We start from the raw sequence: 144,179 nt of genomic DNA on the forward strand, positions 1-144,179 counted from the left end.
TGACATCCTTAATACAATGGAAAACTGGATGTCCAGCCATAAACTCAAGCTAAACATGGAGAAAACCACATTTTTCTTAGCTACTGCCTCCTACTCGCCAATTAATTCTATAATCTTAAGAGGTATCAATTTCCAATCTCCTCTACCATTAGAATTTTGGGAGTAATTTTAGACAGACAAATGTCCATGTCAGCTCACATCAGGATTTTTTGCACTCTGGAAGGTTAAATCTATTAGAAAATTTTTGACCAAGCACCTTTCATTCTCTTAGTACATTCTCTAGTTTTAAGCATCCTGGATTATTGTAAGATTATATACTATCCAGGCTTCACAAACACTTCCACAAATTAAGCATAATCGAAAACACCGCCATCAGGCTAATGTTCAACTTAAAAAAAACTGACCACATATCTCCTTATTATCTCAAACTTCATTGACTGAAAATGGAAAACCAAATTCTTTTCAAATTTGGCTGTGTCTTTTACAAAGCACTCAATGGATTACTACCCTTACTAACCAATTTTGCTTCTCCAGACCAGGTTGAACCACAAGACCTCACTCATTTTTTTCTTTTCCACCTGTTAAAGGTATTACCCACAAAAGATTTGTGTCCAAACTCATTGCCTATTAAGCTACTTCAAGAGACCCAGACTGGAGCCATTTAGTTCGCTCTTCAACCTAATCTAATCTAATCTAAGGCTTGGCTTTATATACCGAGTCATTATTCAAGGAAAGCTCAACTAAGTTTAGTTAAGTTAACATATAAAAGACCATAAATGAAAAATAAGACTGAATTTGAAAAGGTTAATTTTCAAAGTGTGTAAGCAAATAAAGTGGTTTTTAAAGATTTGCGGAAAAATTGAAGTGAGCCATAACTCCTTAAAAGAAGTGGAAGCTCATCCCAAAGTTGGGATAGTTTAAAAATCAGAGATTGACTAAAAGATTTGACTCCTTTAATCCCTTATTTAGAAAGAAGAGATAATTTAAATTTTTGGTCACCTCTTGCAAAAGAGAATCTAAAAGCATTCCAAGATAGAGGAAGGAGAGGAGTAAAGATACCATATAGGATTTTGAGAACAACACAGGCACATTTAAATTGAACTCTAAAACAAACCGGGAGCCAATGGAAACTCTGAAGCAACGGGGTCGTGTGATCAAATTTACATTTCCCAAAAATCAATTTTGCGGCAGTATTTTGAATTAATTGCAATCTATAGAGGCAAGTTTTTGTGATACTGAGGTAGATGACATTGCAATAATTGAGGCAAGATAATATAATTGACTGAACTAAGATGGAAAAGTGACGATGATGAAAGAGATGTCTAACCTTCCTCAGCATACGTAAATTAAAAAAACATTTTTGACCACAGAGTTAATTTGATCCTTAAAAGAGAGAGAGGAGTCGAAAAGGACTCCCAAAACCTTGGCAGAAAACTCAATCTGTAGAGAGGATCCAGAACCTAAAACTATAGAAAGAGGAAGACAGTCCAATTTTGGGCCTAACCATAATAATTTGGTTTTAGTTGTGTTAAGCTTCATCCGAACACATTGAGCACAGGCTTGAAGTTTTGAGATACAAAGATTTACTTTAGATGCTAGGTCAGTAGTGTCCAGATCTATCTCTATCAATATGAAAATGTCATCCGCATATGTGAATAGAGTTTCCCAAGTTGACAGCTTATTAATATTCAGAGTGGTCATATATAGATTGAATAAAATTGGGGAGAGTGGGGAACCCTGAGGAACCCCACAAGGGGGATGCCAAAAATTAGAAGTATTACCTTCAAAATTCACTGAGTAGGAATGATACAAAAGGAATTTAGAAAACCAGTCCAAAACTGCCTGATGGAGACCTATAACTGAAAGCAACGGAAGGAGAATACCATGATGGACTACACCAAACGCTGCAGATAAATCAAATTGGAGTAAAATAGAATATTTATTTTGGAGACAGATTTGTTGAATTTTTGAGAGAATAGAAATCAGTAGGGTTTCAGTGGTAAAATTAGAACAAAATTCATGTTGAAATGACTAAAGTAAAGAAAATCTCTCACGATAATCAGTAAGTTGACCGGCTACAATATGCATTTTAGAAAATCCTTAAAAACATCTATTTTCTCAAAATAACAATCCTAATTTAAAATAACTCTCCGTTACTAAAAATTCTTCAGTTCTTTTATTTATGAATTGGGTGGTTAATACCTTAAATACACTTCCGAGGGAGGTGGTAGAGAGGAAAACGGTGACAGAGTTCAAAAAAGCATGGGATTAACACAGAGGATCTCTAATCAGAAAATAATGTTATATATTGAAGAACTAAGGCCAGTACTGGGCAGACTTGCATAGTCTGTGTTATTATTATTATTATGTATATGACCATTCAGTTGAGGATGGGCTGGGATGGTTTAGATGAGCTGGAGTGAGCTTCAACAAAGACTCCAGTAGATGCACAATACCGGGCAGAAATATCTAAGAAAAAGAACAATTTAAATTAAATAATTAAATTATAGAGAGTGTATGTTTGGGCAGACTGGATGGACCATTCAGGTCTTTATCTGCCGTCATTTACTATGGGCTCCTTTTACTAAGGTGCGCTAGCGTTTTTAGCGCACACAGCAGATTAGTGCACACTGACTCCTAGCTACATGGCTAGAACTAACACCAGCTCAATGCTGGCGTTAGCGTCTAGCGCGCGGGGCATTGTAGGGCGCACTATTCCATGCGTTAAAGCCCTAACGCAGCTTAGTAAAAGGAGCCCTATGTTTTGTAAACCGCTTAGAACTGTAAGGCTTATGCGGTAAATATATAAATAATTATGTTAAAAGTGATTTACATCTCAACTTATTCTTACAACACGGAACTCTTATCAGATAAGTATAATTTAATTTAAATTATTTTAGTACGTTTTTGCTTAGAATTTGATTATTTATATATTTCTTTTCTCTTCCAGGATCATTTTTCCAGAATTATTTTGCAGGATCTTGTCAAGTATGTGTTATCAGTCTCTTTAAAGTATGTTAAATGACATCAGTCTTTCAAAACCATTTTTCTTTCTCTACTTATCTGTTCCAGTTTTTGAGGTTCTTTGCTTCATCTGTCTTGTATGTACTTTTTTTTATCTTCTCCCTGTTAATCCTAACTAAAAAGAAAAGAAAAAGGAGCACGTCTGCCTCCTTTAATGCCCCAGGATACTTTTACTGTAGGATTCTAACTAACTAGGTTATTCCAAATCACCCCCCAGTAATAACACATCAGAAAGGACACCAATTAGATTTGGTAACTTTATACATAGTAACATAGTAGATGACGGCAGATAAAGACCCAAATGGTCCATCCAGTCTGCCCAACCTGATTCAATTTAAATTTTTTAATTTTTTCTTCTTAGCTATTTCTGGGCAAGAATCCAAAGCTTTACCCTGTACTGTGCTTAGATTCCAACTGCCGAAATCTCTATTAAGACTTACTCCAGCCCATCTATACCCTCCCAGCCATTGAAGCCCTCCACAGCCCATCCTCCACCAAATGGCCATATACAGACACAAACCGTGCAAGTCTGCCCAGTACTGGCCTTAGTTCAATATTTAATCTTATTTTCTGATTCTAGACCCTTTGTGTTCATCCCACGCTTCTTTGAACTCAGTCACAGTTTTACTCTCCACCACCTCTCTCGGGAGCGCATTCCAGGCATCCACCACCCTCTCCTTAAAGTAGAATTTCCTAACATTGCTCTTGAATCTACCACCCCTCAACCTCAAATTATGTCCTCTGGTTTTACCATTTTCCTTTCTCTGGAAAAGATTTTGTTCTACGTTAATACCCTTCAAGTATTTGAACGTCTGAATCATATCTCCCCTGTCTCTCCTTTCCTCTAGGGTATACATATTCAGGGCTTCCAGTCTCTCCTCATACGTCTTCTGGCGCAAGCCTCCTATCATTTTCGTCGCCCTCCTCTGGACCGCCTCAAGTCTTCTTACGTCCTTCGCCAGATACGGTCTCCAAAATTGAACACAATGCTCCAAGTGGGGCCTTACCAATGACCTGTACAGGGGCATCAACACCTTCTTCCTTCTACTGACTACGCCTCTCTTTATACAGCCCAGCATCCTTCTGGCAGCAGCCACTGCCTTGTCACACTGTTTTTTCACCTTTAGATCTTCGGACACTATCATCCCAAGGTCCCTCTCCCCGTCCGTGCATATCAGCTTCTCTCCTCCCAGCATATACAGTTCCTTCCTATTATTAATCCCCAAATGCATTAATCTGCATTTCTTTGCATTGAATTTTAGTTGCATTGAATTTTAGTTGAATTTTAGTTATCCTCAAAAAATTTGACCAACCCCTCCGTCCGTTGGAAACAAGTAAATTGGTCTGACTCTCTAAGATCTGACCATAAAATATGTAACTTTGAACTTGATTGGCAACAGAAGACAACACTAGCCACTAAGAAAGCTACAAAAAGAAATAAACAATTGCATGTTAGTAGAGGTAAGGTCAACCCTACAGAATTCTGGTCGTATTATGATGTTACTACTAAACAAGAAAATGAACACTTTATGAGTTCCTAGATTAGCACTAGTGCCCAGATTCTAGACAAAATGGCTCCATTAAAAATAAGAAGAGACCAAAAAATTTAGAAGGTTGGTATGACTCAGCTTTTAGAGAAAAAGAGGGAATTAAGAAAGTTAGAGAGGCAATGGTTAAAATCATGTACCATAGAGCTGTGAGAGGCCTGGCATCAAAAACTGAAATACTAAAAGAACTTAACTAAGGAAAAGAAAAGAAATTTCTACGCCCAAAAACTTGGTAACGTATCTGTAAATAGTAGCAGCCTTTTTAAACTAGTCAGTGATCTGTATGATATCCAGACATTTACAAACCCTGTAGAAGAATCCAGTGTGTCGGCAGACAATCTGGCCGACTTTTTAAACTCAAAAGTGCAAAAATTAAGGCATTCCTTAGCGGGTTCTACAGACTCTCACTGGGATTTTGCTATTATGTCTCCAGATGCTCCCAAAGTTGACATGAGCCGGTCCAATTTTTCCAAGACTGACTGGCAAACATTTAATAAGCTTTACAACAAGTATGTTAAATCACACTCTAGATTGCACAGTTGCCCTCCTAATTTGATGAAATTGGCCCCAATTAATTTTAAAGCTAACTTGCTAGATTGGATAAATCTCCAATTATTTTTAGGAAAGTTCCCAGAAGACCAGGGTCAAATCATAATAACACCTATTAAAAAGAATAATAAAGTATCATCAAATAACATATCTAATTTTAGACCCATTGCAATTATTCCGTTGGTCACTAAGCTAATGGAGGGAATAGTAAGTGCTGAACTAACTACCTATCTAGATAGGTTTAACCTATTGCACAATAACCAGTCAGGTTTTAGATCTGGTCTTAGCACAGAAATAGTCATGGCCTCATTACTAAACTCTTTGCATTCTCTTTTCAGTCAAGGTACCAGTGCTATGATTTTGCAGCTGGACCTAAACTGCGCTTTTGACCTGGTAGATCAGGGCTGTCCAAGTCCAGTCCTCGAGATCTACTGGCAGGCCAGGTTTTCAGGTTATCCACAATGAATATGCATGAAAAAGATTAGCCTGCACTGCCTTCTTGGTATGCAAATCTCTCTCATACATATTCATTGTGGATATCCTGAAAACCTGGCCTGCCAGTAGATATCGAGGACCGGACTTGGGCAGCTCTGTGGTAGATCATACCATTTTACTGGAAAGTCTTGAATCCATTGGTATTACAGGAAATGTTTATAACTGGTTTCAGGGATTCCTAGGCAAACAATCTTATAGGGTATTCAAGGATGATAATCTATCTTACAGTTGGAATAACATCTGTGGAGTACCTCAGGGTTCCCCCCCTGTCTCCGACTCTGTTTAATATTTACTTCACTTCATTGGGCAATTTGTTGCAAAGCCTAAAGCTCAACTTTTATAATTACGCAGATGACATCACTGTTGTGATTCCACTAACTTGCCTGTTGTCTGATTTTATTAATCTTTTGGCTAACATTTTTTAAATCAAATTGAGCTCTGGATGATTGCTTTCAAATTAAAATTAAACACTGAAAAAACCAAATTTTTTCTTGCAACTCCCAATGAAAAGATAAAAGAAGATTCGATCCATGTGAGCGGACCAGAATACAAAATTGAACAATCTATAAAAATACTAGGTGTAACTATTGACAAACATTTGACTCTGGAAAAACACATTGATTTACTATTCAAAAAATGTATCTCGGTCCTATGGAAGCTTCATACCATTAAGAAATTTTTTGACGAACCTTCTTTTTGCCTATTGGTACAAATATCCATTTTGAGTATTTTGGATTATTGTAATATTATATATTTAGGGGCTTATAAAAAAATTAAGACTAATCCAGAACACTGCGGTTCGCCTTATCTTTGGTCTAAAGAAATGGGAACACATTATCCCTTACTATCAAAAACTTCACTGGTTGCCAGTGGAGTCTAGAATTCTGTTCAAATTTTCCTGCATTAGTTACAAAGCAGTTTTTGGGATGCTACCTAATTATCTTGCCTCCCAGTTTTCCATGAATAGTTCCAACAAGAGTACTCATAGAATAAACCTATTTAATTATCCTTCTTTTAAATCATGCCAATATAAGAAGTTCTTTGACAGAATTTTATCATTCCAGGCCGCTAAACTGAATACATGGCTTGGAAGTTTAATACTTGAGGCTATTTCCTATCTTAATTTTAGAAAATCACTAAAAACATGCCTGTTTGACATGTTTTCCTCTTAGTCATGTTACTATCAAATCTATTATGATTCTTAACAGCTTTTTACTTGCTAATTGAGCTACCGTCTTAACTTTTATCGATTTTACCTGATGTATCCTTTTTACTGATTGTTTTTATCTTGTATTAGATACTCATTTTTATCCTGTATTTTAAATATTGGCTGTATGTTACCCTTTGTTGTGAACTGCTTCGAACTGTTGGTATAGCGGTATACAAGAAATAAATTATTATTATTATTAAATGGAAATACATAGAATCTATTTTAAATAGGGATGCACATTTAGCATGTTTTTAACATTTCAAATATTTCAGAGATCCTCTCAAAACTATTAGTTGAACATTTATATCTTATTTGAGGTTCTCCTCTGAGACTTGTTGCTGTCAAATTATTTTTCTTTTACTTAAAACTGAAAGGAATTATTATTCAAGACTTCAAATAATTATATTTTGCAAACCCCAAATCCTTTCAAAATATTTCTAATCACTTGAGGTTTTAACTAGCCTTTCAAGTAACAATTTATTTCTCAAGCTTGAACTCATTTTTCCAAAATACACTAAAAAATGTCACTTAATCATCAAACACAGTAGTCTTTATTTTGGAAAACAAATCACCAGTTTTCAAGTCACAGATTTTTCTCTCACAACAAAATTCCACATACCCACCCTTTTACTAAACCGCGATAGCAGTTTTTAGCACAGGCAATTGTGCTGAATGCTCTGCGCTGCTCTCAACACTCATAGAGTTTCTATGAGTGTTGGGAGCAGCGCAGAGCATTCAGCACACTGATGTACGCTAAGAACCACTACAGTTCTCCCTCCGAATCCACGAGGATTAGGGGCACTGAAAAATTGCGGATAATTTTTAGGGCCGACTCTGACCCACTCCTGCCTCTCTCCAGCATCCCAGACCTCCCCAGACCTTACATGGTAGTCTAGCGGTGACACGGGGCAGGAGTGATCTTTCTATGCTCCTGCCCCATGCAGAGCCATCATCAAAACTGGTTGCTGTGAATTCCCGTTGTAGTCTCGTGAGACCACGGGAACTCACGGCAGCCATTTTATATGATGGCTCTGTACAAGACAGAAGCGTAGGAAGATCACTCCTGTCCCGCGTCACCGCTAAACCACCAGATAAGGTCTGGGGAGGTCCGGGACGCAGTGATTCAGCATTTTAAAACTAGGGGCAAAATATGGTGAATAACCAAATTCGTGGGTACTAAACCCACGGATTTGGAGGTAGAAGTGTATCACGGTTTTATAAAAGGGGGAGATAGTCTCAGCAGTATCTCCTTTCTCTTCAACTGTGTTTTTTTGCTCTCTTCTGAGCAGGTTCTAAGCCTGATCAGCAGTTAAATTACATCTACACTGAAACTCACACACATTCTACAGTATAATCACTAAGGGCCCCTTCTATCAAGCTGTGCTAGAGGTTTTTAGTGCAAACTGGTGCGGTAAATGCTCTGACACTCATAGAATTCCTATGAGCGTTGAAGCACTTACCTCATCGGCTCACACTAAAAACCTCTAGCACAATTTGATAAAAGGGTGGGAGTGGGGGGTAAATAAAGTTAAAATAAATATTTTAAACCTTAACTTTGGATTAAATTTACAGAATTCAGGTGGACAGACCCTCAATTTTACTTTTGTCTAGAAATTTCAACTTTTCTAACTTTTTGTTTTATTTTATATTTATTTATCTCTAATGAACTTCAATTGCATGCTTCTGCAGCTTTATTGCTGTGCTGGCACTTCAACCCACTTTTGTTAAATTTCAGCAACTATAAAAATTAAAGCTTCCAAAAGTTTTAAATGGTTTTTAGACCTTTATATTTTATAATTGAAGCAGTTCACCATGTCAGTCTTTTCTGTGTATACTGTGCATATAGGAATTTTCACACTGTTTTGGGGCTGTAAATGACTCCCATGTTCTGAGGAAAAGTAGGTATAATATTCTCATATGTGGGTGACATCATTCAAGGGACCTGGCACAGACAGTGAAAAAGTGTACTGTCACTTTAAATTTATGGACTGCTTGTACCACAGGTCTGCTGGAGCTTTCCCGCCTAATATTGGCTCATGGGATCTGCAGTATTTAGTTTATCTGCAGAGCTGAGAAGCTGCATTTCAGAGTTCTCCTCAGCATGTCAAACTTTGTCTCTTTTTAGTTTCTTCCCTTTATTTTTTTCCTTCAGTTTTTCTCAATATTTGTTGTTTTATTTCCGTTCCTTCCCTTTTGGTCAAGTTTTTCTGACTTTTTCAAAATTTTGTTTTCAGGCCTTTGGGCCCTTAGAACTCCTTTTTCATACAGGAGTGTTGAGTCATTCTTGAGTTGAGTTTTACTTGAGCTCCCTAGGCCATAGAACACTTTGACTTCACGCCAGTGATTTTCCCTTCAATTTCTTAAGTGCTTAGAGGTTTGAAAAGGAGCACTCGGTGCAACAGGACCATTTCAGGCACTGACCCACATAACTGGTGTATTCAGTATCTGGGTCCTGAGCATCGGGATATTTCTTGCTCTTGTATGCAGAAGAGGTCACTCGTAGCCCTCAAACTTCAACTCGAGAAGCACTTTGGTACCGCATTGAGGATATCGAGCATGCTGGGTGTTCTGAACCCAGTGCACAACCTACACTGACATCGATGCCTGCACTGACTTCATCAATATCACATCATATGAGTTGATACAGTTCAGAGATTCCACTTCTTTATCACTGGTACCGCTTGCATTGGGAAAGCCACATAAGAAAGCTGAGAAACACAAGCATTTCTCTCCCATCAGGCATGCCTTAGCATCTTACATTACATTTGTGATTTCTATTCCGCCTGTGCCTTGCGGTTCTAAGCGGATTACAGTTAAAAGAGATCAGGACATTACCGAGAGAATTACATTACAACGATTTAAGTAAATTACATGTTGTGGTATAGAAATACTTTGACCACTTCAACACAATCATAGTGTCAATGCAGGGAGGATTTCTCATCATCCCTCCAGCTGGTGCTCATCATCCCTCCAGCTGATGCCTCAACATCAAGGTCCCCAACGGTTTGACACCCAATGTCACACGTGCCTTTTGTACCTTTGTCTACATCAGTACAGAAGCAGCTTTGAGAGTTACTCCACCAAAAGCTTGCAGGGCTACTGCAGTCACAGCTTTCCAAGGCTCCTGTAGCCTCCGAACCAGCCTCAACCCAATTTGAGGATGTGTCAAAGCATCATTTCAGAGAACATTCAAGGTCTCTTCGACATTGAGCATTGACACCTAGAATATGTTTGACACATGCATTGTCTTCCAGAGAACGTGACACCTTGATGCTCCTTGACACATATTAAATGCTCATCTCTGTTCCTCTTCATGCTCTACTACCAGAGACTACTTTGATGAATCTGGCTCGGATCTATCACCACAGCCCAGTGATGATCTTCCTGATTTCTCTGCAGATGAATCTTATGGCATATCATCTGATACTTCTCCTCCTCCCCCTTCTTGCAAATCTCCACCTGAGAGCTACTCCTTCACAAGTTTTATTCATCAGATGGGTCAGGCTCTCCCTATTAGGATGGAGTCTGAAGAAGAGCCCTATGCAGAATTATTGGAACTCTTAGATTATGAGGAATGACCTAAAGAATGCCTCAAATTTCCTCTTCACACAGTCATGAAAAATGCTCTTTTTAAAAACTAAAAGACACCTCTAGCTACTAGTATTATGTATTACTACAATTACTACTATTATTTCTAGAGTGCTACCAGATGTATGCAGTGCTGTAGACTCACAAAGGAGATAGTCCCTGCTCGAATGAGCTCACAATCTAATCAATAAAGACAGACAAACAGGATGCCAGTGTAGCGGGGATGGTTAAACTGCTGACTAGAGTGGTAAGCAAAGGACAGTGGGGAGTAGAGTTATTAGGAAAAGTCCATAGTCTGTTACTGAGAAAGACATGGGGGAAAGCCACTGCTTGCCCTGGATCAGTAGCATGGAATATTGCTACTCCTTGAATTTTGGCCAGGTACTAATGACTTGCCTTGGCCACCTTGAGAATGGGCTACTGGACTTAATGGACCATTGGTCTGACCCAGTAAGGCTATTCTTATATTCAGAAAGGTGGGTTTTCAGCATGCTTTTGAACAAGGGAAGGGAAGGGGTAGTTTATTCCAGATATATGAGGCAGCAAGATGAAAGGAGCAAAATTTGGAATTTGCACTGGAGGATAATTTATTTTATTTTTATTTATTCAATTTTCTATACCGTTCTCCCAGGGTAGCTTAGAACGGTTAACATTCATTTATTCAGGTATTCAAACATTTTCCCTTTCTGTCCCGGTGGGCTCACAATCTATCTAATGTACCTGGGGCAATGGGTGGATTAAGTGACTTGCCCAGGGACACAAGGAGCAGCATGGGTTTGAACCCACAACCTCAGGTTGCTGAGGCTGTAGCTTTAACCACTACGCCACAACTTATCTGAGGAACAGAGTTATCATGGAGGTGTGTATGGAGAGTCAAGAGAGGAGAAATACTGAGGGACTACAGAGTGAACATATTTGTAGGTTAGTAATAGAAGTTTGAATTGTATTCAAAAGTGGATAGGGAGTTAGTGAAGTGATCTGAGGAGAGGGATAATGTGAGCTTAGCAAGGTTGGCAGAAGAAAGTTGTGCAGCAAAGTTTTGTACAGATTGCAAGGGAGAGAGTTGGTTCAGTGGAAGACCTGTTAGAAGTAAATTGCAGTAGTCTAAGCGTGACGTTACAAGGGTGTGGACAAGGGTCTGGGTAGTATGCTCCGAGAGGAAGGGATGAATTTTGGAGATGTTGTAGCGATTGAAGTGACAGATTATAGCAGTCTGATGGATTTGCATAGAAAATGAGAAGTCTGAGTCAAAGGTGACTCCAAGGTTACTACCTTTCTGTAAAAAGTATTTTCTTAGATTACTCCTGAGCCTATCACCTCTTAACTTCATCCTATGCCCTCTCATTCCAGAGCTTCCTTTCAAATGAAAGAGACTTGACTCATCCGCATTAACATCACGTAGGTATTTAAACATATCTATCATATCTCCCCTCTCCCACCTTTCCTCCATATTGAGATCTTTAAGTCTGTCCCTATACGCCTTATGATGAGGACCACACACCATTTTAGTAGCCTTCCTCTGGACTGACTCCATCCTTTTTATATCTTTTTGAAGGTGTGGTCTCCAGAATTATACACAATATTCTACATAATATTCTCTCCAGAGACTTATACAGGAGCATCAATACCTCTTTTTTCCATACCTCTCCCTATGCATCATAGCATCCTTTTAGCTTTCGCCGTCACCTTTTCAACCTGTTTGGCCACATTAAGATCATCACATTCAATCACACCCAAGTCCCACTCTTCTGTCATGCACAAAAGTTCTTCAACCCCTAAACTGTACCATTCCTTCAGTTTAGTGGATGAAGAACTTATGTGCATGACAGAAGAGGGGTTACTGCAGATGGGCAGACTAGATGGGCCATTTGGCCTTTATCTGTCATCATGTTTATATGTTACACGACAGAAGAGCGGGACTTGTGTGTACAAAGTTGCAGTTACCCCAATCAGGTAGCCATGGATGGAAGTCACCATCCTCTCAGCAGGAGAGATCACAGACATAGTAGCAGCCTTAGCACTCCCCAATAATAGCCCCTACGCAACCACACCACCCAATCCCATTTTGAAGCTGTGACATTTTGATTATGCCATTGCGTAATAGCATCATTTGTACATTTAACACAACCATACACTGACGAGAAACAGCTCAGCAGACATCATACCATGAGGTTGAGAACCGTTAACTGTTAAGGTATTAATGTGGATCTCTGCATGTTAACTTACAAAGCACACAATTTTGATTCAGACGATGATGTGTGGGTTGGTACCCATCAAACCTACTTTCTACATCAAGTCACATTCTGAGCATCACCATCTATGAGAACATAAGAAGATAAGAATAGCCTTACTGGGTCAGATCAATGGTCTATCAAGCCAAGTAGCCCATCCTCACGGTGGCCAATCCAGGTTACTAGTAAGAACATAAGAACATAAGAGTTGCCTCCGCTGAGGCAGACCAGAGGTCCATCTTGCCCAGCGGTCCGCTCCCACGGCGGCCCATCAGGCCTATTGCCTGAACAGATCCAGGGCAAGCAAATGGCTACGCCATGTCTTTCTCAGTAACAGACTATAAACTTTTCCTCCAGGAAATTGTCCAAACCTTTCTTAAAACCAGCTGCACTATCTGCTCTTACCACAATCTCTGCCAATGCGTTCCAAAGCTTAACTATTCTCTGAGTGAAAAAAAATTTCCTCCTATTAGTTTTAAAAGTATGTTATCTTAAATAAACTCTCCCTTAATATTGATAAATCTCGCGCCATCTTAATCCCAACTAAAAACTGTGCTCCCTTACCAGGACAACTATCCATTAATTCCATTCCAATACAATTAGAATCAAAGTTAAAACTCCTAGGCGTCATCATTGACAAAGACTTCACTTACCATGATCATATCAGCTCAACTGCAAAAATCTGTTTTTTCAAACTTCGTATAATTCGGTCACTACTTTCAATCTTAGAGACCAAATCAATCAATATCCTAATCCACTCTTTAGTCATCTCCCACTTAGATTACTGTAACTCTCTCCTCAACGGTCTCCCCCAAAAAGAAATCAGACGCCTACAACTAATGCAAAACACAGCAATAAAACTCATCTACAAAAAAGGCAAATTCGATCATGTCACTCCTCTTCTCAAAGAGGCTCATTGGCTCCCCATTAACCACCGCATCACCTATAAAATCATTCTACTCACCTTCAAAATAAAACATTTTCACCAACCTTTATTTCTTGATAAACTTCTTATTCCCCAATGCTCCCCTCGTACTCTAAGGTCAACAGACCAAAAACTACTCTTCATTCCCTCCATAAAAGACTTTTACTATACTCGTAAAACAAATTTTGCAGTAACTGCGCCAACACTGTGGAACTCTTTACCACAGCAAATCCGTGACGACCTTCATCTAGACAAATTTAAGATAAACTTAAAGACTTTTTTATTTCGTGACGCCTTTGGCTAAGTTCAGACTTACCTTAATCTTCTTTTTTCCTCTTTTTTTTTTTTTCTCCCCTTTTTTCCCTCTCATTCTAATCTCAACCAACTGCTTTCATAAAGCGACCCATCCTATATGTTCTTTCCCCTTCCCCACTGTCACCAGTTCTTCTTCACTATGTAACTTTCCCCTTCCCTCCCCTTTACCCTCACTTTCAAGTTTGTCCTGTCTATGTTATATTTGTACACATATTTATTTTTAATACCTAATATTTTATCTTACTTTTATCTTGTTTTATACATATTGTAAACCGTCCAGATATTTGTTTGATGGTTGGTATATTAAAAAACCAATAAACTTGAAACTTGATGTTATCACACTTATTATAAGTTTAAAAATGAATAAAGATTAAAAAAAAAAAAAAAAGTATTTCCCTGCAACTTCATCGCGTGTCCCCTAGTCTTTGTACTTTTTGCACTCAGGATTTTGTAGACTTCAATCATATCTCCCCTCAGCTGTCTCTTTTCAAAGCTGAAGAGCCCTAACCTTTTTAGTCTTTCCTCATAAGAGAGGAGTTCTATCTTCTTATCATCTTGGTCGCTCTTCTTTGAACCTTTTCTAGTTTCACTATATCTTTCTTGAGATAAGGAGACTAGAATTGATAGAGAATGAACAGGAAAATGGTCACTGGTACAGTCAAGCACCTTGTGTGTGGCTTGACAGCTAACAATCACAACTTCTGTCTCCATTTCTTTTAATGGCTCTGTATGGGGCAGGAGCAAAGGAAGATTATTCCTGCTCTGGTTGCTCCTGCCCTGGCTAACTACTGGACCACCAGGGCTCAAGGTAGACCCAGGGAAGGCCTAGGAGGGAATATACAGCTGGATGAGTCCAATATAAACTGTGACCCCCATTTTTAGGCCCCCAAATCTCAGTTTATATTTGAGTATATATGGGAGTGGGCTTCTGACAAAGCTTAGAAACAATGGGTTTGAAACCTACAGTTATCTGTTTGTGTAAAAACTGAAAAGGGGTTCCTGTCTGCCACTCATCTGACTGCAGGAGATTTGTATCCAATTTATGAAGGTTATATGCCTGAGTATGCAGAGGGGGTGGGTAACGCCATATGCAAATCATGCACTGAGGGATGAACATTCAAACCAGTGTCTTAAGTTGCAAACCCCTGGAAGCCGTGGCACACTAAACGCTATGCCTTAGCTGGAGGGCATCTGGAAATGTGCAGACATCTTTCCTTTCTATGTAAACTACAGTGCTTTATTTTGAGGACTGTTTCTTTAATGTTTAATGTTCTTTAATGCTTTTATAGACTGTGTACTGTACAGGATCCGAGTTACAAACAAATTCAACTTAAGAATGGTTTAAAAAACAGAACTCATTCTTAACCCAGGGACTATCTGTATTAGGACTTTTAGTATGTGGTCCTGTATTTGCATAGCTGATAAACTATAACAGTGTTTCTATACTAAGAAAAACTTCCTTGCTAAATGAGAAGAGTACTTAAAATAAAATAAGATCCCTGAGCTTACCTGATTAACTTTAAATCTACCCTTCCCCAATTTTCCAGCAAAATGCTTACCAGTGAAGATCTCTTTGTCTCAGTAAGTCCTCTCTCAGCACCTATTCTGGACTGAGAGAAAACCTAAGTGTCATTGCCAATGAAAGCATCCCTCCACACCTGAGACAGATAGACATGAGCTTAAACTGTGTCCAGTGTATTCCAATTGCTGTACTGGGAACAGATAGGACTTGGGATAGTTGATTACAAACCCTAGTAGCTCCAACACTCAAATAGTTCTCTGCATTGATTCTTGAGCATCCTTTTTTTGATGTGCTCTTGACCAGCTAATCATCCAGATAGGGAAACACATGAACTCCTGGTCTGCGTAGCAATGCTGCAATTATGACTAGGCATTTTGTGATCACTCTGGGAGTGGACATAAGGCCAAAGGGAGAACATGATACTGGTAGTAGTGTATCCACATCTAAAATTTGAGATACCTCCTGTAACTGATACATATCTGGATGTGAGTATAAACATTCCTTAACTCCAGAGAGCATAGCCAATCATTTTTCTGAATCATGGAAACAAGACTGCTTAGGAAATCATCCTGAACTTCGCTTTGACCAGTTGTTTAGGGTCATTAGGACAAAATCCCCTCATTTTCTGGCACATAGAAGTACTTGGAATAGAATCCTTTCCCTTCTTCCCCTGATGGAACAGGTTTGACCACATGAGCCTTTAGAAGGGGAGAAGAATTCCTCTTTGAGCACTTCCCAGTGCTTAGAGCTGAAGCTTGATACTCTGTGAGGCAGTATGGAGTAGAGAGTGATGCGTTGACAAAAATTCATCCCCATCTTCACATTTTCATCTCCGTCCCCGCAGTGAGGTACATTTTTCATCCTCGTCCCCTCCCCGTAGTCTTAATTTTCTTCCCCGCGTCTCTTTTCTCAAAGCAGAAACATGATTTAATGCAATTTTATGAGCCTACGGCATTGCAAATAAACATTTTTAAGCCTGTCTACCTATCTATCTAAACATACGCAGGGAAGTTGGAAAGAATGCCATATTCTAATCTAATCTAATCTAAACCTTAAGTTTATATACCACATCATCTCCATGAGAATGGAGCTCGACACGGTTTACAAGAACTTAAAATAGTGGGTAGAGAAGAAGAAAAAGGATTACATGAACTTATGTGTAGAAGGAGGGAGAGAAGGGGGGGAGGATAGAGCTACAATTTGCTGAAAAGCCAGGTTTTCAGTTGTTTGCGGAATAACTGAAGGGAGCTCAGGTTCCGCAGCGGGGTGGTGAGGTCGTTCCAAAGACCTGTGATTTTGAAGAGAAGGGATTTTCCCAGTTTGCCTGAATAGTGGATGCCGCGTGGAGAGGGGAAGGCTAGTTTAAGCCTTTGGGCAGTTCTGGAGGAGTCGGGACTGGAGGAGTTGAAAGACAGTGGGATAAGAGGAGGCAGGATTCCGTGAATGATCTTGAAAACCAGGCAGGAACATTTGAAATGGATTCTGGAGATTATTGGGAGCCAATGAAGTTTGGCAAGGAGTGGGGAGGCATGGTCAGACTTGCGTTTTGAGAAGATCAGTTTGGCTGCAGTATTCTGGATTAGCTGGAGTCTTAGAATACTTTTTTTGATAGATTTTCTGCATATTTTCCTTACTTATTTGCATATAGCTTATTGCTACTCTGAATAAAATTCAGATACTGGATGTTTAGTGCAGCTTAAAAAGAATACTGCTCCTCCCTGTATGAGCACCACTCTTTAAAAACATCCATGAGCCACATAACAAGGACCTACTTAGGAAAGCACAGCATCAAACATAACATAACGTTGCAACGTCAGAGAGAAGGCTTATGGTTTAGGCGCAGGATGCACGTAGGAGCCAGGATGCACGTAGTGGCTTTGTGCACTGAATCAGTTAGGAAGAGGGAGCTGGCTCGAAGATAACGCCACATCGATCGCACCGTAGACCGGCGGTTGAAGAACACTGTTTTGGGCCTGATGCAAGTGCTGGCCCTGTGGACCGGCAGGAAATTTCTGTGGACCGGCACTGGTCCAAGGACCGGTGGTTGAAGATCACTGATCTAGTTGATGGATCCTGTGGGGAGTTCGCTCTTCTATGAGTATGCATATTGCTGAAGGCTGTTTCATGTAGGTGCTCGTTGCACAGAGCAGGTTACTTCTACATTGTTCTTCAATGGTTTTCTGTGTTGCCTTTGAGCTAGTTTATTGCTTATTTTCATGTTTTGCAGAGTAGAGCAGTTCAGAAATTGTTAATGTTGCTGGGGGCACTTCCCCACTACCCCCTTCTTTCTCATTGATTTGTTCAGGTATTTTGCTTGTCTTTGGGACTGAACTGCAGGGGGCTCTAACTCTTTCTTTAAGGTGGGAGGAGCATGTGCTCAGAAAAGTGTTAGAATTTCTGCAACTCCCGGATACTGAATCCTCCCGGATACTGAATCCTCCAGGAACTAACAGAAAGAAGATTATCAAAGGTGAAAACCTAATCTTCTATTATGAACAATTAAGCACTGATATGGTTTATTTACTTCATTAAATTGTATAAAGAAGACAAGGCAGTTGGTTAGTAAGCAATAGCTGCAGTACTTGCTAATGGCTTGTGGATGACATTATAGTGATTAATTACAGGTCTCTCAAAGGAATATTTTTCTAAAGATTACAAGCAAGAAACTAATAAGTGCTAAACATATGAGAAATGATAAATTTCCCTTTTTACAAAGGAAGAATCTACTGCTGTATAAAAACAGGCTGTTTTTTTAAATGTCTCATGTTTCATTGTTTTTCAATAGGGTGGAATTAAGACTGTATCCTCTTTCTAACCCCAGATCTCCGCACATGCTTTCAAATGTTGGCATGCCTGCTGCCATCTGACTCCAGCGCCAACAAGTCTTGTCTCTCCTTTGGAGCTCTCCATCACTCCTGAACAGTTGATCCTTTGAATGATCTTTGGTGTTACATTACAAACAATAACAATGTATTCTCTGTCAGGTCCCTCAGAATAAGCTGCCAACAAAAGGTGCCAAGAACAAATCTCAGATTGCATTTTAACCTAACAGACCTGGGCTCCAGCTACGACCAGTCCATGTGAAAATGAAGTCAATGCCATGGCCCTTCCAGAAGCAAAGAGCATGACCAATGGAGGCCCCATCATGCTACTGTGAGATTCCACCATTGTCTCTGAGATTTATCTCTATTGTAATCTTTCAGTAAATGAAATATAACCCTTATATGCATGTGGCTATCCAATAGTCTTGGTGCTATCTACATATTCACTGCTGAGATAAAAATGAGCATCAGCAAATTATTCACAATAAAAATCAGTTCTATAAACCTTGGTATAAAGATAAAGTTACAAGGGTTAATGATGTTTGATAATAATAATAATAATAATAATAATGAGCTGCAATTCGTTTCAAGTGTTGCCAGATTTTTGGTGGACAAAATTAAGACACTGTTATTGTTCCATGTAGTACCATTAATAAATAGTTCACTTCTATAGATGAAAGAGGAAAGAAGTGGAGACACAGATTAATAGTAAGGTAGACTGTCTCCTAGAAAATTGCTGTAATCTAGTCTCAAAATATAGTGAAAAGCACATTCTTTACGTTCACAAACCATAAAATATTTTCTTTGTGCTATTCAGCCCATAGTGGACATCAGTTTTAAAGTCATTGTCTGCCACAGGATGAATATGACCCAGATTCAGACTCAGCCAGGGTCAGCCTAAAGTTACGTGGGTGCCTGCCAGTGTTCAGTGTTGCTACCTGCATAGCCAAGCTAGTGTAGATAGGACTGTTTTTTGTGTGGTCCTATCGGCTCATTTAGCTATGCAGTCACTGGAAGTGAATTTGGCCAATGACTGCCTAACTGCTGGCTCATTCCCCAACTCTGCTCACAGACTACCCCAATATTAACTGCACAGTAAGATGGGATATTCAGTGGCACTCTGCAGTTAAGTGCCGCTGAGTATTTGGGGACAGCCACCCGAGTATCTCCTGCCTGCTTAAACCCCATTAGAGTCAATATAAAAGACTAGGGGCCTGATATACAAAGCTATGGCAATCTGGTAAAAAATACCGGGTTGGGAACAATTTTGTTTTGCCAGGTTATGCTCAGCACAAATAGCATGCAAATTATTTCCAGTGCAAAAGAGACGTGAGGATTGCAGAAGGCATCAATTCAGTCTCCATGAGTCACTGGGCAGTGCCTCAGCTTCTCTGTTTTTCCTTTTGCAAGTGATTCATTATTTTTAGGTTTTTTTAAATCCAAAGTTTGAGGCTTTCTAGTTCTCCAGAGGTTCCCAGGATTTCTGGAACAGTTGTGCCTGGGTGTGTGACCCTTTTGGAAGGAACCTACCTGGCCAGCCTGCACTGACCCTAGGAGCCGGCTCATCTCTGATTTATCAGGTGCTTGATTGCAAGGTGAATGGCCCTGCCCATATGTTATTGTCATCATTTTCTGCCATACATCCATCTTTCAAAATAGAACAAAACACAAAAACACCCCTCTCATCAATACTGGGCAAGTTTCTCAAATAGTATCTTCATATAACATTTAAAGGCTTTTAAATATTTAAATGTGCTCATAAGCTCTTCAGCAAGGCGCCACAGCAGCGGTACAATGTCGCTGGAAAGGTGCTTGAATTTTAATCATAACACATTGAATGGAGCAAGGATACTTGCTTCTACCAGAGTGGCACCACTTATCTGAAAAGGTCAGTTCACGGCTCCAACACAGTCTGTGTTTTGCTACATTACATAATTGTTATGATTAAAATTCAAGCACCTTTCCAGCGACATTGTACCACTGCTGTGGCGCCTTGCTGAAGAGCTTATGAACACATTTAAATATTTAAAAGCCTTTAAATGTTGTATGAAGATACTATTTGAGAAACTTGCCCAGTATTGATGAGAGAGTTTATTTGTGTTTTGTTCTATTTTGAAAGTATTGCCCCCTCAAGTGGACTGTAATTTAAAAATCCCCGGTCTGTTTGGATCAATACATCCATCTTTAGCATTAACTTTTAACATTCAACTTTCTTCCATTTTTCTGCTTTCTTCTCAAAATCTATCTACTTTTCCATGTCTTCCCTTCCCATCTATCCATGTGTAACATCTCTTCCCTCCTTCTTCTCCCCTATTCCCATCTATCCATAAGAAGCATTTTTTCTTATCTCTTACCAGCTGCACCCATTGCTGTTCACCATCTCCTCCCTCTGTCTCCCATTCCCCTCTATCGCTGTGCACCATCTCATTCCTTTCTCATGGTCAGACAATCTGTGCTCCACATATGAAAGGTTTTGGCTGCTTTAGTGACAGGTCAGGTGAAAGCTATATCAGGACTAGTTTAGATGCAGATAAGGTCTTTTTATCGAGTAGAGTGGTCCTTTTTTATTTTCCTGCATTGTCTTACATGGGCATTACTGGTTGGTTCTTAGATTGTTTAAAGACCTTATATGCAGATCCGTGAGCATCTATTTTTATTAATGGGACTCGATCTTCCCCATTTATTGTATCATGAGGAACTTGCTAGGGATGCTCTCTTTCTCTGTTATTGTTCTTTTTATCCTTGGAATCTTTATTGCAAACTTTAAAATGTGATGTTCATATCACAGGTCTTTCGGTTATGGGCTATAAATTGAAAGTATTGGCAATTACGGATGATTATTTTAACAAATCTGAAACATTCTTTGCCACACTTGATGCATTAAATGAATATGGATTTTATTCTGGCTTTTGTTGAATTTTCGGAAGACTGTAACTCTTGTTTCATCCAAGTTTACCTGCTAATTGATTTGGTTCTTTTCCCCTGACCTGGGCATCTGAAAAAGTTTATTTTAGGGATTATAATTCCACAGGATGTTACTCAGTTGCTTAATCTTAATGTGCAACTCTTATTGGAAAAGACTAAATCGCGTTTATTGACTTGGCACCATTTTCCTATTTCTTTAATGGGGTGTAATACCTTATATAATATGATGATACTTCCTCAGTAGTTATATATTTACCAAATGTTACCCTTGTCTTTTTCTTGGAAGATGGAATAGCAATTAAATACTTTGATACGTGGATTTCTTTGGATGGGAGGTCGTCCTCACCTCTGTCTTTGTAAGGTGACTTTACCGATTGATCGGGGTGGTTTGGGATTGTTATCTTTGCGTTGTTTCGTAGAGGCGTGTCATATGAGACATATTCACGACTGGTTCCTTTCTACAGTCTTGGACATCAGTGGAGTTGCAATTTTGGAAACCCTATCATTTTAGTTATCTTCTTCATACACATAAAGTGGTGGCTGCTGTCCTGGGAAATCCTTATTATTTTTTCCTTGCTCCTCTGAGATTTACCTGGTGACGGGTTTGTGTTCAGTTACAATTGGATTATCACATTACACCTCTATTACCTATTTGTGGCAATAAATCTTATTTCTTGCACAACAAACAAGGTAACTTATGTCAGCTAAATAAACTACATCAAAAACCTACTCTGACAAAATAACTTAGTCACTCGGGAGAGTAGGCTTCACCTAAGTTAAACAATCCTTTTATCCAAAACGAGCCTCAGAGCTAAAGGCCCGGCCAGGAACGCCAGAGCCTCTGTATTCAGCTATACAGCTGACCTGCTATAATCATCGGCTCTTCTTAAAGCCAGCACTTACCCAGGAAAAAACTCCACCCATGGGAGAAAAAAACCTAAGGTATTGCTAGCTGAAGAGACAAAGTCAAACCAAAAGCACTAAACTCTCCCAGTGTCTAAGAGTGTGGTAATACAAAGAACATACACTTAACAAAATAAACAAGCACATAGACAAGCCAAGTACTAAGCTGCTCAGACCCGGGACTTCAACAGAAGAGCAATGTTACTTACCATAACAGTTGTTATCCAGGGACAGCAGGCAGCTATTCTCACTAATGGGTGACATGATCCAACGGAGCCCCGATGCGGACGCTTCTTTGAAGAAAACTCGAAGTTTTGAGTCGCCCGCACCGCACATGCGGGAGTGGCTTCCCGCCCGATGTACTGGGCATGTCTCCTCAGTTCAGCTAGCTAGCAGAGAAGCCAACCCAGGGGAGGTGGGTGGGGCGTGAGAATAGCTGCCTGCTGTCCCTGGATAACAACTGTTACGGTAAGGCCAGCCGAAGGGAGACTATAGGAGCTGTGCCTAGTCCTGAGCACAAGGCAGAACAGTGAGCGGAGCAGAGAGTGTGCTAGCAGGAAGAAGCGGAGAGAGGAGCAGAGAAGGCAGTAGCAAGGGAAGAGGCGAGAGCTAACTCTGCCCACCCCCGACGTCACCAGCCAAACTCCCCCCATAAAAGGGAACGAGCCAACGGCAGAGAGTCCATAGTGCAAGGCCAGCCGAAGGGAGACTGTAGGAGCTGTGCCTAGTCCTGAGCACATGGTAGAATAGTCCTGAGCACATGGCAGAACAGTGAGCGGAGCAGAGAGTGTGCTAGCAGGAAGAAGCGGAGAGAGGAGCAGAGAAGGCGGTGCTAGCAGGGGAAGAGGCGAGAGCTAACTCCGCCCACCCCCGATGTCACCAGCCAAACTCCCCCCATAAAAGGGGATGAGCCAACGGTAGAGTCCACAGTGCAAGGCCAGCCAAAGGGAGACTGTAGGAGCTGTGCCTAGTCCTGAGCACACGGTAGAACAGTCCTGAGCACATGGCAGAACAGGTAGTGGAGCAGAGAGTGTGCTAGCAGGAAGAAGCGGAGAAAGGAGCAGAGAAGGTGGTGCTAGCAGGGGAAGAGGCGAGAGCTAACTCCGCCCACCCCCAACGTCACCAGCCAAACTCCCCCCATAAAAGGGGCGAGCCAACGGCGCGCAACCGTTTGGCGCACGGCAAAGGCGCTCGCCTTAGCGAGAGCGCCTTTGTGAAGGGCCTCAAGAAGGGCATCAAGGAAGGGCTATCAACTTTAGCCGGTCTCTTAACTTCTACAACTAGCTAATTAACCAATTGACTTCAGTCTTTCTTCAACTTTCTTCCAAGTCTTTCAACTTTCAACTTTCTACTTTCTACCTAACCAACAAGCAACAAGCAACCAACAAGCAACTAAACCTTTCACACTTAACAGGCAGACCACACCAATCACTCTATTCCCAAACCATTTTAACAGGCAGGCCACACTATCCTCTAACATTTAATCAGACTGACCTCACTAGCACACTAACAAGTAGGCAACCTTAACTGACAATTAACTAACTACTCTATCTCCCAGACCAAGAACTAACTAGCTACTTCTATCCTTCCAACCTCAACACTTTCTGACAACACCTAACAGCCCCCATCCTAACAAATATAAAAAAAACCCCAAAAACAAGTTTTGTAAATGGCAGGTAGAACTAGAAGCAGCAAGACTTCTATCAAGACAGGCAGTCCAGTCACTGAAAGTACCCAGGGGATGGCTACGGTCTTCGTACAGATGGAAGGGAAGCCAGGATGGAGGGCAGAGGTCTCTGTACAGACCGAGGCCATCCCCTCAAAGATGTCTACAGTCTCCACACAGACGGAAGGAATGGATCAGCCAGATGAAAGCCTTTTGCTAGAGCTGAGGAGCCTGAGAGAGGAGGTTCAGCGCTTAAGATGTATCCAAGACGACGAGACCTTCATCGACGGAGTCATCCAGGAGCTGTCTCAGATCGCCGAACAGGAACCTGACAAGACCATTCTAGAGACACCCAAAGCATCCAAATCTGCAAACTTGAGACCAACCGTCAGAATACAGGAAGTGGCTGGGGACGCTGATTCCTGGCAGCTGGTGACTTCCTCCACAGGAAAACACAGAAGACTTTATTCTGTCTCTTTCTCTCACATACAGGGCGGCTCTACATCGACACCACAAATCACCCTGAGGAACAGATACCAGCTGCTACAGGAAGGTCCTGACAACGAGGAACAGGAAGTTGTTCAGCAGACGGTTCCAGTTCCGGAGTCAACAGATCGGCCCACCCCTAAGAAGCACAGAGTGGTGGTCATCGGGGATTCGCTGCTGAGGGGCACCGAGGGTCCAATTTGTAGATCAGACCTGCAATCAAGAGAGGTCTGCTGTTTGCCAGGGGCCAGGATCCGGGATGTAACCGCTTGCCTGGACAGACTCATCAAGCCCCGTGACCACTTCCCCATGATTTTCATCCACGTCGGAACCAACGACACCGCCAGGAGCACCCCGGTGAGCATACCTGAAGACTTCAGAGCCCTGGGTGAGAAGCTGAGGAGGATGGATGCGCAGGTGGTCTTCTCCTCGATCCTCCCAGTAAGGGGCAAGGGCAGTGCCAGGGAGGATCGCATCCAGAGGGCAAACGACTGGCTGTAGGGATGGTGCAAGGAGATAAACTTTGGGTTCTTGCACCATGGAGAGGCATTGCAAGGACAATAGGGACCAGACGGGTTACACCTGACCAGAAGAGGGAAGAACGTCCTTGGACACCGTCTAGCCCACCTACTACACAGGGCTTTAAACTGCATAAGTTGGGGGAGGGTACGGGCACAAATAACCTACCTGGCGAGCTAAGCTGCCAATACTTTTTTGGTAAGTAAATACCGATCTGGGTCAGGGGAGAGTATACACACTTTCGAGTCTGGGGTTGGCTTACATTGTAATTTTGGGTCTAAGGGGAGTACACATTGTAATTCTGGGTCCAGCGAGAGAACACACATTGCAAATTGTACTAAAGGAGTTCAAGTAGCCCAAGCGGGAATACCCCCACAGGGTACACACATTTCTGAGTCTGGGATAGGAACACACTGTAGTTCTGGGTCTAGGGAGTCCGGGATAGGTGCACGTTGTAACTCTGGGTCTAGGGAAAGTACAAAACATGCAAATAATGCTAAAGGTGTCCAAGTAGCTCAAGCGGGAACATCCCCACTGAGACGTAACAAACATACAACATGGAGGGCTATGTACGTAAACGCCCACAGTCTGGGAAACAAGATCCTGGAATTAGAAACAGAAATGAGGAATGCCGACCTGGATGTGGTGGCGATATCTGAGACCTGGCTCACGGACTCCCACGGGTGGGACATGGTCATATCGGGTTACAACTTTCTTCACCGGGACAGGAAGGGAAAAATGGGAGGAGGTGTAGCATTATATACTAAAGATGACATTAAGGTCACCAGAATCACAGATGTCCACTACACTGGGGAATCCCTTTGGGTAAATTTGGCCAGAGGGAAGGACAAGTGCCTGTATCTTGGCGTAATATACAGACCCCCAAGACAACAGGATGACCTAGATATGGAATTAATTGGAGATATAGAGAATATCACCTTGCGTGGGGACACAGTATTGTTAGGTGACTTCAATATGCCTGATGTGGATTGGGGCACGCTTTTCTCTGCTTCCAGCAGCAGCAGGAGGCTATTAAACTCTATGAAGGGAGCAAGAATCAGGCAACTGGTGTTGGAACCAACAAGGGATCAGGCAATACTGGACCTGATACTTACCAATGGAGAAAGTGTCACAGAGGTCTCGGTGGGTTACACATTGGCCTCCAGTGACCATAACATGGTATGGTTCAATCTCAGGAAAGGTTTCACTAAATCTACCATACTGACCAAGGTCCTCAAATTCAAGGACACAAACTTCAAAGAAATGGGAGACTTCGTTCACCAGGCACTACAAAGCCAAGCAGAAACCGATAATGTGGAAGAAATGTGGTCGACTTTGAAAGCCACCATACAAGAAACAACAAACCGCTATGTTAAATCAGTAAGTAAACAGCGAAGGAACAATAAGCCACAGTGGTTCTCTGCGGAGATTTCGGACCTCATCAAGGAGAAGAAAAAAGCATTCATCTCTTACAAACAATCATGGAAACAGGACTCTAGGGAAGTCTATCTGGCCAAGTCAAAAGCTGTCAAAACAGCAGTTAGGGAGGCCAAATTCCGCATGGAGTCTCTAGCGAAGAACATCCAGAAAGGAGATAAATCCTTCTTCAGGTATATCAGTGACAGAAATAAGAACTCAGGTGGGATAGTACGTCTTAGGAAACCAGACGGAGAATATGAATACTTCTGCTCAGTCTTCACCCGCGAGGCGCCAGGACTCGGCCCTCAGCTACAGACAAGGGTTGACGCAGATGACCCGTTTAGTAATTTCAAGTTTACACCCAGCGGTGTCTATTGCGAGCTGTCAAAGCTTAAGGTTAACAAGGCAATGGGGCCTGACAACCTACACCCCAGGGTGCTCAGGGAGTTGTGTGATGTCTTGGCTGAACCGCTATCTGCGCTTTTCAATCTCTCCCTTAGTACGGGTAACGTCCCGTTGGACTGGAAGACGGCTAACGTCATTCCACTCCACAAGAAAGGCTCCAAGATGGAGACAGCAAACTACAGACCGGTAAGTCTCACATCAATAGTGTGCAAACTAATGGAAACTCTAATCAAACGCCAATTGGATACGATCCTGAACGAGGAGAATCTACGGGATCCCTGTCAACATGGATTTACTAAGGGGAGATCCTGCCAATCCAACCTGATCAGCTTCTTTGACTGGGTGACGAGGAAGCTGGATGTTGGGGAGTCCCTGGACATCATATACCTGGACTTCAGTAAAGCATTCGATAGCGTACCACACCGCAGGTTGCTGAGCAAGATGAGTTCTATAGGATTGGGAGACACATTGACAAAATGGGTTGGGAACTGGCTTGGAGGTAGGCTTCAGAGGGTAATGGTGAATGGCACCCCCTCCGAAATGACGGAGGTAATCAGTGGAGTGCCGCAGGGCTCGGTCCTAGGCCCGATCCTATTCAACATCTTTATAAGAGACTTGGCAGAAGGGCTGCGAGGTAAAATAACATTATTCGCCGATGACGCCAAACTAAGCAATGTAGTGGGCAAAAGCACAACAGACATAAATTCAATGTCCGACAACATGATGCACGACCTACTCCTACTGGAGCGCTGGTTTAGGTCCTGGCAACTCAGCTTCAATGCCAAAAAATGCAAAGTCATGCACCTGGTCAGCCAAAATCCATGCAAGATTTACACCCTTAATGGCGAGATTCTAACAAGAACTGAAGCAGAACAAGACTTAGGGGTGATCGTCAGTGAGAACATGAAGACTGCCAATCAAGTGGAGCAAGCTTCATCCAAGGCAAGGCAAATCATAGGTTGCATACGCAGGAGTTTCATCAGCCTTAAGCCTGAAGTCATTATGCCATTGTATAGATCCATGGTGAGGCCCCACCTGGAATACTGTGTGCAATTCTGGATGCCGCATTACCGTAAGGATGTGCTGAGACTGGAGTCAGTCCAGAGAATGGCCACCTGGATGGTCTCGGGACTCAAGGATCTCCCATACGAGGAATGGCTGGATAAGTTGCAGCTGTACTCACTCGAGGAACGCAGAGAGAGGGGTGACATGATCGAGACATTCAAGTATCTCACGGGCCGCATCGAGGTGGAAGAAGATATCTTCTTTTTCAAGGGTCCTGCGGCAACAAGGGGGCATCCGTGGAAAATCAGGGGCGGGAAACTGCACGGGGACACCAGGAAATTCTTTTTCACTGAAAGGGTGGTTGATCGCTGGAATAGTCTTTCACTTCAGGTGATTGAGGCCAGCAGCATGCCTGATTTTAAGGCCAAATGGGATAGACACATGGGATCTATTCACAGAGAAAGGTAGGGGAGGGTCATTGGGGTGGGCAGACTAGATGGGCCGTGGCCCTTATCTGCTGTCTATTTCTATGTTTCTATGTTTATCCCAGGACAAGCAGGTAGGTATTCTCACTAATGGGTGACCTCCAAGCTAACCACAATGGGATGGTGGGAGAGTTGGCAACTTAGGAGAATAAATTTTGCAATACTGTTTGGCCAAACTGTCCATCAAGTCTGGAGAAAGTATCCAGACAATAGTGTGAAGTGAAGGTATGAACTGAGGACCAAGTGGCAGCTTTACAAATCTCCTCAATTGGTGTTGATCTGAGGAAAGCTACAGAAGCTGCCATTGCTCTGACCTTATGTGCTGTGATTTTTCTGTCAAGGGGCAATCCAGCTTGGGCATAGCAGAATGAGATGCAAGCCGCCATCCAGTTGGAAATGGTGCGCTTAGAAATAGGACGTCTCAACTTGTTCAGATCAAAGGAGATGAAAAGTTGAGGAGCAGTTCTGTGAGGTTTGGTGCTTTCTAGGTAGAAGGCTAAAGCACACTTGCAGTCCAGAGTATGCAGGGCAGATTCTCCAGGGTGAGAATGTGGCTTTGGAAAGAACACTGGAAGCACAATGGATTGGTTGAGATGAAATTCTGAGACTTTAGGAAGGAATTTCGGGTGCGTGCGGAGAACCACCTTGTCATGATGGAATACTGTAAAAGGCGAGTCCGCAACCAAGGCTTGTAGCTCACTGACTCTTCGGGCAGAGGTGAGGCCAATGAGAAACACCACTTTCCAAGTGAGATACTTCAGGTGAGCCTTGTGAAGAGGTTCAAATGGAGGCTTCATAAGTTGTGAAAGAACAACATTGAGGTCCCAAACCACTGGAGGTGGTTTGAGGGGATGTTTGACATGGAACAGTCCTTTCATGAATCTGGAAACCACAGGATGAGCAGATAGAGGTTTCCCTTGAAGAGGCTGATAGAAAGCAGCAATTGCATTGAGATGGACTCGTATCGAGGAAGACTTGAGGCCGGAATGAGACAGGTGCAAAAGATAGTCCAAAACCGAAGATAAGGAGGAGTGTTGAAGCTCCTGGCGTTGGGAAACACATCAAACAGAGAATATAGCCAATTTTTGGTGGTAGCATTGCCTAGTAGCTGGCTTCCATGAAGCTTCCAGGACATCCCTCACAGGTTGGGAAAACTGTACGGGGGTTACGTTGAGAGGAACCAAGCTGTCAGGTATAGAGACTGTAGGTTGGGGTGAAGCAGAGATCCCTGATGTTGTGTAAGCAGAGATGGAAAAACTGGTAGAAGGTATGGCTCCCTGCTGCTGAGTTGAAGTAGAAGGGAGTACCAAGGTTGTCTGGGCCACCGTGGAGCAATCAGGATCATGGTGGCATGATCTGACTTCAGCTTGACCAGGGTCTTTTGAATGAGAGGAAATGGAGAAAACGCATATAGAAAGCGATTCGTCCAGTCCAGGAGGAATGCATCTGCCTCGAGGCGCTGAGGGGTGTAGATCCTGGAGCAGAAGTGAGGCAGATTGAAGTTGTGAGGGGCTGCCAAGAAGTCTATATGAGGCATGCTCCACAGAGAGAAGATGTGAAGAAGGGGCGTGGAGTTGAGAGTCCACTCGTGAGGTTGCAGAAGACAGCTCAAGCTGTCTGCTAAGGCATTGTCTGCCCCCTGAATGTAGACCGCTCTGAGGAAGGTGTTGTTGCGAGTCACCCAATCCCACACCTTCAGAGTTTCCTGGCAGAGGGAGGCCGATCCCGTGCCTCCCTGCTTGTTCATGTAGTACATGGCGACCTGGTTGTCTGTGTGGATGAGGACAACCTGGTCGCGAAGGAGATGTTGAAAGGTCTGGAGGGCATTGAAGATCGCCCTGAGCTCCAGGAGATTGATGTGGAACTGGCGGTCTGTGCTGGTCCAGTGGCCTTGGGTATGGAGGCCATCTAGGTAAGCCCCCCAAGTATAAGTCGACGAGTCGGTCGTGAGGACTTTCTGATGATGGGGGTGTGGAATAACAAGCCTCTGGATAGATTGGAGGAGAGCATCCACCAGAAGAGACTGTTGTAGAGCAGGAGTGACCCTGATGAGGCGAGTCAGAGGGTCGGACGTCTGGGACCACTGGGACGCCAGGGTCCATTGGGGAATCCTGAGGTGAAGTCTGGCAAGCGGAATCACGTGAACTGTAGAGGCCATGTGGCCTAGGAGGACCATCATTTGTCTCGCTGAGATGGACGGACGAGAGGACAATGAGTGGCAAAGGTGAAGAAGAGCATCCCTGCGTGGGGGAGGGAGGAACGCTCTGAGTTGGGTAGTATCCAAAATCGCTCCAATGAAGGGAAGAGTCTGGGAAGGTTGCAAATGGGATTTGGGGAAGTTGATCTCGAATCCCAGATGTTGCAGTATCCAACTTGTCTTCTGGATCGCGAGAGCAGCTCCCTGAGATGTGGAATCCTTGATGAGCCAGTCGTCCAGGTAAGGAAACCCCTGGAGGCCATGGTTCCTGAGTGCTGTGTCCACCACAACCAGGCATTTGGTGAAGACTCTGGGTGACGAGGTCAGGCCGAAGGGGAGCACTCGGTATTGGAGATGAAGGTGTCCCACCCTGAATCTGAGATATTGACGGGAGGCTGGATGAATTGGAATGTGAGTGTAGGCCTCCTTGAGATCCAGCAAGTATAACCAGTCGTTCTGCTCGAGGAGGGGGTACAGTGATGCCAGGGTTAGCATGCAAAACTTTTCTTTGAGCAGATATTTGTTGAGTACCCTGAGGTTCAAAATGGGTCGCAGGTCGCCCGTCTTCTTCGGAACAAGGAAGTATCGGGCGTAAAACCCCTTGTTCTGTTGGTCCTGGGGGACCAGTTCGACAGCCCCCAGCTGTAACAAGGCCTGAGCTTCCTGAAGAAGAAGGGCGGTCTGGGTCCAGTTGGAAGGATACTCTCTTAGAGGGTGTTCCGGAGGAGCTTGGTGAAACTGAAGGGAGTATCCTTCTTTTATGATGGAGAGAACCCAGAGGTCTGTGGTGATAGTCATCCATCGGTTGTAGAAATGATGGAGGCGACCTCCGATGGGTGGATTAACTGAGAAAGGGAGGACAATGGAGGATATGTCCTCTTTGAGACAGTCAAAAGGGCTGGGGAGCCTTAGGCGCAGCTGGTGGCTGAGGCTTATGCTGGTGTTTCTGCGTGTGCAGCCTCGGCACAGGCTCTCTGCTGGGGGGAGCCTGTTTCGGAGGATAACGCCGCTGGTATACCAACGGTGGGCGTGGCTGGCGAGGGGGAGCAGGCCTAGGCTTCGGACGTAAGATGGACTGGAAGGATTGCACATGGTCTGATAGTTTCTTGGTCACCGCCTCGATGGACTCGAAGAGGGTTGGTGCCAATGCAGGGAACGTTTGCGAGCCTGTCCTGGAGGTTGGGGTCCATGTCGATGGTCCTCAGCCATGCCAGTCGGCGCATGGCCACTGAACATGCTGTTGCCAGAGCCGCGAGCTCATAGGCGTCGTACAAGGACTGCATCAACTGTAGCCGGAGCTGGGACAGCGAGGCCAGCGCTTCTTGGTACTCGAAATGTGCCCTCGTGTCCACGTAGGGCATAAACTTCTGGAATACCGATAGAAAGAACTCCAAGTATGTTGTGAAGTGGAAGTTGTAGTTCAGAACTCTCTAGGCCATCATGGAGTTCTGGTAAACTCTCCTGCCGAATTGGTCCATGGTTTTCCCTTCTCTGCCAGTCGGGACGACGGCGTAGACCTGGGAGGGATGGGATCGCTTCAATGATGACTCCACCAACAGGGATTGGTGGGAGAGTTGAGAGCTGTCGAACCCTTTACGATGGACCGTGCGGTACCTGGTGTCCAGTTTACTCAGGACAGCAGGGATGGAGTAAGGTGTCTCGAGGCATCGAACGAAAGTCTGGTCCAGAAGCTTAAGGGACTCAGCGGGTGGTTGAGGAAGGCGCATAGTTTCCAGGTATTCCTTTGAGAATTTGGAACCCATATCCAGTGGGATGTCCATGTCCTCAGCCATCTGCCGAAGGAACGAGGAGGACAGTTGGGTCTGCCGTTGCCTGACTTTGTGATGGGCTCGATGAGGTCGAGGCTTCCGGATCCGCTGTGGACAGGGATCGAGATGGTGAGATAGATCCCATTGTGTCCTCGAGTTCTGGCATTGGTGGAGGTGAATACTTCAGGTATGCTTGCTTCCGCCGAGGCAAGGCATGCCTGGATGAGTGTCTCGAGGAATGCCTTGATCGGTGTCAAGAGGTTGGCCTCGATGGACGGGGCGTGGCAGGCTTCGTTGAGGCCCCCAAGTAGTGGATGGGGCTGGAAGCGGTCAATCGAAGCAGGGGTTGCTGTCTTAGAGGTTCGAACCCCGTCTGGGTGATCGGTTCCAATGGAGGCATTCGCAAAGACTCTGCTCCTTGCATCGAGTGCATCGGTTCCAAAGGTGGCATGGGCAAAGACTCTGCTCCTTGCGATGCATGCATTGTTGCCAGACCGGACACTCGCAGAGACTCTGCTCCCTGTTGAGAGTGTGTTCCCCACTGAGGCACTGAAGGTGGCTCGACCTCGCGGGAGGCCTCCGCGTGCCCAGGCTGGATTTGGGAGAGAAGCTGAGGCCCCATCGTGGTAAAGAGCTCGATGAAATGCTTCTGTAACATGGTCTGGAACGAGGCCGGCAAGGATGGATCCGCATCTGAAATGGGACTACCTGCGTGGGCCTTGCGTTCCCTCGGAGCAGTGTGTGAGTGCTTGGACTTCGAGGCCTTGGGCACTTTCAACACTACTGGGGGAATGAGCTGCTGAGCTACCTGACCTGAGGAGGTTGAGGAAGGCATCGCAGCAGGTGCTGGAGTCTGAGCCGGAACAAACGAGGCGGGCTTGATGAGACTCGGCGCCACAGAGGTGGAAGGCTGTGGAGTTGCAAATGATGTCAAAGTTGCGGGTCCCTTTGAAGTCGAAGCTCCATGAAGAGCGATTCCCACAGGACACAACGGCGCTTTAAAGCACGTGCGGTGAGTGTGGAGCAAGGCCGGCACGATTTCGGGATGTGTTCAGGCCCGAGACACCGAACACAGCGTCGATGAGGGTCCGTTAGCGAAATCGCGCGCTGGCACTTGTCACACTTTTTAAAACCGGTGATAGGCCGGGATATAGGCCGAAAAAGCTCCGCCGCAAGATCGAAGCTGTGGGGCTGTGGCCATGTGGCCTGCCCGTTCGAACAGTACGAAGAAATTTTTTTTTAAAAAAAACAATAAAACACGATGAAAATCAGCGATTACGATCAATTAAAATCAAAACCGCGGACTTAGAAGGCACAAGCGAAGGAACTTTGCACAGAGAGTCAAAGATGGACTTCTCGGCTCCGTGGAAAAGTAAAAACTGAGGAGACACGCCCGTACATCGGGCGGGAAGGCACTCGCGCATGCGTGGTGCGGGCGACTCGAAACTTCGAGTTTTCTTCAAAGAAACGTCCGCATCGGGGCTCCGATGGATCACGTCACCCATTAGTGAGAATACCTGCCTGCTTGTCCTGGGATAACAAAGTTTTCACACAGTAGTTCTGCAAACAAGTGTAGTTACTTACCTGTAACGTAGGTTCTCCGTGGACAGCAAGATAGTCAGCCACATACGGGTGTTGTCCCAACAGCTCCCAATTTGCGGATAAGCTCTCCAATACCTCAGAGAGATTTTTTTTTTTCTCTCTCTGAGCACGTGCAGTGCCTGGGCCCCACTGGGCATGCCTGAGCCCTACCCATTTCCCCCTGCTTCCTCCTAATCCCCAGGATGTTCCTAGGTGTGGCCGGGTCGGCCGTATGGGGAGGCGGGTGGGTTGTGTGGCTGACTATCCTGCTGTCCACGGAGAACCTACGTTACAGGTAAGTAACTACACTTTCTCCTAGGACAAGCAGGATGAGTCAGCCAAATATGGGTGACTCCTTAGCCGAGGGATGTACCGACTGGACCTGCGCCTTAGCGCTCTGTGCATCCCTCGCCTGGCTGTGGAGGCCGAGCCGGGCAGGGTAATCAGGCGAAGCAGGTGAAGTTGAGGAAACAAGGTTTTAGATAAAGTGCTGTGTTAACTGAGCAATAATATTCACAGAACAGTGAACTGGTCAATGACAATCAATGAACAGTGAGAAACCAACTGGTCAACAGTGACAATTCGTACTTGCATGTGAGAATTCATACTTGCCTATTCCACATTCAGTCTAGACAGGAGTGCTGGAAGACCTACTTAATCAATATCTATAACACCCTACTTGATCAGTGTTCGTCAAGGCTGTGCTCGTGGTTGCTGTCCCTCCCGGGAGGGGAGAGCCACTTCCAAGACTGCTCGGCCGAATGCATTTGGAGCGTGGAATGCTATGTCGAGGCAGTAGTGTTTGGTGAAGGTGTGCATGGAGGACCAAGTGGCTGCATCGAAGATGTCCCCTATTGGTGTGTGGTGCAGATGAGCCGTTGTGGTGGCTATGGCTCTGCGCTGGTGGGCGTGGGCTCCCACCTGCGGTTGACGCTGCGCTTTTCTATAGGTGAAGGGGATGCACTTGTATATCCAGCATGAGCGCCTGCGTTTGGTGGCCGGAAGTCCTGGTCTGTTTTGGTCGTAGGAGACGAACAATTGAGGCTTGTCTAATCTGCTGCATAGTCAGGGCCCACACACAGTCTAGGAGGTGTTGCTGAGGTGGCTGTGTGCCTCCCTGTGGGGAGATGTAGAGTGCCGGGAGGCACGCTGAAGCCACCTTCGGCAAGAATCGGGGGTGGGTTCTGGGTACCACCCTGTTCTCATGGAGGAGTGTGTCGGCCGACACGATGGTCAGGGTTTTCCCGGCCAGGAATACGGGATCTGCCTCCCCCAAAGGTTTGAAGAGGTCGAGGTGAGCTGATGTGGCACCAAGTTGAGGTCCCATCCGGGCGGTGGTGGTCTGACCGGTGGGTGCTGATTGGACAGTCCCTTCATGAAATTTTGTGATTACTGGATGCCTTGACACTGGTTTGTTGTCTAGGCCAGTGTGGTATGCCGCGATTGCACTTAAGTGGACCTTGATGGAAGTGGGTTTTAGGTCCCACTGAGATAAGCTCAGTATGTACTGCAGGATGTCCGGTATGGGGCAGTTGTAGGGGTCTCGCTGCATGTCTGTGCACCAGTAGCGGAACCTTCTCCATTTCAATCCTATAGCGTTTTCTGGTTGAAGGTCTTCTGGCTGCCATAAGTGTGTGCTCCACGTCTTGTGGTAGGTTCATCCTCTCATCATTCATGCGGTCAGGGCTAAGGAATGCAGGTCGTGGTGGAGGGTAAGGTTCCCGCATTGTGTTATGAGAACTGCACTGATCGGGAGGGGGAGAGGTGGGTGAACCGCTATCCCTTGCCGGAACGGGAACCATGGTTGCAGGGGCCTGGACAGGGCAATCATGATCACCATTGCTCTGTCCTGAAGGATCTTCTGCAGGACTTAAGATATGGTGGGAAGGCGTATAAGAGTCCGTGGTTCCAACTCACAGACAGACCGTCGGGGTTGAGACGGCGATGGGTTGATCTCTTTGCGCAGAAGGTCGAGTATTTTGAATTCGATTCAGATGCCAACAGGTCGATGCTCGGTGTGCCCCAGGTGCTGAAGATCTTCTTCGTCGCTGCTGGGTTGAGACACCACTCATCGGGATCCAGCTGGTGGCTGAGGCTTTCTGCCAGGTCGTTCTGCTGCCCTGGGAGATAAGTTGCCTGGATGGGGCATTGAATGGAGTTGGTGAACTCCCACATGTGGCAAGCTTCCTTGCATAGCGAGGCTGACCCTGTCCCTCCCTGCTTGTTGATATAGTGCATGGCCACCTGGTTTTCTGTTTGGGTGAGGACTGCCCTGCCTGTCACCCATTGTTTGAAGGTTTTGAGGGCATTCCCTATGGCCCTGAGCTCCAGTAGGTAGATATGGAGTGAGGACGCCTGTGCGAGGATCGAGAAGGTGTGTGTTTGGAGGCATCCATGGTGGCCACCAGCTGGTGAGGTGGTGGTCTGGTTTCCCTTTTGCTAAGTTATCTCGGGCCATTCATCAGTGAAGCGTCTTGTGTATGGGCTGGTGAATGGGTATCTGGGTGATCAGAGGTTGGGTACACTGGTCCCAGTGACATCTGAGGTGCCCTTTCAGGGATCTCATGTGTAGTCTGGTGTGCTGGACAACAAAGACCGCAGCCGAGACACAGGAGGGAGTATGCTGACGATGAGCTGCTGGCAGGGATGCACTGGGCCAGGGATGTCATGGCGTCGATCTGGTAGTCCCGTAGGATGGCCTTGGTCTGTGTGGTGTTGATGACTGCCCAGATGAACGATATCCCCTGGGGGGGGGTATCAGGTGGGATTTCATGTAGTTGATGAGGAACCCCAGTTCTTGGAGGAGGGTTATGGTGGTTGTCAGGGCTGCCAGCTGTCGAGATAAGATAGGACGCACACCCCTTGAAGGCGAGGATGTGCCACTGCCACGCACTTTGTGAACGCTCTTGGAGCCGTTGAGAGTCCAAGGGGTAGGACCTTGTACTGGAGGCATCTGTCTTGGCTTTAGAAGCGACGATGCCTCATGTGGGCTGGGTGCATGGGCATGTGAGTGTATGCATCATGTAAGTCCAGGGATACTAGCCAATACTCGGGCTGTAACAGGGCCAAGACTGTACCCAGAAAGTGCTTCTGGACCTTGTGTATGCATCTGTTGAGCTTGCAGAGATCCAGGATCGAGCGTTGTCCTTGTCCATGGGGACGCGGGGGTTCCATGAAGTAGAAACCCCTTGGTGATCTCCTCTGTTCGTCACCGCCTCTATTGATTCTGCCGAAGCAGTTCCTCTCCTTGCTGCAGGAAAATTGGGTCGTCAGATGGAGGGTGCCCCGCCCACTCAGGGGGGGGGCGGGAGTGGAGACGAATTCGGAATCCCTGCTTGATGATGCTGAGGTGTCGATGGTGATCCTGGACCAAGCCTTCACAGACAATCTGATCCTGCTGGGCCGGAGGGTGGTCAAGGTTCTGTTTTTGTCTTGGGGAGAGGGCTGCCCTTGGATGCCCCTGCCCCTCGGGCGGTGCTTGTTTGCGTAGCAGTTATGTTACTGTTGTGAGCGCTGGGGCACAGACTGCTGCCAGTGTGGACTGGCTCGGTAGTAAGCTGGAGTCCCTATTTTATTTTATTTATTTATTTTCTCTCACTGGCCTCCTGATAAAGCCGCATCTGGAACTGGAGCGCAGCAATTCGTGCACTCAGCATTGCGCCCTCGAAGGTCTTTTTTCCCCATGGAATCCAGGGTTTTTCAGGTCCTTCACTGACGGGGCATTGGAGGGGGGGTGTCGTGCTGCCCTGTTTCTCTTAAGCGCCAAGGCTACCGCAATGTCCATGTATGGCTGCTGTGGGTTGTCGAATCTCTGGGCTGGAAAGATCTGGTACTTCAATCCCAGTCTCTTTGATGTTGGTTGCCATGAAGAGGGAGTCAGCCAAAATCTTGTCTCTGCAGTCCAGGAGGTTCTTGTGGACTGGAATCGCCACTGCCTGCGTGAAGTACTGGTACTGGTAGTTCAGGCCTTGTAGTACTCTGTCTTGGGTACTTGTTGTCCACCCACGTGGATCTTGAGAAAGGCTGTGAGCTTCTGAAGGGACTTGGGGTGAGTCCTCATTTGTGGGTTTTCTTTTTTTTTGGTTAATTATTTATTTATTTATTTTTGTGGGTGGTGACTCGGGGCATGGCTGGAGGCTGGTGTGTTGTCAACCTCCGTTGCTTGGATTCATGGCATGCCGCTGGAACGCACCATGTTGTTGTGCGTGGCTCCCTCTAAAGGGGGGCATTGGGGGGAGTGTTGCCCGCTGAGAGAGGAGTGGGTCAGCAGGAGGATTAACTGTTGCTGCTGGTCCCATCCCTGGTGGTTCGCAGGTTTATTTGCTGCTCCACTTGACTGGTTGGGTGGCTCCATGTACCCCACCGACATTCTCTGTCCTTCTTGAAAGGGGGGGGAGAGCCTGCAGAGAGGGGGCAGGATGCACCCCTTCATCTGTGCCAGTGCTCCTGGCTGCGTTTCCCACTGTGCCTGGAGGCAGAGAAAGAGGAGTGATAATGCCTCTTGAGTGGGCTTCTCCTGCTGTACTGCCTATTGTATATTAAACTGTACAGTGCTGCATATGCCTTTCAGTGCTATAGAAATCATAAATAGTAGCAGAGTCCCTCATGCTGGCTGGAAAAGTACTCTGTGCCTAGGTATCTGAAGTGCAGTGAACTGCTCTTTAGGCTGAGGAGTTTCAAACCCCCACCTTTGGAGAGGCGTGGTCCGACATGCCGCATCACTGATGATATCAGCACCCTGCTGTGAAAGGCAGACTCCTCGTTCCCGACATGAGAGGGAGAGGGGGGGTTGGAGAGGTGTGAACTGCAGACTCTGCAGGACCCCAAGAGGGTTTTTTTTTTTTTTCAGCATGTCTTTTACAAGCTGAACTCTGGGGCAGCATGTCTCCTGCTGGTGGGAGAGGTCTGCAGGTCCCCTCCGAGGGAAAGAAGCATGGGAGTTTCTTTCCCCTTAAATTCAGATTGGGAGGAGGGTGGAGCAGAGCCCTCGGGGCTTCAAAAGATTATTAGAAGTTTTCCCAAAAACAAGCAGATAGGACTTACCTTTGGAGCTGGAGGGGGAACCCTGATCGGCTCCCAGCAGAGGCTGGCTGTATGCGGCAGCATGCAGTCTGGAGGGCGAAAACCCCAATCTGCTGATTGCAGAGGCTGGCTTTACGCGGCAGCATGCAGTGACTCCTGGAGAGATCTCTCGGTCTGGTGAGACTCCTATCGGCTGCCCTGCAGAGGCTGGCTGTAAGCGGCATTATGCAGGGACTCCGGGAGATATTTCTCTACCGGGCCGAGTGCAGGCGGGGGGATTAGCTGAGCCAGGGCATCCTGGAGGCTCCTTGCCGCTGTAGCTTGTGGATCCCCCGCTGCTGCATTCCGATGAGGATGGCTGCTGGAGGAAGATTCTCGGGCCTCACTTCTCTTCATGAAGTCTCTCAGTGCCCTCTTCCTTAGCTTGCGTGCACATGGTGACATGTGCGCACAATGCAAGTAACACGGAAACCTCGAGCGCCGGATCCAATCAGTGGGCGCACAATTCATGAGGATCCAGTGTATTCATCCTTCTCCTGCATCCCAGTCGTTTCTTTAGATGATTCAGGCATCTTCAAGGTGATGAGTAGAAAAGTTGTAATGGAGAGCTGTAGAAAATCCGATCGATGGGAACGGGCGGAAACTAAAGACTGGGGATTAGGGGGAAACAGGGGGAAATGGGTAGGGCTCGGGCATGCCCAGTGGGGCCCGGGCACTGCACGTGCTCAGAGAGAGAAAAAAAAATCTCTCTGAGCTATTGGAGAGCTTATCCGCAAATAGGGAGCTGTTGGGATAACACCCATATGTGGCTGACTCATCCTGCTTGTCCTAGGAGAATTGACGTTATCTCCTTTCGATCATGGTTCACAGTTCATAGTTGCAAATCTCCAGGGTCTCTCTTTTTTTTTTTGAGAAATATATTTTATTAAATTTTTCAAAAGAATGAGAAAACACTCAAATATACATGGTGTACAACATAAGAAAATAGATACCAAAGCACTGCCCAAATTCACCAGATATCCGAGCCACCCCCCAACCCCCAACCCCATCCCACAACCTAAACAGTGAACTAAGAACAACAAAAAATCCACTCCAGTGCAGTCCCCACAAGCAAATCAGACATTCATCAAATGACTACGAGCTCTTGGTGTTAAGGTGTCCCAAAATGGTGTCCAGCAAAGACAAAATAACCGGCCCAAGGTGGAGTCCATAGTAGTGAAGCATAAGCGCTCCATGGAGGCCTGATGTATCATCAGAGTCCGCCAACGAGAAATGGTCGGAGAGTCCGAAGTAATCCAGCATAATAGAATCGCCCTCTTCCCCAATAGCACGGAGCGAGAAAGAAAGCTCCGAAACCCCCTCGGGGCGGACAGAGGAATGTGATCCAGTGTAAAAACATCTTCTGATCCAAGGTAAATTTGTAATTCCACATGGTGCAAATATGAGTATACATCTAGTGCCAAAAGGTACGTATCCGAGTGCAAGCCCAAAACTGATGTCCAAGCGTAGATGGAGAATGAGAGCATTTAAGGCAATGGTCGGACAAACACATCTTTGCCCGAAATTGGTATGCTGTAGACCTGTACAACCTGTGCAAAAATTTATAGTTCATTTCAAACAGGATCACACTGTGGGACACGCGCGCTGTCCGAAGGACCCCCCTATGAATCATAGTCGCTGTCACTTCACAAGAAAGATCCTGAGACCATTTAAGGGCGCAGGATTCATAGGAAGGCTCACCCAGGTGCTCCTGAAGATGACGATGATGAAACCTCAGTGGAATTGGTACCTGTGCGGACAGACTCAACGCTTCAGAAATGGATTCCATACAGCGGTCAGCAAGGGATGCCTGTGGCAATGAGCAAATGTAGGAGGAAAGTTGAAGGTAAGAAAGCCAATCAGTAGGCCTCCAACCATGATCTCGCTGGAGTTCCTCAAACGACTTGAGGATGCCATTAGAATGGACCAGTTGAAATACATATTGAGTAGATTGTAAGTTCCAAACCGGAGATGAAACTGGGTCCTTGCCCGCTGGGAAAGCCCCATTGCCCCGCAGCGGTAAGTATAGGGTCACCTGAAAGGGAATCTGGAGTTGTTGGCACAATAGTTTCCAAAGACGTCTCAAGGGCAATAGGAACAGGTCCCGTGCAGTTGATGTTTTCCGTGGCAATTGAGGAACATGAAGCAGATAGCTAAAATGATATGGAGCACAAATGATATGGTTGGGGGCATAAATCATTAACAAGTTAATAACAGACCCCGACATAGTGACCTTACACAGTAAAATCCTTCCCAAAGCATCTCGGTAGAGCTGTTCTACCTTACCCGGAAATCCCCTTCTCACCAACAGCACCACACCTGCCTTCTTAGTTGAAGAGGAGGAATAAAACACCTGTTCCACCCATCCTCGAAGGAGTTTAGCATGTTCAACATCCGAAAGTCTGGTCTCTTGTAAACAGGCCAAATCAGTTTTATGACCAAAGTGAGAGCTTTATGACCAAAGCTTTATGACCAGCTTTATGACCAAAGTGAGAGCTCCTGCCGGGATGCCGAAAAATGGCTAGTTCCCCGATACCAATCATTCAAATGTCTCATCTGACACACCTGAGACAATAGGCGAAGACTACGAAGGCCGAAACCACCGGGGTCTCTTGGGCGGGCCAGATGAGACAAAGACAGACGGGCTCTCTTCCCATTCCACAGAAACTTTTGTAAACATTTTCCTATCAGTTTATCATGATGGGAAGAGAGTAATACAGGTATCATTTGAAATACATAAAGCCACTGGGGCACCAGTACCATATTATACAATGCTATCTTACCCAATAAAGAAAGCGGATAAACCCTCCAATTCTCCAATTTTTGCACAGTGGTAAGAACTAGAGGGTCTATATTGAGAACATATAAATTGGAAGGGTTAGGGGAAATAACAATACCCAAATAAGTAATATGTCCTGACGCCCATGTGAGAGGAAAGGGCCCCCTCCACTGTGTCTGTACCGCCAGGGTCAGAGGCAGAACTACTGACTTTAGTTTGTTTAACACCAAACCCGAGTACATACTAAACTCATCCAACAATTCTAATGCTCTAGGAAGAGAGTGTTCCGGAGACCCCAGAGTTAATAAAAGGTCATCCGCGTAGGCCAATACTCTCAGTTGAGTATCCCCCTCCGGCAAGCCCTGTACAACATCATCTCGCATTATAGTACGCAGAAAGGGGTCCAAATACTGTAAGAAAAGAAGAGGGGAAAGCGGGCTACCCTGCCGTGTCCCGTGCGCTATCCGAAAAACAGGTGTACGGGTGCCATTGACCAAAATGCAAGCTGTGGGGTCTGTATAAAGCAAGTGAAGCATGTCTAAAAACCACCCATCAAATCCCATGTATGTGAGCACTCGAAAAAGATATCCCCAGTTGACCTGGTCAAAGGCCTTCGCTGCATCTAAACCCACCAGGATTCCCGGAAGCTCGGAATCCCTTGCGTACTGCATGGCAGTGAGTAATCTTCGAACATTTAGTACCGAGTGACGGTGTTGTACAAAACCCACTTGTTCCTGTACTATCAACCTAGGTAACAGGGTAGCCAGTCTATTAGCCAGTATTTTATCCAATATTTTGATGTCCACATTGATTAATGATATGGGTCTATATGATTCTATATCTGTCTCAATTTTACCCGGTTTTGGTATCAAAGTTATGAATGCCTGATTAGCCCCCAACGGAAATGACCCTCCCTCAAGGGCCGATGTATAGTATGCTTCCAGAGGACCACAGAGGGAGGGAAAAAGAAGTTTATAGAACTCAGGAGAAAATCCATCAGGGCCTGGCGATGTACCTCCCTTGAGCTGTTGAACTGCCCTTTGAATTTCCTTACCCTGAATAGGACGGTTCAAATGAAGGTGATCCGGTGAAGTCAATCGAGGAACCCCAGCATCCGTCAGGTAATCCGCAACATCAGGTTCCCCCCGCCCTTCCCTGGAAGCATAAAATTCTATATAGTATTGAAGATAACCCTCCGCTATGTCTGGGGTGGATGTAAGCTCCTCACCCGAACGCAATAGAATACGTGAAATATGGTGATTAGGGCGTTTAGGTTTAGTCAAATTAGCCAATAGCCGCCCCGCTCTATTACCATATCTGTAGAATTTGAACTTACAATAGTGAAAATAGTGTTGCGTGCGTTTATGTAGTAAAGTGTTCAAGGCATTCTGCGCCGCCACCATAGCCTCCTGGGACTGCGGGGAAGGATGCGCAAGATGGGTACGCTTCAGACGCTTACATTCACCCTCTAAGTGTAAAATTCCCCGTGAAAGGTGGGCCCTATGGGCGCTGACATAGGAAATGATGTCCCCCTGAAGTACAGATTTGGCTGCCTCCCAAAAGAGCAAGGGTGTGTTCCGATGCTGAGCATTGAAAGCTACGTAATCATCCCATTTCTGTGTAAGATATTTCTGAAAATGCAAATTTTTAAATAAGTAGGACGGAAACCGCCATGTACCCCCTGGCATGTTGTCAACCATATAGGGCAATGATCTGACACTGAGAGAGGTCCTATTTCAGATGTGTGTATCTTAGGCAAGTAAGTATTCGACGTCAATATGTAATCTATGTGGGAAAACGTGTGATGTGCGCGGGACTGATGGGTGTAATCCCTTTCCGTTGTGTGTAGCACTCGCCACGGGTCAATTAGGTCTAAGGTGTCACATAAGTATGGAATGCCTTTCGTAGGGCCAAATGTCTGAGAGGAGCCCGGGCCCGTTCTATCTAAAGTGGGATCCAACACCTGGTTAAAATCACCCAGCAGTATAAGAGGGTTAGTGGGATCACGAACTCCCACTCCCGCTAGGGAAGTATAGAAGGAGTGATCATATTGGTTGGGGGCATAAATCATTAACAAGTTAATAACAGACCCCGACATAGTGACCTTACACAGTAAAATCCTTCCCAAAGCATCTCGGTAGAGCTGTTCTACCTTACCCGGAAATCCCCTTCTCACCAACAGCACCACACCTGCCTTCTTAGTTGAAGAGGAGGAATAAAACACCTGTCCCACCCATCCTCGAAGGAGTTTAGCATGTTCAACATCCGAAAGTCTGGTCTCTTGTAAACAGGCCAAATCAGCTTTATGATGTTGAAGATGCTGAAGAATCTTACTTCTCTTCACCGGGGAAGTAATGCCACATACATTCCAAAATAATATACGAAAGGTATGAGGGCTCATGGGTAAGAAAAAGAACAGATAACAACCCAGTTCCACAAACAAGATCTCCCAGGCTCCCAGCCAGACCAAGGAGAAATCAATATGAATCCCTTCAGAGAGAAACAAAATGGAGACTGATACCTTATGAACACAGAGACCGCACTGGAGTGAAAAATACAAAGAAATTCTGAATACTCAGTTCCCCCAAACCCAAACTCCCCCCAAGTCCTACCCAAACCAGCCCCAATCCCCCCGCCCTTCTCTACCTTACCATCCCCCTGCCCCACTAAATTCTGAGCTAACCTAAAACCCTCCAGGTCCTAGGATAGCAGATCACGCCATGAGGCTTTCAGAACCTTCCCTTCTGCAAGTAAATACAAAATGCGCATACAGCATACAATTGACATTCAGTTTTAGCAAACCCTCCACAACCAGCATTGCAGAAATCACAAAACATAATGATCAAGTAGCTCCGGCAGTGGGCTCAGCACGATTAATAAACTTGCTAGCAGAGTCTGCAGAATCAAACACGTGCCACTTCCCATTTTGATGAATTTTTAAGACGGCAGGATAAAGAAACATAAACCGTCGCTTTTGTTCCACCAGTTTTGCGCAAAGAGGATGGAAGACTTTGCGACAGTCAGTCAACGTCGCTGAGTAATCCTGACCAATGCGCACCGGTGAGGTTTCATAGTGCAGGGGCTCTTTTTTAGTGCGAAAGGCTCGCAGCAGCTCCACTTTGTGACGATAGTTGTGCAGTTTGCCAATTAACACTCTGGGACGTTGTTCAGGTCCCACGCGAGGGCCCACTCTGTGTACTCTTTCAAATCGGGCCGGTCCCAGAGAGGAGGGCATGGGGAGTTCACTTGCCAACCAGGACTCCACCACTGATAAAAGTACCGTGTCTGAGATTGTTTCAGGTAATCCAATGAAACGCAGGTTCCCTCTGCGAGACCGGTTTTCCAAGTCCTCAAGCTTGTCCTGACAGAATCTTAACTGGGTGGTGAGAGTGGCCACTGTGGACTCCATTTCCGTAGCCCCATCCTCCACCGCCGAGACCCGTGTCTCCAGCTTGGTGACTCTCGTGGAATTGTCCTCCAACAAAGATTCTAATTTTGTCAGCTGTGTGGAAATGAGCTCCATCCGCGGCCCCAGTGCCTGCAAGATTACTTGCTGCAGCTCTGTAATCATTTCGGGGGTAAACGCCGCCGCCGGCGCCTCAGCATGAGGCGCGGCCGCCATCTTGTCATCCCCGGGCCGCACTTTCTCCCGGTCTTTTTTCGCCGATTTGGACGCCATCGGAATCGTCAAAGGAGTCAGGAATCTGTCCATATAATGTGTAAGCAGTTTGCTGGCAGATATTGTTAACGCCGCTCGCGCATTTGCGCTATTAATAGGCCGGACGAAGGGAAGGGTTCCGGAGCCGATCGATCGCACAGCCGACCAGCTCACAGCATCACGTGATCTTCCAGGGTCTCTCTTTAAACAAACAAATTCACAGTTCACAGATCCCTGGAAGACTTCAAACCACAGGGCACACATCTTCTTAAACAAATAACTCAGTCCCCAGACGTACTTCTGGCAAGAAGCCAAAAAATTCAAAACAAATCCCTTCCTCTACAAAAGCTTTGTTTCACTCCATTCCATTTCTTCAGGAGAAAAGGACTTAATACACACACACCATACACAGCATTCCTTCTATCACCACAGCATTTGCTCAGGAGAAGCCAGCAAGATGAAATACCCGCCCCTCCCACATCATGTGCTACATTGCACGTGATAAACCTAGGGAGACAAAGTTAAAGAAATAGTAGGGCTTTAGTAAAACGTTTGCCATTCGATGGTGCTATTCAGCCCCAGCAATTCCATTGACTGCAAAGTATATATCCAAAATTGCTCCCTTTGTCTCAACTTTTTCTTCAGATTCCCCCCCCCCTCTCTTACCCATAGATAGTTGCTCTAGATCTAGAACCAGACATTTTAGGTCTTCAAAAGCATGCCCTACATTCATACAGTGTTGTACCATTGGAGCTTCACTTTTTTATTTTTAATGCATGACCGATGTTCTATCAAGCGGGTTTTAAAAACTCTAGATGTTTGCCCCACATTGATCCTATCACAATATAAAAAACTCCCATTTACTCACATGAGGTGCTCTTGTTCAGTTTCCAGTAGAACTCTTTGCTTTCTTCCATCACCCCGCACATGGAGCAATGGGTACATTTTTTATGCCCTCTTTCTTGAATATTAGTTATGTGACAGATACACGTATCCCATTGGGGGGGGGCCAGAGGAATCCTCCAAAAGTTAAGAATCATAGTTTTAACAGCCATAAGAAGTGAGCAGGTAAGTAACACTCATAAAAGACCTAAAATGATATGTATACCGAAATGGTGAGTATCTCAGCAGAAAACAATTATGTGGCAACAGGTCTTGCTAAGAGCCACAAGTTAACACTTGCAAAACGATGCAGTACAGACTGTATACTGCCAAGGCAAAATAAAAAATAAAGAGAGAATAAATGAAAGAATAAAATATGGATGAATATAACAATAATATGCCTAGAGCCCAGAACAAAATGGAAGATATTATATGGAGACAGAATATTAAAAGGAAAAAGACAAAATGTTAAAATCAAATGAAATAAAAATGCGCTAAAAACAATGTAAGTGAAGATAAACATTTGCTGGGAAGGTACGAGCATGTCGGATTAGCATATTACTAGAGAGGTACAGAGGCATGTAAATATGTGGAAAGACTGGATCCACAAACACAAGTGTGGAAGGACAATATAATACTAAATACAGCACCCTTCTACTAAATAACACACTCCACGGAAAAGAGGACCAAGTGGAAATAAATGTCAAAATCCCTGTCAGTGCGAGGGCTTCAAAAACATATTAGCCAAACCAATGTAAAGGAAAAAGCCTTAGAGCACCTCCCCCCCCCCCACACACACCATGAAAAGTGAAAAAGTGGTGAATTTTCCCACAGTTTTTTCACTTTTCATGGTGTATGTGTGTGTGGGGGGCTCTGAGGCTTTTTCCTTTACATTGGTTTGGCTAAGATGTTTTTGAAGCCCTCACACTGACAGAGATTCTGACATTTATTTCCACTTGGTCCTCTTTTCCATGGAGTATGTTATTTAGTAGAAGGGTGTTGTATTTAATATGTGAAAAGACACTAAGCCATATTTTATTTTATTTTTAAAAAAAATATCTTTATTCATTTTAAACCATACATAAGTGCAACATATTATACAATCATATTACACTATAAAAGCACTTAAAATCATTTAAATTGTAATCTATGACAAATAAATATATCACCCCCCCATATTCATATTCAAAAATTGCACTCAAATTAAAAAATTAAAAAATATATTCAAATCCCCCCTCCCACCCACCCACACTGGACGTGCCTGACTAAAGGGCAAAATCTACCATCACTCTTTGCAAAATTTTGTCAATGGTTCCCAAATCTTCAGAAATTTTTTGTAATGTATAGCCATAATATGTTCCATTTTAAAAACGTGACAGAGAGACTCCCACTAAAATGTATAGTTCAATCTATCCCAGTTTTTCCAATTCCTTAGAATAAGCTATATGGCAACCCCTGCCATAATAAATAGAAGTTTATTATTATGAGATGATATTTGGCTTTTAGCTCTCATCATAGTGCCAAATAGCACAGTGTCATATGTTAGTGGCACTGGATTTTCCATTACTTTGTTTATCTGATCCCAAATGGATCTCCAAAATTAAAGTATCAATGGACAATCCTATATAATAAAAAGCTAGCCGCGCATGCGCACTCCTATTTGCGTGTTCCGTGCACTGTAGGTCTGTGGCCGAAGGAGTGTGCATGCGCGCTTATACGTCACCAGCCGATCGCCTCCACAAGCCGGACCGCAGCCAGCCGCCGATCTCCGTTCCTTCTGCACCATGGCACGCCAGACATGTCCCTGCCTCCCCCGCCGCCGGCCTTGGGCTCCTGGGGGCCGGCAGCGCGAGCCGCCTGGCCGGTGCTGAGGCCCCGCCTCCACGCTTCCGCCCTACACTGCGCCGCCAGACCCGGACAGCTTCCCACGAGGAAATAACAAAACGGCCCTACACTCACAGACCCGCGAGCAGGGTTGCCATGGAAACCCAGCCGGAATAACATGCAGTCGCAAGGGTCAGTGAGAGGGGATCAGGAGCTAAAGAGAGATTGAAAAAAACAAACAAACAACAGTGGACAAGGAGAGAGAGACACACAGACAGTCACAGAAGGACAGGGGGGCTAAAGAGACAGAAATATAACAAAACACAGAGGACAAGGAGAGAGAGAGACACAGGAAAAAAATGACAAACAGACATACAGCAGCCAAGGAGACAGACAACAACAAAAAATACAGACATACTTACATACAGCATCCAAGTAGACAGACAGAGAGACAGTGGGCAAGGAGACAGCAAAAAAAAAATACAAACAGCCAAGGAGACAAACAGATAAAAATAACAAATACAATGCCCAAGGATAAATTCAGGAAAAAAAGACATACAGACATAGAGTGGCCAAGGAGTTAGACTGCAAAAAAGACATACAGACATACAGCAGCCAATGAGATAGACAGACTGACAGCGACCAAGTAGACAATCAGCAAAAAAACACAAACAAACACAGAAAGCAAAAAAAGAGAAACATACAGCGGCCAAGGAGACAGGCATGCAACAAATAGGAAAAATATAAAAACTTTTAATAAATCAACCATACGTGAAGAAGGAATAAAAAAAAAAAAAGGAAGAAACACCTACAGGGAAACACAGGATCAAGAGCATACAGAGAAAACAGAATTTTGCAGGAATCAGGAACATATAGAGAAAGGAGAGCAGAGACCCCTGCAAGAAGAGAAAAATAGCAAAGAGACTGGGGATGAGAAAGAGAGCAGAGATGCTTGCAGGGAGAAAAAGCTAAGCAGTAATGTTACAACTTGAGAGTGCAGACTGAGGAAGAAAGCAGAGACAGCGTTACACAGGGAAATGGAGGGAGGAAAGAGACAGAAAGAAAAATACAGAGAGACATAAATTCTAGCACCCGTTAATGTAACGGGCTTAACGACTAGTAATATAATAAATGATCCAATGTCCCAGGTTCAAGATAGCAGTGCCAGCATCTATTAGACTTGGAACTATCTAATTTCTGCAATCTAACTGGAGTCCAACATGCTCCATGTAACAAGAAAAAACACGTTTGTCTCATAGATGCAGACACCGTGCACCTCATCCTCCAATTCAAATTCGTGGCCATTGAGATGCAGTCATTTGATGCTTTATCTCAATGCTCCAAATGTCACAAAGACAAGTTTTTGGTTTCTTATTCAAAAATCCAGATATTAGTTTATACCACTGAGTAATACCCTTCTTGAGAATGCTAGGTATAATCAAGAAGGGTATTACAGCCAGGACGAAGGAAGTTATCCTGCCGTTGTATCGGGCGATGGTGCGTCTGCATCTGGAGTACTGTGTCCAATATTGATCGCCGTACCTTAAAAAAGATATGGCATTACTCAAGAGGGTTCAGAGGAGAGTGACCTGTCTGATAAAAGGTATGGAAAACCGTTCATACGCTGAGAGATTGGAAAAACTGGGACTCTTTTTCCCTTGAGAAGAGGAGACTTAGAGGGGATATGATAGAGACTTACAAGATTATGAGGGGCTTAGAGAGAGTAGAGAGGGACAGATTCTTCAAACTTTTGAAAAATAAAAGAACAAGAGAGCATTCGGAAAAGTTGAAAGGGGACAGATTCAAAACGAATGCTAGAAAGTTCTTCAAAGGACGTAATAGGGCAGCGTACAGTACTGGGGTTCAAGAAAGGATTGGACAATTTCTTGCTGGAAAAGGGGATAGAGGGGTATAGATAGAGGATTACTGTACAGGTCCTGGACCTGTTGGGCTGCCGCGTGTGTGGACTGCTGGGCACGATGGACCTCAGGTCTGACCCAGTGGAGGCACTGCTTATGTTCTTATGTTCTTATGAGTGGCCTGGTGATCCAGGAAATCCGCCTGGAAGCACAGGAACGGCAAACTATACTGATTTTTAAGATTTTTCCAGTCAGGGAACCCCTCCTGAATGGCCTGGTTCAACTGCAACCACCTATAACTTTGAGATTTAGCAATACCAAATTTTTGTTGCAATCATGAAAACTCAAGCAGCTTTCCATCTGATATTACATCGTCTAAAGAAGAGGTCTGCACAGGAATGGGGATCACAGGAATCCTGCGGGTCCCGCGGGAGTCCCGCAGGAATCCCCCCCCTAACCCACGGGACTCCCACGGGGACCCGTCTCTGGCCCACGGAACTCCCACGGGGACCCCCCCTCTAGCCAACGGGACTCCCACGGGGATGGAAGGCTTTGGAAGCAAGGTTCGTCCATATAATATAATGGACACGTCAGCCTTAGTAAAAGAGGGAGTTTATAAGTTAATTACCTGAACAGAAAACAAAAAAAGAGTTCCACCAAAGAGATTCCACAAGGAAAACAGCAGCACAAACAGAAAAGAAACTGTGGAATTGATGATCCTGTCAGAAGTAATTGCTGCTTTTTATGGGGACGGGTGAGGATGGAGATAATTCCTTGTGGGGATGGGTGGGGATGGAGAGGATCCTGACGGGGACGGGTGGGAACGGAGAGGATCCTGGCGGGGACAGGCGGGAATGGGTGGCATTTCTGTCCCCGCGCAACTCTCTAGTCTAAAGTACGTATGCCCGCCTTCATCCAGTGTTTCCAGATGATCTTAAACCCACCAATTTGAATCTTGGAGTTCAACCAAAGGGATTGACAAGTGGATTTATGAATTGGAATATCTGTTAAATTAGTAATAAATTTTAATGTCTTCCAAGTGTCTATTAAAATTCTATTGTCCTTATACAGCCTAGGCATTTTGATACTCAAAATGTGACACAACCTCAATGGAGACAGGAGTTGCCATTCCAGCCATAACCAGTCTGGAAGATTTTCCATGAGCTCAGAGAGAATCCAATACATATTCTGACGCATTATATAGGCTTGATGGTACCTATACAAATTGGGAAAATTTACCCCACCCTCCACAATTGGCTTTTGTAAGGATACTAAAGCAATTCTTGCTGCTTTCCCCAGCCAAATAAATTTTGTAAGAATACTATTTAATTTTTTTGTAAAAGGACCCCTGAAATAACACTGGTAACATACCCATTTGGTAACAAACCACAGGCAAAATCATCATTTTAACCGTCGGAACTCTCTCCCACCAAGACAGATGATATGGATTCCATTTCTCACACATTTCTGTGACATTTTTATTTTGATTCATTTTATTTTAACATTTTGTCTTTTTCCTTTTAATATTCTGTCTCCATATAATCTCTTCCATTTTGTTCTGGGCTCTAGGCATATTATTATTATATTCATCAATTTTTTATTCTTTCATTAATTCTCTCTTAAACTAAACTAAACTAAACCTTAAGTTTGTATACCGCATCATCTCCACAATCGTAGAGCTCAGCATGGTTTACAGTAACTGGTATAAGAAGGAACTCCATAGTAAGGGTTACAAGAACTTAGTATAAAGAAGGTTTAGAGGAACTTAATATAAAGATGAAATACCATAGAGGGAAGGAAATATTACATTTTTTAAAATAGCCAAGTTTTCAGATGTTTTCAGAATAGTGGGAGGGAGCCCAGATTCTGAAGAGGGGTAGTAAGGTTATCCCAAAGCTCTGTGATTCTGAAGGAGAGGGATGTCCCTAGTTTTCCTGCATGGAATATGCCTTTTAATGATGGGAAGGATAGTTTGAATTTTGGGGTGGATCTGGTGGTATCAGGATTCAAGGAATTCCAAGATAGTGGAATTAGGGGAGGAAGGATGCCATGTAGGATCTTAAAAGTTAGGCAGGTGCTTTTAAAGTGAACCCTGGAGATTAGTGGAAGCCAGTGAAATTTGGACAGAAGTGGGGAGATATGGTCAAATTTACTTTTTGCGAAGATTAGCTTAGCTGCGGTGTTCTGAATCTGCTGAAATCTTTGAAGGCTTTTCTTGGTTAGACTTAATTAGATGGAGTTACAATAGTCCAATCTGGAAAGGATGATGGATTGTACAAGGATAGCAAAATGTTATTGGTGGAAGCAGGATCTCACTTTTCTCAGCATGTGAAGGCTAAAAAAGCATTTTTTTTTTTTTTTTACCAAGGAGTTGAGGTGGTCATTGAAGGAAAGTGTAGAGTCAATGATGATGCTCAGAACTTTGCTTGAGAACTGCCAGAGGACAGTGAGATGAGGGTGGGTAGCTGATCTAATTTTGGACTGAGCCAAAGTAGTTTTGTTTTGGACTTGTTCAGTTTCATTTGTACAGTGAGGGCCCAGGATTTGAGGTTCGTTATACATGCTGTTATGTTCTCAAAGAGGTTAGTAAGGTTCGAGTCGGTCTCGAGGAGGACAAGGATGTCATCAGCATAAGTGTAAAGTGATTCCAGGGGGGATAGGTGGAAAAGTTTCAGGGATGACATATAGATGTTGAAAAGAATAGGGGATAGAGGTGAACCCTGTGGGACTCCACATATCAGTTTCCAAGGAGAGGACCATTCATGTTAACAGTGTAAGAGCAAGAATGTAAGAATTTCGAGAACCAGTCTAAGACTGTGGAGTTAATGTCTATCTCAGAAAGTTAGAAAATTAGAATATCATGATGAACAACATCAAAAGCTGCAGAAAGGTCAAATTGTAGTAGAACAGTGAACTTATTACGAGAATGTAGTTGTTGAACCTTTGAGATTAATGAGGCCAGTAGGGATTCGGTGCTGAAGTTGGGTCTAAAGCCATATTGGTAAGGTAGGAGAATGGAGAATCTCTCTAAATAGGATGAGAGTTGGGTAGATATGATGGACTCTAGCATCTTGGTCAGGAGAGGAATATTTGCTATTGGATAATAGCTGGGTGGCGAGGAAGGGTCTATATCTGCTTTTTTCCATAGTGGGGCCAAAGCAATATGTCCCATTTCTGCAGAAAATAGGCCTGATAGTAAGGCAGAGGTTATAAGTTTGGTGAGGGATGAGATAGCCTGTGCGGGAATTTTCTTGTATAGGTATGAGAGGAATGGGTCCAAGGTATAGTTGCAGGATTTCAGTTTGAAGCAGAGTTTAGAGACCTGGGATTCGAATATGTGCTCAAAGACAGTCCAGGATCTGTCAGCTGGGATAGGGGTAGAGTCGGCTAGGGTAGGGTTGGAGTCGGTGGGCACCAGAGAGTTGTAAGAGACTGCTGGTGGGAAGGAGCGTCTTAAGGTAGTGATCTTTTTGTTGAAGAATTTTGCTAGATCGTCAGCTGATGGAGAGGAGGGGAGAATGGTGGAGTCGTTTTTAGAGGTTAAGGAGCGCCAGATGTTAAACAATGCACCACTCTGGTTGTTGGATCTGGAGATTTTATCACCATAGAAGTTCTTCCTTGCTTTTTTTAGTACTGTATTGTAGAACTTAATATTGACCCTCCAGGACTGTCTGTCCACAGGGGATTTAGATTTTTTTCCATTTATGCTCCAGTGCTTGACATTTCTGCTTCAGTTCTCTGTGGTTCGGAAGATACCAAGGGGCCTTATAGGAGTAGGAGACAGTTTTAGTAGATAGGGGGGCAAGGGAGTAGTAGGTAGTCTCAGAGAGGATAACCCAGTTGTGCCAGTTGATTTCTGGGTCAGCAGGCTTAGGACAGGAGGAAAACTGGTTGAGAAATTTGATCTAGAACAGTTCGCTCGCAATTTTTTTGCAGAGGGTAATGGAATTTGAAGTACGGGGTGGGGCCCCAAGGTGCGACATGAAAATGGGGAGACAGAAAGACCCTAAAAAGTGGTCGGACCAAGGGACATGTTCCCAGCGAGTGTTATCGGCTAAAGTTTTGTAGTCGGTAAGATCTAGAAAACTGATGATGTCTAGTGCGTGCCCCTTTACATCGGTTCGAGAGGACGCAGGAGAGGGGAACCTAGAGAGGTGAGGAAGTTATTGAAGTTATTGAAGTATTGATGTTGTCTATGTGGAGATTAATATCACCAATGATCAGTAATCTTTGAAATTGTAGGAAGGCGTTTGTTATGGTCTCGAGGATGAGTTCATAGGATTTGTTCCAAGGAGTTGGTGGATGATATAGTAACAAGATGCCCAGTGGGTGAGGGTGGAGATCATCGTTGACTGAAGCTACCCTTTTTGAGGAGCTGGACATCAAAGAATGATTTGTAGAGAAGTGCCAGGCCTCCTCCTTTCCGGTTAATTCTGGGGGAGAAGAGACCTTGGTAACCATGGGAATAGAGTTCATTATTTGTAAATAAGTCGTCTTTTGCGATCCATGATTCCGTGATGCATTTTTTATTTTGCCTTGGTAGTATACAGTCTCTACTGCATCGTTTTGCAAGTGTTAACTTGTGGCTCTTAGCAAGACCAGTATGTACACCACCAACCTGTTGCCACATAATTGTTTTCTGCTGAGATACTCATCATTTCGGTGAATGGTACTTACCTGCTCATTTTTTTATGATTGTTATAACTATGGTTCTTAACTTTTGGAGGATTCCTCTGGCCTCCCCTATGGGATACGTGTATCCACACATTTTCTATTATTCTTTTCTGCTCTTGTTCACATTCTATTATTTTCTTTCTCCACTTTATAATTTATTTTTTATTCTCCACTCTGTTGTACCCTATATATTATATTCTTTACTTCATATACATGTCTTATTATATTTTTTATTTTTAGGACCCCAGAAGGTCGTTTTTACGACCGAAACACGGCCCTTGTCGGGTCTATGCCACATCAACATTGAGACCTTTGTTTTATTGTACACATACAGTATTGTACATTTTATTGCACACATCTCTGCACCATTATTCAAATAAATTGTATATCAAGATCATCTGTTCCACATTTTTTATGTTTTGCTTTACTAAAGGTAAATCATGCCAAACAAATCTGATTTAATTCTTTCACTGGGTGACCAGAGAATTGGATCAAGGACATGCACTAGATGTAATTTACTTAGATTTCAGCAAAGTCTTTGACATGGTTCCAGAAACTGGTTGATAGACAGACGCCAAAGGGTGGTGGTTAATGGCATTCGTTCGGAGGAGGGAAAGGTGAGTAGTGGAGTGCCTCAAGGATTGGTACTGGGACTGATTCTGTCCAATATGTTTGTGAGCGACATTGCTGAAGGGTTAGAAGGTATGTTTTGCCTTTTTGCGATACCACCAAAATTTGTAACAGAGTGGCACCTGGAGGGAATGGAAAGCATGAAAAAGGATCTGCAAAAGTTAGATTTGTCTAATGCCTGACAACTAAAATTTAATGCGAAAAAGTGCAGTGTGATACATTTGAGGGGTAGAAATCTGAGGGAACTGTATGTGTTGGGAGGTGAGAGGCTGATAAGCACAGATGGAGAAAGGGACCTTGGGGTGATTGTGTCTGAGGATGTAAAGGCATCTAAACAGTGTGATAAGGCATTGGCCAGAAGGATGCTAGACTGTACAGAAAGAGGAATAACCAGCAGAAGAAGGGAGACCCATGTAGAGGTCATTGGTGAGGCCACACTTGGAGTATTGTGTTCAGTTTTGGAGGCCGTATCTGGCAAAGGATATAAAAAGACTTGAAGCGGTTCAGAGGAAGGCGATGAAAATGGTATTGTGTTCAGTTTTGGAGGCCGTATCTGGCAAAGGATATAAAAAGACTTGAAGCGGTTCAGAGGAAGGTGATGAAAATGGTAAGTGGTTTGAACCAAAAGAAGAACAAGAAGAGACTGGAAGACCTAAACATGTATACTCTAGAGGAGAGGAGAGACAGGGGAGATATCATATAGAATTTAAATACTTGAAAGGTATTAATATAAAACCAAATATTTTCCAGAGAAGGGAAAATGGTAAAATTAGAGGGCATAACTTGAAGTTGTAGGGAGGAAGACTTAGGAGTAATGTTAGGAAATTCTTTTTCACGGAGAGGGTGGAGGCTGGAATGCCCTTCCAAGGGAGGTGGTGGAGAGGAAAATGGTGATGGAATTCAAAAAAGTGTGGGATAAACACAAAGGATCTCTAATTAGAAAACAAACAAATGATATAAATTAAAAAACTAAGGCCGGTATTAGACTAACTTGTATGATTTGTATTCCATATGTGGTGATTCGGTGTAGGATAGGCTGGGGAGGGCATCAATAGGAACTCCACTAACTTGGAACATGAGGACATTACTGTAGATATCCTGCAAACAACGGGATGGTTGGATAGGCTGGAGTGAGCTTGGATGGCAACTTTAGCAGTTGAAACCTAGGACATTACAAGGTGGACTTTAGTCTATGGCCCAGAAATATCAAAGAGACAAGTTAACTTAATCATGTATTTTTAATGAGAAAAACTAATAAGTAGACTAAATGGACCGTTCAGGTCTTTATCTGCTGTCATTTACTATGTAATTTACAACTTTCTGTTTCTGCTGGGGCAGGACAAGGAAGAGAAAAGGCTTCCATGTTAGTCACAGGCAGACTATAGCAACTGCTGCTGCTGACTTTGACCTGTTGAAGCCAGAAAGTGAAGAGAAGGAGGTGCAGGAGCCAGAAAGAGAGAGTTAGCTGTAAGTGTGGTGGGGGAAGGATAAGAAGAAAAGCTGCTGCACCAAGTTGTAAGAAGAAAAGAAGAATTGTTGGATATGGGGAGGAAGAGAGAAGTACTGCAAAGGGGTGGAAAGGGACAAGAAAGGGAAAATGTTATATATGTGGTAGAGGGGAGGGAGACGGACTGCGAGGGGTAAGAGAGGGAGAAATATTGGAGAATAGGGGTGAATGGGGAAAGAGGGAGGAATGTTAAAAATTATGGTAGAATAGAAGAAGGAAGAGATGTTTGACCCAGGGCTCAATAGAGGGGGAGATTGATGGTGGATAGTGGAAGAAAGGCAGAGATGTTGGACATGGCAGAGAATGGATGAGAATGCTGCATGGGGGAATGGAGAAGAGATATATGTTGGACTAAGGGTGCAAGGGAGGTAGAGAGACAGACAGACAGAGAGATGTTGAACATGGGAGTATATGGAAGGGAGGAAAAGATCCACAACAGGTGGTAACATTTAATGTAGTGATTCTAATTTGTCAGTTTTTGAAATTTACATCCACTATCTTTATACTGTGCACAGTACAGGGGAATATCACGTGTTCTCTTTTTTCTGGTGTTGCATTGTGGCTTCTTGGGAATTCAATTTAATATTTTTCTGTGTGTTTCTATTTTTTTATTTGTGGTTAGTTATTCTATACTGTGTGAGGGTTTGTTTGTGTTTTGCTTGGCTTTCTGTTAGCATTAACTGTGCAGGATGGATCTGTACTAATCTGACTTCTTTAGTTTTCCAATAAGTTTATTGATGTTCTAGTATGCATTGTTGTGTTTGGTGCTGTGCTTTCCTAAGTACCGTATTTTTTGCTCCATAAGATGCACTTTTTCCACCCAAAAAATTGGGTGGAAAAAAGGGTGCATCGTATGGAACGAATACCCAAATCCCACCCCCACCCCCATTACCTTCCAAGACCGCCCCTCGCCCGCCGCTGCTGCTGGTTGCTGATTGCCGAAATTAGAAGAATGGAAAGGCCAGGCGGGTTGGGGAGAAGGTCTGGCCCGGACCTTCTCGCTGACATCAGAATTGACGTCGGGGGTAAGGCTTCTGGGCTGGCGGCGTGCAATCGCTGCACCCGCCTGGCCCTTCCGGGTGTTGCACTGCTACCATGTCGGGGTAAGACTTCTGGGCTGGCGGCATGCAATCACTGCACCTGCCTGGCCCTTCCGGGTGCTGCACTGCTGAGCCAGGAGTCCACCCCCCGCTGCTGCTGCTTCGGTGACGTGTCCTCACAGCAGCAGCAGCGGGAGGTAAGTAAATCCAGTGGGCAGGCAGGCTTGTGGGAGGGGGGAAGAGGACAAAGGCTGGAAGGCAGTGAGGGGAACATAGGAGAGAGGGAAGAAGGGACAATTGTTGGGCCTGAGGAAGGAATGAAAGAAAGAAATCACCAGTCAATAAAGGTAAGAAAAATGATTTTATTTTCAATTTAGTGATCAAAATGTGTCAGTTTTAAGAATTTATATCTGCTGTCTGTATTTTGCACTATATTTGTCTATTTTTCTATAGTTGTTACTAAGGTGACATTGCGTATTTTAAAAAAGTCATCAGCCTTGACATCTGTGCCCTGTCCCTGCCTGCCCTTTGCCCTGTCGCTGCCCGTCCTGGCCTACCACTAGACCACCAGAGGGGGGACAGGGTACAGATCCTGGCAGGGAAGGGGGACAGGGTACAGAGCCCGGCAAGGAGTGTGAGGTTGAGTGCATAGCCTGGCAGGGAGACTTTGGTTCAGAATTTTTTTTCTTGTTTTCCTCCTCTAAATCTAGGGTGCGTCTTATAGTCAGGTGCGTCTTATGTGTGAATGATGTATTTAAAGAGTGGTGCTCATACAGGGGAGGGGTGCAGTATTCTTTTTAAACTTCACTAAACATCCAGTATCTGAATTTTATTCAGAATAGCTATAAACTGCATGCAAATAAGTAGGGAAAGCATTCCAACTTCCCTGCGAGTGTTTATATATACTGTGCATGTGAATTCAAGTGTGCCCATTTTCATCAGGTGAATGGTAGGTGTAAAGGGGTGTTCATAAATGTGGAACTTTAGCATATAATTTGCTTCACCCATTTGGATGCTCCCCTTACATTTACACACTAAGAGGTCCTTTTATCAAGCTGCGGTAGGGGTTTAACATGCGTAATACCACGCTTTAAATCGCCTGCCGCACTAGCCGCTAATGCCTGCATTGAGCAGGCATTAGTTTTTTAGCCGGCCGCGGGGGTTAGCGCGTGATGAAATGTCCGACGCGCTAACCTCGCTAGCGCGGCTTGATAAAAGGAGCCCTAAGGCATTTGCATGCTTCACATTATCAAAGAGAGCACATGAAGGTACACAGGCCTGTAGCCCCTCACAGGCTCCCTTCCCCCCCAACACACACTTCTGCACAGTACAGTATGAGATAAATTTATAAGAGAAGCTTTGAGACAAGTTTTCCTGTATTAAATAGCAAAATTAAATATAGCACCAAAACTGACAATGCATAATGGATTTTGTATCACAATAGAGTAATAAACCATTTTCCACATTTTAGGTACCGTATTTTCGCGGATATAACGCGCACCATTGTAAAACGCGCACAGGGGTATAGCGCGCAGAAATCACGATGATATGTACAAAAACTTTTCTATACCGCGCTCAGGCATATAACGCGCATGCTGCCCGACTCTCCTTTCGCCCGCCCTGACTTTCCGTGCGCTGTCCCGACTCTCCGTTCACCCCCCCTGACTTCCGTGCACTGTCCTCCCTTGAAGTCCTGTCCCCCCTTGAAGGTCTGTCCCCATCCTGAAAGCCTGATGCCCCCCCCGACGTCCGATACATCCCCCCCCCCCGGCAGGACCACTCGCACCCTCACCCCGAAGGACCGCCGACTCCCCAACAATATCGGGCCAGGAGGGAGCCCAAACCCTCCTGGCCACGGCGACCCCCTAACCCCACCCCGCACTACATTACGGGCAGGAGGGATCCCAGGCCCTCCTGCCCTCGACGCAAACCCCCCTCCCTCCAACGACCTGACACATGGTCGGGTTTGGCCCATGTGCCTCAGGCCGCGCCCCCAGGTGGGACCTAAGGCTCCAGGGCCTATTCTGATTGGCCCACGCGCCTTAGGCCCCACCAGTAGGCGGAGCTTTAGGACGGATGGGCCAATCCGGCCTCATTCCTTCGTTGGCTGCCTGCCGGACAGGCGGGTTTGGCTCCCGTCTGTCCGGCCAACTTCCAAAGGTACGGGGAAGGGGGGTTGGGGGGTCGTGGGGGTCGGCCAGGGGGGTCGCGGGTCGGCTGGGGGGGGAGGGGGGTTTGCGTCGAGGGCAGGAGGGCCTGGGATCCCTCCTGCCCGTAATGTAGTGCGGGGTGGGGTTAGGGGGTCGCCGTGGCCAGGAGGGTTTGGGCTCCCTTCTGGCCCAACTACACAAAGGTACGGGGAAGGCGGGTGGGGGTGTCGTGGGGGTCGGCCAGGGGGGTCGCGGGTCGGCTGGGGGACGGGCGGAGGTTCTTGGGGGGGGGGCGGTCGTTGGAGGGAGGGGGGTTTGCGTCGAGGGCAGGAGGGCCTGGGATCCCTCCTGCCCGTAATGTAGTGCGGGGTGGGGTTAGGGGGTCGCCGTGGCCAGGAGGGTTTGGGCTCCCTCCTGGCCCGATATTGTTGGGGAGTCGGCGGTCCTTCGGGGTGAGGGTGCGAGTGGTCCTGCCGGGGGGGGGGATGTATCGGACGTCGGGGAGTCGGCCGGGCAAGAGGGCTTGGGCTCCCTCTTGCTCCGATCGTGGATGCGGGTGCGGGTGGGAGCGCGTGCGAGCGGTCGTTCGGGGTGGGGGTGCGAGCGGTCCTGCTGGGGGGGGTGAATCGGGCGTCGGGCGGGGTGGGAACTATGTTTAAAAACTTTTGTATACCGCGCTCAGGCATATAACGCGCGAGGGGTATGCGCGGTACGTAAAATCACGTATAACGCGCGCGTTATATCCGCGAAAATACGGTACTTCAATTAGATATGTAAAACAGGAATCTGCTGTGAACCCACCACAGAAAAGTGTGATTTTGGGAGCTGCTAGTCAGTTATAGCCTATGATCTGTCCATTATGCACATTGCTTTAAAAAGTCTGATTTCCACTTTCACTGGCTAGAATATGGGGTCAGGATTGCCTCACGTATAGAGGTATAAGTCTAGTTTCTCAAATCAGACAGGTAGGCACCCAAGGGGAATTAACTCTGCTCATAATCCTAACCTTAATCCCCACAGCCTACTTTTATCAGTCGAAGATTTAGGTTAATGGACACCCTAAACCCCAAGGAAAAATCTCTAATTTCTTCCATTCATCATTATGTTATTCAAATAATGAGATAGAATTTCCTTCCTTGCAGTGACTGGTATAAATACAGAGGCTTCTGCAGAAACCAGGACACTCTCAACAAGCTGCCAAGTAGTTCCTCAGTCAGTGTGTGAAGTGGGAGAGGAGACCTGAGACCATGCCATCGATTCTGGCTCTAAGTGTAGGGCTGCTTTTATCCTGTGTGCTCCAGGCATGGGCTCTTCCTACACCGATGAAAGATTTTGATGAAACACAGGTAACTTACTTTTAAAATTATGGCTTCAGAAGACTCTGTCAGGGAGCATAAATGAGGATTTGGGTGGAGGTAGAGGTGGAGCTAACCAAGGTTTCTGAAAGTAGAGCAATAACAGTTATGGTTAGATGCAGGTAGAGAGCGGAACACCTTTCCAGGGTGTCATTTTGTAGACAAAATGGTGGTATAACTGTGGAGCTGGAGGAGGGGCAGGCAGAACAGGGTTAAGACATACTCAGGGTTATACATTAAAACATTCAAGAGACAGTCACTACTCAGTAGAGCTTTCGCTCAAAAAATACAGAGCACATAAATGGATGTACAGTATTCTAAACCTAGAATAAACTTTTACTCAGTCTTTTAGTACTTAAGGGCAGGACAATATTGGCAAAGGCAGTATTACAGGAAAGTTTTTCCAACTAAATACATGTTCACACTGATTATTCCCTTTATGAGAATTGTAAAGTTCTTCTATCCTCTCTCAAAAACCACAATTATGTACATAGAATGAAGCTGGCAGCTGTACTTAATAGCAATATAACAGATACACTTAAAGTTATGGTTATCTCTAAGTGGTTTGATGGGACTGTCAGTTGCTGGGTCCCAGAAAGACTCCTTAGAAAGTGGGAGGTTATTATGCCAATTCAGAAGCTGACACTTGATGGTTTGGAAGCTAAAGATATTTCTTCTCCCAGCTTTAAAGATGGCACAAGCAAGTCATGCAGCTGTAGATCTTAACAAATGATGTTGTAATGGTAAATTACAGATTAGAAACAGTTTCCCTTTCTCCTTTAGTACTTCGCAAAACAAATGAGGGGGATTTCTCACTGTGTTAGACCAATGGTCCATCTAGCCCAGTATCCTGTCTTCACAGTGGCAAATCCAGGTCACAGGTACCTGACAAAAATCCAAATAGTAGCAACATTGCACACACATATAGATCAGATGTCTGGGTGACACTTCTGGTGCTACCTGTTTTTTTTAATTGTATAGACAAAAATGCTCACTGATTTAGTAAGCATGGCTATGCATTAATGTTCTGTCTTAGAAATCCATGACATCATACTGGGGCCTCTTTCTTGCAAAGAGGTCAGGGCCTGGGAGGCTAGAGCCAACAGATAAATCTTAAATCTGTGCTAGAGAGTTGTGTGGGGACAGAAATCCCACCCATCCCCGCCAGGATCCTCTCCGTCCCCATCCAACCCCGCAAGGAATTACCTCCATCCCCGCCCGTCCCCATAAAAAGCAGCAATTACTTCTGACAGGATCATCAATTCCACAGTTCCTTTTGTGTTTGCGCTGCTGTTTTCCTTGTGGAATCTCTTTGGTGGAACCCTTTTTTTGTTTTCTGTTCAGGTAATTAACTTATAAACTCCCTCTTTTACTAAGGCTGACGTGTCCATTATATTATAAGGATGAACCCTGCTTCCAAAGCCTTCCATCCCCGTGGGAGTCCCATGGGCCAGAGGGGGGTCCACGTGGGAGTCCCGTGGGTTAGGGGGGATTCCCGCGGGACCCACGGGAATCCCGCGATCCCCGTTTCCATGCAGACCTCTAATCTGTGCTATCCCTTTTATATTTCTAAAACTTTCCCCCCAGTTTTAATTTCTTCCTTGCTTCGGTGTGTCTACAAGTTTCAAGTTTATTAGGATTTTATATACCGCCTATCAAGGTTATCTAAGCGGTTTTTACATTCAGGTACTCAAGCATTTTCCCTATCTGTCCCGGTGGGCTCACAATCTATCTAACGTACCTGGAGCTATGGAGGATTAAGTGACTTGCCCAGGGTCACAAGGAGCAGCGCGGGGTTTGAACCCACAACCCCAGGGTGCTGAGGCTGTAAATCCAACCACTGCGCCATACACTCCTCCAATAGAATATTCCCAGTTCCCTTTGATAGGCAGTTTCTGAGACTAGAATACATTTCTACTTAGGGATACTAGATGTCCAGATTTACCTGGACATGTCCTCTTTTTAGAGGACTGTCCAGGTGTCTGGATGGCTTTCTCCCGACTGGCGCTAAAAATGCTAGCACGGCTTTGTAAAGGAGGGCCTAAATTACTTGCACAGAGTCTTTGAACCCTGACCTCACGCTGCCTTTCAGAAGCATTAAAAAAACAAAACAGCTAAATATTTTATTTGCTTTTCCCATTTTGAAATCTCTGGTTTGTACCAAAGGCATTGGAGAGTGAAAACAACTTGCCCAGCTTCCCTGATTCACAGCCTATTGCTGCAGAGCTGCAGAGCTGCCAAGTTACCCAGCTCCAGGAGGGAGACGTTTTGATCAGATCTATTTATGAACTTATATAAAGGTTATCATTTGGCTTCAGGAAAAGGAGGATGGAATGAGACATCTGGAGATTAAGTAAAACCAGAAGTCTCAATCCATCCTCCTTTTTCTGGAGTTATATGAGTCTACTGGAAAGAACAAGCCTGAATCAAATGGAACGGATACGAAGATTGGCATCTATTATCAATCCCCAGGGCAGTCCGAAGAAATTGAAAGAGAAATGATGGAAGAGATTAAACACAACTTCAAAGGAGGCAATGCAGTTATCATAGGTGACTTCAATTATCCGTGGATAGACTGGAACCTAGGCACCTCCGGCTGCGGTAGGGAGACCAAGTTCCTGGATGCTATAGGCAATTGCTTCCTGGAACAACTTGTCAAGGAAAATACGAGAGAAAATGTAATTCTGGACTTAGTTCTAAATGGACTATGAGGACCAGCGCAAGGTGTAGCAGTAGAGGGGATGCTGGGAACCAGTGATCATAATATGATCCGCTTCGACCTGGACATGAGAACGAAACATCAATCCAGAACGATGGCCATGGCGCTGAACTTCCGAAAAGGGAATTACGAAGGGATTAGACATAGTGGGGAAGAAGATGAAGAAGAGGATAAGCACTATAAAGACGCTAGAGCAAGCATGGTCCCTTTTTAAGGACACAGTCACTGCGTATCAACAAGGGATCCAAGAGGAAAAAGAACAAGGAACCGTCGTGTCTCACTGTAGCGGTGAAGGAAGCGATCAGGGACAAGAAGACTTCGTTTAAGGAATAGAAAAGGTCAAAACGGACGAAAACTGGAAAAAGCACCAACAACATCAAAGCAGGTGCATAAGGCGGTAAGAGGGGCCAAAAGAGATTACGAGGAAAAAATAGCCAAGGAGGCGAAAAACTTCAAGCCGTTCTTTCGATATATTAAGGGAAAACGACCCGTAAATGAAGCAGTGGAGCCGTTGGATGACCAAGGAATGAAGGGAGTGCTAAAGGAGGACAAAGCCATTGCCAACAAACTGAACACATTTTTAGCGTCTGTGTTTACTGAAGAGATTTACGCAACATACCAGAAGCTGACAGGCTATACACGGGAAACGAAGACAGGAAACTGATGAGGTTGATGGTCAGTCTAGAAGAAGCATGCCGGCAGATTCATAGGCTTAATAATGATAAATCCCCAGGACCGGATGGCATCCAACCGAGGGTAATCAAGGAACTGAAAGGGACTATAGCTGAACTGCTTCAACTGATAGCAAATCTGTCGATCAAATTGGGAAGGATTTCAGAAGACTGGAAGGTGGCAAATGTTACACCGATCTTCAAGAAAGGTTCAAGGGGTGATCCGGGAAACTATAGACTGGTGAGTCTACCTCGGTACCGGGAAAGATGGTAGAGGTGCTGATAAAGGACCACATCATTGAGCACCTTGATGGACACAATCTGATTAGGACCAGCCAGCATGGCTTCAGCAGAGGAAGATCTTGCTTGACGAACTTGCTACACTTCTTCAAGGGATGACCTGGTCGCCCCCCTCCCCCCCCCCCCCCGCTAAAACTCAGAGGGGAAGATTTCGTGGGGACACCAGGAAGTATTTCTTCACCGAAAGATGGAATGGTCTTCCATGTCAGGTAGTCGAGGCCAGAATCATGCTCGACTTCAAGGGACGATGGGACAGACAGGTGGGGGTCGCTCCAGAGGAATGCTTAAAAGATTGATTCCCGAAGGAGGGAGGGAGGGTTCTTGAGTGGGCAGACTTGTTAGGCCATCGGCCCATTTCTGTCATCATACTCTATGTTTCTATGATTTTCAGAAGGCTTTCGACAAGGTTCTGCATGGACGACCACTTTGAAAAATTGCGAGCCATGGAATTGAGGGTGAAATACTCACGTGGATTAAAAATTGGCTGGCGGATAGGAAACAGAGAATGGGAGTAAATGGACAATACTCGGACTGGAAAAGCATCACCAGTGGAATGCCGCAGGGTTCGGTGCTTGGACCTGTGCTCTTCAACATATTTATAAACAATCTGAAAATTGGTAAGACAAGTGAAGTAATTAAATTTGCAGACAATACGAAGTTATTCAGATTAGTGAAGACGCGGGAGGATTGCGAACGTGACATAAACACGCTCAAGGATTGCAACGTGACATAAACACGCTCAAGAAATGGGTCGCGATATGTCAGATGAGGTTCAATGTGGATAAGTATAAGGTGATGCATGTCGGTAACAAAAATCTTATACACAAATACAAGATGTCTGGGGCGGTACTTGGAGAGACCCCCCAGGAAAGAGATTTGGGAGTACTGGTCGACAAATCGATGAAGCCGTTCGCACAATGCGTGGCGGTGGTGAAAAGAGCGAACAGAATGCTAGGAATGATTAAGAAGGGGGTCACAAACAGATCGGAGAAGGTTATCATGCTGCTGTACCAGGCCATGGTACGCCCTCACCTGGAATACTGCGTCCATGGTCGCCTTACATGAAGAAAGACACGGTACTACTCGAAAGGGTCCAGAGAAGAGTGACTAAAATGGTAAACATAAGAACATAAGAAAAGCCTTCACCGGTTCAGACCGAGGTCCATCCATTCCGGTGATCCGCACACGCGGCGGCCCATTTAGGTATTCCTGATTGAAGACCCAGTTATACCGTAGCCCTCAATATGATTTGCAAGAAGGTGTGCATCCAACTTGCGCTTGAATCCCAGAACAGTAATCTCTGTCATAACATCCTCCGGGAGAGCATTCCAAATTCCCAGTACACGCTGTGTGAAAAAGAACTTCCTGACATTCGTCCTGAACCTGCCATCACTCAATTTCAGTCTGTGACCTCTTGTCCGTGTCACCTCCGAAAAAGTTAGTAATGATTCTTCTTGATCTATTTTATTAAATCCCTTTATTAATTTAAAAGTCTCTATTAAATCCCCTCTCAGTCTTCTCTGCTCGAGTAAACAGTCCCAATTTCCTAAGGCGCTCTTTGTAGCTCAAATTCTCCAATCCTTTGACAAGTTTCGTAGCTCGCCTCTGTACCCTCTCCAGCAGAGTTATATCTTTCTTGAGGTATGGAGACCAGTGTTGTACACAGTATTCCAATAGCGGTCTGACCATTGCTCTATAAAGTGGCATTATTACATCTTCCGATCTACTCGTGATCCCCTTCTTAATCATGCCCAACATCCGGTTAGCTTTCTTCGCCGCTGCCGCACATTGTGCCAAAGGCTTTAGGGTTCTGTCAATCAGTACCCCTAAATCTCTTTCCTGTTTGCATTTTGCTAATGTCGCCCCCAACATCTTATACTCGTGTTCTTTGTTTTTTCTTCCTAGATGCATCACCTTGCATTTGTTTATGTTAAAATTCATCTGCCACTTTGTTGCCCATGCTTCCAGCTTGTTCAGATCCTTCTGGAGTTCCTCGCAGTCCCTTTGAGGGGCTGGAGGAGTTGCCATACAGTGAGAGATTAGAGAAACTGGGCCTCTTCTCCCTTGAAGAGAGGAGACTTAGAGGGGACATGATAGAACATAAGAACATAAGAATTGCCATCTCCGGATCAGACCCTGGGTCCATCAAGTCCGGTGATCCGCACACTTGGAGGCCCTGGCATGGTTTTAGTCCCCAAATCACTGTATGCTTCTCAAGAGAGATGTGCATCTAATATACCTTACCCGTATCACTCTATGCCACTCTTAAGGAGATGTGCATCTAGTTTACCCTTAAATCCTAGAACAGGAATAGACTTAGTACATAAAGACAGGTTGTTCACCCTTTCCAAGGTAGAGAGAACGAGAGGGCACTCTCTAAAGTTAAAAGGGGACAGATTCCTTACAAACGTAAGGAAGTTCTTCACCCAGAGAGTGGTAGAAAACTGGAACTCTCTTCTGGAGGCTGTTATAGGGGAAAACACCCTCCAGGGATTCAAGACAAAGTTAGACAAGTTCCTGCTGAACCGGAACGTATGTAGGTAGGGCTGGTCTCAGAGCACTGGTCTTTGACCTGGGGGACATCGCGGGAGCAGACTGCTGGGCACGATGGATCACTGGTCTGACCCAGCAGCGGCAACTTCTTATGTTCTTATATCCCAATTCAGTGTTCTATATAGGCATAGCACTTCAGGTCCCATAGGGTTGCAGAAATCAAGGACTGAGTTTCCCTATATAACTGAGTAACTTGACTGGTCACCAGCTCTACCAATTAAGCTTCTCCATTCAAAGCATGTGCTTGCAAGTCCTAATGCTCACTCATAAACTAGCTATTACTGCTATCATACCCACAGCTAGGCTCTGCATTTTTCCCTACTACCACTAAAGAGGTGAAATAATGGTGGGGGAGTGGGGTCCTTTGTAGGGGTGGCACAAATATATGTTTGCCTAGGTCCCAATATAGTGTTTATCTGGCCTTGTCCATATATCAAGGCTATAAAATGCTGAAGTATTAGTAGAATGGAATTAGGGAGATGTCAGTTTATTTCTGTTGCGTGCAAAACTACTAAAAAATAGCTAAGACTTCTAAGAAACTTTGGAGCACTTCTGTAACAGTGGCAAGGAACCTAACACAGGAAGGCAGCACAGATAAAGATCTGAAGGAACTTTATCCATTTACCAGATTCAGCTGTACCCAGACCTGATGTCCAGTCAACACTATATGACTTTATAGCAGCTTTTAGGGAATCTGGCAGGATAGTAAGTGCCAAAAATAGAATTGTTATAGCCCAAACAGGGTATGTGCTGTAGGTACCTATGTGTTTTTTTTGGAATTGCTCACTGTGCCTGGTACTTCCAGTTTTTAGGAGGATGGATTCAAATTGCTAGCGCAACTGCTGATAAACAGCAACAAGATGTGATGAAAGAAATGTCTATGCCTCATTTGAACTTCCAAATCCAAGGTGAAACGTTCATCCTTAAGATTGGCTATAATATGTAAGTATGTATTATATCTAACAGTACTGCCCATAAGCAATAAAGTGAGACCATGGTCTTCACTTCAATTCTTCAAGGCCACTAACAGATCAGGCTTCAGGATATTCCTAATGAATATTCATGAGAGAGATTTGCATGCCTACTACCTCCATTGTATGACAATCTTTCTCTTGCTTATTCATTAAGAATAGCCAGAAAACCTAACCTGTTTATGGCCTTCGAAGATTGGGAGTGAAAGCCAAAATATTAAGGCCTAGTGCACTGGTATACCTCACTGGTTTTCAGAGTCAGAAGCAAGTTTTCATGCTATTAAGAATAGCCTTACTGGGTCAGACCAATGGTCCATCAAGCCCAGTAGCCCATTCTCACAGGTCACCAGTACCTGGCCAAAACCCAAGGAGTAGCAATATTCCATGCTGCCGATACAGGGCAAGCAGTGGCTTACCCCATGTCTTTCTCAATAACAGGCTATGAACTTTTCCTCCAGGAACTTGTCCAAACCTTTCCAAATCTGTGTCGTGTGTAATTGATCATTTCCTCTAGCAAACTTTTTGTATTGCTGTTTAGTAGTCCTTTGTAAACCCCTTTTAAAGTGTGGTTATGTTATCCCAAAACAGACCTTTTGTGACTTTCAAGGTCCAGAGTTATCCTTTCTAGTGGTCAGAGCATAAAACTATAAAAACGCAGAGTTTTTGAGATGTTGGTCAGAATCCTTCATTGTCAATTGCTATCATTTATTTTTAAATTCTGATGCTTCAGTTTGACTAAATACCTGTGGGTCTTCCCTTATAATAGTAAAAATAATATTCTTTGCTTTGGAGGCTATTATGTAGATCAAATACCTTCTCATAAGTTTTAAAACTATAGTGTGAAAAAATCTGATTGAGTACAAAACATTCACATAAATGTGAATTGTTGCTATATGCCATTATCAAGGTCAGTGCAAACCATCAACCTTGCACCCCCCTCCCCATTAACCTTTATTCCCTTTGCCATCCATTTCCCCACAATAATGATCACCCAATACTACTCCTTATGAAATAATCAAAATAAATGAACTATTTCAAAAATGCCCACCCTTCCTGCAGATTACAATACATTCTGATGGTTCTTTGAGTTTCTGTGGTTTCTAGATCTAATGTTTGGCTTTGGTTCCCCCATGTCTTTCTCAATAACAGAATATGAACTTTTCCTGGAAGCTACACAGGATTGTTTCATGGAACAGCTTGTTAGAGAACCGACGAGAGGAAATACCACTCTGGATCTAATCCTAAATGGGTTAAGGGGACCTGCAAAGGAAGTAGAAGTAGTGGGACCGTTGGGAAACAGCGATTATAATATGATCAAGTTCAAGGTTGAGGTAGGAGTGTCAAAAGGCAAGAGATCCATTGCGACAACCTTTAACTTCAGGAAAGGAAACTACGAAGCAATGAGGGAATTGGTAAGGAAGAAACTTAGGAACACTTCCAAAACATGGCTAACGGTAAATCATGCCTGGTCCTTCTTCAGGGACATGGTGAGCGAGGCGCAAAATCTGTATATCCCCAGATTCAGGAAGGGGTGTAAAAAGAATTGAACAAAAGACCCGGCGTGGATAACCAAAACAGTGAAGGAAGCGATAGGCAATAAGAAAAAATCATTCAAGAAATGGAAAAAGGACAAAACTGAGGGGAACTGGAAAGAGCACAAGAAGCATCAAAAAGAATGTCACCGTGAGGTTCGGAAAGCCAAAAGAGAGTATGAAGAGAGGCTAGCCAGGGAAGCAAGAAATTTCAAACCATTCTTCAGATATGTTAAAGGGAAGCAGCCGGCTAGAGAGGAAGTGGGACCGCTGGACGACGGAGACAGGAAGGGAGTGGTGAAGGAGGAGAAGGTAGTGGCAGAAAGGCTTAACATGTTCTTCTCGTCTGTATTTACAAACGAAAACACGTCCAACATACCGGAACCTGAGCAATTCTTCAACGAAAGTCAGGCAGAAAAATTAACATCCATAGAAGTGAGCCTTGAGGACGTTCGTAGGCAGATAGAAAAACTAAAAACTGACAAATCCCCGGGTCCGGATGACATACATCCAAGGGTTCTGAAGGAATTAAAGGAGGAGATAGCGGAACTACTGCAGCAAATTTGCAACTTATCCCTGAAAACAGGCGAGATCCCGGAAGATTGGAAGATAGCCAACGTTACGCCCATCTTTAAAAAGGGATCAAGAGGTGACCCGGGAAACTACAGGCCGGTGAGCCTGACTTCGGTTCCGGGGAAAATGGCAGAAGCACTGATAAAAGAAAACATCGATCAACATTTTGAAAAACATGAACTTCTGATAACCAGCCAGCATGGTTTCTGCAAGGGAAGATCATGCCTAACGAACTTATTGCACTTCTTCGAAGGGATCAACAAACGGATGGACAAAGGAGCCCCCATAGACATCATATATCTAGATTTCCAAAAAGCCTTTGACAAGGTGCCCCATGAACGTCTACTCCGGAAACTGAAGAACCATGGGGTGGAAGGAGACGTACATAGATGGATCAGAAACTGGTTGGAGGGTAGAAAACAAAGGGTAGGAGTGAAGGGTCACTACTCCGACTGGAGGAGGATCACGAGTGGTGTCCCGCAGGGCTCGGTGCTCGGGCCGCTGCTATTTAATATCTTCATAAATGATCTAGAAACAGGAACGAAGTGCGAAATAATAAAATTTGCGGACGACACCAAACTATTTAATGGAGCTCGGACTACAGAGGACTGCGAAAAGTTGCAAAGGGACTTGAACAAATTAGAAGAATGGGCGGCGAAATGGCAGATGAAGTTCAACATTGAAAAATGTAAAGTATTACATGTGGGGAGCAGAAACTCGAGGTACAACTATACAATGGGAGGGATGTTATTGAATAAGAGTACCCAGGAAAGGGACTTGGGGGTAATGGTGGACATGACAATGAAGCCGTCGGCACAGTGTGCAGCGGCTGCTAAGAGAGCAAATAGAATGCTTGGTATAATCAAAAAGGGTATTACAGCCAGAACGAAAGAAGTTATCCTGCCGTTGTATCGGGCGATGGTGCGCCCGCATTTGGAGTACTGCGTCCAATATTGGTCGCCGTATCTTAAGAAGGATATGGCGTTAGTCGAGAGGGTTCAAAGGAGAGCAACACGTCTGATAATAGGTATGGAAAACCTGTCATATTCTGAGAGATTGGAGAAGCTGGGTCTCTTTTCCCTGGAGAAGAGGAGACTTAGAGGGGATATGATAGAGACTTACAAGATCATGAAGGGCATAGAGAGAGTAGAGAGGGATAGATTCTTCGAACTTTCGAAAAATAAGAGAACAAGAGGGCATTCGGAAAAGTTGAAAGGGGACAGATTCAAAACAAATGCTAGGAAGTTCTTCTTTACCCAACGTGTGGTGGACACCTGGAATGCGCTTCCAGAGGACGTTATAAGGCAGAGTACGGTACTGGGGTTCAAGAAAGGATTGGACAAATTCCTACTGGAAATGGGGATAGAGGGGTATAGATAGAAGATTACTGCACAGGTCCTGGACCTGTTGGGCCGCCGCGTGAGCGGACTGCTGGGCACGATGGACCTCGGGTCTGACCCAGCAGAGGCATTTCTTATGTTCTTATGTTCCTCCAGGAACTTATCCAAACCTTTCCAAATCTCTGTCATGTGTGTTTGAAGGAGTAGGGTTTGGGGGGCGCATATGTTCCACCTTAAATGTAGTGGTTAGAGTGGATTATGGGCCTGGGTCCTCCTCTCTATGGTTCACTAACCCACCCCCCAGGCTACTTCTTTATTTATTTAAAAAATTTATGAATCGCTTAAATCTAAGTGATGTACAAAACATTTACATCCACAATTTCAAGCACAAACAAACATTATAAAATGCAGTAAACAAATAAGTATTTAATTTATTTTAAGTCTTTAATTTCTAAATTTCTTTAATACAGAATTCTTTAAATCTAAAACAAATAATAACCACAGAATTAGAGAAAGGTAGTTCTACTAGGCTTTCCTATACCAGGTGCTGATGTTCTGGAGATGGGTATGCACTTTTTTATTCTGATTTTTGTGGGTGTTTGAGGGGGGGGGTCAGTGAACACTGGGGGAATGTGTGTAGGTCTATACTTTGTCTCTGCAGTGGTTATCTAGTCACTTTGGATATCTTTTTGGCACTTATACATGTTTTTACATCATCTAACTCACATTTAAGTTTCATCCAGGATGTCTAGTAAAACATTCGATTATCCCTGCAGGATGAAAAAGTCTAGGTCAGCCCATATCCTACCTACAAACTGCTCTAACCACTCCTCCTGATATGCCCCTTTCAGCTCTGGGCACACAGAGACAATCAGAGGCCTAAAAAGTCCCCCAACACATCCAGAAACTCGGTTTGATTATCTTCATTTGGACAAATTGTCTTTTTAGGTTGTCCAAGTGCCGATTTGGGCAGGTTTTTAGATGTGTTTAAATTTTGATTATGAGCCCCATAGGGTATAAATTGGCCCATGCCTATCACATTGCAAAATGGCTTTATTGATAAGGAGTGCATAAAGGTTCAATCCATGCACTAACACAGCCTCTCTTTGCTGTGGTGTTTGATCATAATCCTTCATCACAGAGGAGTTTGTCCAGTCCATTTCTGTATGGTCAGCCTATAACAGCTGATTTCCATCGAGTACAGGATACTATAGACAGAGCATCTTAGGATCTTTCTGGACTTTTCTCCCCAATATCTATTCTTACCTCTTATGAACTAGACCCCACAGTGACCTCCTGGTTGCCAACACTATTCCCTAACCAGAGCCTAACCCAGTGTACTGCAAACTTTTCCGGCTGGCGGCACACTAAATGCAGTACCCCGGCTGGAAGTTGATGCGATGATGTCACGCACATGCGTGACATCATCATGTCAACGTCCGCGCATGCATGGAGGCCCATATTGCTGTGACCCCGCTGTTACAGGGATCTGGGAGGTGCAGGGAGAAGAGGAGAGATGCTGGCCAGGAGGAGAGTCATCCACACCAGCTGACATCCTTACAGGATGTGCCTCTTGCTGCGAAAGGCACATCCTGTAGGCAGGCAGCTGGCATGGATAACTCTCCTCCTCGCCAGTGTGTTGCGGCACACCAGAAATCTCAGGAGGCACACAATTTGTGATACACTGGCCTAACCAGTTACATCTTTAAACAAGCCAGTAGATAGCACTACCATCTGCATGGGCTTTGTAGCACTCCCAGGTTCAGGCAGTGATCTAGGAGCCAGATTTAGAAACATAGATTAAAGGCCAAATGGCCCATCCAGTCTGCTCATCCACAACATCCTTTATCTCCTCCTCTCCCTAAGAGGTCCCATAATAGCTTGAATTCAGATACAGTCTTCATCTCCACCACATTCCTTGGGAAGCCATTCCATGCATCAACCACCCTTTCTGTAAATAAGTATTTACTTACATTACTCTGGAACTTATCACCTCTTAACTTCAACCTATGCCCTCTCCTTCCAGAGTTTTCCTTCATTTTAAAAAGACTCACCTCCTGTAAATGAATGCCACGGAGACATATTAAGGTTTCTAAGTCTGTCCCCATACGATTTATGACTAAGACCACTAACCATTTTGTAGCAGCTTTCTGGACTGACTCCATCCTATTTATATCTTTTTAAAGGTGCGGTTTCCAAAATTGCAGTCAATATTCCAAATGGAACCTCACCAGAGAATTATACGGCATTATCACCTCCCTTTTCTACTGGCCATTCCTCTCCTTATGCACCCAAGCATCTTCCTCGCTTTGACTGTTGCCTTTTCTACCTGTTTTGCCACCCTGAAATCATCAATCACTCCCAAGTCCCTCTGTTCTTCCAAGCACAGAAGTACTTTGCCTACTATATTATACTGTTCTACTGGATTTTTGCAACCCTTTTTTTTCTTTCTTTAAATTTTTTGTAAACTGTGCCGAGCTCTATCTTTATAGAGACGATGCGGTATATAAGCTTTTAGTTTAGACCCTATATTTATTACTAAATCTTAGTTGCCAATTACAGACAATTCTTCAAGCTTCACCAGATCCCACCTCATGTTATCCACATCCTCTGGGATGTCTACCCTATTACAGAGCTTGATATCATCTGCAAAAAGACAAACTTTGCCAGACAGTCCTTCCGCACTATCTCTCCCAAAGATGTTAAACAGCCAGCCCAAGGACAGATCCCTTTGGCACTCCACTAACAATATCCTTATCCTCCAAGTAAACTCCATTTACCACTAACTTTGTCTCCTTCCACTTAACGAGGTTTTAATCCAGTTTGTCACTTTAGGGCCCACATGCTTTCAGGTTATTTATCAATCACCTATGCATCACCGTGTAAAAAACTTTGTTAAAGTCCAAGTACACTACATCTAACACCCCTCCCATATCCAACTGTTTAGTCACTCAGTCAATGATATAAATCAGATTCGTCTGACAAGACCTGCCTGTCATAAAACCATGCTGCCTCAGGTCCTGCAGTCCATTTGATTCTAGAAATCTCACTATCCTCCGCTTAATAATAATAATAACAACTTTATTTTTATATACCGCAGTACCACAAACAATTCAAAGCAGTTTACAAAGGAAGAGACTGCATACAAACAGATATATTACAAAAAGTATTTAGAAATACATCAGCATGGAAATATTACAAAAAACATTTTGGGAATAGAATCAGACAAATTTATAAAAAAAAAAAAATAAGTTTTCCATTAGTTTACTCACTACCAAGGCCAGACTAACTCACCTGTAATTCTCAACCTCCTCCTTACTTCTGCTCTTTTGCAGAGGGACCACATCTGCCCTTCTTCAGTCCTCCAGGACCACACCAGACTCTAAGGAAGTATTAAAAAGACTAGTCGTTAAGCCCGTTACATTAACGGGTGCTAGAATTTATGTCTGTCTGTATTTTTCTTTCTGTCTCTTTCCTCCCTCCATTTCCCTGTGTAGCGCTGTCTCTGCTTTCTTCCTCAGTCTGCACTCTCAAGCTGTAACATTACTGCTTAGCTTTTTCTCCCTGCAAGCATCTCTGCTCTCTTTCTCATCCCCAGTCTCTTTGCTATTTTTTTCTTCTTGCAGGGGTCTCTGCTCTCCTTTCTCTATATGTTCCTGATTCCTGCAAACTTCTGTTTTCTCTGTATGCTCTTGATCCTGTGTTTCCCTGTAGGTGTCTTTTCCTTTTTTTTTTTAATTCCTTCTTCATGTATGGTTGATGTATTAAAAGTTTTTTTATTTTTCCTATTTGTTGCATGCCTGTCTCCTTGGCCGCTGTATGTTTCTCTTTTTTTGCTTTGTGTGTTTGTTTGTGTTTTTTTGCTGATTGTCTACTTGGTCGCTGTCAGTCTGTCTGTCTCATTGGCTGCTGTATGTCTGTATGCCTTTTTTTCAGTCTAACTCCTTGGCCACTGTATGTCTGGAAGGTTTTTTTTTCCTGAATTTATCCTTGGGCATTGTATTTTTTATTTTTTTCTGTTTGTCTCCTTGGCTGTTTGTATTTTTTATTTTTTTGCTGTCTCCTTGCCCACTGTCTCTCTGTCTGTCTACTTGGACGCTGTATGTAAGTATGTCTGTCTCCTTGGCTGCTGTATGTCTGTTTGTCATTTTTTTTCCTGTGTCTCTCTCTCCTTGTCCTCTGTGTTTTGTTATTTTTTCAATCTGTCTCTTTAGCCCCCTGTCCTTCTGTGACCGTCTGTGTGTCTCTCTCTACTTGTGCACTGTTGTTTGTTTGTTTTTTTCAATCTCTCTTTAGCTCCTGATCCCCTCTCACTGACCCTTGCGCGACTGCATGTAATTCCGGTTAGGTTTCCATGGCAACCCTGCTCGCGGGTCTGTGAGTGTAGGGCCGTTTTGTCGGGTCTGGCGGCGCCGGGTTGGGAAGAGTCACGGCTCCTTTTTTGGTTTGGGCCCGTGCAGAGGGGCTCAACAGCGCACAACCACCTTTCCTTCCCTCCCTCCATCAGGTGCAGTGCAGCTCCACCAATGTTAAAAGCAGCCGCGTCGAAATCGGAGCCCTGCCACTGCCGTAGCACTTTCCCCTCTGCCTTGGTCCCGCCCCTTCTCTGACATATGGGACCGTGGCAGAGGGAACGTGTTACGGTGGCAGCAGAGCTCCAATTTCAAAGCAGCTGCTTTTAACATAGGCGGAGCTGAACTGTACCTGATGGAGGAAGGGAAGGAACGGTGGGGCAAATTTGGTCAACGGCAGGAATTGTTTGGCGGACCAAGCACCGGTTGTTGCGGGAGGGGAGGGGGGGTGGAGTCGGCGACGTGCAGGCTGCTGTGAACAGGAGCGGCAGCAGCGGCAGGACCATGAGGCGGGAGTGAGTTGTTCGCCTTCCCCTATCTGGGGAAACCGCCGTTGCGAAAATGGAGGGAAGTGCCGCGTTGTTAAATTTGTCAGCTTTGCGTGGGGCCGTAGTAAGAGCGGGGCATGCTGCACTCTTGGCGGCCACGGACATACGGATCATGGAAGCACGCGGATAAGAGTGCGCATGCGCCGCCTACGGTTTTATTATATAGATGAGACAACAGAGCCGCTAAAACCTCTCTGTGTTCCTTAGATGTTTCCTGTCAGGCCCCATCACTTTGTCTACTTTTAATTTAGCTAGTTTCTCACAAACACAGTCTTCTGAGAATCTTTCCTGGTCTACTACATCTATTCCCACTTGTGTTGTTTTTTTGTGGTCCTACCCCTAGTCTTTTATCCATGAACACAGAATAGAAATTGTTAAGCAGTTCAGCCTTATCCGTTTCTGCATATTTTCCCCCTTCACCCTTGAGCCTCACTATGCCATTTTGACACTCATTCCTATCATTTACATATCTATAAATTGTTTTGTCCCCCAATTTTACCTTATCTGCTATCTTTTCTTCCATTTTCATCTTTGCTTTACTGATAACTTTTCCACATATTTTGTCTGTCTTCCTCTTTCTGTGACATCTTGTAATTTATGAAGGCTAACCTTTTTCCTCTCACCTTTTTAGCGACTGCATTTGAGAACCAAAGCAGCCTTATTTTCATTTTGCCTTTATGCACTTTCCTAACATAAAGATTTGTTGCCTTTAGAATAGCTTAGTTTTGCCCACTGCTTTTCTATTTCATTTAGCTCTTCCCATCCAACTAACTCATCTTTGAGATTTTTCCCCATATTAACAAAGTTAGTTCTTTTGAAATCTAGAACCTTCAAACTTGAGTAAGTCCTTTCATCTCACATTTTAGATTTACTGAACTGTTTTCCTCATTTTGTGTCTGTGGGACAAATGCTTAGTACATAGAACCATAAATCTATTCTAGGGTTACCAAATAGTACAAAGAACACAGCCTGAGCTGGTCTGGGAATCTCCATTTTGCACTGATGGACTTATAGTTTTGTTATCAAAAGCAGTATTATGGATGCAATGGCACAAAAGCAGGAAAGGCTCTAGCTATCCCTGACAACATTCTGTCTATCCATCCTCAACTCCTTCAATTTGTGAATGTGGTAGAAGACAGTCACCTTCCTAACTATATCACTTGTCTCCACAGGTAACAGCATGACTTTCTAAAATCTGTCAGTATTACCTTATACCTGATGGATTTATTTGGCCACTACTATGCATCATGCTTTTTTTCTTGCTTTGATCCTACTATTTGAGATCTATTTCCATTTGATGTTAAACTGGCTGGTGATTTACTTTCTTTTCCTAGACTATGCAAACCTTACTGTTAAAAACCCCCCACATGATTAATTGTTTTATTCTGTTTGTGATATTGTTTTACGACTGCATTGTAAATATTATGTTGTAAACAGGGATAGTCTGGCTATTAAAATAGATAAACCAATATCAATGCCAATATTTTGTTATATTCTACAAAATCATTAAAGTTCTATGCAGATAACATAATACTAGGGATCAACATTCATTTGAAGTGGCATGGGAAATGGCCCAAAACAAGAAAAATAACACTGGAATTTCATTTTTTACCTGTGTTGGAAACAGTGTGCACTCTTTGGAAAGAGTCCACATTCTTTGTGAAAATGTGCACATGCTCTCCAACATCAAAGGTGAAACAAATGAAATAGAACAAAAACCTTGAAACAAAGTGAAAACCCATAAATGACATGGGAAAATAAACAAAATGAAAATTTTGGGGCTACAAACCCCCAATACATATCAACACTAAAACTGAAAACTAGTAATACAAAAATAGGGGGAGGGTCAATCTGAGTTGTCTACATGATGTGGCACTGTTGAATGGCCAAGTATTAATCTACCTTCTTATATTTCTAGAGCTGGCAAATGTAACCAACAAACCATTATGTTAAAGCAGATGGGGCAACCTGGTGTCTGGAGCTATAAAAGTAAGTATTAAACAACTCATATTACTTACATACAACGGTGCACAAAGATTCCAGAGCCTACCATGTGTCCTATAAACTGTTTAAGAATATTGTATTACAGTACTCCTTCGAAATTCATGGGGGTTATGTTCTTGGAGTGACCATGAATTTTGAAAAACTGTGAATATTGGATTTGGTACGAAAATGGCTAAATATGCCCCCCAAACAAATTTAACTTAATTGTTTTTTTTTTTATTAAATAAATAAATAAAATAATAGAGTGTACAATATATAAATGGATGAATACAATCATGTATAACAAATAAATATAATACAAAAGTAAACAATACATAAAGTAATGAAATAAACTATCCCCCTCTTTTACGAAACTGTGATAGATCAAATGATACTAGGTGGCCGGTCTATAGGGCAAAAAGCTATACAAAGGGATAGTAGCCTTGAGGAAACCCTTCGGGTGAAACATGTTGGCTTGATAGTCCCTGAGAGTTTGATCACTAAACATAAAAGCTAAGTACTTGCACATCTTTATTAACTTTAATGGCAAAAGTAAAATACTTTTAGATATATATATATATAAGACCCGGTGAGGAATAGATACATAAAGCCAGATACTATGAAGTTTTTGAGTATCATGGTGGTATCTCTGAGGGTCTTTTCTCATTAAAAAATGTGATTCAAGTGAGAATTCAAAGAGGTGGTGTAGATTGATTATCCTCTAATTTGATGAATGAACAGTTCTCTCATATAAACTTTCTACATTATATATAGTGCTGTTTATAAATTCAAAATTAAATATATATGTAAGCATATATGAAGATAAATAATAAAGAGATGGGTTAATAAATACATAAATACATAAATACATAAATTAATAAATAAATGATGCATATGAGTATACTAATAGGCACATGAGTAAGCATGTATATAAATAAGTGCCTGTATAAATTAAATAAATATTAATCAATTGAACAAATAAAGTGAGCAATAAATATATAAATAACTGAACAAATATACTGATAAATAATTAAATGAATAAGTGATAACTAGTTATATAAACTGATAAAAATTAAAGGCCAAAGAATATCAAATATATAATTTATTCAGAGCACAAATTCCTATTCCTATTGACCTAACAACAACAACTTCTTTAATATTATATTCTATTTTCGTTTTAATATATCAATAAATAGTTTATATATTTCTTAATGATATTAATATAGATGAATGGAGGCCAGAGGGGAACTGTATGATTGGCATATTATCACCAAGTGTTCTTCATCTAAGAAGTTACATTCCAAATTCACTAACAGGAGACCTTTCAAGACTATTCCTCAGATCTTCTTCATATCACTACTATGTATATCCATTTTTCCCATGTTGTTCCTCTCAGTAAGCTTCCACCTCAGCCAAGTCAAGACCTTTTATATTTTTGGAGATGAACAAGAAATGGTCCATATTTCCAAAAATAAATAAATAATAAATAGATAAATAAGCTATTAAATAAGCAAATAAATAAACAATGAAACAATTAAATAGATAAGCAGTTAAATAAATAAATAGGTGATTAGATAAGTAATCAAATGCACATTAATTTAATTTGATGATACTACTCAATCTGTGATTCTGGAGCCATAACAGTAGATGATAGGGAGTTCAGATAATCACTTGCAGAAGACATGGAATCAAAAGACTGCCAGCCTGTAGAGGAATAAATTTGCAATATAGCTGGATATGCCAATGTAAACCATAGCTGGCGCTGAGACAAAGCAACACAGAGAGGAGAAAATTTATGTCACTTTTCCAATAGAGTTGAAGAATAGTCTTGAAAGAGTTGTACCCTATGTCCATCGTTGGTAAGTGCATCTTTCTGCTGACGGTATTTTTGCATCAATGCAGCTTTACATGCATAATTATGTACTTTTACTATTACCACCCGTGGTTGAATGCGGTCTTCCAACCGTCGCCCCAAACGATGTGCCTGTTCAAATTGAATAAGGCCTAATCCAGAAGGAAGTGGTAACTTTGATTGTAGTCATGTCTCTAATGTTGAAATAAGGCTGGATTCAGCAATTGACTCTGGTAACCCTACAAGTCTAATGTTATCCCTGCGAGATCGGTTTTCCAATTCTTCTAACTTTTCTCCTTGCACATGAAATAATTCTTGCATAGCAGCCATACTTCCCGAAGCTGTCTTTACAGAGTCTTCAACCTCTGCTACTCTCAATTCCAGTGCTCCTGTATGACAGGAAATTTCCGAAAGCATTTCTTCCACTCCTGCAAGTTGCCCAGAAAGTTGATGAAATTGTGGTTCAAATGCTTGAACCACTGCAGCAGTTATCTCTTTTATATAGTCTTTTTGCGATTAAAAAGGCTTTGTACTGAAAGGACAGAGTTCTGCAGACGGGCGGATGAAATGAGTGTAAGATTTGCTCACCGAGGATACCCCCATAGAGGGATTCAGAGAGCCCATAAGTGAGCTACGTATGCTGACAGACGATGGTTATTGACGCGAAAGGATCAGATGTGATGTGCGCAGCTGGTCATGTGTGTGTTACCACACACTTATCAGGCACAGGAGCTAAGGAAAAGTATATGGAAATTATGGCCGCTTCCTCACTTTCATCCCCGACTAGTGGAAATGCCCAAGTTTGCCTACACTAGGGGTAGGAATTTGAAGGAATTGTTTTCTAGTCCTGCAGTGACAGTGAGTGAGGCTGCAATATAACTGGGGCAATTTAAATGTGCAGGGTGTGTATATTGCCAGTTTGCCTTGGTAACTGACAGGGTTGTGGTCCCTGGGAGTGATCGTGAATTTTTCTTTAGAGCACACATTAAGCAGGTTGTATACGTTATAGTTTGCCCATGTGATAAATGGAATCTGGGGCAAACACAACATAAAATCAAATTTAGGGTGGCTCAACATCTTAGTAATCTCACATTGAGTGAGGATATTTGTTTCAAATTGGCAAACAAATGCTCATAAGGTAGAGAATATGCGGTTTGTGGTTTTGATTCAAGTGTCTTTACTAAGTGGTGGTAATATTTCTGAGGTACTGCTTAAAAGGGAACAGAGATTAATTTATGAGTGGAATATGGTTGAGCCTTATGGACTCAATAAAGAAGTGGAATGGAATCTGTTGTAACAGGAATGGGGGCTGAATATGGTTGTATTCAACAAAGAAGTGGACTGGAAGTTGTTATAACTGGAACGGTAGTTGTTTGAACAGGGATATAAGGTTGATGGAGAGGAAGTGAGGTCATGCAGTTTGATTTCCTGGTAGACGGTGTGCTTCCTGTTTGTCAGCTGATCCCCACTTGTGCCGAACCCTGGGTCCCTGTTCAAGTCATGCTTAGTTTACTGGTAGGTGAAATGTTTTTTTAATGATTTTGGTGAGGTTTTAGTATGAATGAAAGGGAATGTATGTGAATTATTTTGTATTGTAGGTGAAGTTGTGATGTTGGTGAGCCTTGCAAATATAGCTACTGAAGATGCCAGGTAGCAAAACACATTCTTGTGTTGAGCTGAATGCTTTTTGAATTGAAGAACAGGACCATCATGAGGACAGAGGGGCCTGTTGGTTGTGTTTAAGACACTATGATTCTCATGTGCTAGACTGCTGTGCAACTCTCAGTTTGAAGCCTCTCTGGCTAGATGATCATGGATTAATGAATTTATGAACTAACCAAGATCCAGTTTTGGATAAAAACAATTATGACTGTAGTATGTATGTGAAAGTTGGGAAGTGGGGATTAGGTTCACTGACTAAATTATTCTAATATTTATTAATAAATTAAGTATTAGTAAGTTGTAAAAGTACTGTAATGAAATGAACTGTGGGAGATAAGATTAAAATTGAATTGATTAAGATAATACTTGTTGGTATTAAATATTTAATATCTGGTTTTAAGAATTTGAGTTATCCAATAGGCAGCTATTTAATTAACTGAAAATCCCCCAAGCTTAGGCTTTAGGTTAATTTTATATAGTCTGGGGACATCAGAGGTTGTGAGCCTCCAGAAGGACCTGCCATGTTATTAGTCTGTACCTGGCTCTTGTCATGATCCTTATGTGAATTTTTAGCACTCATCTGAGATCTTAAACTACTTAGGTATTAAATCTTTATCAATACAAGAGAATCACCTTTGTAGAAAAAGTCCAGTGTGTACAGTTAAGTTTCTTTTCAGTCAATTCGCTCTGTGTTAACCTTAAATAGTTCAAAAAAGCTTTCTTTCATCCCTTTGTCATCAGTGACTGCAATAGAATAAGAACATAAAAACAATTCCGTGCATTAATAGCAGCTGTCTCCCTCTCTGAATTTCCTTTCTTTTTTGTCTGCTGCAGCTTCACTAGGAACAGGGAAGCCGGTAAATCAGCTGACTTCACCTGCTCCTCAAACTGTCAGTGACAGTCAATGGCAGTCTGCTTCCTGCTTGTGCTAGTACTGAAACCTCAATAGTTTTTCTTTTCCTTTGTCTTTACCTCTTCACCATCAGTGACAACAATTTCAAACAATTTCCAAGAGGAGGCAAACGAGATACACTAGTAATGCAGAAAGCAGGAGCACCAGACTGTCTCGTAGCGTCATACTCCGGGACTTGCTAGATGTAAAAATTTAATATTTAACAATACGAGTGAGATATCTTGGCTAAAAGAGTCCGGTGTGTAAATATCAATCTTTAAGAAAATCTAGATTTAAAAATTCCGATGTGCACAGCTTCACTTATCTATTTTTCATATCTGTCAACGGCCATTTCTTATCAGCCAGTTCGCTCAGTCTTAGGCTTAATAATTCAAAAAATTTCTCATCTTTTTCTCATCTGTTCTGTTCAGTGGCTGTGGCAACAATTTCATATATCAACAATCTCTCTCTTCAAATTTTCTTCTCTTTTTTTTGTTTTTTTTTTGCTGTAACCTCACATCGTATGTGTACTGTCAGCGGTAGTCAGTGGCAATCAGCATTCCACTCTGTTAGTCTCGATTATTTCAATAAACTTTTTTTTTTCCTTACCTCTCTATCGTCTGCAGCCACGAAAGTAATTACAAACAGGAGGCATATCAAATTTACTAAGAGTGACTAGGGCTCAGAGAGTAGGAGCATTGATCAGATGTTCAGGCAGCCTCATCCAGCCTCGCATTCCCAAACTTGCCAGATTTCAAATACAAACATTTATCAATTTATCAACACAAGAGAGATACCCTAGTTTAGAGAGTCCAGTACGTGCAAATAAATAATAAATTAAGGCGGTTAAGACCCGAGGAGCAGAAGCTCAACACAGATGCTCTTGTCCAAGCTCATTATATCACGTGACTCTCCCAAAACAAATTTAAATAGCGTAAAATGTGTGTACTCACCAATAATGATGAAGGTATGCGCAGCAAAGCAGCAAAGAAAAGGATTTATAGCTCCTCGGGTGGCGCCCCTTTTTCAGGTGCTTCAGAAGTCATATCTTCTGACAGGTCTTCTTCTGGTGCGGTTTTGTGCTGGCTTTCCTTGATAGGTTTGAGGAACACTGTGATGGGAAGTTGCTGTCGTTGTTTCATGGTGGCAAGGAAGGTTTTATATGTCTGAATGGAAGCATCGATGCCATTATTAACTTTGAGAGCCCGAACCATATAGGGATCCCATGCTTCAATCATCCCTTGCAACTCCCTTGCTGTCCTAATAATCTGGGACAGACGTTCCAATGTCAGACCCTGCTCCTCCTCCTCTTGCTGTGGATCTGTGGCTTCCCCTTCATCTTCGCTGACAGACTTCGTTAACTCCAACAAATCCTCGTCCATCAGGGGTTCAGAGTGGGCATCGATGAGATTGTTGACTTAATCTTGAGTGATGTCGTCACATCCTTCACCACCTAATATCTTTGCCAGTTCTATGGCCTTAATGACAGCCTCATGATGAATTTCTTCTGGTGAGAAGCCCTTGTAGTCATGGACATACTCTGGCCATAGCTTCTTCCAGCATGCGTTGAGGGTTTCCTTTTTCATCTCCTTAAGAGCAGCTTGGATGACTGACAGGCACATTGCGATTGTAAAGTTACGCCAGTAACCCTTTAATGTAAAATTATCATCCACGTCCATTGCATCCACAAGGTGTTGGAGAGAATTTTGGGTATAAAGAGCCTTGAAGGCATGGATTACCCCTTGGTCCAGAGGTTGGATGAGGGAGGTGGTGTTGGGAGGGAGGAACTCAATCTGGACTCCCTCTTAATACAAATCCAAAGGGTGGCCGCCAGCATTAGCCATAATGAGGAACACATGGAAGTCCATGCCTAAATCATGGAGGTAATCCTTGGCTTGAGGGATGAAGAACTGGTGAAACCAGTTTGAAGCTAGGATTTTGGTAATCCAGGCCTTTGGGTTGTGCATCCAGTGGACTGGCAGCAGGTTTTTATTTTTATTTTTTAGGGCTCTAGGGTTCGCTGATTCGTAGTTGAGTCCTGGTTTCATCATGTAACCAGCAGCATTGCCACACATAATGAGTGTCACTCTGTCCTTCTGTGCCTTTTGCTTTGTCCATCATGATGTAAGTTCTGGACTGCATCTTCTTCCAGAACAAGCCTGTCTCATCCATGTTGAAAACTTGCTCGGGCTTATAACCCTTCTCCTCTATAATGTCCCTGAAGGTCTTGGGGTATTTTTCAGCAGCTTCTTTGTCAGCAGATGCTGTCTCTCCATGTAGAGAAATACTGAATCATTTTTGAAAACAATTAAACCATCCCATACTGGCTTGAAAATATTCAGGCTCCTGTGTGTAGATCAGTGTTCTTCAACCACCAGTCCATAGACCGATGCCGGTCTTCAGAAATTTCCTGCCGGTCCGTAGCCGGAACGTGCCTCAGGCCTGAGGAGATCAATGCACAAAGGTGTGGGCGGTGGCTCCTACGCGCATCCTGCACCAGAACCGGCAGCCTTCTCTCTGATGTTGCAATGTTGGAGGGAAGGCTTCCAGATGATGCGCAGGATGCACATTGAGCCGCTGTATGTGTCTTTGTGCACTTGTCTTAGGCTCGATGCACGTTTTGGCCATGGACCGGCAGTGAGTTTATCAAGTTTATCAAGTTTATTAACACAATTTGATTAATCGCCTATTATAATCACTAAGCGATGTACATAGCAAAAATATATCAAGTAAAAAGGGGTTAACATTTTAACTAAGAAACATTTAACTTAAACAAACATACAGTTGGGAAGGAAAAGATAATAGTTACAATTTTTGTTTGGGGTAGAATAAAGGAAATGACAATAGGTAAAGGGGAGTAATAACCTCAGCAATTTTAAATTTATTATTCTTTAAACATTAAAAGCATCTCTAAATAAATAAGATTTTAAAAGTTTTTTAAATATTAAAATATCTTTTTCATTACGAATGTATTGGGGAAGGGCGTTCCACCATAGGGGACCTGTCACCGAAAAAATGTCGGCCCTTCTTCTACCAATGATTTTTAGGGATGGTACTGAAAGAAGATTCTGGTTGGAAGAGCGAAGTGAGCGTTGTGTATTATAAGGTATTAAGAGTCTTGATATGAATTGAGGTTCACCGCATGCTAAAGTTTTAAAGATGAGTATAATTATTTTAAATGTGATTCTATGGCTAATAGGTAGCCAATGAGAATCTATTAACAACGGAGAAACATGATCATATTTCTTTGCATTGTATATTAATTTTATTGCAGTATTTTGAATCAATTGTAATCTCCTTTTTTCTTTTAATGATATGTTGAGAAAGAGAGAATTGCAGTAATCGAGTTTCGATATTACTAATGAATGAATTAATATTGTGATAGATTTAGGGGTCAGAAATTTGGATATTGATCTAATACGGCGTAATTTATAAAAACAGTTTTTAACCGTAAGAGAAATATGATCGTGATAAGTGAATTTTTCATCAATTAATACGCCAAAAATCTTAACTGAAGGAACTAAATTTAGTGTGGTGTTGTTAAGAATGAATGGGATTGACAAAGTTATATCGTTCCTCCAAGTAAATAATACGGCTTTCGTCTTCTTTATGTTAAGAGCCAATTTGTTTGTGTTAAGCCAAGAATGAATTATTTCTAATTTGTGATTAATGGATTTGATTTCATTATCGCATTTAGGATCTAAGGGATGTATAAGTTGAACGTCATCAGCGTATGCAAATGGGGTAAAGCCTATAGATTGACAAATGCTTAACAGTGGAGAAAGAAATATATTAAACAGAAGAGGAGATAAGATGGATCCTTGAGGGATGCCAAATGTGGAAGAATGAGATATAGACATTTCGTTTTTAAATTTAACAGAGGAAGTGCGATCGGCAAGATATGAAGTAAACCAATTTAAGACATTATCTGTTATGCCTATGGATTCTAGTCTTTGTAACAGTAAGTCATGATCTATGGTGTCGAACGCTGCTGAAATATCTAAAGAAAAAAGGATGACGGATTTGTGATGGTCTAAATGATATTGAATATTTGAAATTAGCCCTATTAGAGAATATTCTGTGTTATGGAATTTTCTAAACCCTGTTTGATTTGGATGGAGTGCATTAGTGCTCTCTATGAAATCAGAGAGTTGATTGAATATGAGTTTCTCTGTAAGTTTTCCCAAGAAAGGCAAATTAGCTATTGGCCGATAATTAGTTGGATCATTTATGCTGGTATTATGATCTTTGATGATAGGAGTGATGGTTGCAGTTTTCCAAAGAGGGGGAACGGTCGCTGTCATTAAACTCTTCTGAATTATTGAGTGAATGAATGGTCCAAAATGAGAGATATGTTTTTTTAAATAGTAAGGTGGGATGATCTCAAAACCAGAATTTTTTAGGTTAATTTGTTGAAACAGAGATTCTAAGTCTGTAATGGAAGGGATTTTGAAATTTGAACATCTTGCTATAGGGACAGATTTAATTTGGTCTATGTTAGTCGTATTAATATTTGTATTTGTAGTAAAGGAATTTCGAATGTTAGTAATTTTTTGGATAAAGGCGTTAGAGAGATCTTGTGCTGTTAATGTAGAGTTATGGCTAGTAGTATTTATTTTATTTTTTGAATCTATTGTTTTTAAAATATTGAATAGTGAAGAAGATTTTTGGCTTTGTCAATTTTGTTGGAATAATATGTCTTTTTTGCATTATTAATTTTATCCTTGTAATATATAATATTATCCTTATAAATTTGAAGGTTTGATAGAGTTTTGTTGTGTCTCCATTTTCTTTCCAATGAACGTAATTGACGTTTTATCGTGTGTAGTTCGCTTGAAAACCAGGGATTTGACAGTTTTCGTGTTGAAATGGATTTTGTAATTAAAGGGGCATTGTTATCTAACATGGATAACAAAGATCGATTCCAAGTAATTAAAATATTTTCTAAAGAGATTGAAGAGGGAGTAAGAATAGATGAGTCAATAGTAGAAGTAATGTCTATGTTATCCAGTTTTGAATAGTCTCGACAGGAAATAGTTTTTATTTTGGGTGGTAATTGAGATAATCTTAATTTACTTAGTGTCATAGAAAAAGAAATGAAATAGTGGTCTGACCAAGGGACAGGAGTGATAGTTAGATCGGAAAAATTGTGATAATGAGATTGAGGGGTGAAGATCATGTCAATTGTGTGATTTGCGTTGTGTGTTGGTTCATCAATTTTTGGGTATAAGTTTAGTGGGATTAAAGTATTCAGTAGATCTTTAGTATATGAATCTGCGATGCTATCAAAGTGAATATTGAAGTCTCCTAAAATGAAAGGAAAGGTTGTTGATGAACAAAAGTCTGTCAGGATGTCTTGAAGAAGAGCAAATTTATTTTGACCTAAGGGAGGGGGCACATAAAGTAATAAAAAATCAAGTTTATCATTGGAGGTACATTTAAGATGTAGGTATTCAATAGTGGCATCCTTGGTGGAATGATCGTAAAGGTTTAGTAGGTTATTTTGAAAAATAGCTGCTAACCCACCACCTTTGCGGTTATGGCGGTGGATGAAAAGATAATCATAATTTGTGGGACAGCAATAGGACAAGTATGCTTCCTCACCATCGGCGAGCCATGTTTCAGTAATGAAAAGAATGTGCAGATTGTTTTGAATGATTTTATCCTTTAGAAGATGATATTTAGATTTGATAGATCTCGCGTTAATGAGTCCACATTTTAATTCGTTCTGAGTGTTTTTGGTTGTGAGGAAGAGGGGAAGTGAGGAAGAGCCACAGGGATAGGAGAGGAAATCAGAACTTTATTCATGCTTTTCTCTCTTTCTATGGAGCAAGTAGTGGTGGTAAATCTCAGCTCTGCAGCCGCTGCAGGCAGTGAGGAAGAGGGAGCCAGCCGCGGGCAGCATAAAACATCCAGGTGGGAGTGCTGGTATGTTTCTTGCAGAGGGGAAAGAAGACAAGAGCGACAGCTGGCTTGCTCAAGGCATTGTTTGTAAACAAAAGAGGGCAGGACACCCAACCTCACCCAACTGCCGTGATGAAGGGAAGGCACATGGAGGGAGGAAGGCAACGAAGGTAAGGAAATGATTTTACAGTCAAATCTCAGTTTGCGAGTAACCCGTTTTGCGAGTGTTTTGCAAGACGAGCAAAACATTCTCGCAAAACTTGTCTCGCAAACCAAGTGTTGACTTGATTTGCGAGCACCCCCCCGATAACCGGCATCGCTCCCTCCACTTGCAAAGGCCCCTCCACTCGAATCGGCACCCCCCCCCCCGTGCAAAATGGCACCCCCCACCTGGCACCGGCACGCAGCCCACAGGATGGGCTGGTGCCGCTAGAAGATCTTCCTGCTTCTGCTGGCCTTGATCATGCATTTGCGCATGCTCAAGGACTTCTAATTTTCTCTCTCGCTGAGATTCTCGGAGATCTGTTGGGGTACGCAAGCAGCTTGTAGGGGGTATGCAGCGCTGGCGTTGTATGTCTCCCTCCTGCCATCGCATATCTCCCGCCTTCCTTGTCTTCTCTCCCCAGCCTCCCTCTCCCTCCCCGAACAGCAGCAGCAGCTCACCTTTGCTAGGTCAGCCCACCTCCGATGAAAAGGAACTTTTCACTTTAGGTGAGCTGGAATAGCAAAGGCCCCGAGACAGCCTGATGGAATCGCAGGCTCAGCAGTACTTGTCCTCTTCCTAGCGGCAGCTCACTGCGTGCTTATAATTTCCCCATGCAGCTGCCGCTAGTGTTAGTTTAGCCACGGTTCCATCAGGCAGGCTTGGGGCCTTTTCTAGGCCAGACCACTTCCGATGAAAGAGGAAGTTGCATCTTCGGAGGCAGGCAAGCCTAGCAAAGGCCCCAAGGCTTCCTGATGGAACCGCGGCTAAACTAACGCTAGCGGCAGCAGCATGGGGAAGTTAAAAGCACACAGTGAGCTGCCACTAGGGAGAAAATAGGTACTGCTGGACAGGGAGAAGAGGTACTGCTGGACATGGGGAAGGGAGAAGAGGTACTGCTGGACATGGGGAGAAGGAGAAATGCTGCTAGACATGGGGGAGGGAAAGGGAAGGGAGAAGAGGTGCTGCTGGACCTGGCAGAAGAGGAGGGGAAGGGAAAGGTGCTGCTGGACTTGAAGGAGAAGGGGAAGGAAAGGAAAAGTGTTGCATGCTGGAGGGGAGGGTGAGATGGTGCATGGGGAGATAGCATATTAGTTGTGAGTGGGAATGGGGGGTGGGAAGGAAGGAAAATTGTTGCAGGTTGAGTGAGAGTGATGAGAGAGGGAGAAATGGACATGGTGTGGAAGAGAGAGAGAAATGGGACATGGGGAGAAAACATGTTGTGATTGGGGTGGGGAGAGATGGACTGGGGAGTGGGAAGGAGGGATGTCACAATTGAGGGAAGGGGCGAGGAGAAAGAGAGAAAACATGCAGGAGGCAGAAAGTGTTGGACTCATGGAGAGAGTGAGAAATAGACGAGGATGGAGAGAGTGAAAGATAGACGAGGGCAGAAAGAAGGGAAGGAGAAATGTTACACTCAGGGGAAGGAGAGGGCAGAGAGTAAAAAGTTGGACTCATAGAGGGGGAGGGAATGAAGACTGGAGAAGAGAAAGCGTGCAGGAGGCAGAGAGAAAGAAATGGACTAGTGGAAAGGAGAGAGAAATGTTGGATGTGGCAGTAGAGAGAGTGGAAGAGATGCACCCTGGATCTTTCTCTCTCTTTCCCCACTCCCTTTGCAACTAGGGAGGGAATGAGTGGACAGTGAGAGAGAGACAGGGAGGCATGTTGCCAATGGGGGTGGAAAAGAGAGGAAGAAAAGTTGAACTCATGGAGGGACAGAGAGAGATGTGGGTTCAAATCCCACTCCTTGTGACTCCTCATTGGTTTCAACCTCCACCTCCCAATTACTATAATATTTTATTATTATTTTTAATCTTAACTGTTTGTATTTAATTTCCCAAAAATACTCTTATATAGTAATACTCTTATATAGTAAAATTACTTAGCTATACAAATCAGCTGTCTGTTGCCGACGAAGGCTGCCCGCTTTTTGCTGCGTCAGGGCACTGGACAAAATCTAGAAGAAATTTTCAAAAAACCCCTACTTAACATGAACTGTCAACCTAAAAAATGCTTCAATGTATGCTCCCTATCATCCACATTATCACTACTTTTTTTTTTAGTCGGCAGTTCCTACTCTCTGCTCACAACTCTAATGGCTGCAGTCTAGAGCAGCCTCATTTTAAAATGAGTTGAAAGCTGACGTCAGATAGCTCACTAAACTTTATTATTATTAACAATAAAATATCCACAGTAATTGGGAGGTGGAGGTTGAAATCAATGAGGATGGGGGGTGGGGGTCACGTGATGCACTCAGCTGGAGAGGACGCTTTTCAATCCCTCTCCTGACCCCGGAGCCATATTATTTGCTTTACTCTGCTTATTTCGGTTTTTGACTGCCTGATCTTTCTTCTGCTGGCTGGGGCAAGTGGCAGGCTATCTGCTGTTACCCTTTTTGCTGGGGTTGTGCGTTATGCTGGCATAAGCTTCAAAGGCTGCCAAGATCCTGAGAGGCCCTTTTACTCCTGCCAAGATGGTAGCGACTCCTTCCCCTGCATGAGCACCCAGTAGCCCGACGATTACTTTGCAAGCCGATGCAATCGAAGAATTAAAAAAACATCTTACGGCTTTTCTTGATGATAAGCTTATCCGGCTACAATCAACGGTTGATGGTATGAAGGACACAGTGAAGTGGCAGGCTACCCGCTTGCAACACGTGGAAGATCGCGTGTCTGCCCAGGAGGATCACGTGGGAGCTTTAGAGGCAGGGGCCCAATCTCTTGAAGAGAAGTGCCGTTGTCTGGAGAAATGGGCGGAAGACCTGGACTACTGCAGCCATAGGAATAATATCCAACTAATTGGCCTGCCTGAGTCCTTTACCACCGTGGCTTTGTCAGCTTTGATTTCCACCTGGTTGCCTGGGGGGCTGGGCAAGGACACCGGCGGTGCACCTCTGTTTGTCGAGCGGGAACATTGGTTGGGGACACATCGAGATGGGGACAACAGTCCGTGCCCGGTGATTGCTCGCCTGCTTAACTTTGCTGACAAACATCAGATAATTACCAGCTATAAATTGAAAGGAACTCTTTCCTATGAGGGACAAAGACTCCTGCTATTTCAGGACTATTCCCCACGGGTGTCGGAGCAACAGCGGGCGATGGCCCCATATTGTACTCAGTTTCACCAGCGACAGATGCGCTTTGCCCTACAATACCCAGCCAAGCTTCGGGTGCACCATGAAAACCGGGTACTATATTTCTCTACCCCTGCGGAGATATGCACCTTCCTAGAGGGATTGCCGGGCTGACTGTTGGGTTCCTGAGACTTCCACGGATCCTGTTGAGCCTTCCTGACTCCCCTGGGGGATTAGGACAGCGGTCCTATGATGCCTAGGGCCTGCAGTATACTTTGCCAGACAGGGACAGACCCTTTATTCACCATTCTTTTGACTTTCTCTCCTTGCCTTCGCATCTCTTCTTCCATCTTGGCAGGGGTTGCTGCTGGGCCTGCTCTGGCCCCTGCTACAGTGTTCTTCTTTCCTTTTTTCTTGCTTCCCCTTTTTGTGAGCCCGGTAGCAGTTACCTGCAGTCGGGGCACCCCAGTGTTCCTGCCTGATGGTGCCTTGTGTCTTCTCGAGGGGTCTGTTGGACTGGCCATCCGGAGGATGCAGTCATAGCCGCCCTGTCCTTGACTGGGAGGACGGCGAGTGGACTAGTGCCCCGCTAGGCGCTGTTTTCCTGGCGACAGATTGCCCTGCTAGCCAGGCTCTCCTTCTTCTTTTCCTGGTTGTTGTTTTCTGATTCTCTAACTTTATTGTTTTTTCTTCCTTTTTCCTTTTCCTGTTTTTATCCTTACCCCTTCTCTGCACTCAGTTAAGTTTTTGGGATTCTGTCTGCTTTGTTCTATGGATTCTTTCTTTCTCTCTGCTCTTTTTCTTACTCGTTGCGTGGGCCCAAAGGATGCTGTTTGTACCCCTGGACGTATTGGAGGCTCCTGCGGGCTTTCTCTTGGCATCCCCCCCTCCCATTTTCTTATTAACTGTCCTTTCTCTACCTTTGTTTCGGACTTTGCTCTTTTACTAGGATTGGGGAGTTTGGGATGGATGGGGCTACCAGGAAGGGTGGGGGGGAATGTCTCAGCACATGTTAATTCTACCTAGGCCTTATTAGGTATGCCAGGGGTTTCAATGTTATTTACCTGTACAGTTGCCCCTTTGATATTATATTGCTTACCACCTATGCTATATGGCAGCCACGGACACCTCATCTGCTTGTGGGGAGTTCTTCTCTTTTGTACGGAGGAACCCCTTTTTCCTTTTTTTCTGAGGGAGGGTGGGGGAGCCTGCCCATTGGCCCTGGGGGCTTTTCCTTGGCTCGCTCGGGTGGAGGGAGGCTCCCTGTTTGGATTTTGGAGTGGGTCTGGGGATCTTCTGTTTAGCGGGGGAACAGGTTGGTAAGGCAGGGGGGAGTTGGGGGCCTAGTTGGGGATAGGTTTGTAGATGTAAAGGGTTGGGAGCTCTGTTGGGGAGGGGGGATTCCCCTCTTTTGCTGTAGTTTGGCTAGCCCCTGGATGATTAGGGGTTGAGTAGGGAGAGAGACAGGCCTTGGGTGGGACCTTTTCTCTTTGGTTTGTAATGGGCACGGGTTTAGGAGAGGGGATAAGAGGTTGATTGCATACAATTTTTCTGGGGGTCTTCTGTTTAGCTGGAGAACAGGTTAGTAAGGCAGGGGGGGAGTTGGGGGCCTAGTTGGGGATAGGTTTGTAGATGTAAAGGTTTGGGAGCTCTGTTGGGGAGGGAGTTCCCCTCTTTTGCTGTAGTTTGGGTAGCTCCTGGATGGTTAGGGGTTGAGTAGGGAGAGAGACAGGCCTTGGGTAGGACCTTTTCTCTTTGGTTTATAATGGGCACGGATTTGGGAGAGGGGATAAGAGGTTGAGTGCATGCAGTTTTTCTGGGAGCAAGGGGTTTGGAAGGTTGGGAGACGACTCTCCGGGAGGGTGGGGTGGGGAGACGGGCTAGGGGGTGTGTGTGTGTTGTATGGCTGTGGGTGATTGGGGAGTGGATTGTGTGGGTTTGAGAGGGAGCTGGGGGGTAGGGAATTGGCAGACCAGGAGCCAGAGGGACCGAGGGAGCGCTGTTTTCACCTAGAGTAAAGCCTAGCTGGGGGGTCTGGTCTCTAGCCAGTTTTTTTCATTGCATCATGTGGCTGCAATGGTGGCTTTTTATGTTAAACAGCTATGGTTAATTTGAATGTGATTACTCTTAATGTTGACGGTATCCACTCTCCTATAAAACGCAAGAAAATTCTTACTTGGCTTTGGAAACATCATACCAACGTTACTTTCTTTCAGGAAACCCACCTTACTAGCGATGAACATGAGAAGCTGCGCAGGGAGTGGGTTGGGGATGTGAAATACTCTGCATATAATGGTAGACAATGGGGGGTGGCCATTTTGGTTCACAAACAATTACCCCTTTACATTCATAAGACCATTCAGGATAAAGACAGTCGTTATGTTCTGGTCTTAGGGGAACTCTGGGGCTTCCAGTTCCTCTTCTGTAATCTGTATGCCCCGAATGTCTATAGCCATAGCTTTTACTCGGGGCTGTTGGGTATTATAGCACAATATCCTACCTATCGATTGGTTGTGGGTGGAGATTTTAACTTTACAGCTGACTTTACTATGGATTGCTCTCCTGCCAAGCCGCGGCCTCCGAATACTATGCATCGGGGTGTGGATTTTCTCTGTGCTCACTTAGCAGTAGTGGATACTTGGAGAACTCTTCATCCATTTGACAGAGAGTATACATTTTACTTCTGTCCTCATTCCATGTATTCCCAATTGGACTATGTTCTGGTGTCCACTGCTCTATTTCCTAGGGTGGACAAGGTTACTATTGAAGATACTACACTCTCGGACCACTCGGCAGTAGTGCTGACAATGGCGGTTACGGAACAGCGGGGGGATAGCTCCTGGCGGTTTCCTACAGCTTTATATTATGATAAGCAGTTCTATGAGTATTTGCGAGCCCAGTGGCTGGAATACGATTCGTATAACAACACTTCCGATGTCGACCCGGCGGTGTTCTGGGCCGCTTCTAAGGTGGTGTTGCGGGGACACATCATTCAATATGTGGCCACTACTCGAAAACAGCAGAGGGAGAAACTCTTGCTCTGTCAGAGCAAATGGCAGAGTTGCGTAAGCGTCATCGAGTGACCTTGACAGGGACAGACAGCCAGCAAATTAAATCTCTGCGTTCCCAGATTAATGAGATTTTGGATCAACGAGCCCGCCAGGATATCAATTATCTGAAATTTTGTCTCTATCAGTGGGGCGGAAAGGCGGGCAAACTTCTCGCGAATTTGGTCAGGCCCTATAGGAAAAAACAAATTATTCGTTTGGTGAAGAATTCTCAGGGAGAAAGCTTTACTCAGGAAGCTCATATTCGGGAGCAATTTGTGGAATTCTATAGTGCACTCTACACGAGGAGGGTCTTTACAGAAGCGGACCGGGATCATTTTTTCCAGGACTTATGCCTTCTGAGACTTTCTGGGGCCCAGGCAGAGCAGCTGAATGCCTCTATCTCTTTGGAGGAAATTCGGCTGGGGATCAAGAAGCTGAAACTTACTAAATCTCCAGGCCCCGATGGGTTTGGCCCGGAATATTACATACTATTGCCTGATCTGATTGCCTGGGAAACTATTTCAATTTCCTATCCACCACCTCTTCGGGCCCTTGGAGCAATCTAGCTCATATCACCTTGCTCCCGAAACCCGGGAAGGACCCCACACAAGTTGGCTCCTATCACCCGATCTCCTTGTTAAACCAGGATGTTAAGTTGCTAGCCTCTATTTTGGCAGCTCGTTTGAATGTATTCCTGCCTCAGCTCATTGGGGATGACCAAGTAGGGTTTGTTCCCCAGCGTTATGCCTCACTGAATCTTCTTAAGGCGCTGATGGCGTTTCACGAGCACAGGGAGGGGGCACATCCGCAATTGTTGGGCTCGATATGGAAAAGGCCTTTGACAGTATATCCTGGCAGTACCTTTTTTGGGTGATGTGGGAATACGGCATGAACGGACCTTCCTCACTTGGATTCAAAGCCTTTACATGAATCCGCAAGCGTGCCTCATTATCAATGGAGGACTTTCGCAGTCCTTCCTGCTTTGTCGGGGGACGCGTCAGGGCTGTCCCCTCTCTCCTCTGTTGTTTGTCTTAGCCATCGAGCCGCTAGCTATTAAGATCCGCTCTAGCTCTGCACTCCGTGGTATCCAAATAGGGAGGGCAGAGTGTCGCATTACCTCGTTTGCATTACCTCACTTATCGGAGGCACTGTGGTTGGTGTCTGAGTTTGGGGTACTTTCAGGTCTTAAAGTGAACTGTGAGAAATCCGAATTGTTACCTTTGATGGGACTTGGTTGGGAACCCTGGCACACTGGTCTACAGATCCCTCCGATACGCAAACCGATGCGGTATCTTGGTAGATACCTGCACACGGACCCCAGGGTTATGTACAAATGTAATGTCTTGGCTGCTATTGACAAAATTCAAGCCCTCTGTTCTGCGTGGCAGGATCTTCCCCTATCCCTACTGGGGAGGGCGGCGCTGTTGTCCAGTTGGTTTCTGTTATAAGTGTAGGGGGGTTTGAAGATATAATGTCCAGCGTGTGTCCTGATGACTTTAGGTCTAGCTGGCTATCCAGCAAGAACCTGCGGTTAAAGCTAGTGTCATCTAGAATTATTAGACACAGCCTCCAAGATTTTTCTGGCTTTCTGCCACTTTTCTTCCCATATAAATGACAAAAAGAAATGATGCAGCTCTCTCCACAGCCATGCTTCTGTTCTTTATGAGTTCATGAGGTGTCACACTTAATAACTTTCTACTGTTAAAATATATAGAGTGCACTCTTAGTATCAATAGTTTTTAAACACAACCAGAGTTAATTAAATATATACTGTTCGATATTCAGCTGGCAGCAGTCAGCGTTTTTCTGATCTCCAGCGACTGTATTGCTGGATATTCAATGTTGCCAGCTAAAATTTATGCAGTTAAGTGCAATACTCAGCTCTTAACTGCATAAGACGAGCCACATAAAGACTGGTCTGATTTTTATGCAGCCCATTTTATGTGGTTAAGGGCCTTAACTTCAATCTCTGTTAAGATTAGTTATTTTACCACAAGTTACACTAATTTAGCACAAGATCTTATTGCATAAAATGGGACTCTGTGCTAAAATAGCACAATTTATAGTAAAATAACCTATCTTAACAGTAGCATAGATTGATAAAATTCCCCCTTAATGCCAACTCTGCCCCTGGAAGTTAGCTGGTTTTGGCTTAGACACTTACTAGTTAAGTGCCGCTGAATATTTGCAGTTCGCCCTAGATAGCTGATTTTAAATGGCCTAGAGCCTCTCTGGACCTTTTAAATCTCTTTGAATATTGAATGCAACTACTTAAAACTGAAGACTATCCTCTTCTGTTTGAAAGACCTTTATTTGTACATAGTAGCATGTCTACAGTATAGTTGCCAGACTCCTATAGATTCATTTTGTCTCTTCTTAGTGAAAATGTATATTTTTGCATCCATTTGGAAGTCCATTCAATATATTTGCTAATTTTTCAACATTCTGTGAAAATAAGAGCTTTGTCCTCAGATTTACTGGAGATAGAAGACATGAAAATGGCTTGGTTATGAATTTCTGCTATTATAACTATGTCTTTGCTTCCTTTGCTTTAGGTGATGGGATAGAGTGCATGATGGGAGTAGTGTACACAGACTATAACAATTATGCTATTATGATGCGGATGGATAACGGACACATCATACCGGTTTTACTTGGTAAGTGTTACAAAGTAATGATTTGTGTTACATTACTAGAGTGAATAATGCTATACCTTCCATCTAAGTTTCAGACATATTTACTCTTGAAACTCAGATTTGAATGCATCTCATGGTCTCTGAAGAAGATGTTAGAGGCAAGCTATGCTCTAGCTCAGTGTCTCACAAACTTTGTCAAGCTATGGCAACACAGTGTGCGATATACTGCTCTAGCTGATGGAAAGGGGTCTTATGCAGCTATATGTCACAAGAGATATCTCTCTGGCTCAGATTCTTAGGGCCTGCTCTGATATTTGCGTTTGAGATGTCTTATGCATTTAATTTTTAATGAATGCCTGTACCTGTCAGGAATTTTAATTCATAATGCGATTTACCTTTATGTATTTGGTAAGTTAGATATATTATCTAGAATGGATATAGTGATTCCTGAGGGTTGTTTTTTTAAATTTTTCATGGCTGTTATTTATTTACAATGCCTATTATTCAGTTGAATATTTCATTCTTAATAATGCTATTTAAAAGTATGATAGTTAGCTAATCATAATTTAATTATTTTTAACTATTAAATAAGAGGGTTTAAGTTTGGGGAAGACCTGGAGTGCCATGGGGAGGTTGGTGGTTGCCAATCATTATGCATGCACCCAAGTTTATGAGACACTTGAGGGGATGGGTTAGGGTTGGAGGAGGGGAGGGTTTAGTTTAGGGTCCTGGATGTGGGGGAAAATTTTATACATTTATTTGTTTAAAGGGAAATTAAGGGATTATTTATTAATTTGTTATAATAACACAAAATGGCTTTAAAATTATATTAATTAAATGTCAATGGACTCAACCATCCCATTAAAAGGAAAAAAAAATTCTTAATGTTTTGAAACAACAGGAGGCAGATGTCTCTTTCTTGCAAGAAACTCACCTTTCACTTATTGAGGCTGCCAAATTGGTAGGGAGGTGGGTTAAATACTGTTTTTCTGCACCTGCAGTAGTGGAAAAGGCTGTTGTGGCTATCCTAGTTAATAATAAATGTTCTGCTGTATTTGGTAATTCTCGAGCTCATCCTATGGCTAGATGGCTTCATGTGGATATGACTTCAGGAAATGATGCCCTGATAATTTTTAATATTTATGCTCCTAATTCAAATTAGGCCGAGTTCTTCAAAAATCTCCAGCAATTAATTCTGTCAATGGCTACATCTAATTTAGTTGTGGCCAGAGACTTCAATGCTGTCATGGATCTATTATCCATGGACAAACAACCTAGTAAGCAATTAAAATCACTAGGTCTAGAAAATCTTGTAGTCATGTGAATTAAAAGATATATGGAGGCTTTTTCATTTTAATGCTCATGAATTTACTTTTTGCTCTCATGTACATAATTCATTTTCAAGAATTGATTATATATTTGTCTCAGATAGTTTAATTCAGGGCTAGCATAGACCTGATCCTTTTGACGGATCATGCTGGCATTTGGATTGAATATCAGTTTAATCAAATAATACATTGCTTGCAGATTCAAACTTTCTGGAGGAAATTCAAATGAAAATGAATGAGCATTTTCAACTTAATACCTCGGAGGAAATCTCTTTGGAAACCATTTGGTATGCTTTCAAAGCTACAATGAGAGGGCAAATAATTTCATATTCGGCGCATACTAGGAAAATGCTAAAATTAGAATTTTCTAATTTAGAACAAACTATTCGGACTTTAGAGTCACAATTGGCCTCACAATGGGAACAAAATACTTTGCAGGCCCGTTTGAAAGCTAAATATAAATATAATGAGATTTCCTCAAAATTGGCAAGGAAAGATTTGTTTTCTCAACAAGCTCTGTATTATGGAAACTCAAATAAAGCAGGAAGATTATTGGCTAATTACCTTAAAGCACAAAAGAGAAAAGTTAAAATTGTGGCCATTACAGATGAAAGGGGTAAAATTCATACCCAAATTGGAAGTGTTTTAAAACAATTTTTGGGTTATTACCAAGCTTTATATTCTTCTGAGCTTTATTCAAATAAAGAAATTGAAGGAATAGAATTTTTAAAATTAATTCATGGGCCAAAAATTCCCGAGCATATAAAAGGAAATCTTGAAGTATCTATATCACTTAAGGAGCTTCAGACAGCATTGAAGTCCCTCAGAGTTGGATCCGCTCCGGGTAGTGATGGATTTACAGTAGAGTTCTTTAAATCATTTCAAATTACACTTTTACCTCATCTTCTAAATTTATATCAATCACAACTAACTAAGGGTTGTATTTCTGGTACTATGGCGGAATTTTTAACAATTGTTTGCCAAAGCCAAATAAAGATCCCATGTTGGCTTCAAACTACATGCCTATTTCTTTAATTAATATGGATGGAAAACTCCTGGCTAAGTTATTAGCTCTAAGACTAGCCAAGGCTCTCCCTTACATAATCGGTATGGACCAAACGGATTTCGTTGCTCAAAGACATTCTTCAAATAATACCAGATTGGCATTACATATGCTATATTTAGCAAAAGCAATGGATGATCTGGCCTTCTCTGTTTCTTTGGATGTGGAGAAGGCCTTTAATCGTGTAGAATGGACTTTCATACATCAAGCTATGGATTGGTTAGGTATAGGATCCGGATTTATTCAAATGATTCAAACCTTGTATAGTTTCACCTCAGCCAGACTATATATTAATAATACTTTTTTGGAGTGTTTCTGTCTGAAGAGGGGAGTTAGACAAGGGTGTCCTTTATCTCCTTTGCTTTTTAACATTGTTTTGGAACCCTTGTTGGCTATACAGCAAGCAAAGGAGATACAGGGAATTCCATATGCAGGTCGGGAATATAAGATCTCTGCTTATATAGATGATATCTTGCTTCATTTGAAGAATCCTGACTCTACTATTCCACATTTATTGGCATTGATTGATCGATTTGGCAAATTTTCTGGGTACAAAATAAATTGGAGTAAATCAGAAGTTCTTGAATTGAATGTTCACTGTGTAAAAGCTTTACTTGATCCATTCCCATTCCATTGGAAGAAAGAAGGTATAAAATATTTGGGTATTTTGATTCAAAAAACATTGGAAGACACAATGACAGTAAATGAAAAATCCTTATTATTGTAAATCAAAGAAATGTGTGAGCATTGGAATCTATTACATCTTTCTTGGTGGGGGAAAGTCTAAACCATCAAAATTATGATTTTGCCTGTAGTTTGCTACCAAATGAGTATGTTGCCAGTTTATTTCGAAGGGTCCTTTTATAAAAGGTTGAATAGGATTCTTACAAAATTTATTTGGCTGGGTAAATATGCTAGAATTGCCTTAGTATCTCTGCAAAAACCACAATTGGCGGTTGGGGTAAATTTTCCAAATTTCTATAAATACCATAATGCGGCAGTGTATGTATTGGATCCTTCCTGAAGTCTTGGAGCATCTACCGGACTGGCTGATTTTAGAATGGCAACTTATGTTCCCATTACGGTTAAAAACTAGAAGCATGGATTCTCAAGCAACTATACAGATTCATAAAGAGAATCCAATAAATCAATATACATCACAAACGATTTAATTAATAATAGTAATAAATACAGTGAAATTCTCAAAACATCAGTGGAAAGGACTAAAGACATAAAAGTAATCAACAGATCTATCTTCAGTGGTCTGATACCAACAGAAAAAATATTTATAGAAAATAATATATACAGAAAATAATAACTTATCATGTACTGATTGAAAAATCAGCTGGAATCCCAGTGTTCAATGATGTTCGACAGCAGTCCAAACTGAGAAAACATTGAAGTCCATATGATCCCAATCCAAATTCATAAACACTGCCTTTCATGATGTATTTGGACTTTTTTATGTTTTGAAGCACTTGCACTTTGTTGACTATGTAATGTACCACTAACAGAATGATAGACAAAGTCTAGTTTATGTATTTATATGCTGTCTGTTTTATTATATGTATGTTTTACTGGAAACAATTTAGTATTAGGCATTATATAAAATTTTAAAATAAATAAATAAACTGAGCTTTATGGAATAGCACTTAGGTAAAGGAGTTTTCAGCACCAGTATTTTAGGTACAATATACTGTACAGTATACTGTAGAGTTCAGTCCCATATTCTTTTATCCACCACATGCCATCCTACTCTCCATAGGTTTTTCATAGGACTGTCACCTCACTTAATCCAAGCAGGCCGATTCTCTTGTCTATCTCTACTTGATGCCCAGAAAAGGGGAGCTGGCATTCTAATTTCCCTAAGAACAGTAAAATTACAACATAATGCGCTCCCGAGAGAGGTAACATAGTAACATAGTAGATGACGGCAGATAAAGACCCGAATGGTCCATCCAGTCTGCCCAACCTGATTCAATTTAAAAAATTTTTTTTTTTTTTTTTTTTTCCTTCTTAGCTATTTCTGGGCGAGAATCCAAAGCTTTACCCGGTACTGTGCTTGGGTTCCAACTGCCGAAATCTCTGTTAAGACTTACTCCAGCCCATCTACACCCTCCCAGCCATTTAAGCCCTCCCCTGCCCATCCTCCTCCAAACGGCCATACACAGACACAGACCGTACAAGTCTGCCCAGTAACTGGCCTAGTTCAATCTTTAATATTATTTTCTGATTCTAAATCTTCTGTGTTCATCCCACGCTTCTTTGAACTCAGTCACAGTTTTACTCTCCACCACCTCTCTCGGGAGCGCATTCCAGGCATCCACCACCCTCTCCGTAAAGTAGAATTTCCTAACATTGCCCCTGAATCTACCACCCCTCAACCTCAAATTATGTCCTCTGGTTTTACCATTTTCCTTTCTCTGGAAAAGATTTTGTTCTACGTTAATACCCTTTAAGTATTTGAACGTCTGAATCATATCTCCCCTGTCTCTCCTTTCCTCTAGGGTATACATATTCAGGGCTTCCAGTCTCTCCTCATATGTCTTCTGGTGCAAGCCTCCTATCATTTTCGTCGCCCTCCTCTGGACCGCCTCAAGTCTTCTTACGTCTTTCGCCAGATACGGTCTCCAAAACTGAACACAATACTCCAAGTGGGGCCTCACCAATGACCTGTACAGGGGCATCAACACCTTCTTTCTTCTACTGACTACGCCTCTCTTTATACAGCCCAGAATCCTTCTGGCAGCAGCCACTGCCTTGTCACACTGTTTTTTCGCCTTTAGATCTTCGGACACTATCACCCCAAGGTCCCTCTCCCCGTCCGTGCATATCAGCTTCTCTCCTCCCAGCATATACGGTTCCTTCCTATTATTAATCCCCAAATGCATTACTCTGCATTTCTTTGCATTGAATTTTAGTTGCCAGGCATTAGACCATTCCTCTAACTTTTGCAGATCCTTTTTCATATTTTCCACTCCCTCTTCGGTGTCTACTTTGTTACAAATCTTGGTATCATCTGCAAAAAGGCACACTTTTCCTTCTAACCCTTCAGCAATGTCACTTACATACATATTGAACAGGATTGGCCCCAGCACCGAACCCTGAGGGACTCCACTAGTCACCTTTCCTTCCTTCGAGCGACTTCCATTAACCACCACCCTCTGGCGTCTGTCCGACAGCCAGTTTCTGACCCAGTTCACCACTTTGGGTCCTAACTTCAGCCCTTCAAGTTTGTTCAACAGCCTCCTATGAGGAACTGTATCAAAGGCTTTGCTGAAATCCAAATAAATTACATCTAGCATATGTCCTCGATCCAGCTCTCTGGTCACCCAATCAAAAAATTCAATCAGGTTCGTTTGGCACGATTTACCTTTTGTAAAGCCATGTTGCCTCGGATCCTGTAACCCATTAGATTCAAGGAAATACACTATCCTTTCTTTCAGCAACACTTCCATTATTTTTCCAACAACTGAAGTGAGGCTCACCGGCCTGTAGTTTCCTGCTTCATCCCTGTGACCACTTTTATGAATAGGGACCACATCCGCTCTCCTCCAATCCCCAGGAATCACTCCCGTCTCCAGAGATTTGTTGAACAAGTCTTTAATAGGACTCGCCAGAACCTCTCTGAGTTCCCTTAGTATCCTGGGATGGATCCCGTCTGGTCCCATCGCTTTGTCCACCTTCAGTTTTTCAAGTTGCTCATAAACATCCTCCTCCGTGAACGGCGCAGAATCTACTCCATTTTCTCGTGTAACTTTGCCGGACAATCTCGGTCCTTCTCCAGGATTTTCTTCTGTGAACACAGAACAGAAGTATTTGTTTAGCACATTTGCTTTCTCCTCATCACTCTCCACATATTTGTTCCCAGCATCTTTTAGCCTAGCAATTCCATTTTTTATCTTCTTCCTTTCACTAATATATCTGAAAAAATTTTTATCTCCCTTTTTTACATTTTTAGCCATTTGTTCTTCCGCCTGTGCCTTCGCCAAACGTATCTCTCTCTTGGCTTCTTTCAGTTTCACCCTGTAGTCCTTTCTGCTCTCCTCTTCTTGGGTTTTTTTATATTTCATGAACGCCAACTCTTTCGCCTTTATTTTCTCAGCCACTAGGTTGGAGAACCATATCGGCTTCCTTTTTCTTTTGTTTTTATTGATTTTCTTTACATAAAGGTCCGTAGCCATTTTTATCGCTCCTTTCAGCTTAGACCACTGTCTTTCCACTTCTCTTATGTCCTCTTATGTCTTATGTCTTAGGTGGTGGAGAGTAAAACTGTGAATGAGTTCAAAGAAGCGTGGGATGAACACAGAAGATTTAGAATCAGAAAATAATATTAAAGATTGAACTAGGCCAGTTACTGGGCAGACTTGTACGGTCTGTGTCTGTACATGGCCGTTTGGAGGAGGATGGGCAGGGGAGGGCTTCAATGGCTGGGAGGGTGTAGATGGGCTGGAGTAAGTCTTAACAGAGATTTTGGCAGTTGGAACCCAAGCACAGTACCGGGTAAAGCTTTGGATTCTCGCCCAGAAATAGCTAAGAAGAAAAATAAAAATAAAAATAATAATTTAAATTGAATCAGATTGGGCAGACTGGATGGACCATTCGGGTCTTTATCTGCCGTCATCTACTATGTTACTATGTTCAGATTGGCAGAAGTGAGATAACAATCCTACTTCCATTCTGAATGTCTTTTATCCAATCTGTTTTCCACATCTTCTTTACCCATCTTTCCTTTTCTGTATTAAAATAAAGATTTGACTAACTTTGATTCTGTCCTTTAACTTTAGCAAGAACTTCTGAAACGAACTCTGAATACCTCTCCAAATTTGAGGAAGAAATTAGAACCATGGACCTAAGTGCGAACGATATTGTTACCCCTGTTTATGACGGTAAGACAGTGCATGCATGATTACATCTGAGGATTTGAGGAACCATTAAGAGAGAGATGAAAATGTTAGGACAGTTCCTGCCACCATTATCACTCTTACTCTGTGCAAGACAGTGACATAGATTCAATGTTTGTTCCAATAACTGGGAATTGAAGTAAGCTCATCAGCATTATTTCCCATGATATTACCCTGTATATTCAGTCACCAGAGGGTGAGATAACAACAGACTAGTGTTTAGATAGCTAATAACTCCTGCTCCCCCCCCCTGCTGAAATTTGGCATTTATGCAAATAAATGCACAAATATGTGAGTTAATGCCATTATTCTAAACATTAATGCATGTAAGAGGTGTATAATTAGTGCCTTTATTATAGAATTGCCCCAAAATGCTGTTTGGAATTCTGGGATTCACAGTCCTGCATTTATAATATGATTATTTAAACAAGTCAAAATATACAAGCACTGTAGTTAATATAAACTTCCATCCCAATTCCCATCCTCAGCATCCCACCCACAATACAACATCACCCCCTCCTGCGCTGGTCTACCTTAAAGGTGGTCTTCCCTGGAAGCACACACAAACTCTGTCTGCAGCCTGGTTTGAAGCTTTCCCTCTGACTTGATCTGCCCATGAAGAAGTAGGCAGCATAAGCCAGAAGGAAATCTTTGGAGCAATGCAACACTGCTGGGGACCAACAGAAGACCACCTTTAAGGTAGATTAGAAGGGCAGCGGATTGAGAGGGGAGCAGATGCCAAACCCTGGGTGGGGGGAGGGGCGTGAGCTGCAAACCTATGAGCAGAATGGGAGAAGCTGTGGCCAAAATGGTGAGCTCCAGCAGCCTAGAAGAGCTTGGTGTTGCTCACCACAAAGTTTGTGTCACTTCTCATGAGGGTGGAAGGGAGTGAGGGAGATGTATTAGACAATGGTAAGAAGAGAAGGAGGAAGAGAAAATAGAGAGATAATGGACCCTAGGAAAGAAAGAGAAATAATACACTTTGAGGAAGAAAAAAGGAAGAGAAGAGAGAGAATGGGAGAGATGGATCTGGGAGTGGGAGGGAAGGAGGGTTAAGTGACTTGCCCAGAGTCATGAGGAGCTACTATGGGAAATAAAGAAATAATAAATAAATAAAATACCTTTGTGTGATTAATCACAATTAAAAAATTTTAATCACATGATTCATCATGATTAAAAATTATAATCACAATGGAGCCTACATAAAATAAATAAATTAAAAGGTGATGATTGGATAGGAGAACCATAAGAGTAATCTAGGTTACATAATTTAAAATATATATAGTGTGGGGGTGTATGAGGGAGAGATAATTACCCTAAACTACATGAGGAAGGGAGGTCAAGAATAGAAATAGACAATAATATAATCTAAGAACTCTGAACTCTGGGGCCGCTGAGCATGCAATATCATTCAATCATTAGACTATTAGAAAGTTTCAGAGAAAAAAATAAGCCTTAAGTAAGCCTTTATTCCTTATGAGGGATGCCTCTGAAGCCTGGATTCTATAAATGGCACCGTTGTTGATGGCCACCTCAAAAATGTCCGTCAATCACATGTCATTTATAGAATCATGACTCCGGAAAAGGTAGGCACTGGAAATGTAGACCAGGGTTTTCAAGGCCTGCATTTCTGGCACCTGCCTTTTATGTGAATCAAGCCTTAGCCGCACCTACAGTGGTGTTAAGTGTCATAAAGCACTTATGCACTTATGCAAGCATCATTAGGTACCTACATTTTTCCTTTTAAACTGACTTTTTATTTTTTTAAACAGCATTTTCAATTTAAGTTAGGTGCCAGTAGAGCACCTACTGGCATCTAACATAAGACGCTGTATCTAATATAATAAAACGGTAAGCCGCGCATGCGCAGTTCCTAAGCGTGCGTCCGTTTTCCGTGCGGCTGTCGGCCCATGCTGTTTTTTGCTCTGCCCTGCTCCTTGCCTGAAGTCCTCTCTCCTCCCCAAGGCTGATGTCGGACGCGGCGGCTGTCAGCCGTGTTGCTCTTCCCTCTGCCCTGCTCCTTGCCTTACTATTCTGCTCCTTGCTGTTTTTCAGTCTGGCCTGCGCCCTGCCGTATTGTATTTTTTAGTTGAAAGACGCGGCGGTGGCTCCTCTCACGATCCCCGCCTGGGTCAGACTTCCGACGCAGGTGGGGATCATGAGAGGAGCCACCGCCGCGTCTTTCAAATAAAAAAATACAATATGGCAAGGCGGGCAGGGAGCAGGCCAGACCAAAGCTCCAACTTGAACTGCCAGTTGGCCGTCTCCCTTGCCACAGTTATTTTTTCACTTTAAAGGTGCCGCCGCGGCTCCTGTCACCAGGGAGTCGGCCAGATCACCACGGCAGCCACTCCCCCCCTCCCGCCCTCTCTCTTGGCCTACTGGGAGCAGGCGAGTGAAGCCCGGTACTTCCGGGTAGCTAAGGGGCGGAGCGTGGCGCGTGCTCAGGGTCCGGGTGGAGAAGCCAGTGCTAGAGCCGCTCGCGCACATTAGCGCTGGCTAACGCAACCCGTGTAAGGGAGGTCAAGCGGGGAATCAGTTTGGGAGGATCGCTCAGAGTTGGGACTGGCATTCACCTTCGGATGGAACAGTAACCTGTTTCAGGGGAGCCGAACGACACCCACATGTAACAGACCAGCGCCACCCCCGATTTCCCGAACCCCCCCTCCCCCCAAGCAACAACAAAAACTACTCCCGATGCCTGCGGCTGTGACCCCCACCCCCCCCACCCCAAGTAAACTCCCCTGGAGCAAGATCGGATGCCCGGAAAAGGGGGGAGGGATAGATCACTCCCAACCGTTCGAGGAGAACTGAGGGCTGGAAGAATAGGTATGAGAAGGGGGTTGGGTTTGGGGGCTATAAAGGAATGTGTGAGAGAAGGGAGCTGGGGATGAAAAAAGGAGGAGATGGGAGAAGGGGGGCTACAAAAGGGGGCATGTGAGAGAAAGGGGCTGAAGATAGGAGCAGGAAGAATAAGTGAAGGGGGAATGAAGAGGGAGTTCTATGGAGGTGAAGGACAGAGAAAGGGGACAGATTTTTAAGTTGGTGAAAAAAGGTGGAAATAGGGAAGGTAAAAGGGAAAATGGGAGCCTGAATAGAGAAGGGTAAGACATAAGAAGAATAGCCATACTGGATAAGACTAATCTATTCTAGCATCCGTTAATGTAAGGTGATGATGGACAGGGGGGATGTAAAACAAAGGGGCTGCTGCTGGATAAGGTGAGCAGTGATGGAGTGGTGGAGGACACAGGGGAGGTAAAAGGAAGGGATAATGGATGGGGAGCAGGCAAGGGGTGGTTGTGGACAGCCAAGGAAAACCCCCCCCAAAAACCACAGAAAGCGGCTAAGGAGAGAGAAAAATAAATAAAGACAGACACACACACACACACACACACACACACATATATTCTAGCACCCGTTAATGTAACGGGCTATAAGACTAATATAGAATATTGGCCTAAGCATATATAAAGAGGAATAGAGTTCCAATGGGAATATGTTTCCTCAATAAAACATAATGTGCATGTGAGATGAGAATGGATATGAATATGAGATGGTATGTAAGTAAATTTTCCTGAGCTGAAAGTAAGAACAAGTTCCTGCATTCAGTAAGATAGAGCAACCCTGTTGGGTAAATATAAAGCCAGCTGGTAACCCTGGACCAGAGCATGCCAGCTAGAGATGTAGCAGAGGTAGATGTCCCTATTGGTGAATGGTAACATTTACTGATTTGACTAAGCCTTGTGCATGCCTTCCAGCTGCAGAATATCAGTGCAATGGCTACAAGTAGTGAGATATGAATAAGGGACAATACTTTGGTAATTGTCAATGATGGCTAATGGCACCATAGTCCAAGCAGCAAGTTCCAATTTCATTGGAAGCCCAAAGTAAAAGGAGGAAACAGTTGGGCCAAAATCAAATAGTAAAAACTATCTCAAATGCCTTCTATTCTAGGGATCCTCTGTAGACATAACAGTCTCAGTTTTAAAGATGAGTGAGCTTGTTTTGGTAGTACCTTACTTTATTTCTTGATTGTATATATATATATATATACATACACACACACATTGTAGGTTTTATGTTTTTACATGATTTGTATTTTGCTGTCATTGAATGTGAGTTTATGTCACTGATTTTGTATGTTTTATTATTTCCCACCTAGATTTGTAGATAGGCAGGTTATAAATAATTTTAAATAAAATAAAATAAATAAATATTGTATTTGATATTCCATCATTCAAGAACATATTGGGCTCCTTTTACAAAGGTACGCTAGCATTTTTAGCGCACGCACCGAATTAGCGTGCGCTAGCCAATTAACTACCGCCTGCTCAAGAGGAGGCGGTAGCGGCTAGTGCGCACAGAATTTTTGCGCGTGCTATTCCGCGCGTTAAGACCCTAATGCACCTTTATAAAAGGAGCCCATTGTGGTGGTTTAGAGTTAAGTTCAAAAGTGGTCAGAGAAAAATTAAACACTGTCCAAATACTTATAGCAGAAGAAGAGAGGATTAGAAAAATATAAATTGTAGGACTAACAAAATAAAACAATATTGTTTAATAAAGAGTTAATTCCAGGGAGGTCAGATGGATTTGCATAAGATCTCATAGCATGGTGGAAGTGGGACTAGAACTAGGGTCTCTGGGCTTCACAGCTTAGGTTTTTTCATCACTAAGGACTATTCTACTAGATCTAGTTCACCTTGAGATTACATCTTAGAGCAGTGTTCTTCAACCTTTTTACACCTAAGGACCGGCAGAAATAAAATAATTATTTTGTGGACTGGCATCGGTCCGCAGACCAGCGGTTGAAGAACACTGGGCTAAGCCGTGGGCCAGACCCTGCCCATTTCTACCCAGTCTCCACCCCAGACCCTGCCCCCATAGTCCTTATTGTAACACTATTTTTTCCATTCATTTTTCATATATACACATAATATAATCTTATTAACAACGCATCAATCGCACCGCGGTCCGGCAGTTGAAGAACACAGTTTTGGCCTGATACACATGCCGGCCCTGTGGACCGGCAGGAAATTTCTGTGGACATGGACCGGTGGTTGAAGAACACTGTCTTAGAGCATCTCAGTTGATTAGTCTCCAGGGAAGATCAAAAACAAGTTATTCTCCCTTATCTCCAAACTGCAGAACTGGAGAGAACAGAACACAAATGATAGATTATAGAGCTAGCTGTGAGAATCAGTTTGTGATTTTATGGGGTAATTTCCCATACAGATTTCTATCTGTAAAAAACAAAAGCAAAACCATAATACAGCAAAAAAAAAAAAAAAAAAAGGATTTTGGGACAAAGGGTTTCCTTTAGGTTCTACCCAGGGCACAAAGAATCTGGTGATTAAAAATACTTGCTTTCGCAAACTGAGAATGCATATTTGCAACTAGACCATTTCCTGATGTGTCCCTTCTTTTTTCCATTTCCACAGACAAATGTGTTCCTGAATAGGTAAGATAGTATTTTCTGACTGAAGATTTGGGGGAAGGAAGGGCTTATTTGATCACATTGTAGAGGGCTCCACTGATTAACCCCAATAGTTATACATCCTGGAAGCTACCAGAAAATTGAAGGCTGCCAATAAACCTAACTGTTGCAGCCATTGGCCTCACAATATAGTGTTAGTTACACCTTGCATAAAATTGCATTGTTTTCAGATAATTGTGTATCATTTATGATTTATTTAGTATACTGCTTTTTTAAGGAATCAAATGGAAGCTGTTAAATACAATTTTAAATAAATAATTTGATAGAAAAGCAAACTTTCAATCATACATAAAAAAGAAAAGCCATCTCAAATAAATGGGTTTCAGAGAAGCCTGAAATAATGTCTTTACTAAGGATAACTAGTTCTAGAAGTACCGGTAGTTGTGATTTTTTTTTGCCAAGTCATGCCAAGCCACAGATCTGGAGTTTATTGTCACTGACCCAGAACCTTTTAGAACTTGTTTCCTTTCTTCATTTTACCTGGAGAGAAAGGTATTCCTGCCTCCTGATAGTTTCAACCATTATTTTTAAGGGCAAGCCAAAATTTTTTTTTAATAACTGTTACTAACATAACATAATATAAAATCAATTTCTAGGCTGCATTACCTTTAAGTTCTATGCTAGTACTATTTATCAAGACCCACATACAGGACAAGTTAGAGGCTTCAAGGAATAGCTTCAGTCTAGTAAGCCATTTACAGCCGAGCTTTAATAGAAATTGGGAAGATTTGTATTGGAGTAGGTAGGACTGAGCGCAAATTTCCTTTATAAATCATCAGGATGAAAGGGGGGAGCAGACACTCAACCAATTTAATTGCTTGATTAGTTAATATATTCCCTCCTTCTCCTTATTTGTTATAGTATCATCACTTGCAGAATCTGTTCCCCCCCAAAAAAAAAAAGTTTTAAATTAAAAACAATATGGTAAATTTTGGTAAGGGATTATTCGGTGATGATAAATATGTCATTGCTTAATACATGCACATAATTTTATATGGATATTTTATCTGTATAAAGTTATACAGGTTGTGTAGTGGCATTTATATGTATAACTTATATGGATAGTGACTGAATATTGTCTTTTATCTGTATAAATTTTCTTCCCATCCCAGAGCAGCCTAAATTCTGTCAACATTTAAAATTGTTAATTTTGACCATATAGGGATTTCTCTGGGCAGAAGTAAGCCATCCCATGGACCACAATGCTATTTTTTAAAAATGGCACGTAGGGACCACACATGATGCCAAGTACACAAGTTATTTCACATAATAATCCAAGCGATTTTTACTATAAAATAGCCACATCTCTGAAACACAGAAGTGCTTCATAATAAAATGGAATTACTGGCATTACTGTGATGCATCTTACAGGGTAAGATCATTGGTACTTCCAGGTCTTGCTCTATGGGTCTCAGAGCAAAACCAGGGATCTAAAATAGAAATCGGCACCGAAAGCTACACCTCCAAACTTGTGTATTTGCCCATTCAAATCTATCTGATCCTCTTTCTTCTTTAAATGGTGCAGCACGGTCTCCTCAGGTTATTTTGATCATTGCCAAGCCTATTCTCTGCACCTGCTAACAAGAGTTTGGGACTGTGTAGGTGCTAGCAGTGAAGGAAAAGGCTCTTTATCCTGCTTTATGTTTTACATTCATTGGGTTATTCCGGAGGGATATTTTACCATCCTGTACCTAAGGAAAAATAAATCTTTATTAGATGAGGTCCTTTTTGTTTAGTTCTTTCCTTTAAGTTCTATGGTAAGGAGGGCACCCCCTCAAATAAATAGGCTAACAGGACATTGTTATTTCATTCATGATTTCAGAAAACTCAGGCCTACAAGAGTTGGACGGTTTCTTATTACTGGTTTCCTACAATATTAAAGTCTCATCTCAGTGTGTCAATACCTGACTCAACTAACACTATATTTCTTTCTTACAGATGAAGATAGCCACTTGCTTGCAAATCACCTTTAAATATTCCAGCCAGAACAGAAGTTTAAAAAATGAGCATGCTTTTCCCTTCTGCCTTCTTATCTCTCATCTTTCTATACATTTCGCCTAGAATATCAATGCTGTATCCAATAAAATGATATTTAAATACTATAAGACTGGATTAGTGCATTATATGAACAGTGAGCAGGAACACAGAATGACTGGATGTGAAATCAATGCTCACATATTCTAATTCAATATAAAATCTTCAGCTTCCCGTGCTAATTACTGATAACTTCTTTATTTAAAAATGGTGACTTACAAAGACCATTGTAAATGTTTTTGTTTTACCTGGTAGACAATATGAACTGAAAATAAGTAATGGGGAGGGGCATTTTCAATATGATGTCTAAATTTGAGTGTGGATGTTTTGCAGAAAACATCTAAAAATCCATGACCATTTTCAGGACAATGTCTTATCTTTTTGTTTAAAAAATGGCCATTTCTTAGATGTGTTTGTGCACAGTCCCCTCCCCCCCTTTTACTAAACCACGATAGCAATTATTAGTGCAGAGAGCCACGCTGAATGCTCTGCGCTGCTCCTGCCGCTCATAGGAACTCTGGGAGCATTGGGAGCAGTACGGAGCATTCAGTGCGGCTCCCTGGACTAATAACCGCTATCACGATTTAGTAAAAGAGGGGGAGTGTGTCTTTTTTTGAACCATTTCAGCCTTTCCAAATCTCACCAGCCACAATCAGGGCACAGACTGTACAAGTCTGCTTGGCAATGGAATTTATTCTCCAAACTACTGAAGCTGAATCTGTCCAGTCATGGTCAGGGTACAGACTCCGGTTGATCCAGGCAACTGGATTTGGGCACCGGTTACAGAGTTGTGGCTTTGGGGAGTCACTGTAGCTCAGCTGATAGTAGGGGGGGGGGAGGTGGAATTCCCCTACCATGATGCATCTGAAACGGTTTTCCAGATCTACATTTCAGCCACCCATCTTGGTATGAATCACGGCTGGGTAGCTGCTTTAGCCTGCCTAATGCCACTTCCGGCATTGGCCATGCCTACTTTGGCATTCCGCGGCCTAAAGTGGCTGCCTAGCCGTGATTCCAGTGGCCATTTCAGCCGCCTTTTATTTCTGACTGCATTTTTAATAGGCATCGGCAGGGTGCTTACCGATGCCTAAGTTTAGGCACTGGTTATAGAATTTCTCCCTAAATGACCTTTTCAGCCTTGCATTTCACCCTTTATCTTCTGGACCAGTGTCTCTTAAACTGGGTGCCAAGGCATAGCAGTGTGCCCCAAAGAGATTCCGGGTATGCCCCGAGAGATTCCAGAATTTACTTTCATTTTAAAAGTTCCCTTCATGAGTATACACTAGAATAGATGATATATACGTCGTGTACACAAGAGTCTGTCAATGTTATGATTGTCTATGTGTGTGTAAGGATACAACTGCCCAGACAAGCATCATTCTTTGAAGTGATTGGTCCTTGAAAACTAATGGCAAGAAATTTTATTTTTTACGCAGTAGTTATCCTAACTTGAGCAACAAAGTAATCAAGGCTTTGTTACTGTTTGGATCTTTTTATCTTTGCGAACTTGGATTTTCAACTCTGACAGAGATTAAATCGCAAAAGAGAACAGTTGCAGATGGTGGATAATGAAATGTGTGTTTGCTTGTCAATTATCGAGTCACATTTTGAATTAATTGGCACTCAAAAACAAGCACATCCATCACACTGATTAGCAATTCTATTCTTTCTACTTTAGTTTCACTGTTACAGTTACCCATACATAGCTTAAAGAACTTTAAATAAATGTCTCTCAAATCTTAACTTTTTGTTGGTTTTGCAATTTTATAATTTCAATTATAATGTGCCGTGAAAACCATTTGCTCCATTTAGTGTGCCAGAGCTAAAAAAAAGTTTGAGACACACTGTTCTAGACAATGGATGGGCAACCTTTATAGCCAAAGAGCCACATGAATGTCAGTACTATCCCTGGCGGGCTGCATTACATAATGTCTGAACAGGAAATACATAGGGCACCATTGACCTTCTGTGATACATACGTAGATGGAAACATACTGCTAAAGTAGCTATTCTGAAAATATTTGCAAAATACAGTATTTATAACTCGAGCTAATGACATTTTCTCTGTATACTTCCCATGGTCTCAGGGGCTGCACAAAATTCACTGGTTGGCCTCATTCAGCCCACAGGCTGCATGTTGCCCACCCCTGTTCTAGATCCTTAGGGGCACATTCAATAAACGGTGTTTAACCAGCCTATTGGAATTCACATTAAAAAAACAACAACAACAACCACCCAGAGGCAGGCAGCCTACATTGTAGGGAGATGCGAAGGGCCGCTTAAGCTCGCCCAAAGCTAGACGTGGGCATGGTTTCACCCGGAAGTGGCCTTAGATGAGCTTAAGCAGCCATAGGCATCTCCCTAGGGCCACGATAGGTGCCTGAAATGTAGGCCAGCAAAATGCTGGCATACATTTCAAATAGATGCAGCCGTTGAACTTATTGCGGCAGGGGAGCCTCCCTGACGTGATCAGTTTAGCAACCACAGCAGGGAACCCGTTCCCCCCCAAAGGTAAGCCAGTTGGGATGCCCAGTCCCTTCTACTGTAACTACTGGAGACCCCCCCTCCCCCCCAATGTCTGAGACAGGTGCAGTGCCCAATTCCTCCTGCTGCCATCTCCCAAAAATCACCGGCAGGAGGGATGCCCAGTCCCTCCTGCTGGAAAGCCCCCCCCCCAGCCGCCCCAAAGTCTGAAGATCAACGGCAGAAAAGATTCTCAGTTCCTCCTGTCAGAACCCTCCCCCCCTGAAGATCAATGGCAGGAGGGATGCCCAGTCCCTCCTACCGGAACCCCTCCCCTCGAACATGGTCAGGAGGGGATGGCCAGTCCCTCCCACTGGAGCTCCCCCCCAAAAAAAGATCATAGGATGAGGGATGGCCTAAGGGATCTGGCCAATTGGAGTCTTAGGCCACTCCCAATGCATCCTAGAATACACTGGGAGGAATGCCTATGATAATGGCTGGCCCAGGTCCCTTCTATGATAACCACCTAATATACCTAATTAGTAAACTGGCCCTAGATAGGGGGAAATTATATGTTTTCTTTAGGCTTTAACTTTCTTGGCAAACAAAACACATAATTGTAAAGACTAACATGGTTCAAAAAATATGCAAGAAAGATCTCACTACAGTAATTCTTTTATCGATTTAGTGCTTAGAAAGGAAATAAAAGGAATTGGTTTTATGGCAGATCTGGAAGCCAGGCAGATTTCTGCATAGCAACAGGAAAGTTGAATATACACTTCCTGGTGTAAAAACCCCCTAGTCGTGATGTGATGCAATTACATTACAATTTATGTTCAAATCTTTTTTATTGTGAATGCCAATCAACAGACACCAAGGAATAGAACAAAATGAAAAGAACCAGCATCCAACAATACATTTGTGGTTAGGTGATAAAACAAAAGCAGCAATCCACACACTCCCATCTCCCCAACCCTACCCAACCTGCAAAGACCCCAAACATATACTCCTCCCCCCCCCCCAGATAAACACACAAAAGATGACCAAGAGGTCGCTAAGATCCCAAAGGCACATACTCTTGTGGCCCTTGGTAGCTGCTGTAAGAAGTTCCCCCCCCCAAAAAAAAAATAGGGTGCCTGCAGTGACTGATCTCGGTAGCTAGCACGGTGCACAGCAACAAAGCTAAGAAAGAGGGTTCAAAAGGAGACTACGTCCTCTAGGAGATAGGGAAGCCAAATAGACTCCCCAGACCAGCAAAAAACTACGTCTGCGGCGAGGGCGACCAACCGCCTCTCGAGCCTCCCAGGTGGCCAAATTATGCACCAAAGATCTCCAGGTCCAGAAAGAGGGAAGCTCAGAAGCAGTTTAGCTTTGCAAAATGCATTTGCGAGCAAGAAGACACACCTTACGACACCAGAGGGGTCCTCCCTTAGGAAGGCCCCGGAAGGGCCCCAGCAAGTCTAAAACCAATTGCGCTACAGTACCCGCAATGGGACTCAGAAATAAGCCCCATAAGTTCTGGATTATAGACTGCCAATAAACTTGGACAGTCCAACAATTCCAAAAGGAATGAACAAAGGTATTGGGATCCCGGCCTCATTTCAGACAGAGAGGTGAGTCAATACCGCCAATTTTGTGCAATTGCACCTGAGTATAATAGGCCCTATATATCACTTGCACATAACACTCTCAAAACAGCGCTCCCGTGATCAAGCGAGAAACCCCCCGCAGGGCATGTAAAATATCCCAACGGCTAAGATCCATGTGAAGGTCCCGACTCCAGTTCCCTTGCATTCGAGATACATCTTTGGGCTCAGTAAACTCCAAAAGGGCCCTATGTAATGCCAACACTGAAGTGGATTGGATCGCCACCCCTTCAAAGAAAATCCTAAAGGGCTCCCCCATTGGCTACGCAATCTGGTCTTGAGGGAGTGAGAGTATAGTGTTTAACCTGACAATAGGAGAAAGTATCACTCCAGCTCCCACCCAAGCGATCCCCAAAAGCCATTAGGGGTTTCAGACCTCCCTCCTCAGTCAACAGGTGTTCCAGAAGACTAATTCTGCGATCAGCCCAACTAAGAAAAGCAGGGTTATCACATCCCGGTAGAAAGGCCACGTTCCCACGAAGGGGCAACTGATTCGTCACTCGGAGGTCCCCTCCCAATTTACCTATCAAGCTCCCACACACAGCCCGCATAGATTTCAAAAGACTGCAGGCACGAAACGCACCGGGAATCTCCCTAGCAGACAAGAGCAAGAGACTCGCCAAAGAATGAGGTGCGTATAAAGCCCGTTCAAAATCCAAAGGAGTAAATTGATGTTCATCTTGCAACCAATCTTTCAAATGCTGGAGTAAACAGGCTTCATTGTAAAGGCTGAGATCTGGAAGACCGAGGCCCCCCTGAGTCCAGCCACCCACCAAATAATGAAAGCGAACTTGCGGCTTACAAGAGTTCCAACAGAAACGCGATAGTAGGCAATTCAAACATGCAAGGTCTTTCCTCAACAACAGAAGGGGCAGAGTTTGCAACACATAGAGCCAGCCTGGGAAAATCACCATACGTATCAGGGCTATACGGCCCATCAGTGTCAAAGGGAGGTCACCCCAGGCTTCAAGTTGGACCCTGGTATCAGCTAGAAGCTTAGCAACATTGAGCGAATAAAGCAGTATCATTGAAGTCGCAAGAAACACCCCAAGATACCAGAAGTGGCACGTAGCCCACCGTAAAGGGAAGGAGGCACCCCATTGAGCCTGCAAGGCCAAGGAAGATGGCAGATCCTCAGATTTGGCTAAGTTTTTAAATGGAAGCCAGCGTAATCACCTTATTCTCTAATAGTCTCCAAAAGGGCCTGCAAAGAAGAGCCAAGAGATTGTCTGCAAAGACAGCAATTTTTAAACTGGTTCCCCAAAAGAACTCCCTTGGTGTCCGAATTCGAGTGAATATCATGGAGGAGCGGGTCAAGGGCCAATATGAATAATAAAGAGGATAGAGGACACCCTTGACATATACCTCGATGTATCTTAAATAAAGACGATCTACAACCATTAACCCACATGGTGGCCTGGGGAGTAGCATAGAGTGTATGTATCGCTGAAACAAAGCTCTGAAAGACATATTTAGTCAAATTAGCATATAGATAATCCTAACGAACGCGGTCAAAAGCCTTCTCAGAATCAAAGCTGATAAGCAGAGAAGGCAATGCGATACAAGAGCTATATTCTAAAGAGAGCATGATTTTACGCACATTTTTTGCCACTGAACGACCCTTCACAAAACCAACCTGGGACTCATGAAGAAGGAGTGGTAACAGCCGAGCCAAATGATTGGCCAGAATCTTTGCCAGAAGTTTAACTCAAAATTGAGGAGCGAGATAGGACGATATGATTCTGGCAAAGCAGGATCTTTCCCTGGTTTCGGAAGGACTATGATCTGAGCCACATTAAGATGTTCAGGCATAGCTTCAGCTTTGACCATCACATTAAACATAGCAGCAAGCGGTGCCACAATTTCAAGTTTCATAAGTTTATAGAACTTCGCTCTATAACCATTGACCCCAGGGGCTTTCAAAGCAGAACTTTGAGTAATAGTGAGTTCCACCTCCTCTGTTCCAATAGGTGCATTCAAACGAGCAAGCTGCTCCTCTGTAAGACAAGGGAGATCAAGGCCATCTAAATATAAGGCCCCAGGGAGCCCTAAATCAGGAGGTGGAGCATAAAGATTTGCATAGAACTGTCAAAAGACATCACAGATAGCGGAATCACTAGTGACCCGGGTGGACTCACCAGTACAAAGACTCAGAATCTTCTTATGACCCTCCCACTGTGAGACCAAACAGGCCGGAATTTGTAGTAGGCAAGCGACTTGGTAGCCCACTGACGTAAAAGCTCATTGAGTGCCGACTGTAGAGATAAGAGATTCTGTTTGTTAGCTGGGATGGGCTGATGACCAAAGTCATGTCGAGCTCTCGTCAATTGTCCAAACAAATCAGTTCCCTATTGTGACAAACCTGCTGTATCCTCGAGGTTAGTCACAGAGAAATATAGAAGGACATACAAACCCCAGTACAGAAGGGCGGACAAAGTCAGGGCCCAGGGGAGTGGATCAGCTGACTATCCTGTAGACAGTGAGGAAGCTGTAACTTTCCTGAAGCAATCCTAAGCCAAGGCAAGAAAGACCTACCTTGTTATTGTACTGTGCCTATTAAGCAGAAGGTAGATCAGCAGGGTGCCCGGAAAGAAACATACAAGCAGAGGGAAGGAAACTCTCCCCTCTGCAGCTACAGGGGAGTGGTTTCTCCCCTCTGCTTATCCTGAGGCTCTGTAGAGAGCTAAGGAGGACGGGGGCGGAGACAGGCTGGAGAGAGTTGGAGAGATAAGCAGTGCAGGGACAGAGAGCCCAGCATAGGGCTGACCTTCCTGAGAACCAGCAAGGATGGTGGTTGGAGTCTGATTGGGACATGACAGAACAGCCAGTAGTGAACTCTGCTCTGGAACCCAGTGGTATTGAGCCCATGATGACTGAGGAAAGTAATGCTCCAGTGGAATACCAACCTGAACCCATGGAGACAGCATAAGTCCTGTGAGTGCAAAGGGAATGTTTTTTTGCTTACCTTATTGCTCCTCTATGACTTTCACTGAGGGTGTGAGTGCATGTTTAGAACAGACTGTAATATTAAGAAGGGCAAAGTTTACTGCCCGAGGTAAAGCACCAGTGCCGATATCAGTGCTTGAGTGTATCTCAGCTTAGCTGAACCAGCTGGGCAGGGAGAACAGCTGTAGAACTGTGGTGTCAGGTTACTAAACCTCAGTGCCTATTCACAGCTGCAGTTTTGTGAAATGTAATTAAGGCTGCCTGCCTTAGCAGTCCTGGAAAAGAACGCTGAGCTGAAGACTGCTCCGTTGTACTATGTGAACTCCGGTCAGCCTTACTGAATAAGTTCAGTTAGCCAGTTGCACTGAACAGTGATAAAACGGAAGGACTGTTGCTTTGATAGCAAATGATTTGAGCCAACATACAACTCTGGTGAAGAGGACTATTGAGACTGTGGTTTATGGTTTGATAAAGTCCAGAGCAAAGGGATTTATATTTGTGTTTGGAGGAAGTTCTTTGGTATTCTTTTGGACCTGATGGGCATGGGAGTGCTGTGAGCAAGGCTTTAATAAAGCACCTTATTACACACTGGAACCCTCCTGACTGGTGGTTTTCTCTAGGAGCCCGCACAGAAGCTGTGTTAAGGAACAGATTCAGGTATCCTGGTTGAAAGGTTTCCCCTTCTTCAAAGGAGGTTCACGCTAGTAGTGGAGCATATGTTACTGCCTGGCTACCTAAAACCGCTCTGCCAAAGCAGAGGTGGTGACACTATCACGGGCCTTCCAAACCCTACTAACATAGTTAATGAAAGCGCCCCGAAGTACCGCCTTTGCTGTTTCCCAACAGAGAACTGGATTCTCCAGATATTGGCTTTATGATATTGGTAGTCTTTTCACTCTTTCATAAGGTATGGCAAAAAGTTAGAATCATCACAAAGCCATGAAGAATAAGCCCAATATCCCAGGGGACGCTGTCCCTGATCGAAGCTCCAGTCCATCCACACCCAAACATGATCTGAGATCGCATAAGGCCCTAATTCCGCCCACTGTATCTTGGAAAAAAGAGATTGAGAGATCAACAGGTAGTCGATATGAGATTGAGTGGAATGAGCTCAAGAAAGATGGGTGTAATCCCATTCTCTCAGGTGCAAGAGTCACCAAACATCCAAAAGATCCAACAGTTGACACAGTTGAGGGAGACCCTTAGCCTCAGGGACAGCACCACCAGAGGGAGGATGCGATTTATCCAAACACGAGTCCCAAGTGACATTAAAATCACCCCCCAAAAGCATTGGAAGATGAGCCCTTGACAAAAGAAGTCTGCAAGTATAGAAGGCTTTATCATAGATATTGGGAGCGTAAATATACCCGACCAGCACCGTAACACCTGTAATCACCATTGCCCAGAAAACATAGTGGCCGCCTCCATCAATAGCTACTAGAGTGATCTGGGTGGCCACCACTGTTCGGAAAAGAATAGCCACTCCCCTGCTTCTTCCCAACTGCAGCCACTGTGAAACACCACTCAACCCATCCCCTCCGTAATTTAGCATGATCCAAGTCAGTAAGGTGTGTCTCCTGCAACATAGCAATATCCACCTTGATTCTCTGCAGATTTTTATAAGATCTTTGCTCTTTTAAGAGGCGAATTAATACCTCCAACATTCCAAATAACGAGTCTCACCATTCAGCCAACAAAAAAATGGAATTAAAAAATAAGTAACAAGTAGAAAAAAGAAGGGCCGTCCAGATGCCATCCCAGCCTGTGGCATCCAGCAGCAAAAGAGGAACAGCTTCAAGAGAATTGCAGGGCTGCCCCAACCACACAAGCACCCTAAAAAAGAAGACAGCCACCCAGGATCGGGCACCTCAGGCACAAAAGACAAGAAAACCCCACCCAAAAAGAAAACACTCCACAACCTCTCCATGCCCCCAACCCCCCTACCCCAAAGGGAAACCCCATCATACCCCCAACCCTCTCCCCCAAACAAGTGTCCCGTTCCACGGGACCGATCAGGCTATGACGCCCCCATCCCTAAAACCTAACTTACAAAGGATAGAAAAAAAAAAAAAACCAGGTCCCAGGGGACACCCAAAAAAAGAAGACAGCCACCCAGGATCGGGCACCTCAGGCACAAAAGACAAGAAAACCTCACCCAAAAAGAAAACACTCCACAACCTCTCCATGCCCCCAACCCCCCTACCCCAAAGGGAAACCCCATCATACCCCCAACCTTCTCCCCCAAACAAGTGTCCCGTTCCACGGGACCGATCAGGCTATGACGCCCCCATCCCTGAAACCTAACTTACAAAGGATAGAAAAACAAAAATAAACCAGGTCCCAGGGGACAATAACCCCCTACCCCATCCCTGCCAGGGAAGGAATCAGGCAAGAACATCACCAGCCCTAACAAGAAAGAAGCACCCTCTCCAGCAGCCCCCAAGCCATAGCCCAAAGGAACAAAGAATCAGTCCCCCTACCCCAAATGACCCACAACCCAATTAACTCACCCACTCAATCAGCCACACTCAACCAACCGCACCCACATGCACCGCACAACAACCAAATACCCCAACCAAAGTCCACAGCAGGTTCCCAAAGAAAGCTGCATGAAGGCCGCTCAGTCCATCTCCATCAGGCCCAGGGGCTGCAACCGGCGACACCTCTCCAATGCCACTGGTACCATCGAGAGAGGAAAAAGAGAGGGAGGCCCTCAAGCAGAGAAACCAGAAGGAAATTGCCCCTCTGGAAGCAGGGCCTCCTGCAGCATAGTAGGGCTAGGAGATCCTCTTAGAGAACAGCACCAAACAAGGAGGCCCCCAGCCCAAAACAACCATGCAGGGGGCAGGGCGAAAGGCCCACTGGAGGTGGAGGATCGAGAAAAAAAAAAAAAAAATCAAGGTCAACCACAGGTCCCCTGGGAGGCTAGGTCTACCACCTCAAGGCGCCGTGGATGTGGGGGGTAGGCGCTGGAGAACCGGAGGCATCCCCCAGCCGATTAATGAAGTCCTGTGCCTCTGCCACGGTGTCATAGAAGTGGATGGCCCCCTGATGTGAAATGCGCAGCTTCGCCGGGTAAAGAAGGGCAAACTTGATCTTGCAGGTAAAAAGGTGGGAACATAAGGGCCCAAATTGACGCCGCTGCTGAGCCACCCAGGAAAGAATAATCTTGGAAGCACAGGACCCATTGAGTGTCATGTGTCAGCTGCCTGCCACTCCGAATAGCTTGCAAACAGCAGTCTTATGTGCAAAATTGAGCACATGGAGGATGACTACTCGGGGCCAGGTGGCGCGTGCCAATCTGGTGGGCCCTCTGTATCCAAAAGAGGCCCAGACTCACTGGGAGCTCCAGTGTGTCGGGCAACCAGCATTCAAGGAAGACTCAAAGTTCGGGACCTGCAACAGTCTCAGAGAGCCCCACTATACAAAGATTATTCCACCGATTGCGGTTTTCCAGATCATCCATGCGGTCCTCCAGAGCCATCGAGTGGCACAGTTGATGCGTCTGCAAGGTCTCAATGCTCCCCACTTGATCCTCGACGTCGCTCACCCGCTGTTGAAATTGGGTGAGATCGCGGCTGACTCCGTCCAACTTGCTCTGCAAAAGCTCCAGCTTGGAATCCAAATGCTGGAGGTGCTTCAGGAGCACAACTTCCAGCACTGCTGTGACCTCTGCTGAGATCTCAGCCACCCACAAAGGTGGTACAGCAGGCCCCGCTGGGCTGGAGGTAAGCGCCATCTTATCCAAAGGCGCACGAATGCGCTCCCTGTCCTTCCACATGGGTTTGGTGGCCATCCAACGCTGCGGGCCCGTCGAGGCAATCCAGGAACAATACTTCACCAGTCCACCTTAAAGGGAGTCTCAAAAACGGTCATTAGCAGGGTGAATTCGGGAAGGTGGCTGGAGAAGCAACTAACAGCGTGCTTACCAGATCATGGCATCACGTGATCTCTCACAATTATATTACAATTTAATTATTACAGTTAAATATATGAGATGTTATCATCAGATGTTTCAATAGGTTTCTTCTTCAATTCTCACCACCAGAGTTTAAACATTTAAATATTTGTATTTATTTGTTGCAAATAAAAAACAATGACAATTGAGAGTGAAAGAAAACTAAAAAATATATGTACAATTGTTATCAGATGTTGTTTAAACAAGGTAAATTAAATTAAAATATAAATTAATAGCAAAGCTAATTTACCATTCACATGTGATCAAATTTACATTGATTACATCATGGGTGTCCAATGTCGGTCCTTGAGGGCCGCAATCCAGTCGGGTTTTCAGGATTTCCCCAATGAATATGCATTGAAAGCAGTGCATGCACATAGATCTCATGCATATTCATTGGGGAAATCCTGAAAACCCGACTGGATTGCGGCCCTCGAGGACCGACATTGGACACCCCTGGATTACATCATTATAGTTAGTGATAATATTCAAACCTCAAACAAACATGTCATGCCTTTCAACTTAATGCCAACTTTGTTCCAGGATATCCAGAACCACAGGTAAGTATTTGACTAGGTGAGTCTTTTTAAAGTCAGAGTGTTTCTTAGTCCCAAAGTTCAATAAAATAAAAAAGAGTATATACAAGTGTGTACATACAAAAATAAAGTATAAAAAACCTTGTTTTCACTGGTATCACCACTTTCTTGAATTGGGAACCGCTGAGTCATCCTGTCTCCTGTCTGGAACCAGCAGCTTCTCTGAAGATTTGGATGGTTCCTACTATCCTATCTGTAAACAAATAAAAGGTAGCAAAGCCCTAACCTTCCTGGGTGAATGCAGGCTAAAGAAGGCCATGTATTTCTAACTAGATGTGCAAAACAACAGATAATTCTTTTATCCCTAAGTTGACCATCCCAGGAAAAAAAAAGTTTCTGAAATGAAATTAGCTCATACAGTTTCAACGTTCACATAATATCTGAGCTATCTCAGCTTTATCTGAATATCCAAGTATCTTTGATTCACTGAAGGCTGGAATTTCACTGCACTGCACCTTTATCTGTTGTTATTTTACTTTGCTTAGATTTTATTATTTTACTGAAGTGTTTTACCTGTGCATTCATTCTTCTTCTCAACAGTTCTCTCAAGGCCCTTCAGCCGCCGCGTAGCGGCGGCCCGCTGTGGACTCCGCCCCCCTGCCGTTCTCTCAAGGCCCTTCAGCCGCCGCGTAGCGGCGGCCCGCTGTGGACTCCGCCCCCCTGCCGTTCTCTCAAGGCCCTTCAGCCGCCGCGTAGCGGCGGCCCGCTGTGGACTCCGCCCCCCTGCCGGTACATGCTCTATAAAATCAAGCACTTTGCGGCGCACGCTATTGTCACTGAAGGCTGGAATTTCACTGCACTGCACCTTTATCTGTTGTTATTTTACTTTGCTTAGATTTTATTATTTTACTGAAGTGTTTTACCTGTGCATTCATTCTTCTTCTCAACAGTTCTCTCAAGGCCCTTCAGCCGCCGCGTAGCGGCGGCCCGCTGTGGACTCCGCCCCCCTGCCGTTCTCTCAAGGCCCTTCAGCCGCCGCGTAGCGGCGGCCCGCTGTGGACTCCGCCCCCCTGCCGGTACATGCTCTATAAAATCAAGCACTTTGCGGCGCACGCTATTGTCACTGAAGGCTGGAATTTCACTGCACTGCACCTTTATCTGTTGTTATTTTACTTTGCTTAGATTTTATTATTTTACTGAAGTGTTTTACCTGTGCATTCATTCTTCTTCTCAACAGTTCTCTCAAGGCCCTTCAGCCGCCGCGTAGCGGCGGCCCGCTGTGGACTCCGCCCCCCTGCCGGTACATGCTCTATAAAATCAAGCACTTTGCGGCGCACGCCGGTCCTGCTCCTTAATGCGCTCCTTTGTGCGTTACTACAGTGCGTTTTCTATAATCCAACGATTATACCTTACAGATTCACTAATACTTCCAATTCTAATAATATACCTAACTGCTTTTTTTCTTTTCCTGACCTAAATACTAATGATATTTATATTACTCAATACTCAGTTCCTAATTTCCATTCACCTAATATGGATAACTCTATTACTTCTATCCCTGTTTTCTGGGGACATAGGCCTTGCAAAACAACTAACTTCTTAACAAATCTCCATCAGCCTGTACGTTCTGAAATTAATGTATCCTCTACCAAAAGTACTAATAATCCGCATCTCAACATAGGATTAATAAATGTTCGTTCAGTTAAAACTAAACACCACTTAATTAAAGATTTAATTTCACAACACTCTTTTGATGTCATATGTTTAACCGAAACTTGGCTAGCTGATGGAGAGGAAGCTTACCTCTCCTACAGTTGTCCCTCTGGATTTTCATTTTTCTTCAATCATCGTCAGTACAAACGCGGCGGAGGTCTAGCCATCATTTTCCGTACATCATTAATAACAGCTATAGATTACTCTCCGTCTAACTCTCCTATTGAATTTTTACAATTCTCTATTCATACTAAACCTAAACTTGACGCTCTACTTCTTTATTTACCTCCTCCAGTTAATAGTGAAAACTTAATTCTACTACAATCCTTGCTCTTTGACTTCGGTTCCTCTACTTTAAACCCTTTAATCTTAGGAGATTTTAACATCCATTTCGATATTCCTACCGATTCTCAAACTAAAACTATTCTTACACACATTGATCATTTAGACATGCATCCTCTCATACTGGAACCTACACACAATTTAGGGCATACTATTGATATGGCACTTATCCCATCATTTCAAATCGATAACTACACTTTGAATTTCTGCCAACCAGTTCCCTGGTCGGATCATTTCCTGATATCAATGTCATATACTCTTAATTTCAAAGCATCCACATCTACCAAAAAAATAATCAAATTCAGAGACTTCAATAATCTTTCTTTCGAAAATATTGCGGCTGAACTTCCATCAGATTTCTTTGATTTAAATTGTACATCATTAGAAGACTCAATCAAATGTTGGATCAAAAACACCCGTCAACTATTGGATACATTAGCACCTCAACAATCAAAAATCATCTCTGGAAGAAAATCTATTAATCCTTGGTTTACTGCAGAACTCAAACTTATCAAAAAGCAAGTAAGATCATTGGAGCGTAAATGGAGGAAAGATAAATCTGTAGTTAACTCTGAATTATTTAAAGAACACTCGAAATTCTATAAATCAAAAATAAATCTTGCAAAAACAAAATTTTACTCAGGACTAATTCAGAAAGCCACAAATTCCTCCACTCTTTATCGTATATTAAATTCAATTACTCATTTTAATCAACGTAAAAAACAAGATACTGAAATTAAACTCACTTCTCAAGAACTTGCTACTTATTTCACCGAAAAAATCGATAATATCAGATCCACATTCACTATAAACTCAGCAGCTAAATCTGACCAAGTTCCAACCGAGCTTAGCTCATTTTCCTCAAAATGTTCTTTATTTAATATTCCTACTTTAGCAGAGATTGAAGCTACTTTAAAAACTATTAACTTAAAAGGTTCCCAAACTGATTCTATTCCTCCCTTCCTACTTAAGCGATTCTTTAAGATTTTCGGACCAGCAATTCTTACCCTGGTTAGTAACAGTTTAAAAAAAGGTATTATTCCTACGGTTTGGAAACACTCAATTATTCATCCGATCATTAAAAATCACAAAATTAGTCCTGAAGATATGTCGAACTACAGACCGATAGCCAATATTCCATTTTTATCTAAACTAACTGAGAAGGTGGTGTTTAACCAGATTTCAGATTTTATCGAAAAAACTAATATTCTTCACCCCAATCAGACTGGCTTTAGGCAACATCATTCTACAGAACATTCACTAATAGGCATGACTACCATTATTCACTACTTTCTAGACCATCATCAATCAGTTCTCTTAGTTTCTTTGGATCTTTCGGCGGCTTTCGACACAATTGATCATGAGCTATTACTAACAAGGCTCCAGTCAATTGGTATCACAGACCAAGTTCTATCTTGGTTTCACTCTTACTTTTCTGATCGTTCTTCATCTGTTTTTTTCAATAATTCAACTTCCAATACTTTCCCCTCTTCAAACGGTGTCCCTCAAGGTTCTATACTTTCTCCTCTTCTATTTAATATATTTCTTGCTCCTTTGTTAACTTTATGTCAATCTATCGGCTTTAATGTCTTCGCTTATGCCGACGATATCCAACTTCTGCACCCCATTGATACCAATAATCCTTCTGACATATCAGTAATCAATACAAAATTAGAACAAATACATAATTGGTTAAACAATAATAAACTTGCATTGAACATTTCAAAATCTAATGTACTACTTTTTCCCTGGAAGGATAACCCCAAACTAAGCCTCCCAATTTCTATTAAGGGTCATCCTTTACAAGAGGTAAACAATATTAAAATACTCGGAGTCACTTTTGATCATTCTCTCTCCTTCCATGACCATATTAGTAATGTTATAAAGTCCTCATTCTTCAGGCTTCGACAAATCCGCTCTGTATCACAGTTCCTTAATGCCAACTCTCTTAATATCCTCATTCATTCACTTGTCATTTCAAAGATAGATTACTGTAATGCCCTCTTCAAAGGTATAGCACAAAAGGAAATAAAACGCTTACAGATAATACAAAATACTTCCATTAAACTTATCTATAAAGCAAAAAAATTCGATCACGTAACGCCGCTCCTTAAGGAAGCCCATTGGCTTCCGGTGGGTCATCGAATAATATATAAACTTTGCTTGCTCACCTTTAAATCACTCCTCTATAAAACTCCGGCTTTCATTCACAAACTGCTTATCCCTTATACAGCTAATAGAACTTTAAGATCTGCCGCACAGCATCTTCTAACGATTCCATCGCTAAAAATAATAAATACGCGTCGTCAATTTATTTTTTCAGTCACTGCACCCCAGACATGGAATTCTCTACCGAGCTTTATAAGGGAAGAATCTAATTTAGGAAAATTTAAATGTAAACTTAAAACATTCCTGTTTAATGACGCATTCTTAAACTAACTATGCTTCTAAGTGTTTTTTTTTAAATAATCACGAGAATTTCATAAAGCTTTCTCTCAAGTCTCATTTTCAATTTTATTCTCCTACTAAATTTTATCTTTTTTAATTATTATCATTATCCCTCCCTTATGTGCTTTCCCTTTATGTTTATTCTTTTTATTTAAAATGTAACTTTTTCCCCATACTTTCCTCTTGTCTCCTGTTTCGTCAAATTTGTTTTTTAACCTTGTTAGTATTATCTTCTATGACTCTGTTTTAACATTGTATTTTATCATATTGTACATCGCTTCGAATTTAGATGAAGCGATTAATCAAAAACTTATTAAACTTGAAACTTGAAACTTGAAACTTGATAAATCCTCAGTAACTACCTCATAATCTCATACAGCTTCCTCACACAGAGCCTGTAGTGCTGTATATCAGAAATACTGACTGGAAACAGCTCTGTACCACAGAACTTCCTAGAGGAGAATTCTCTAAAAACTTACCATGCCCTTAACGATGGTCGCTAAACCAGTTCCAGCCAGATTAACGTTCCAGTATTTTACCGGCTGATTATCAGAATGGCCTTTTCTGAGCTTCCTAGCAGTCTATGACTCTGCCATGCAAATGTAGTACAAAGAGGTCATTAATATTAAAATGGGGCCTTAAGCGCCTGGGCCAATCAACGCTTAAGGCTCCTCCCTGGTGCATCCCAGGATGTATTGGGAAGGGGAAGGGCCACCATTTTGAAGAGGTGAACCTGCCTGCTGGAGGGAGTAGGCATCTCTCTGGCCAGTCTTTATCAGAAAGGTACGGGGGTGTAGGAGGGTGTTGGGGGTATGGGATCCTGCTGGCGGGAGGGAGTGGGCAAACCTCCTGCTGGGTGTCGGGGGGTTGTTGGGGATATCAGAGATGACCAGTGGTGGGAGGGAATGGGTATCCCTCCTGCCAGGGGTGTAAGGGGGTTGTTGGGGCATTGTGAGGGGGTAACAGGGGACCCCCAGCTGCAGCACTAGCAGCAGGAGGGGGTGGGCATCCCTACTGCCATCTTCCAATTTAAATGTAGCAGTGGGTTGTCTGGTGCAGCAGCAGGGAATCCCAGTTTCTGTGGCAGGAGGGAGTGGGCATCCTTCCTGCCAATCTTGTACACAGCGTTGGGGGGGGGGGTGTCTGGGCATTAGCGGGAGAGAGAGTGTGTTGGCAGGAGGGGGGCTCTTATTTCTGCTGCTCTTCCTGCTGGTTAATCAGCTGAGCTGGCAGAACTTGGGATGACATGTGGCTCAGTTGATCTAGGTAGGAAGAACAGCTTTGACAGAAGGGAGGAGCTATACTTAACAATTGCTCTTCTGAGCAAGTGCCAGTCACAATTCCTCCTGCTATTTATGGCAATTCTCCTCACAAATAGCGTGCATATAATTTGCATGCTGTTATGCTGAGAATCACTCATAAAATAAAAGTTGCTCCTACTACAGCCACTTCATCGACTTACCAGATTTTACCGGTGAGTTTGAGAATCTTCTTCCTAAAATCCCAAGATAATAGATCACTCCTAAGCTTCCAAACCCTCAGTTCTCAAAAGAACATTCAGCCCCCTCCCCCAAACAAATAATTTCAGATTCTCCAAACTCCACACAACTGGTTAAGGGCTCAGCAGACCTTAAACACCAATAATATTAGGCAATCTGAGTTGAATCAGTGGTCTTAACACAATGAAGGGATTAAAACTTCATTTCCCAGTACAAATTACTTCTTTTTAGCAACAGGAAACACAATAATCCAGTTTAAATTCTGAAACACACTTTAAAAGTTGTTAGCACATTTCATCACTTTCCTTTAAAATATAACTCCAGCTCAAGGGGGAGGAAAAGTGTGGGGACTAGGTTATGTAATATAAAAAGTTGAGCTTGTATGCCTTTCGTTTTGAATCTCTGGTTTTTCTGATGAGCTCAATAAAATATATTTGAACATAAAATATAACTCCAAATTTAATTTAGAAATCTCAACAAATCACGAGTACCAGCAGGTATCGGATAAATTCTTGACCCACAACTTGCACAAACTCAGCTGTACAGTAAACTCAATTATCCGGCACCCATGGTGATTGGTAGATGCTGTTCTACCCCATGTTATGTGGGCATTTACTTAGTTTCTTGTATAAGAAGACGTTCATGTGTTTGTAATGGATGTACAGTACTCTTCCGATATTTGCAGGGGTTCCGTTCCAAGAACCCCCGCGAATGTTGAAAAACCGTGAATACGGTTTTTAGCGGGGGAGACAGTGAGGAAATCACTCGCGGTATGCTCCGACCACCTCTTCCTGTACTAAAGTCAGGCCTCACCAATCAGGAGCTGCGTGTCAAATGACCAGACAAAACAGATGGAGTGGTAGTCAATAGTTCTAATAAGAATTTATCCCAAGCTGAGATTTCAGTCCTCTCTAAAGGTCTTTCCTTTGTCTCCACTAAAGCCTTTGATGATTTCCAATTTAAAATCGATTTGGAAAAGTTTACTAGGAAATTACATCTAAGAACATTCTTTTTTGGTAAAGAAGATCAGGAAGATCGCACTATTTTTACATCCTAAATCTAACTGGTGTCCCCCTAGCCCTTTGGATGATAACATTAAGATCTTTAGAATGCGTAATTAAGGAAATAGAAAAATATAAAAATAAGAATTTTCAAAGATTTCATAATTTGAATAAAGAAGACCAGGCAGCTTTAAGGAATCTGAAAAGCGATCCGGATATTATTATACGCAAAGCTGATAAAGGGGCGCAGTAGTCCTGCAAAACAAAAAGAATTACCATAAGGAAATTGAAAATCAGTTAACAGATAAGAATGTTTATCATAAAACAAGTTTAGATCCAACTAAACGTTTGATGGGTAAAATCAAAAGAATTGTGAAAGAGGGTGGTGAACTAGGCTTTTTAACTAATAAAGATAAAAGGTATTTATTTTATGAGAATCCCCCTCCCCAACAGAGCTCCCAACCCTTTACATCTATCTACAAACCTATCCCCAATTAGGCCCCCAACTCCCCCCTGCCTTACCAACCTGTTCCCCCGCTAAACAGAAGATTCCCAGACCCTCCCACTCCAAAATCCAAACAGGGAGCCTCCCTCCACCCGAGCGAGCCAAGGAAAAGCCCCTAGGGCCAATGGGCAGGCTCCCCCCACCCTCCCTTAGGATAAAAGGAAAAATGGGTTCCTCTGTACAAAAGAGAAGAACTCCCCACAAGCATATGAGGTGTCCGTGGCTGCCATATAGCATAGGTGGTAAGCGATATATATCAAAGGGGCAACCGTACAGGTAAATAACATTGAAACCCCTGGCATACCCAATAAGGCCTGGGTAGAATTAACATTTGCTGAGATATTCGACCCCCCCCCTTTCCCGGTAGCCCCATCCACCCCAAACTCCCCAATCCTAGTAAAAGAGCAAAGTCCGAAACAAAGGTAGAGAAAGGACAGTTAATAAGAAAATGGGGGGGGGATGCCAAGAGAAAGCCCGCAGGAGTCTCCAATACATCCAGGAGTACAAAAACAGCATCCTGCCATGTGCACTTTGGGCCTACACAATGAGTAAGGAAAAGAGCAGAGAGAAAGAAAGAATCCATAGAACAAAGTAGACATAATCCCAAAAAACGATTTTTTTTTTGTTTTGAATCGATTCGAATCGATTCACCCGAAGTGATTTGAATCGTGAATCGGGCAGCACTAAAGGGTATTAACGTAGAACAAAATCTTTTCCAGAGAAAGGAAAATGGTAAAACCAGAGGACATAATTTGAGGTTGAGGGGTGGTAGATTCAGGGGCAATGTTAGGAAATTCTACTTTACGGAGAGGGTGGTGGATGCCTGGAATGCGCTCCCGAGAGAGGTGGTGGAGAGTAAAACTGTGACTGAGTTCAAAGAAGCGTGGGATGAACACAGAAGATTTATAATCAGAAAATAATATTAAAGATTGAACTAGGCCAGTTACTGGGCAGACTTGTACGGTCTGTGTCTGTGCATGGCCGTTTGGAGGAGGATGGGCAGGGGAGGGCTTCAATGGCTGGGAGGGTGTAGATGGGCTGGAGTAAGTCTTAACAGAGATTTTGGCAGTTGGAACCCAAGCACAGTACCGGGTAAAGCTTTGGATTCTCGCCCAGAAATAGCTAAGAAGAAAAAAAAAAAAAAAAAAAAATTTAAATTGAATCAGGTTGGGCAGACTGGATGGACCATTCGGGTCTTTATCTGCCGTCATCTACTATGTTACTATGTTACTACTGAGTACCTATTGTGTAAACCGCTATGAACTGCTGGTTAGGCAGTATATAAAAATAAATTATTATTATTATTATCCTTTAATGCAGTGATCATGTTCATTCTGAACAAGTGCAACATCTAGAGTTGTTAACTGTCGGAGAGAATGATTCATTGTGTTTGTGTAAGCTTAATGCTAGGATTTAGGAATAGGCCACAGAGGCAACTGCTTAGGAAACCAAATGTTGAAAGTGCCAAGTATATAGTTTAAAAAGGAACCTTCTCCCACTTATGTTAGTGCCATCTACCCTGTTTCTCCGAAAATAAGACCTATCTCAAAAATAAACCCTAGCATGATTTTTAAAGATGCTCCTAATATAAGCCCTATCCCCAAAATAAGCCCTAGTTAAGAATGACCCCTGACCGTCCCAGACACTCCCTGACTCCATCCTTGACACTAGTGCTGCCTGATTTGCTGAAAAAATCGGACTCATCAATTCAGCAACCCCCACCCCTTCTGCTTTAGGAGGCCTCGGAACGGAGGTATGTCAGTCTCACGGTGGGGGGGTTTGTGGGGTTCTGCTGCACAGGGGGATGGGAGGGAGGGATAGAAAGATGCTGGACAAAGGGATGGGTGAAAGGGTTGGAAAAATGTTGTACATGGGGGGTGAGAAAGGAAAGAGGAAGAATTGGGATGGAGGAGAGGAAGGAAGAGATGATTGTTGTACATGAAAAACATAAGATATCCCAAAAAATAAGCCCTATTGCATTTTTTGGACCCAAAATGAATATAAGATACTGTCTTATTTTCGGGGAAACATGGTAGCAGTGCAACTTGAAAGAGGTACAATTGTACCGTGACCCCACCCTCACCCCTACCTCCCACTTTCTGTTTTCCAAGCTCTGAGGAAGTCCTCTTGACTATCCATGCTCCATTGGAGGATCCCTGCCCTCACCCTATGAACCTGCATAAGTGTGCCTTAAATTTTAAATCTGGCCCTTGTAAAATATTTATTGGTCCAATAACTAGGTGGGATTTGAATCTATTTTAGAGCTGAGGTCTCTTGGCAGTCAGGGGCATTGGGCCACACCTCAACAATGCTTTCATATTGTTCAAGTTGCCAGAATATAATGCAAGCTTTAAACTTGATGGCATTATCTTGGTTGTGCTCTAAAAATCAGAGGCAGCTGTAGTGATAGCAATAGTTATTGCATGATCCATGTGTTGCCATTATTCTATCACAGAGATGGCTGAGAATAGAGGAGAAGGAGATGTGATCTCACGTACAACTGAAAGCAGATCAATAAGAGGTTACAAAACAAGGTTCTTCTATCAATTATTACCCATTTATTTCCCTTTTAAAATGAAGTTAATGCAACACTTGATTTTTGCTCTTTGGTCTGTTTAAAGTTCATTTCATGTTTACTTTAGTTGATAGTTCAATGGTGATAAACAGATTTGGGGACATGGAAATAGAGAAGAATAAAAGAGAAGGACAATCTGCTTGGAACATTGCCTAGTGGTGAGCAGTGTTCCCTCTAAGCTATGCATATGGTCAGAAAGAGAGCATACATGCTTAGCATCTGTGTGCACAAAATTTTTGCAGGCTTTCTTTATTGTGAATATAGGCTATACCTAACGTGACCATTTATTTTTTCACACAAAATGGGACTGGACCCTTCCAGGATCCCAGAACCCCCCGGAACCCGTTAAATATAGTGCAAAATATAGACAGCAGATATAAAATCTCAAAACGGACACATTTTGATCACTAAATTGAAAATAAAATCATTTTTCCTACCTTGTTGTCTAGTGATTTCATGAGTCTCTGGTTGCACTTCCTTCTGACTGTGCATCCTTTCTTTCTCTTTCTTTCTTTCTCTCTCCCTACCCCTCCCCCCCTTCTTTCTGTCTTTCTCTCTTCTGGCCCGGTCCCACCCCCTAAGCCACCGCCTATTTGTCCAAGGCACCGCTGCGCTAACATCATCTTTGTGCAATGACTACACAAGCCTTCCTCCCACCTGACGTCAATTCTGATGTCGGAGAGGAAGTTTTGGGCCAGCCAGGCAGTGATTGGCTGGCCCCGGAACTTCCTCTCCGACGTCAGAATTGACTTCGGGAAGGGGGGGAAGGCTTGTGCAGTCGCTGCATGAACATGATGTTAGTGTGGCGGTGGCATGGACAAATTAGGCAGCAGTGGCCTATTTTTAGCTCGCCTGTCCCACTCCTTCTGAAAATGGGACATTTCGGCGTCCCGAAGCTGTGCATCTGGACAACGGGATAGGAGATCTAAAAACAGGACGGTCCCATTCAAAACAGGACTTATGGTCACCTTAGCTATACCATATCAAGTCACACATATTGAGTCAAGGCTGAAAACTTGCGCACAAAATATAAAGTAAACCCCCTCGACTTTGCGGTTCGCAAACTCAGTAATTAACAGTATTTTCTGACCACCTCTTCCTGGTACTAAAGTCAGGCTACGCCAATCAGGAGCTGCTTTGACATGCTATCTGACTTTAGTACCAGGAAGAAGCGTTCGGAAAATACTGAGAATGATTTTCAGCACCTGCCGGCGCCCCAGCTGCCCTCTCCTGCCTTTGATCAGCTCCTAAACCGCATTCTCGGTTTTTCAAAATTCGCGGGTGTTCCTGAAATTGAACCCCCATGAATTTTGGGGGAGTACTGTATGCTGTATCATATGAAGATGGGCCATCAAAAATTAGAGAGAACATTAGTGGTGAGATCAACGAACCTAGAACTTGGGTAGCCAGGGTTTAAATCCTCCTCCTTTCTCCCAATGACACTCGGGATGGGTCCCAAAGTGACAAGAACTGGTTGAGTGGAAGGCGACAGAGGGTAGTGATCAATGGAGATCGCTCTGAGGAAAGGGATGTTACCAGTGGTGTGCCTCAAGGTTCTGTTCTTAGGCCTCTTCTTTTTAAACGATATTGCTGAAGGGTTGTCGGCAAGATTTGCGTCTTTGTGGATGATACTAATAGAGTAGACAAGCCGGATTCTGTGAATATGAAGAAATACCTGGCGAAGCTTGAAGAATGGTCTGAAATTTGGCAGCTAAAATTTAATGCTAAGAAATTCATGGTCATGCATTTGGGCAGCAAAAACCCAAGGGAACAGTACAGTTTAGGGAGTGAAGAACTTATGTGTGCGACAGAAGAACGAGACTTGGGTGGGATTGTATGTGATGATCTTATGGTGGCCAAACAGGTTGTATACAGTGAAAGCTAGAAGGATGCTAGGTTGCATAGGGAGTGGTATGGCCAGTAGGAAAAAGGAGGTATTGATGCCCTTGTATAAGACTATGTGTATAATGCTGGAAGTCACACCTTCAAAACGAAATAAAAAGGATGGAGTCAGTCCAAAGGAAGGCTACTAAAATGGTGTGTGGTCTTTGTGATAAGGTGTATGGGGACAAACTTAAAGGATCTCAATCTGTATAAATTGGAGGAAAGGCGGGAGAGGGGAGATATGATAGAGATGTTTAAATACCTACTTAATGTAAATGCACGAGTCATAGAAACATAGAAGATGACGGCAGAAAAGGACCATAGCCTATCAAGTCTAATGCCCACTCTAATGGCCCACCCCCCTTGATTTTACCCCCCTAGAAATTCCACATGTGTGTCCCATTTCCTTTTAAAATCTGGCAAGCTGCTGGCCTCAATCACCTGAAGTTCAAGTTCATTCCAATGATCAACCACCCTTTCGGTAAAGAAAAACTTCCTGGTGTCGCCATGAAATTTCCCACCCCTGATTTTCAGCGGGTGCCCTCTTGTGGCCGAGGGACCTTTAAGAAAGAAGATATCATCTTCCACCTCGATGCGGCCCGTGATATATTTAAACGTTTCAATCATGTCTCCTCTCTCTCTCTACGTTCCTCGAGTGAGTATAGCTGCAATCTGTTCAGCCTTTCCGCATACCGGAGATCTTTGAGCCCCGAGGCCATCCTGGTGGCCATTCGTTGAACCGACTCAACTCTCAGCACATCTTTTTGGTAATGTGGTCTCCAGAATTGTACACAATATTCCAGATGAGGTTTCACCATGGATCTATACAACGGCATTATGACTTCGGGCTTCTGGCTGACGAAACTCCTACGGATACAACCCATCATTTGTCTTGCCTTTGATGAAGCCTTCTCCACTTGATTGGCAGCTTTCATGTCTTTGCTAATGATCACCCCTAAGTCACGTTCTGCCTTAGTCCTAGCTAAGGTCTCACCATTTAGTGTGTAAGTTCTGCATGGATTTCTGCTGCTGCATTACCTTACATTTTTTAGCATTGAAGCTTAGCTGCCAAGTCGAGGACCAATGTTCCAATAGAAATAGGTCCTGCGTCATACTGTCGGGCAAAGTGCTCTTACTTACTATGTTGCATAGTTTGGCGTCATCGGCGAATAATGTGATTTTACCTTGAAGCCCCTGAGTCAGGTCTCCTACAAATATGTTGAACAGTATCGGGCCCAAGACCGAGCCCTACGGCACTCCACTGGTCACCTCCGACGTTTTGGAAAAGGTACCGTTTACCACCACTCTCTGAAGTCTACCGTTTAGCCAATCCTTGACCCATGCAGTTAATGTTTCTCCCAAACCCATCGATTTCATCTTGCTCAATAACCGGCGGTATGGGATGCTATCAAAAGCCTTACTGAAGTCCAAGTACACGACGTCTAGGGACTCCCCCGCATCCAGCTTTCTTGTTACCCAGTCAAAGAAGCTAATTAGATTGGATTGGCAGGACCTTCCCCTGGTAAATCCATGCTGGCGGGGATCCCATAGATTCTCCTCGTCCAGGATCGTATTTAATTTATGCTTGATTAGTGTTTCCATGAGTTTACTCACTATGGATGTGAGACTCACCGGCCTCTGTCCTGCAGCCCTTTTTGTGGAGTGGGATGACATTAGCTGTTTTCCAATCCAAGGGGACTTTTCCCGTACTCAGGGAAAGATTGAAGAGCACGGATAACGGCTCTGCCAGGACATCACACAACTCCCTAAGCACCCTGGGGTGTAGATTGTCCGGTCCCATGGCTTTGTTCACTTTGAGTCTTGATAGTTCGCAGTAGACGCTGCTGGGTGTAAACTCGAAATTCCAAAACGGGTCTTCCGACCTTTCCCTTGCTTGCAACTGTGGACCGGACCCCAGCGCCTCACAAGTAAAGACTGAACAGAAGTATTCATTTAGTAGAAACATAGAACATGATGGCAGAAAAGGGCCACAGCCCATCTAGTCTGCCCATACTAATGGCCCACCCCCTAACTACTTCCATGAAGAGATCCCAAATGCCAATCCCATCTTTTCTTAAAATCTGGCACGCTGCTTGCAGTGGCGTACCTAGGGTATGTGGCACCCGGGGCCCATCATTTTTTGACACCCCCCCCATGTAAAAAAATATTTTTTGTAATGACCATGAAGCGGAATAAATGGTCAGAATAGAAACAGGCAGTGAAAATTTTCTTTTATTGAACCTCATATATGTAACCATTATTCCAAACATAACATAAATTATGTCTGAATTGTCATGACATCAGAAGTACATATGGAGTAGTTGCAGGTGATGCTTGGGACAGTTCTGATTGTGTTAGTTCGGTTTTATGTATTTTTTGAATAGAAGGGGACTTTTTATTTCTTTTTTGAAGATTTTGTAGTCTGTGGTTGAGGTCAATAGGTTGTAGAGTTGGGGGTCGAATGTTGCAGCTTGAATGGCTAGGAGGTTGTCGAACAGTTTTTTTTCTTTTGACGTTTTTGGTTGGAGGGTGTGTGAATGGTGTGTGAGTTCTCCTATGTCTGGTGAGGTGGATTGAATTATTTAGCTGAAGAAATTAGTTACCCCCCCCCCCCCCATTCCACACACATTAATTTTTTTCCATTTTTGTTTCCATTATAAAAAAACACTGATAAGTTCCCAGAAAAAAAATACATTAAAATAAGAAGTGAAAACAAAGGCTCCTACAGATGAGAACATAACATAAGAATAGCCTAACTGGGTCAGAACAATGGTCCATCATGCCCAATAGCCCATTCTCATGGTAGCCAATCCAGGTCTCTAATACCTGGTCAAAACCCAAAGAGTAGCAACATTCCATGCTACCGATCCAAGGCAAACAGACACATTCCCCATGTCTTAGTAACAGACTATGGACTTTTCCTCCAGGAATTTGTCCAAATCTTTCTTAAAATCAGCTACACTATCTGCTTTTACCATAACTTCTGGCCACTTCATTTTAAAGTTTAGATCTTTCCTTCCAATCAGAGACCTTCCTAGATGTCAAATACAGCACAAGGTAACTTCACAAGGACTTAGTTGTGCAGGAAATGTGAATCTCCTCATACACCCACCATATAGTGCAAAAATGTGCATAGGTCTGTTTTTTTCTTTCGATCACTACATAGCCTAATGCCACACAAGCAGCACTGTTGCAAACATATTCTGTAGGTCAGTGCTAAGGTTAACAAAGTTTCCTTCCTTGGACCAGAAGGAGATACTGACAAACCACTGGAAGAGATCCCAAAACAACTACCCAGGAACAACACCCAAAGACCCACTCAGTGTGTGAACCAGTTGAGTGGAGTGGATTAACTGGGGGGGGGGGGGGGGGGGTGGAAATGGGCCCGGAGTTTGCTCAGCAGAATTTCCCAGACCACCTCTTCCTCTCAACACATTGACACGCTGCCACCACCACTAGGAACACCTCACTGGGTAGGCCAGCAATGCTATAAACTTTATAAAACACATTATTATATTTTCAAAGCACATATTTTAACTGAACTCTCTGACATTCTCAGCCTTTCCATTCACAAAAATAGAAGGAAGAAAAGTTCCTGTTTCCTGCTGTCTCATGTCCCCGGCCTATACAATATTTTTCTTCTGCAGACCCTTCAAAAGTCTTACCAAATCCTCGTTTCACTTGCATTATAAAGTACCGAGGATGCCGTCTCTCTCAAATCCCAGGTCCTAAAGTCTAAGACATTAGCACAAACTAGTGCTGCCAGATTCAGGAAAAAAAATTTCGATTTGATTCAGTTTATTGAATTGGTTTATCGATTCGATTTTCCTGCCCAATTGGGTGTTTTTTTCAAACATCCTGGTGGGTTTATTTTATGGCTTTTTCACCACCCTTTGGCTTCTCCTAACCACACTGGCGCTGTGGTGTAAATAAAATAAAGAAACAAAAAGGACTTTTCCTCTCTCTGTTAAATCCTAGCTTACGTTTGCGGTCTTAACACCAGCTCTGGCAGGATACACATTTCAAATCTGACATATTGTAATCACAAAATAGAAAATAAAATTAGTTTTTCTACCTTTTGTTGTCTGGTTATTTTTCAAATCTTGTTGGTCCAAGGCTCTGGTTATCTTCTGATAACTTGCTTGCCAGGGTCTCTTTCTTTCTTCTTTCTCCGTGCTAACCATCCATCTGCCATCTCTGTCCTCCTCTTCCGTTTCCCTTCCCTCCCCCGGATGTCTGACATCTTTCCTTTTTTTCGTCTCCCTCCACAGATCCACCTTTTCTTAACTACCCTTTCATCCAGCAGCTCTCCCTCCTTCCCCACCACCCCAGGGTCCACCATCTCTCCCTTTCTTTTCCCAACTACCCTTCTAACAGTATCTCTATCCCCCCGCCACACCATCCCTTGTGTCCAACTTCTCTCCCTTTCTGTTCCTTCTCTCCCTAAAGCCCATGGTCCATCATCTCTCTCCCTCTCCTCTATTTTCAGACCCATTATTTCTTCCCACCCAAAGTCCGGCATATGCACATCTCTTTGAACCCCTCCCCTTTCCTTCCGTGTACTTCTACACCAGGGCCCCCCTCCCGTGAAGGCCTGTCCCCCTTAAAGGTCTGCATTCCACCCCTGAAGGCCTGCAGCCCCCCGAAGGCCTGCACCCCTCCCCAAAGGCCTGCACTCCCCCGAAGGCCTGTCCCCCCCTTGAAGGCCTGCCTGCCTGTTCCCCTTGAAGGCCTGTCCCCCCCTTGAAGGCCTGCCTGCCTGCCTGTCCCCCCCCGAAGGCCTGCCTGCCTGTTCCCCTTGAAGGCCTGTGCCCCCCCTTGAAGGCCTGCATGCCTATCCCCCTTGAAGGCCTGTCCCCCCCTTGAAGGCCTGCCTGTCCCCCCCCCCCCCGAAGGCCTGCCTGTTCCCCTTGAAGGCCTGTGCCCCCCCTTGAAGGCCTGCATGCCTGTCTGCCTTGAAGGCCTGTCCCCCCGAAGGCCTGCACCCCCCCGAAGGCCTGTTCCACTTGAAGGCCTGTCCCCCCCGAAGGCCTGCACCCCCCCGAAGGCTTGTCCCCCCCTTGAAGGCTTGCCTGCCTGTTCCCCTTGAAGGCCCATCCCCCTGAAGGCCTGTCTTTCCCCCCTCCACAAGGCCTGCCTGCCTGCCCACCCCACCTTGAAGGCCTGCAGCCCCCCCACTACCTCGAAGGACCGCTCGCCCCCACCACCACCACCAGGAAGTACTGCTCATCCCCCCGGCCTCCCCGCACCATTTCCCTGGGGAAACAGCCTGCAGCAAGATCGCGATACCAGCGATCTTTGCCTGCTTCGGCTGTTTCCTCCGCCGCGGTCCCGCCCCTCCTCTGACATCAGAGAAGGGGCGGGACCGCGGCGGAGGAAACAGCCGAAGCAGGCAAAGATCGCTGGCATTGCGACACCCGGAACAGGGGGGGTAACTGGACCGGGAGCACCCATTCAGGGCTTGCACCAGGGGCGGACCGCCCCCTCCCGGCCCCCTATTAGTACGCCACTGGCTGCTTGCCTCAATTACCTGTTGTGGAAGATTATTTCAGCGATCAACCACCCTTTCGGTGAAGAAATATTTTCTGGTGTCGCCATGAAATTTCCCACCCCTGATTTTCAACGGATGCCCTCTTGTTGCCGTGGGTCCTTTAAGGAAAAAGAGATCCTCTTCCACCTCGATACGGCCTGTGACATATTTGAACATCTCGATCATGTCTCCCCTCTCTCTTTGTTCCTCGAGTGAGTACAGCTGCAACTTACTCAGTTGTTCCTCATACGGGAGATCCTTGAGTCCTGTGACCATCCTGGTGGCCATTCGCTGAACCGCCTCAACTCTCCGCACATCTTTTTGATAATGCGGCCTCCAGAATTGTACACAGTATTCCAGATGGGGTCTCACCATGGATCTGTACAACGGCATTATGACCTCGGGCTTACGGCTGACGAAACTTCTAAGGATACAGCCCATGATTTGTCTAGCCCTGGATGAAACTTTCTCCACTTGATTGGCAGTCTTCATGTCTTCGCTAATGATCACCCCCAAGTCACGTTCTGCTACAGTCCTTGCTAGGATCTCACCATTTAGGGTGTAAGTCCTGCATGGATTTTTGCCGCCAAGGTGCATGACCTTGCATTTTTCGGCATTGAAACTTAGTTGCCAAGTCTTTGACCAGTGCTCCAGCAGGAGTAGGTTCTGCGTCATACTATCGGACATTGAGCTTTTGTCGGGCACTGTGCTTTCATCTGTTGTGTGGTTGCCTACCATGTTGCATAGTTTGGCGTCATCGGCGAATAATGTAATTTTACCTTAAAGCCCCTCAGCCAAGTCTCTTACGAAGATGTTAAATAGGATCGGGCCCAAGACCAAGCCCTGCGGCACTCCGCTGATCACCTCCGTCATATCGGAGAGGGTACCGTTTACCACTACCCTCTGAAGTCTACCTCTAAGCCAGTCCCTAACCCATGCGAGGCAAGGCAAATCATTGGTTGCATACGCAGGAGTTTCGTCAGCCGTAAGCCTGAAGTCATTATGCTATTGTATAGATCCATGGTGAGGCCCCACCTGGAATACTGTGTGCAATTCTGGAGGCTGCATTACCGTAAGGATATGCTGAGACTGGAGTCGGTCCAGAGAATGGCTACTCGGATGGTCTCGGGACTCAAGGATCTCCCGTACGAGGAACGGCTGGATAAGTTGCAGCTGTATTCACTCGAGGAACGCAGAGAGAGGGGTGACATGATCGAGACATTCAAGTATCTCACGGGCCGCATCGAGGTGGAAGAAGATATCTTATTTTTCAAGGGTCCCGCGGCAACAAGGGGGCATCCGTGGAAAATCAGGGGCGGGAAACTGCACGGGGACACCAGAAAATTCTTTTTCACTGAAAGGGTGGTTGATCGCTGGAATAGTCTTCCACTTCAGGTTATTGAGGCCAGCAGCGTGCCAGTCGGGTTTTCAGGATTTCCCCAATGAATATGCATGAGATCTATTAGCATACAATGAAAGCAGTGCATGCAAACAGATCTCATGCATATTAATTGGGGAAATCCTGAAAACCCAACTGGATTGCGGCCCTCGAGGAGGGACTTTGACACCCCTAATCTAGAGGCAGTGATGGAACAGGCAGAGTTGAATTTAGTAGTGATCACAGAGATGTGGTTCAAGGAGAACCATGACTGGGATATAGAATAGTTATACTAGGCTATAATCTGTTCAGGAAAGACAGGGTAGGAAGAAAAGGAGGAGTGTTATATGTTAAAGATCATATTAAACACCAATTGTAAAGGAATTTTTGTCAAATTTTTTTACTTTTATAATATATAATAAATAGACAAAAAAGTCACTACTCTCTGACACAACAACTTAATCAAAACGAGCCTCAGATACACTGACTGAATATATAATTACAAGTCATAGAAACATAGAAACATAGAAATAGACAGCAGATAAGGGCCACGGCCCATCTAGTCTGCCCACCTCAAAGACCTTCCCCCTACCTTTCTCTGTGAATAGATCCCACGTGTCTGTCCCATTTGGCCTTAAAATCAGGCACGCTGCTGGCCTCAATAACCTGAAGTGGAAGACTATTCCAGCGATCAACTACCATTTCAGTGAAAAAGAATTTCCTGGTGTCCCCGTGCAATTTCCCGCCCCTGATTTTCCATGGATGCCCCCTTGTTGCCACTGGATCCTTGAAAAAGAAGATATCTTCTTCCACCTCGATGCGACCCGTGAGATACTTGAATGTCTCGATCATGTCACCCCTCTCTCTGCATTCTTCGAGTGAGTATAGCTTTAATTTATCCAGCCGTTCCTCGTACGGGAGATCCTTGAGTCCCGAGACCATCCTGGTGGCCATTCTCTGGACCAACTCAAGTCTCAGCACATCCTTATGGTAATGCGGCCTCCAGAATTGCACACAGTACTCCAGGTGGGGCTTCACCATGGATCTATACAATGGCATAATGATTTCAGGCTTACGGCTGACGAAACTCCTGCGTATGCAACCTATGATTT

At 43.7% G+C, this 144,179-nt stretch overlaps 1 protein-coding gene across 1 annotated transcript; it reads left to right on the forward strand.

Annotated features, from left to right (window-relative positions):
* Positions 1–60,866: 60,866 nt before the first annotated feature.
* LOC117368181 (lipocalin-1-like) lies at positions 60,867–112,683 on the forward strand. Its single transcript, XM_033961567.1, has 7 exons — positions 60,867–60,998; positions 68,056–68,192; positions 78,485–78,555; positions 97,740–97,841; positions 104,999–105,100; positions 110,554–110,573; positions 112,548–112,683. Exons 1-6 carry the CDS (start codon positions 60,900–60,902, stop codon positions 110,571–110,573), a joined length of 531 nt encoding a protein of 176 aa, XP_033817458.1. The 5' UTR covers positions 60,867–60,899; the 3' UTR covers positions 112,548–112,683.
* Positions 112,684–144,179: the final 31,496 nt, after the last annotated feature.

The sequence above is a fragment of the Geotrypetes seraphini genome, chromosome 10 (genome assembly GCF_902459505.1).
Source record: "Geotrypetes seraphini chromosome 10, aGeoSer1.1, whole genome shotgun sequence".
NCBI lineage: Eukaryota > Metazoa > Chordata > Amphibia > Gymnophiona > Dermophiidae > Geotrypetes > Geotrypetes seraphini.

Coding starts and splice junctions, on each gene's coding strand:
- LOC117368181 (XM_033961567.1), top strand. CDS start 60,900: ATGCCATCGATTCTGGCTCTAAGTGTAGGGCTGCTTTTATCCTGTGTG. Junction 78,556..97,739: donor TGGTGTCTGGAGCTATAAAA/GTAAGTATTAAA, acceptor CCTTTGCTTTAG/GTGATGGGATAGAGTGCATG. Junction 105,101..110,553: donor TGTTACCCCTGTTTATGACG/GTAAGACAGTGC, acceptor CCATTTCCACAG/ACAAATGTGTTCCTGAATAG.